This window comes from Lithobates pipiens, unplaced genomic scaffold (genome assembly GCF_037356315.1).
Source record: "Lithobates pipiens isolate NorthernLeopardFrog02 unplaced genomic scaffold, aLitPip1_a1.2 Scaffold_25, whole genome shotgun sequence".
Classification (NCBI taxonomy): Eukaryota; Metazoa; Chordata; class Amphibia; order Anura; family Ranidae; genus Lithobates; species Lithobates pipiens.
Genome location: NW_027507787.1, coordinates 126,723,561 through 126,867,739, shown reverse-complemented (window position 1 = coordinate 126,867,739; position 144,179 = coordinate 126,723,561). Strand labels below are relative to the sequence as shown.

The 144,179-nt window shown below is 44.5% G+C and overlaps 1 protein-coding gene across 5 annotated transcripts; it reads right to left on the bottom strand.

The window, feature by feature from the left end:
• Positions 1-60,471: 60,471 nt before the first annotated feature.
• Positions 60,472-115,367, bottom strand: MTG1 (mitochondrial ribosome associated GTPase 1). Of its 5 annotated transcripts, none has more exons than XM_077454845.1 (13): positions 115,140-115,367; positions 114,789-114,857; positions 114,575-114,683; positions 108,397-108,461; positions 105,835-105,939; positions 99,978-100,058; positions 94,715-94,771; positions 94,426-94,516; positions 94,192-94,253; positions 79,922-80,018; positions 72,386-72,467; positions 64,265-64,377; positions 60,472-61,075 (listed from the first exon to the last, which is right to left on the bottom strand). In XM_077454845.1, the coding sequence occupies exons 3-13, from the start codon at positions 114,657-114,659 to the stop codon at positions 60,978-60,980; spliced, it is 936 nt and encodes a 311-aa protein (XP_077310971.1). In that variant the 5' UTR covers positions 114,660-114,683; positions 114,789-114,857; positions 115,140-115,367; the 3' UTR covers positions 60,472-60,977. The 5 variants fall into 5 exon arrangements, with proteins under 5 accessions (XP_077310971.1, XP_077310970.1, XP_077310968.1 ...); XM_077454844.1 differs by lacking the exon at positions 115,140-115,367 and adding an exon at positions 114,958-115,105; XM_077454842.1 differs by having other exon boundaries at positions 114,575-114,857; positions 115,140-115,365.
• Positions 115,368-144,179: the final 28,812 nt, after the last annotated feature.

The window sequence follows — 144,179 nt, the reverse complement described above, 5'->3', positions numbered from 1 at the left end:
GGTTCTGGTGGTCTTCCTGGCCCAGCCCCATGGCCCTCTTGGCCTGGGGTGCAGAACCATGCATCCCGAGTCTCGGGGCTGGGTGGCCCGAGGCGATGCAACTGCAGGGACAGGCTCGAGGGGATTTCGGGGGCCTACTGATCCAAAGGGTGGTCCGGTGCCGTCTCATCTTAATGGAGAGGCCCAGCAAATGAAGAACCCCAGGGGAGGACTCTTTCAAGAGAAGACCGTGCGCAAGGCTGGTTTCTCTTAAGGAGCCTGGGGGCTTAGTTGAAGGACGCAACCTGGATCAACACTCATATTGTATAGCCGGATTGGCTGAGAGAACCTGGTACCGTATGTCAGTTCTTTAAATTTATCCACATCCCTCAGTAACGCTCAAGTGTATCTCAAGTGTAACGCTCAAGTGTATCTCACAACCTGGTACCGTATGTCAGTTCTTTAAATTTATCCACATCCCTCAGTAACGCTCAAGTATATCTCACAAGTCTGTGGCAGAGACTTTGTCGAGCACCCTGCCGGCTGCTATGCCTAGTGAGAGAGGTCTATGCCGGGGTTGTTAAATCCAGTTGTCTATTCTCTTGATTTTTCTCTAAAGACTTCCATTTTTGCAATACAAGTACCTGAACTCACTCCTAACCCTCTACCCTTTATTGATGGACATTGTTTCTGTTCTAAATAAATAACCCAAAAGAGGATTCATTGTCAGTTTCCACATTCTTTGGGCCATCTACCACGGGAACCCCAAGACAGAGAAGCAAACAAGGAGGTAACGGTAAGCCCAAATAAAACCAGCAGCTCCTCGGGGTTAAGTGCTACATGTGTAACAGCCTTATCATTGTAGCAAGGTCCCAGGCCTCCTTTAGTTTAATGAGAACCTCCAGGGCCAGGGATAGCCCACATTCTCATGTATATGGTGGGTTGCAAGGCAGAGTGGGTGCAGTACAAGGTATATTGATTGGGCGCCAGACACTTGAATGCAAAAGAGATTTGATTTCTCTTAACAGAACTTTGGGAGAGAAGGTTAGGGCCAGGACACCCTTAGGTAGTTGCAATGGTAATGGGCAGATTCCAAGACTTCAACAGGAGAACAGCCATGCAGGGAAAAGCATCCAGCAAGACGCCACATCTGCATGTGTAGGAATGCTGTCTGCAACAGTTCCTTCACTTCCACTACAATCACTTCTTGTAGTTCTTCAGCTGACTGAGCTCCCAGTCTCTCACTAGACTAAATTATTCACTGCCACTGAATCCTGTGAGCTCCTCCAATCTTCACTGTAGTGTCTTGCTCAAGCGTCACCCCTGCTGCTCTTCTGGGTCCCTAGCTTGGCACTCAAGATACTTCTCAAGCTCGGTCCCTGGCTTGACACGCAAGGCTGCTCTGCAAGCATTAACTCTGCTGGCTGGGTCCCTGGCTTGATACCCACTGAAGTTTCCTGATTATTTACCATCCCTGGTTGGTGAGAATACTGCTCCGGTACTTGATTCAGCTACTCACTGTGGTCCCTTGTAATAAGGTGGCTGGTCCCTTAGTGGCGACAGCTTGCCCTCCACCTCTGACCACAACATGTTCTCCGGCCGGCAGAACCGTCACTTCTGGTTGGACTGCAAGCCACAATCCCAACCCTGCACTCCTCTCTTGCTTCTGGATATGCCCTCAGACAGCCTAGCAGCCAGATGTGCCCGGGATAAGCCCAAATTCCAGCCCAGCAGCCCAGGCAATATAACACACATCGACCCAAACAGCCATTCAGGTGGCAAAGAACCGTGATCACCTGACTCCACCTAAATATATAGGTTCTCCCAGCAGGTCAAGGGATTTAAGATAACCCCTGCCCATTGCCTGGGATACCCCATATACCTATAATCTGACCTTACATTGCCCTTCTCATATCTAATGCCACCAGTAGGGATGAGCTTCAAGTTCAAGTCGAACGTAAGTTTGACTCGAACATCGGCTGTTCGATCGTTCGACAAAGATCGAACATTATGGGCCCTTCACTCCAAATTTGAGCGGTGCATAACGGCCCATAATGTACATCATCACAGTGCATTGCTGGCTGATGATTGGCCAAGCATGCACTATGACCCGCATGCTGTGGCCAATCACATCGCCGTCAGTGAAGAGAGCCATGATTGGCCAAAGGCAGGGTGCCTGTGGCCAATTATGGCTCAGGGGGTTAAGTTCACGCCCCACACTATATAAGGCCGCCTGCACATCGGCCGTGTGTAGTGTGTTGGTGCCGTTTGTTAAAGAGAGAGACAGAGAAACTGTAATTTCATTTAGTTTCAGCAGGCAGGCAATTCCTTCCTGGTGTTCTGTTGCTAATATACTTCAGGCAGGCAGACAAGACAGTTAAATATCTGCAGTGTATTGTGTGTGTGTGTGTGTGTATGTATATTATATATATATATATATGCATCCCGGTTTTTATATATATATGCATCCCGTTTTTTTTATATACTGTAAATTATATATATATATATATATATATATATATATATATACACACACACACACTGTATATAATTTATCTAGATCTCACTGCAGACTGTTCCTGGTATACTGTTGCTAATATACTTCAGGCAGGCAGGCAAGACAGTTAGATAGCTGCAGTGTATTGTGTGTGTGTATATATATATATATATATATATATATATATATATATATATATATATATATATATATATATATATACACAGCCTGGTATTGTATATATACGCTGTATACAGTTTATCTTCATCTCACTGTAGACTCTTCCTGGTGTACTGTCGCTAATATACTCCAGGCAGGTGGGCGAGACAGGTAGATAGCTGCAGTGTATTGTGTGTATATATACATCCCAGCTTCATCTCACTGCAGACTGTTCCTGGTTTACTGTTGCTAATATACTTCAGGCAGGCGGGTGAGACAGCTGCAGTGTATTTAGTATATATATACATCTCGTGTGTGTGTGTGTGTGTGTGGTTTATCTTCATTTCAAGAGGGCAAACAGGCTCTGTGTCTACAGCAAACAGTGCTGATCGTGGACACGGTGCATCCTCAGCACATGGCCGTGGGGCACGCTTGTCTTTTTTTTTTTGGGAGCTGGCCGTGTTGAGCCACAACATGCAGAAGAGTTGGTAGAGTGGATGACCAAGCCGTCCTCATCCTCCCCATCCTCTCTCACCCAGGCTCAGGGTACTTTGTCTGCAAAAGCGGCCTCTTCCCTCGGCTCAATGGCATCAGTCACTCCTTCCCTAGCCCCACCATGTCCTGAGCCCCCGAAATGTTTGACCACAGTGTTGGGTACATGCTGCAGGAGGATTTATAGCGGTTTGAGGGCTCTGATGATGGTACCCTCTTGAGGAAGGCAGTTATGTGAGTTATGTGAGTTCAGAGAGAGGGGGTACCCAAGAAGGACAGCAAACTGGCAGTCATGTTCCCCCAGCTGCAGCATACTGCCAGGTTTTCTCCAGTGATGAGGAGGGAGGGGATGATGAGGTCACTGACTCTACATGAGTGCCTGATAGGAGAGAGGAGGAGCAGGAGGCACATCTCCAACGAGGCAGGATGCCCTCCAGGGGCCATCTTAAGGGCAGCCAACCGACTGCATCACACCGTATAGCTGTCCATGTGCAGGGCGCTGCTGTCTCTGCACGTTATTCCAAAAGTTCTTTGGTGTGGGCCTTTTTTCACCATTGCCATTTGCAACATATATCTGAAGCATATCTCGCGTGGCCAAAACAGCAGCCGCTTGGGCACCACATGCTTGACCAGACATAGGTCAACCTGCCAAAAAACAAAGTGGACCCCTCCTTGCTACTCTACAGCTGGGATCTCCAACCCCACTATACCTTCAGTCCTCTCCGATACCTGCACTGAAAGGAATTAAGGTGTAGAATTAGGCGTGTCACTGCCAAGTACTTGCGGGCAATCTGCTATCGATACACCAACGTCCGATTGTACCAGGCAATTTCCCTGCCCCAGCTGCTGCACCGCCGAAAGAAGTTCACTCCCAGCCATTCACATGCCCAGCGGTTGAATGCTAGCTTGGCTAAATTGCTAGCACTTCAACTGCTGCCTTTTCAGTTGGTAGACTCTGCCCCCTTCCGTGAGTTTGTGGAATGTGCGGTTCCTCAGTGGCAGGTTCCCAAACGCCACTTTTTTAATGGGAGGAAATTCCGGTGTGGTAAAATTTCCTGCGACTTATGAAAAACCCTCACCCCGTCACTTCCGGTGCGGCTCCGTCACTGAAACAGCTGACAGCGGGCCTGTACCACGCATGCGCCAATCCCCTGACATCAACAGCGCATGCGCAGTATATTTATTTTCACGGTGGAGAAAAATTCTAGCCTCAAGTGGGCGGAGACTTGCGGGTGGGCGGGCGGAGACTTGCGGGTGGGTGGGCGGGGCTGAACAGATGGTTAGAACGTCAGCAGCAGCCCCGCCCACCCCATGATTTTCTTCAATGGTCAAGAAAAATTATGGCTTCAAGCTGTATTAGCGCATGCGTGGGATATTTGTTCAGCGGTCGACCAAAATTATGGACTCAAGCGGGCGGAGACTTGCTGGGAGGGAGAGATAGAGCGGAGCTTAGAGAGGGGGCGGAGCTTGGAGAGGGGGCGGGGCCCTATGCATAGCACTGACTACATATACAGTACATTGTTCTGCCAATAAATACGCCTCACTGTGCCCAGGAATCGCCACCTCACTGCGCCCAAAAAATGCCACCTCACTGCGAGCAGAAATCGCCGCCTCACTGCGACCAGCAAACGCCACCTCACTGCGACCAGAAATCGCCACCTCACTGGGACCAGAAATCGCCACCTCACTGCGCCAAGCAAACGCCACCTCACTGCACCCAGAAATCGCCACCTCACTGCGCCAAAAAAATGCCACCTCACTGCGACCAGAAATCGCCACCTCACTGCGACCAGCAAACGCCACCTCACTGCGACCAGAAATCGCCACCTCACTGCGCCAACCAAACGCCACCTCACTGCATCCAGAAATCGCCACCTCACTGCGCCCAAAAAATGCCGCCTCACTGCGACCAGAAATCGTCGCCTCACTGCGACCAGAAATCACTGCCTCACTGTGCCCAGCAAATGCCACCTCACTGCGCCCAGAAATCGCCGCCTCACTGTGCCCAGCAAACGCCTCACTGTGCCCAGCGAACACCGCCTCACCGTGCCCAGCAAACGCTGGCTCACTGTGCCTATCAAACGCAACCACTGTGCCCATAAATTGCCGCCACTGTGCTATCAAACACAGCCACTGTACCCATCAATTACTGCCAGATTGTCAAGCCGTAGCTGTGCTCCCTGGGGTTATGCTGATCACCCATCTGTGCTGCTGGAGGGAGCCCAGACGAGCATAAATGAGGGCCCTGCATGTCATGGTAAGTGAGACCATCCCATATCCCACTCCATCTTTCTCGAGAACAGGGACCCCCTTCCAACCCCCCCAGGAGAGGGAACCCCTCCCCCCCTGAGGACAGGGACCCCCCCTCCCCCCAAGACAGAGACCCCCTTCTCCCCCCTGACAGGGAAACCTTCTCCCCCCTGAGGACAGGGAAACCTTCTCCCCCCTGAGGACAGGGAAACCTTCTCCCCCCTGAGGACAGGGAAACCTTCTCCCCCCTGAGGACAGGGGCCCCCTTCTCTCCTGAGGACAGGGGCCCCCTTCTCTCCTGAGGACAGGGGCCCCCTTCTCTCCTGAGGACAGGGGCCCCCTTCTCTCTTGGGGACAAGAACCCCCTTCTCTCTTGGGGACAGGGATCCCCTTCTCTCCTGGGGACAGGAACTCCATCTCCCCTGGGAACGGGGACTTCATCTCACCTAGGGACCCCATCTGCCCTGGGGATCAGGACTCCACCTCCCCTAAGAACAGGAACCTGATCACCCTGTGTGCGCCAACTTCATTGCCCTGCCGCCCATGTGTCCTGTGTGAGGGCCCTCCTGTGACAGCTGTTATAAGGACTTCACCCCACTGTGTGATCCCCCTACATGACTTATCCCTCTTTGTCCAAAACTTACACGGGGAACCCCTCTGTTTGCTCCCCCTACATGTCTGCATACTCTGACCACCACCTGTACCATTTCCACATCCACTGACTGCCTCCTGTATCCTGTGCACATGTTCCGACCACCTCTTGTACCATGTCTGTAGCCTCTAGCCACCTCCTGTGTCCTTTCTGCAATCTCTGACTATCTCTTGTCTTTTAACGTGTCTGCAGTCTCTTAGGGGGAGTCTGGAGAGGAATCAAGAGTGAGAGCACCGCCAGGATTGGGATTACGCGAGGAGTCAGATGTGTATGGACTGTGGAGAAGAGACTATAGAATAAAAACCAGAACCACCAACCTGGAGCCATCTAACTGAGCTGCACTGGAGAGGAGGTCAGTGACAAGAGGGCACTCGTATAAAGGTTTCCCATCATCTCAGTAACACCCCCCCCCCTAGTGTATTCACTCTGCGGAAGGTGGTCTCTGGTCACCAGAGTCCCCCCCCCACATAACATTTCCCGGCATTCCCCTTTACATCAGAGTCCGCAGGATTCTTCCCCAAGGCAAAGGAAAATGCTACAGAGCATGAACAAATATCCCGCGCATGCGCTAATACAGCTTGAAGCCATAATTTTTCTTGACCAGTGAAGAAAATCATGGGGTGGGCGGGGCTGCTGCTGACGTTCTAACCATCTGTTCAGCTCCGCCTGCCCACCCGCAAGTCTCCGCCCACTTGAGGCTAGAATTTTTCTCCACCGTGAAAATAAATATACTGCGCATGCGCTGTTAATGTCAGGGGATTGGCGCATGCGCGGTACAGGCCCGCCGTCAGCTGTTTCAGTGACGGAGTGAGGGTTTTTTATAAGTCGCAGGAAATTTTACCACACCGGCTCTCTACCAGCAAGTGTTGGAGGTTGTTCTGCCATCATGCCTCCAAAATACTACTAGTGGTGATTCTGACACACCTCTCTCCTCCACCCCTCCTCCTCTTCTTCCTCCATGTCCTCTTCCTTTGCTGATTTGTCCTCAGAAACCAGCGGTGCTCAATTCAAGGGGCTACGCAAGTATGCAGGCAAAAAGATGCTATGCGGTGCTTGAGCTGGTGTGCTTGGGGGACAGGAGCCACACTGGGGCAGAGATTCTGTCAGCTCAGCAGGGGCAGGCTCAGAGGTGGTTGACGCCATGCCAGCTTAAGCCAGGAATGGTGGTTTGCGACAATGGCACCAACCTCCTCTCCGTCCTCCGACAGGGGCACTTTGGCTCACGTCCTTCACTTGGTGGTACAGCAGTTCTTGGTCAGGTACCCGGGTTTACAGGATGTCCCAAGGCAGGCCAGGAAAGTGTGCATTTCCGCCGGTCATATAATGCCAGTGCTTGGCTGGCTGACCTATAAAAGGAATTTAACCTGCCCAAGAAGCACCTAATTTGTGACATGCCCACCAGGTGGAACTCAACGTTGGCCATGGTGCAGTGGCTGCACACGCAGCAGAGGGGCATCAATGAGTACCTGTGCGACTATGGCACCAGGACAGGGTCAGGGGAGCTTTTTTTTCCCCCCATGCCATAATCAGGGATGCATGCACTATCCTGTCACCATTTGAGGAGGCCACGAGGATGGTGAGCAGTGACAGTGCAGGCATCAGTGACACTGTCCCTTTTGTCCACCTGTTGGAGCACAGGCTGCGTGGAATAATGGACAGGGCACTTGAGGCAGAACAGAGGAATGAAGAGGAGGATTTCCTTACCTGTCAAGGCCCCCTTTATCCAGACAATGTTCCTGCTGGCCCGCCGATCACACAGGAAGAGGACGAGGAGAAGGATTGTGTCAGCATGGAGGTGGAGCCTAGCACTCAGCAGCAGTCTTCAAGGGATCATTTACAGTCACAAGAAACCCATGGACTTGTACGTGGCTGGGAGGAGGTGGCTGCGGATCATGTCATCCTTAGTGACCCAGAGGACTTCGGACCGAATGCCTCAGCAAACCTATGCTGCATGGCCTCCCTGATCCTGCAAAGCCTGCGGAAGGATCCTTGTATTCATGGTATCAAGGAGAGGGATCATTACTGGCTGGCAACCCTACTTGAGCTACGCTACAAGGGTAAGGTTGCAGACCTTATCTTGCCATCGCAGAGGGAGCAGAGGATGAAACATCTTCGGGAGGCCTTGCAGAAAGGTTTGTACAACGTGTTTCCAGAGCCTGGGCGAGTTACAGATTCCTGGTCCTCCTGGATAACTTGTTGCTGAGGCTTTGTTCAGTCACAGAAGGAGCAGTGGAGAAGGTGGCCATCTGACCAATGCATTCAGACAATTTTTTTAGTCCATAGCCCCAAGGTATGATCAGTTCCAGCAACCATCGCCAGCATCTGATTTACATGGTGCTGGAATACCTAGGGGCAAGATCAGACTTGGACACCTTTCCCACCAAAAAATCCTCGGGGTTACTGGGTCTTGAGGATGGATCACTGGCCAGAGCTTGCACAGTATGCAATTGAGCTACTGGCCTGTCCTGCGTCCAGTGTTCTTTCAGAAAGCTGCACCAGCTGCCAAGCACCTGATGCTGATGCAACCGATCACAGGGTGCACCTGTCCACCGAACCGGTCGATCAGCTGACCTTTATAAAAATTAATCAGTCTTGGATCACCAGCTACCAAGCACCTGATGCTGATGTAACCAAATAATGTAGCCTATGCGGATGCTGAGTGACTATCCTCTTCCTCCTCAATTTTCATGCTGATAGCTTGTAAGAACATTTTTGGTTCTGAGCACCGCCACTAGTGCCTAAGGCCCAATTTTTCTGCCCCTGTTCAACAGGGGCTTGTAATTACAATTCTTGATCTAATATTTCACAGCAGGGCCCGTTCCTGCGCCCACCAAAAGTAACTGTGAGGCCTTACAATGTTGTGGCAACACCACCACACCGTCCACCACCAAAGGCCCAATTTTTCTGACCCTGTTCAACAGGGGCATGCAGTTACAATTCTTGATCTAATATTTCACAGCAGGGCCCGTTCCTGCACCCACCAAGAGTAACTGTGAGGGCTTATAGTGTTGTGGCAACACCAACACCTAAGGCCTAAATTTCTGCAGAGTTTATAGGCAGGCTTCTACTTTCAAACATCCAACTTACAAACGACTCCTACTTTCAAACAGAAGGAGACAACAGGAAGCGGGAGGAAATCTATCTCTAGAAAGGGAAATTCTCTCCTGTAAGAGTTCCTCGTTTCACAAAAAAACCCAAATTTTCAAAATCCATTTGTCATTGGGACAGAAAGTGAGGTGAAATCTTCTGAACAGGTGCACAGACAGCAAAACAAAGGTTACAGGGGTGATAACCCCTCCCTATGGTTTCCAAAACCCTTAGAAATAGATTTTTTGGCTGGAGCTACACTTTAAAAATGTACCAGTTCAAAATTACAAAGAGATTCTTCTTAAGAACAAACCTACAGTCCCTGTCTTGTTTGGACTGCCTGTATACTGCTGTTCAGAGTATATAGGCCCTGGGGGCCCCACGCCTTTTTTTTGGGTGCGGGGTTCCCCTTAATATCCATACAAGACCCAAAGGGGCTGGTAATGGGCTGGGGGGGGGTATCCATACCTTTTTTTCTCAATGATTTCAATTCATATTGTCAGGACCAGACATTACATTAAAGCTGCAAGCAGTTTTAAATTACTTTTATTCCTTTAGAAATTTTATTTTGTGCAGGGACAGTTCTAAACACGGGAAACACGCACCACTTTACAGGCATACTATAGACACCCCCAGGCACGATATTTAAAGGAATATTTCCCTTTTATTTTTTCACTTTAAGCATCACTGCTCCTGAAAAAAACGTCAGTTTTTAAAACTTTTTTTTTTCCTTTAATACATGTACCCTGGGGCAGGACCCGGGTCCCCCAACCCTTTTTAGGACAGTAACTTGCATATTAGCCTTTAAAATTGGCACTTTTGATTTCTCACATTCGAGAGAAAACCATCAAGGAGATTGGAATACTTGTGTCTGATCATAGATACAGTTTAGAAGAGGGTGTTCTTGCCCCAGGCAAAGATCAGTCCCTTAAGGGAACTGATGCAGGTGGTCAAAGCAAAGAAGAATCCTTCTATTCGACTTTGCATGAGATTGTTGGGAAAGATGGTGGCTTCATTCGAGGCCGTTCTACTGCAAAGCAGTGTCCTATCAACTTGGAGCAAGAAAGTCTAAGTTCTAGACTTCCCAATGCGTTTATCCCCAAAGGTACGCCAAAGCCTCAGTTGGTGGTTGATAGCCAAGAATCTGCAGAAAGGAAAATCCTTCCTACCTGTTACCTGGCAGGTGATAACAGATGCCAGCCTTCTGGGCTGGGGAGCAGTCCTGAAAGATGCGTCTGTCCAAGGGAAATGGTCCAAGAAATTACCTTGCCCATCAATATTCTATAAATTCAGGCAGCATGCCTGGCCCTGAAGGCCTGGAAGCTCAGATTACGGAATTGTTCTGTCGGGATCAAATCCGTCAATGCCACAGCAGTGGCCTATATCAATCCCCAAGGGGGCATGAGAAGTCTTGCGGCCCAGAGAGAGGTGAATCATATCCTAACTTGGGCAGAAAACAACATTCCTTGCCTATCGGCAGTCTTCATTCCAGGAATAAAGAATTGGCAGGCGGACTACTTGAGTCGCCAGCAGTTGCTCTGGGGAAAATGGTCTCTTCAACCTGACATCTTTTTAACAATATGTCAAAAATGGGGAATTCTGCATGTGGAACGGTTTGCGTCCAGGTTCAAGAAAAAGATAAACAATTTTGTGTCAAGGACAAAGGATCCGCTGGCTTGCGGAACAAATGCCTTGGTGTTCCTGTGGAATCAGTTTTCACTGATTTATGCATTCCCTCCTGTTTTGCTGCTTCTGTGACCTCTTTGCAGGATCAAGCAGGAAAGGAAGACAGTGATTCTTGTGGCCCAGGAGATCTTGGTATGCAGAGATCATAAAGATGGTGGTAGGGGACCCATGGACCCTACTGCCACAGCCAGACCTTCTCTGTCAAGGTCCGGTATTCCATCCTACCTTACAAATACTAAATTTAATGGTTTGGCTATTGAGACCCACATTCTGAAGAAGTGTGGGCTGTCAGGTTCAGTGGTGTCTACTCTGGTTAATGTAAGGAAGCTGGCCTCCAGAGTCATATATTATAGAGTCTGGAAGGCGTATGTCTCCTGGTGTGAATCCAGGGGTTGGCACCCCAGGAAATATGCCATAGGTAGAATCCTTGACTTCTACAGATGAGATTAGAAAAGAAGCTGGCCTTGAGTACTATCAAGGGCCAGGTTTCAGCTTTATCTGTATTATTTCCGCGACCACTTGCTTCGCACTCTTTGATTCATAGCTTTATTTAGGGGGTAACGCGGCTTAATCCTCTGGTTTAGTCATCCCTGAACCCTTGGGACTTGCATTTAGTCCTGTCCGTATTACAGAAACAGCCTTTTGAGCCAATACAACATATTCCCCTGGTCCTTTTGACAAGGAAACAATTTTTTTCTGGTAGCCATATCTTCTGCAAGAAGGGTATCAGAGTTGGCTGCTCTTTCTTGTAAAGAGCCATATTTAATTATTCATAAGGATAGAGTAGTATTGCGTCCTCATCCTAATTTTCTACCAAAGGTAGTATCGGGTTTTCATTTAAGCCTTGATTTTTCCCAAAACCCTGTTCTACGGAAGAAAAGTCACTACATTCTCTTACATAGTTAAATAGTTACTCAGGTTGAAAAAAGACAAAGTCCATCCAGTTCAACCACTAAAAAAAAAATAATAATAATAATATCATACAATTCCATATACCCAATTCTATATCCACAGTTGATCCAGAGGAAGGCGAAAAACCCCAGCAGAGCATGATCCAATTTGCTAAAGCAGGGGAAAAAATTCCTTCCTGATCCCCCTAGAGGCAATCGGATTTTACCCGGGTCAACTTTACCTATAAATGTTAGTACCCAGTTATATAATGTACATTTAGGAAAGAATCCAGGCCTTTCTTAAAGCAATTTACTGAGCTGGTCAGAACCACATCTGCAGGGAGTTTATTCCACATTTTCACAGCTCTTACTGTGAAGAATTATTCCCAAATAAGCTGCGCTATACTGATCCGATAAATGCTATGTGAAGCAAATAAGTAAATAAATAAAACATGAAATCAAAAATTTAACAAAGTGCAGACAGGGAAATGCATATACTAATGTTCAAATATTAGTCCATCATCCCATCAACAAAAAATTTTTGCTTGTAATCTCCAACGTGTTTTAAGCACACCACACCGATATAGGAAAAGTGTCATCAGAGTTTGCAGGAAAAAAAGAGGACTTCCACCACCAACACTACTGCCGCTTACCAGCTACACTGATCCCATCTCAGAGACCAGATATCGCCAAATCAAAAACGCTTCCTCTGAGTCAGGACTGCATGGAGGGTGTATCCCCTTTAAGCGCTTGGTTCAAGTGGTTAGAAGAATCCTACAGCCACACCGCTCATTCAAATGGTTAGAAGAATCCTACGGCCACACCACTCATTGCCCAGCACATATAATAAAGAAAGGAATCGCCATAGTGTGATATAGTCACGAAATTTAATAAAATAAAAAAGATTGCACTTACATCAAGTAGAAAAAACTTTGCTTTTTTTGCCCCTGGAAGACGTTACCTATAACGAAACGGCGTAGGGAGGAGCGACGTACTGACGTCACCGCGATCTACGCTGGACCCGGAAGCGACGGGCAGCGTTACTAAGCCGGCCGGCGAATCTGTTTGTTTTTAAAAAGCAAAGTTTTTTCTACTTGATGTAAGTGCAATCTTTTTTATTTTATTAAATTTCGTGACTATATCACACTGCGCCAATCCAGTGGTACTATTCCTGTCATTAATGAGTCCCTAAAAATGAGATATAATGGCTTTAAAATTACAGAGCTCGATTCTTTTAGGATCCATGGGTGGATGCCATCAGGTCCAGGTGCTTTATCCACCTTTATTCTAAATATTTCTGGACCATATCACTTTTGAGCCATTGTGGATTTGGAGCTGTGTCACTACTACTCCTATTATGGACATGAGCTCCCCCATGCTCCTTTGTTTACACAGAGCTGAACAAAGTATTTAATGAATTAACCTTCTCTTTGTGCCCAGTTACCCACTCTAGATTATTTTGTAAAGGGCCTACATGCTCAGACTTGACCTTTTTACTATTAATATATTTGAAGAATTTTTGGGGTTTGTCCTACTATCTTTTGCAATCTGTCTTTCGTTTTGAATTTTTGCATACTTGATTTACTTTTTACATATTCTGTTATATTCTTTGTAACACTTAAATGACACTAGTGTTCCTTCATTTTTATGTTTTTTAAAGGCTCTTTTCTTATAGTTTATAGCTTTTTTAACTTTGGCCGTGAGCCACATAGGTTTTATTTTTAGCCCTTTAAACGTATTGCCCATGGGAATATACTTTGCAGTGAGATCACAAACAGTCTTTTTGAAGAATTCCCATTTCTGTTCTGTGCCCATTGATGCCAATATTCTCTCCCAGTCTAAGTCCTGGAGAGCAGCCCTCATCCTTGGAAAATTTGCTCTCTTGAAATTAAGTGTTTTTATCTTTTACGTATGTGATTTTTGCTTACAGCTAACATCAAATTAAATCATGTTATGGTCACTGCTACCCAGGTGTTCCTTTATCTGAACATTAGTAATACGCTCTGCATGGTTTGAGGTTACCAGGTCCAACAGAGCATCATTCCTAGTTGGGGCCTTAATAAACTGGACCATAAAATTGTCCTGTAATAGGTTTATACATTTTTGCCCTTTAACTGTCCCAGCAGTGACATTATGCCAGTCAATTTCTGGGTAGTTAAAATCCCCCCATTATTATCACTGTCCCAGCCCTTGTAGCCCTTTCTATCTGTGCAAGGAGCTGAGTCTCCACCTCCTCATTAACATTGGGTGGTCTATAACAAACTTCAATGATTAACTTTGAATTATGCACATCTGTATGCAGTTCCACTTATAATGCTTTAGACTCATCACACTCTCCATCCACCAGGTCTTCTTCCACACTCGCTTTGAGATCACTTCTCACATATAGACAGACCCCTCCACCTTTCCTTTTTACTCTGTCTTTCCGAAAGAGTGCATAGCCAGGAATATTAATAGCCCACTCATGTGAGGAATGACTGGTGGGCACTTGTAGGCAGCACTGATGGATACTTATGGGTGGCACTGATGACACTGATGGGTGGCATTGCTGTGCATTAGTTAATTTATCAGTTACTTAAGGTGGCAGTCAGTGCCCATTTGTGGGCATTGATTGGCACAGATTGGGCACATGTAGATGACCATGGGGGATATACCTGGCCATCCACATGTTGCCCCCTTCCCTGGTGGTCCTGGCGGCTTCCAAGGTGGTCCAGTGTGGGCATCTGGGGGAGGCTGCACTGATAAACAATCAGCGCATACCCCCGTCAGAAGAGCCGCCGATCGGCTCTCCTTTACTCGCATCTGTCAGTGAAGAAAAGCTGATCAATGGCTTTTCCTGTTTACATCATGATCAGCCGTGATTGGACATAGCTGATCATGTGGTAAAGAGCATCCTTTGGAGGCTTTTTACGGGGATCGGTATAGCGGTGTGTCAGGCACCGTACCACCAATCGCAGCGATGCGTGTCCCTACGGGCGTGCTGGGCTGTTATCCTGAAGGACGTCATATGACGCCCAGTCAGGATAACTGAACCACCGCCCGGCCATCATTTTGCTATAGGCCGGGTGGGAAGTAGCTAAAGAGGAAAGTTCTACCTTTTCATATTAACACTCACTCCACCAGGGCTGTTAGTACTTCCTGGGCAGTACATCACCAAGCCTCCATGGCTCAAATCTGCAAGGCTGCAACTTGGTCTTCAGTCCATACATTTACCAGATTCTATCAAGTAGATGTAAAAGGTCATGGGGATATCGCCTTTGGGTGCAGTGTGCTGCAGCCAGCAGTATAAGTCCTCTGGTCTCTTGGTGTCCTACTTTTGTTGTGTCTGCCTCCCTTCAGTTGGTATTGCTATGGGACATTCACATAGTAACTACTATGGCCCTGTGTCCCGTGATGTACGATAAGAAAATAGGATTTTTATAACAGCTTACCTGTAAAAATCCTTTTCTATGAAGTACATCATGGGACACAGGGGTCCATCCCTTCTTTCTGGTATACACGTGTATTGCTTTGCTACAAAAATTGAGGTACTCCCAGTAGTGGGAGGGGTTATATAGGGAGTGGACTTCCTGTCTTAGGGTGTGCCAGTATCCGTTACCTGAAGGTGGCCTATAACCCACATAGTAATTATTATGGCTCTGTGTCCCGTGACTTACTTCAAAGAAAAGGATTTTACACGTAAGCTGTTATAAAAATCCTATTATCCACAGCCACTCCTTTGGCTAAGGTTTTGCTTACCTCCTCATAAAAATGAATCCAATTTGTTTGACAACTTCTGTCAGTGGCGGCCCATTCACTTGTGGAGAAGGCATGCCCCCCATCCATGCGTCTGGCCCGCTGATCTACATGCAGGGTGCCTAGCCATGGATTCCAATGGGGGGGGGGGCGTTTACTTGAAGTACATGATTATAGCCAGAGGCTCTACTAGGCTTTAAAAAAAGGGTGGCCTCGGGGAGCAGAGCACTGCACTCCAAGCCCACCCAGTTGTGTAACAATAGCGAATGAATATTCGCTATTATCAGACTGATTCTCCTCATGGCCAATCAGCTGCCTCCTCCTCCATTTATCAGAGCCATCAAATCAGCGCCACTCCTGTGCCCGGACACCCACTCCTGCAGTCACCTATCAGGGATCGGATATGAGTCACCAATTGGGGTGTGTGCTCATCTTGAGTGCCGGATCCCCACCAGAAAACAACTGCAGTGGAGAGGTGAGTTAACCATGTACACTAAGTGAGCCAGCAACGGGGTAGGGGGTGAGATGTGGGCTGGAATAGCAGGGGGTGTGGTTGGGTCTGTCTGCCACCCCCCCCCCCCCCCGACCGATGGAGCACCAGCCACCACTGACTTCTGTCTTTCATTAATCTACGCTGTTTATTGTTTAAAAATAATTTTTCTCTAGCAAAATCTCGTCTGTATTTTCTTTGGGGATGTTGGGGGGGCAGAACCACCATCATAAAGCCTCATACAGCCTACTTGGACGGGGCTCACCCTCCTCAAGCTGACATCAGCTATGCCCATGCCACGGTTTGATCTGCTTTTCTGTGCTTCTGAGTTCTGAAAAGTGCTCATAAGCACAACTGGTGATAGAGCCTCTACCACTTTTGTGAGTGTACTGACACCTGCACAGCAGAGGCTTAGGTTATTTTTGTACTGGTGGGGTTAAGAAAAAAAAATTATGACCAATAAAAAACATAAAAAGTGGGCCTAATCAATAAAGTGTCTGTTGTTTTACTGTGTATGTTTGTAGTGTGCCACCTTTCCCCCTTTGTTATGCTTTAGACAGAATATTGCCTGTTGGTACGCTGAAGAGATTGTGAGAGTATTTGGTGTCAGGGCCAACAATTTCCCCAGCGAATGTTGGAAATTAGTGCAATTATGATAGAATAGCTTGTCTCACTATTCACAGAGAAGAAACAGGTTGTATTTGGTGTACTGCAGTTCTGTTTTCAGCAGTGATAGCTGCTGGGGCTTTTTTTTTCAGGGGGGCCGCCGGTGGAGCAGCACTACCCCCCCAGCACTAACACACTCCCGCACCACCACCCACTGTCCTTACCTTGGATGCGAGCGGTGAGAGCGTGGAAGGCTCGGGAAAAGCTGCTCCAGTGTCCTCTCCTCTCGGCTATAGGCTTCCAATTATCACCATTATCACCATACATTTTGGCCAATCGGGAAATAGGTTTCGTACCAGCTTCCCGATTGGCTGGGAGGATGATCAGTGTTGCAACAGCGAATTTTCATTCGCTGTTGCAACACACCTGGGTGGGCTCCAGACGCAATGCTCTGTGTCCTGAGTTCACCCTATTTTGAAGACTATTAGAGCCTATGTTTCAGAAAAAAAAAAAAAAAAAAAAAAAAAAACCCTGCCCACTGTAATTCATATGCCCGGTGACCTGAAAGGAGCCAGACACATGAATAGGGGCTGGCCACGGCGGCAGTGGATAGATTCATGCTATGTACTATATACTATCTATTATGCATATAGGGGCTAGCGAGGAATGGATCTTTATTTTATTTAAAGTTAGATAAAGTGTGAAATGAAACAAAAGAATGCTGGAGCATTACTGTAACAGATACTCCTCGTTTAACAACTTACCCGTTTAACGAACACTTATGCAAATTAAAACGTTATTGAGCTGGAATTTTGTGTTTAGACCTTTTTTTCACAATACAGTAGGGTATAGTAGTTAAAAATGCTTAAAATATTGATTACTTGTGGCTCCTCATTTAATGACCTGGTCGTTGGAATGGAACCTGGTCGTTAAGTGAGGAGTACCTGTAATGTCCTTTAGAGCAGTGGTTCTTAACCCTGTCCTCAAGTACCCCCAACAGGCCATGTTTTGGGAATTTCTCTTAGATAAAAAAGCTGTCCAAAATACCAAGCCACTGACTCTGATTTAAAGCACCTGTGCAAAATAAAGGAAAACCTGCAAACATTGCCTGTTGGGCGTACTTAAGGACAGGGTTGAGAACCATTGCTTTATAGTAGCCTTTGCCTGGTACAATGCTTCACAATATAAGATAACTGCAGCAAGTGTCAAAGAGTTTGGAAAATTGTTTAAACTTAAAATGGACTAACATGCAGAACAGTGTTGAGATTTCCTCTTCCTTTACATCTCTAGTTTCCTTTCTTTGAATGTGTGTTTGTAGCTTGAACCCAGTGACCATACCGTTCTCTTCTCTTGCGAAGCCAGGCAACAGAGTAAAATGTGGCAGTGACAAAAGTGGGGTAGGTTACAGCAGGGACTTTGGGAGTCCACCGGCAGCTAGGGCTTCTTTTAAAGTGGTTGTATACCCACATTTTTAACTTTTACCTACAGGAAAGCCTATAATAAGGCTTACCTGTAGGTAAAAAAAATATCTCCTAAACCTGTACGGTTTAGGAGATATTCCCCTCGGTATGCGCCGCTGACTGCAGCGGCGCATGCGCACAAGGGGTTTCTCGCTGTCAAAATCCGGCAGCAGCCGAGCGACCGGACTGAAATCTCCCGCACGCATGCGCGGGAGTGACGATATCGCGGCTCCGGCCACTCACAGCGCCGGAGCCGCGATACCCGGAAGAAACGCCGAGGGAGCATGTCAGCTCCCTCGGCGTGGATCGGGCCAGATGTCGGGGCCTTGTTCTAAGGTAAGTATTTCATAATGAGCTAGTATGCGGTGCATACTAGCTCATTATGCCTTTTGCTTTGCAGGTTTAAAAAAAAAAAAATGTGCGGGTTTACTACCGCTTTAACAGATACCGGCTGCACCCATCCACTGACATTCACAGATGGGAGCAAAAACAACTGACAACGTATACTCTGGGTGGTGGGGTGATTTTGGACTCCCCATATCTACGTCCTAGATACAAAAAAGTTGGTAGCATTCACAGCTAGCCCCTGCCAGGCTCTCCTGCTTACCCAGTGGGGCCCAGGTAGGTTCATTTGCCTATACCCCTATTGGCAGCAGCATTCTTCTATATACAGTAAATAGATCTCCACTGATATAAGCAACTAGGTTTAGACTCTAATACAAGAATATAAAAGCTGCTATATAAAGTGCAGTAGTTCTCAAGTCATGCATCTGCATATGTTGTTGTTCTGTTTTTGTGCGTGTTTTGCTAGGGGATAGGGTTGTTGTCATGTGATATAGAAATGTCCAAACGCATTTGAGGTGCATCTATCGATTGCATTTGGCTCATACAGTGCATCTGCAAAACGTAGCTACTTATTATGCTGTCAAGACAGGACAGGGCTGTCACTTACTGAGTGATTGAGGGGGACGGATGCCCTCCTTCCTCAGGATTAGATGTTTATTCCTGAAGAAGGGGAACGTCCTTCTCTAGAAACACAGAGTGACAGCTTGATAGTTCTAAGAAAATGGGTATCCTCATCATCACACCTTGGTACAGAGATAATCTTACCTTTTTGTCACATAAAGCAACAGACATTGCAGGCTGGTGCTTGCCGGATCCCTTTTCTCTAGGCAGAGTGATGCACAGAAATGAGAAATAGAGATTAAAGTGATTGTAAAGGTTTCGTTTTTTTCCTAAAATAACAGGCATGTCAAGATCCCCATCTTCATAGCTCCCTTAGTAACATACCTAAAATCATATACAGGAAAGCCAAATATATAAAATGACAAGAAGCTCCCAGTAAACTTAAACTAAACAAAACTAAACTCAGACCTACCCCTACCTTCCTCGTCATTAAAGGAAACAATATCGAAAGTTCAACTGCCTGACCTGTAAATTTGTAAAACACAGGCAAAAACACTTCACTACTAAAGGAAAGACATACCAGCTTAGCGAATTCTATAATTGCTCATCCGAATTCGTCATTTATTGCCTAACCTGTCCTTGTGGCCTGCTCTATTTAGGCAGAACCATCCAAACTCTACGAAAGAAGTTTGGAGAACATAGACGCTTTATTGAAAAGGGTAGTGAGCTCACCATCCCGAGACACTTCCCCCGAGTTACACCAAGGCTCCACTGATGGACTACTAGTCTGGGTTGTAGAGTCAGTCTCTGGGAGCCTCCCTCGAGCAGAGCGCATGGAGCATCTCTGTGAGAGGGAGACTTTCTGGATATATACCTTGGATAGTTTAAGACCGGGGGGGCCTTAAAGTGGGGTACCCCCTAAAAAAATAAAAAATAAAATTAAATTCAGCAGCTACAATTACTGCAGCTGCTGACTTTTAATAATCGGACACTTACCTGTCCCGGGGTCCAGCAATGCGGGGGAACGAAGCCCCCCTCGTGCCCCTCTCCGCTCATGGCGCCGTCATTCGTACTGTGGGCACCCGGCTGTGGCTTCACAGCCGGGCACCCACTGCGCATGCGCGAGTGGCACAGGGCGCCGTGATACGCCGCGCAGTCACCTGGGACACGTGACAGGTCCCAGGTGACTTTGCGGCGTGAGGGGAAGTGATGTCACCAGCCCGGGCAAGGAAGAAGGCAGACTATGAGGGACCCCCTAGAAACCGGTATTTAGAGGTGAGTAAAAAAAATTTTTTTTCCAATTTTTTTTTTTTTTTTAAAGAATTTTAAACATTTTTTTTTTTTGTGGCAGCACCACTTTAAAGAGGACATTGAAATACACTCTCTCAAATTATTATCTCCATACATAAAACTTTTTCTATTCTAGTATGGTTCTGTGTGATCTGTTATAACAATAATATATAACAATAATTTGGGAGAGACTACCGACATCATGGCATTCACTCAATCTCCATTCCCATAGTCCTTCCTTAAAAAAAAAAAAAAAAGAACCCACCTTGTGGAATGTCTGTATGTACACATATGCATATTACCGTAAACCCCTTTAGTCCGACTAGTCAACTTTTTCCATTTCCCCAATTCTTTATTTTTTTGGGCACTTATATGTATATAGATGTAATTAAGCTTTATTGATTCAAATGTTATCATACATTTTTAAACATATATTTCTTATATATTTTTTAGCAGGACCCTTATGGTTGAATGAGATTGTCATAAGTTATAAACGTTCACCTGTAAGGCCGCGTACACACGCGGGGACTGTTTGCTCAACTTTGTCCGTCAAACAGTTTCAGCGGACAGTCCGCTCAAAATTAGCATGGACGGACTTGCCCACACACGACGAACGAACAGTCCGCTGAAACCGTGCGCGATGACGTGAACGGCACGTACGACGGGACTAGAAAACGACGTCCTATACACTGCAATGCAAACTTCGGCGTGTAAATCCTTTCTGAGCATGCGCGGAACTTAGTTTGACGAACAAGCCTACACACGAGGGGACTGTTCGCTGAAACAAAGTTTCAGCGGACAGTTTTTCGGAATTTCCGAAAAACTTTGTTCAGCAGACTGTCCGCTGAAACTGTCCGCTGAAAGCCCACACACGAGCGGACTGTCCGCCGAAACACTGTTCAGCGGACAAAGTTGAGCGAACAGTCCCCGCGTGTGTACGCGGCCTAAGTATACTCGAAAACATATATTGATAGCAATCATGTTAACTACAATTAATTATGGGTAGCTTTATCTTTTTAACTTATTTATCTGTTTAAATGTACTACTATTGTAAGCATTTATGTGTAATTTACGGAATATTCTTAGAGAGAGACATATTAGGGAGCTTGTTGCAGGTGCCGCTGCACCCAGCAATCCCATGTACCCCCCCCCCCCTTCCTTTCCCATATAAACCTCACTGAAGATGGCCACTCCATATGCCTGACGAAGGAGCATGCATGCTCCGAACGCAAGTTCAACCATGTCCAGTCCATCAGCGCTGATGTGCCTGCCATCTGATCTACTACAGCCTCGGATACCACCAGAGCGGCCAGGGACTGGAGATCCTCGCTGCCCAGCTGGATGTCAGGGACACTCTAGGAGACTAACCTAAACACAGGGCTGGGGCAAGGATTTTTGACACCCTAGGCGAAATCTAATTTTGCCCCCCCCCCCCCTGGCTCCACCCCTCTGCCCTGCCCATGTCTATCCCTCACCAGCACCCATCAAATGCAGCCTACCAGCGCCCATCAATGAATGTTTGCTTGCTTCCTTTTTTTCGGAGTCGAGACACAGAAGCAGTCCTCCGCCGCCGCCCCTCTGAAACTATGTGCTAACAGAGCACCGGCTATCTGCTGATGCTGAGACTTCGTTGCTTGCTGCAGAGAAGAGAGTAGAAGAAACACCAGTGGCCTAGCACCCTAGGCGGCTGTCTAGTTTGCCTAGTGTTAGCACCAGCCCTGCCTAAACACATGCTTGTTTACTTTGTTTTAAATGTGAGTTTAACTTGTTATATTAAACTTGGATGTTTTAACCCACATACTGCACTCAGAGTGGTGCTGCCCTCTCTCACACCCTCCACTGCCAATGGCTACTGCTGCTGCTGCTGAGCCTCTTGTAAAAGAGGGGAGAGAAAGAACAGAACTGCTGCAGACGAGCACAGTGCTGTATCGAGACTGGGCTCAGGTAAGTATAAGGGGGAGCTGAAATTGAAAGGTTATTTACCTTAAGGAGAGAATGCATTAAGGTATAAAACCTTTTCCCTTTACAACCACTGTAAATAGTACCAACAATAAAAAGCGGCTATATACAGCAGCTGCTGGAAAACCATGTTTGTAGGTTGCCATTTGCAATCACATCTGTGGGTTGCCATTAGCAGACATTTTGGTGCAGGGGGGAATTACTGCTTTGGTTTCCCATCTCTTCTTGACATCTCCCATGTGCATCCTCATTCTTTCTCATTGGCCATAAGCTCCCTGTATATTACCACTGGATTTTAACTAAATTCTTTGCCCAGGAAAGCAGCAATCGAAGACCCTGAAAGCACTTAATCATTCCTATGTTTCTCTCAGCCTGTTTGCATTCCTATCCACTCAAATGGAAACAATTTGTTCTGTGTGAGATCTGCCATTACTATTCTTTACACTGTTGCTAAGCACTCTGGTGCACAGAGGAACTTACTGTGGCAGTTTTTCTTTACTGTAAAATTGATTGATATTTGTGGTTATCATCAGGGCAGGACTTACCATTGGGCTTGACTGGGCTCAAGCCCATGGGCCCCACCCAATAGGGGGCCCCGCCAAGATACATAGCCGAGTCTACCCAGCTCGGCTCTGCTCACAGTTACTGGGCATGACTGTGAGCCAGGCCGAGTACACTCGACTACTCTCAGCTCCATTCGGGACTGCGAGAGGACCCGAGAGCCGCCGAGATACACAGGACTCTGGTATCTCGGCAGCACCATTTTTAAACTTCAAAACTGCAATGACAAGCCTGCAAATGACAAGGCTGCAATGACACTGGACAAGGCTGCAGATGGATGGGCAAGGCTGCAGATGGACACTGATAAGGCTGCATTGATGGGCATTTAAATGTAAGTTTTTTCCTTAAACTTCCTTCCTAAAAGTTTTTTCCTTAAAATTCCCTCCTAAACTTGGGGTGCGTGTTATACGCCGATAAATATGGTAATGTATAGAAGGTAGGGCCCGAAAGTGACTCAAGCCCAGGGGCCCCCACCACCCTAAGTCCTGCCCTGGTTATCATGCTTTGGCAAATGCTATCATGTCACTATTTCAGAAGTTAAACCTGGGATTCACATTCTAATGCCGCGTATACATGAGCGGACTTCTCGTCGGACTGAACTCCGAAGGACTTTTCAGAGGAGATCCGCCGAAATGGACTTGCCTACACACGATCACACCAAAGTGCAATCGTTTAGAATGCGATGACGTACGACAGGACTAGAAAAAGGAAGTTCAATATCCAGTAGCCAATAGCTGCCCTTGCGTCGTTTTTGGTCCGTTGGAACAGCATACAGACGAGCGGTTTTACTCGATAGGAACTGGTTCCGGCAGAAAGATTTGAAACATGTTCTATTTGTAGGTCAGACAGAATTTTAGAAAGAAAAAGTCAGATGAAGCCCACACATGATCGGAATGTCGGACCTTTTCTGCCAGAAAGTCCAGTTGTGCGTACAGGGCATAAGGCTGCATTCACACTTGAGCTGAGCATCTTTGTTTGTTTTAACAGGCTTTTTTAAGACGTTTTTGCTAGAGCATTTTTAAAATAATATATATTAGCCAATGGAAAGCTAGTTATTTGGGTTAAAACATTATTTTTTTTTTAAATGCATGGTAAGCACATTTTTAAGGCATTTCTCCTCTGCAGTCTATTAAGTCCAAAAAAGCTTGCATCTTAGCTGTAACTCAAAAGAAGGTACTTCATGTGTTTTTTTCCAGCTGCAAGCTTCAAGAGACACTAAGCTCAGGTATAAACAAACACTTGGATGTTGAACATTTTTGAACTTCAGTCTACAAAATACTCAAGTGCAAATGGGGCCCGAGCTCTGCTACTGTTCATATTGTCTATATCACTATGTTTTTGTTTCTGAATTTCTTGCATGTAGGGCTGCCCTACATGTGACCTGCAGGAACAAATGAAAAAAAAAAAATAGGATTTTTGTAACAGCTTACTTGTAAAATCATTTTCTTGGAGTACATCACTGGACACAGAGCCATAGTAGTTACTATGTGGGTTACATAGGCCACCTTTAGGTGATGGACACTGGCACACCCTAAGACAGGAAGTTCACTCCCTATATAACCCCTCTCATTACTGGGAGTACCTTAGTTTTTGAAGCAAAGCAATATGCGTGTATCAAAAGAGGGGAGGGACCTCTGTGTCCCATGATGTACTCCAAGAAAAGGATTTTACAGGTAAGCTGTTATAAAAATCCTATTTTCTTTATCATACATCACAGAAGACAGAGCCATAGTAGTTATTATGGGGGATGTCCCAGAGCAATGCTATCTGAGGGGAGGGGAGACACAAACAAAAGTAGGGTGCAATCAGACCTGAGGACCTATACTGCTGCCTGCAGCACACTGCGTTCAAAGGCGATATCCTCATCCCTTCTCACGTCCCCCTGATAGAATCTGGTGAATGTATGGACTGAAGACCAAGTTGCGGCCTTGCAGATTTGAGCCATGGAGGCCCGGTGATACACTGCCCACGAAGCACTAACAGCCCTGGTGGAGTGCGCTTTGATTTGAAAAGGTGGAACTTTCCTCTTCAAACCATAAGCTGGAATAATTACTTGCCGAATCCACATAGCAATAGTAGATTTCAACGCTACTTGTCCTTTTCAGAACTTGAGCAGTCGCCTCCAAATAGATTTTGACCACTCTCACTACATCCAGAGAAAGTAGTGACTTTTCTTCCGTAAAAAAAAAACAAAAAAAAAACAGGGTTCTGGAAAAAATGAAGGCAGAACAATAGCTGGTTTAAATGAAAACCTGAAACTGCCTTGGTAAAAAGCTAGGATGAGGACGCAATACTACTAATATTCCTGTGAATGATTAAATATGGCTCTTTACAAGAAAGGTGCCAATTCTGATACCCTTCTTGCAGAGGAAATGGCTACCAGAAAAACTAGCTTCCTTGTCAAAAGGACCAAGGGAATATGTCGTATCGGCTCAAAAGTCTGTTTCTGTAATGCAGACCAAATTAAATTCAAGTCCCAAGAGTTCAGGGGTGCTCTAACCAGTGGATTGAGTGTTACCCCCTGTATAAAGCTTCGGACCAAAGGATGCGAAGCAAGCGGATGTTGAAACAATACCGATAAGGCTGAGACCTGGCCCTTGATAGTACGCAAGGCCAAATTCATCTCTAACACCATTTGCAGAAAAGCAAGGCTTCTACCTATGACATACTTTCTGGGATGCCAAACCCTGGATTCACACCAGGAAACATATGCGTTCCAGACTCTATAATAAATGACTCTGGAAACTGGCTTCCTTGCATTAATCAAGGTAGATATCACTGAGCCTAAAAGCCTGCAATTCTGCAGAATGTGGGTTTCAATAGCCAAACTGTTAAGTTTAGCGTTTGTAAGGTAGGATAGAACTCTGGTCCCTGCGATAACAGGTCTGTACATGGTGGTAGGGACCATGGAGGCCCCACCACCATCTTTACTATTCCTGCATACCACAACATTCTGGGCCACACTGGGGCTACCAGAAGCACTGACTTCTTTTCCTGCTTTATCCTGCGAAGAAGCTGTGGTAGCAGCAGAATAGGAGGGAATGCATAAATCAGTGAGAACTGATCCCACTGGGTCACCAATGCATATGTCCCCCATGCAAGTGGATCCCTTGTTCTTGATACAAAGTTGTCTATCTTGTTGTTGAACCTGGACACAAACAGATCTACATCCGGGATCACCCATCTTGGGCATATAGCCAGGAATATGTCGGGGTGAAGGGACCATTCCCATGGGAACAACTACTGGTGACTTAAGTAGTCCGCCAGCCAGTTCTCTATCCCTGGAATGAAAATTGCCAATATGCACGGCACATGCTTTTCTGCCCAGGTTAGGATCTGGTTTACCTCTCCCTGGGCTGCATGACTTTGGGTGCCCCCTTGGTAATTGAAGTAAGCCACTGCTGTGGCATTGTCGGATTGGATCCTCACAGAACAACCCTGCAACTTGAATGTCCAGGCCTTTAGGGCTAGGTACGCTGCCCACATCTCTAGAATGTTGATGGGTAAGGTCCTCATGGTTCTGGACCATTTCCCTAGGACAGTCATTTCTTCCAGAACTGCTCCCCAACCCAAAAGGCTGGCATCTGTTACCACTTTCAAGGTAACTAGTAAGGATTTCCCTTTCCGCAGATTCTCGGGTATCAACCACCAACTGAGGTTCTGATGCACTATTGGCGATAAACGCATCGGAAAATCTAGTGCCTGGAGTTTCTTGTTCCAGGCTGACAGGATACTGTTTTTCAGCAGTCTCATATGAAACGGAGCATAGGGAACCACTTTGAATGAAGCCACCATCTTTCCCAACAACCTTATACAAAGGGGAATAGAAGGATCCTTATTCAACCCGACTACCTGAACCAGCTCCTTTATGGCACAGATTTTTGCCTGGGGTAAAAAACACCCTCTTCTGGGTTGTATCTATAACCAGACCCGAGTACTCTAGTCTTCTTACTGGGTTTGACTGTGGTGACCAAGCTTTGGTCTAAACAGGCTACAGACCGGTCTATTAAGAGAAGGTCATCTAGGTAAGCTATAAACCGTTATACCCTGGGCCCTTAATCTGGCCAGAGGAGGGGCCAGGACCTTTGGAAAACACCCAAGGTGCAGTAGCTAGACCAAAATATTAGAGCTACAACTGAAAAAATTTTCACTTCGAAACGAAGATATTTCTGATGAGCGGGGAAAATAAGTACATGCAGGTATGCACTCTTTATATCAATTGATGCCTGAAGTTCTCCTCCTTGTAGGATGGAGACTGCTGATTGGATTGATTCCAAGAAAAAAGATCTAATTTTTAGGAACCGGTTTAGATCTTTGAGATCTAGAATGGGTCTGACATCTCCATTTGGTTTTGGCACAGTGAAAAGGTTTGAATAAAACCCCAATCCTTGCTCTTCCATGCGAACTAGTGACAAAAGTTGCTCCAACGCTTGAAGGAGAGACTTGTTTTTCTCTGGGTCTTTGAGGAAACTAGGAGATGGGAATTCCTGGAACTCTAGTTTGTAACCTAGAGTTATTGTGGAGACCACCCATCTGTCCTGAAAATCCTCCTGCCAGATCTTTGAGAACTGTAGCAGTCTTCCCCCCACTGGAACGAGCGGGGACGCCCCTTCATAAAGAGGCTTTAGCGTTCTGTCTTGTAGGTTTCCTCCCCCAGGACTTCTTTTGTCCCTGGGGTTGACTCTGAGTTTTACCTCTTGAACCTGATGGTGGAGGCCCGTTGCAACTACCTGGAGGCTGATGCCCCTGGCACTGGAGAAAGAGCCTGTTTAAATAACGGACGTTTACTCCTTTTCTTAACTGGCAAAAGGGTACTTTTTCCACTTGAAATATTTTGGATATAATCGTCCAAATCATCCCCAAACAGCCTTACACCACGAAAGGGAAAAACCAGCCTGGAGCTTTTTCCATGGCGCTTCGGCTGACTAGTTTTTCAACCATAAGATTCTACGCATAAGCACCAACCCAAGCGTAAGGCAAAAGGTCTGAAGGATAGAATCTCTGAATGTGTCAACTGCAAAACACAAAGCCGCTGGCAGCTCAGCTAACTCCTGGGTCTGCTGTTCTGGGAAAACCTTAAGCACCTGTTTTAAGTGGTCTCTCAAGGATTGACATACACCATTTGCCACCAATGCAGGTGGAGCTATGGAACCTGCCAAGGAAAAAATATTTTTTTAACAGGAGTTCCAACTTTTTATTGGTTGGATCCCTAAGCATATGAGCATTGTCAACAGGATAAGTCAAATTTTTATTCACGGAGGATATAGCAGCATTAATTGCTGGTACACTCCACATCTTTGTAAACTTTTCCTCCATAGGATAAAGTGTTAAACATTTTTCCCTCCTAAAAAGTTTTCATCTGGGTGATCCCACTCAGAATAAATAAGCTTTTCCAGCACACTCACATGCCATCCGTCATGCACCTTTATAGCTATGCATAGCCCGCATTGTGGGCGTTGAACCACGCCGACGCCATGCTTATGCTCCGCCCCCCCCTCCTCCGCCCCCCCCCCATCTTTTTACAAAAAAGACCATTTTCCCACATGAGCGGGGGCTCTGATCCGACCGGATCACAAGTGGAGGGGGGGCTGGGGCGGAGGAGAGAGGAGGGCAGGTGGATGGAGAGCCCCTGTAATGGCAGCAGCATCAGTAGTGGTGTGGCATACTACTGACTGACCCATGGCCTCTAGCTTGGAAAGAAGCTGTGGGGGGCATTCCTGAAAAGAGAGCACTCCCTTTCCCACATCCTACCTGGAGCTCGGAGGAAGCATGCAGCTTGTGACACAGAGCAAGACTGACAAGCATGGAACAGGTGCGTGCTCTAGACAGCCCCCGGTGGTGACTTTAGGCATAGCAACATTTACTTAAAGGAGAGAACCCACAAGAATTAGAAAAATTCCTTAGGAATCTCCCTTACCTTATCTGGCTGCAGGGTTCTGTGGTAAACCAAACAGACCCAATCTTCACCACTCATGGTGGGCTCCATTAAAAATCCTTCAGGAACCGGTGCCCCTTGTTATTGGGGGATCCACACTACTGGGCCTGTAAAGTACCCCACCAGGAAAATATGGCTGAAAAAACAAACAAACACTGGATCCCGGGGTCCAGCTCTCTAAAAAGAGGAGAGCTACAGGCAGAACCTAATTTCTTCTGATACAAGGCCCGGGTACAATTCAATTCAGCCTTGAAAAAACACTTTGAATGGATCCGGTTGCATGGCTTGCCCCAGCAAAGATTTCTCCAGTGGAGCTCAGCACAGCACATCTTTATTTGTGACCGACACCTTAGACACTGGCAAAAAAACAGAGGTACTCCCAGTAATAGGAGGGGTTATATAGGGAATGAACTTCCTGTCTTAGGGTGTGCCAGTGTCCATTACCTAAAGGTGGCCTATATAACCCACATAGTAATTACTATGGCTCTCTGTCCTGTTATGTACGATAAAGAAACATGCCTGTTCTGTCTCAAGGACATATAGTTAAACCTTCTTGTCCCAAAAACTTCAGATACCATATTTCTTTGATCTCAGTTTTATTAGAACAAGCCAGGTGAAACTTCAAAATAACAGAAAAAGACCTCAAAAAGTACAATATTGCATACAATACAGCATACATTACAGAAACGATATACAATACAAGATGTGATAGTAAAAACTTACTTTTTAAGTTCTCTAAGGGGTGATGGCGATAGATTGAACAAGACATGTCTTGCTTCCTGCAGTGTCTTCTCAAAGAATGGTGGCTGTTTCACTTCCTGTGAAGATTCTACCCAGAATTCCCTGCGTACTACCAACTTCCGTAACTACAGACGCAGTAAGTCAAATAAACAGAATAACTGCAGCAATACCAAAAAGGAACACTAGATGGATACAAACAAACCCTGTCTAACAGTGTATGTTAAAAACAGGGGTTTAGTCTGCACACATTTGCAAATGCATGCGTAAGCCACAGAGCCCCACTAAGGCACCCCAATATCTGTGGTACCTAACACTAACTTATAAGTGTCCCCACAGTGGAGGCACATGCATTCTGATGGATGGGTGAAAGCAGGTGGACTGAAGGGGAGCCACCTCTTCTTAAAAGGTACAGGAGCACACTGAACACCCAGCACAATGGCAGCACAGGTGTCAGTGAGATGCCTGACCAAAAAACACAAACTGTGACACAAAAAGACACCACCTGCTCACACCTATAGCTGGCTATCGCAGTAAGAAGCTTGGAAGGCTAACAACAGATACAAACAAACCCAAGGATAAACCGAGGGAAAAAAAACAAACTTTACTTACCACCAGCCCACAGACAACTAAATAACCTGTCTAAAGGCCCATACACACGATCAGACTTTGAGAACAAACATGCAAATTAGCCGTTTTGGAGCAACATCCGACCTTGTGTACACTCCATCGGACAAACTTTTTTGGTTTTCATCAGACTTTTGTTGGCTGTGCGAACGGACAAACTTTCTGGCAACAAAAGTCTGATCGTCTGTACAGAAAACCATAGAACTTTTGTACAAGGTACAAACAGGCATGCTCAGAACCAATGCAAAAGATTAGCCAACAATACAGAAGTTGACCAAAGGTGGCAGTAAAGAGCAGAAAAACCACATGATTTGGTGAAAGTTGGCTGAAAAAGTCCTGCCGTGTGTATGCAATACAAGTTCTCAGCTGACGCCCTTTGTACAAAAATCCACAGGAAAGTTTGTACAAAGTCCGATCATGTGTATGAGGCTTAACAGTGTGCGCTAAAAACAGGGGTTTAGTCTGCACACATTTGCAAATGCATGCATTAGCCACAGAGTTCCACCAAGGCACCCCAATATCTGTGGTACCTAACACTAACTTATAAGTGTCCCCACAGTGGAGGCACAGTGGAGGCACATGCATTCTGATGGATAGGTGAAAGCAGGTGGACTGAAGGGGAGCCACCCCTTCTTAAAGGTACAGGAGCACACTGAACATAAAGCACAATGGCAGGTGTCAGTGAGATGCCTGACCAAAAAACACAAACTGTGACACAAAAAGACGCCACCTGCTCACACCTATAGCTGGCTATTGCATAAGAAGCTTGGAAGGCTAACAACAGATACAAACAAACCCAAGGATAAACTGAGCAAAAAAACAAGCTTTACTTACCACCAGCCCACAGGCAACCAAATAACCTGTCTAACAGTGTGCGTTAAAAACAGGGGTTTAGTCTGCACACATTTGCACTCCACTAGATGGAGCCTGCACACCACTTATGATTGTCCTATTTAAATTACACACTTTACAAATAAATTTAACACCACAGGTTCAAATAATCAGCATAAACATATGATGGACAGAACACTCACCGCCTGACATCATGTGATGTCACTAACAGAGTCCTCCGTAGAAAGCAACAGAATAAGTTCGGTCACTGGTCTTAAGAACACTTTAGCTTCATTTTGTTGAAAGATCTTGACCTCGACCTTATGGACACAATTATCCTTTCTTGGAAGTACTTTGGTGATCAGACCTAAAGGCCACATATTCCTTAGTGTCTGGCAATCTTTCATGAGCACAACATCACCAGGTTTAAGATTAGGCTTTTTAGTGTGCCACTTTCTCCTTACTTGTAGAGTAGATATATATTGTTCCTTCCACCGGCTCCAGAAAGTATTGGCAAGGGTTTGTACTTGTCTCCATTGACATTTGTAAAGCTCCTTCTCACAAAACTCTCCAGCTGGAGCACCGGCAAGACAAATCTTTTGAGTAACATGGCATGTGTGAGGACCACTGGATCTTCAGAGTCACTTGAAATTGATGTCAAAGGTTTTGCATTAATGATAGCTGTAACCTCTGCCATAACTGTCACTAAACATTCATGAGTAAGCCTTGCAGTTCCTACTTGTAGGAAGATGGAGTCAAGAATTTTGTGGGCTATGCCTATCATCCTCTCCCAAACACCTCACATGTGAGAAGAGTGAGGTGGGTTGAAGATCCACGTCCAGAGGGGTTGTTGTCCCTGAACCAGAGAAACCTCAGAAAGTTTTGGTGTTCTTCTTTAACAAGAAAGCAATAGAACATTTGCTGTATGTCTGCCATGAGTGCGACTGAATCCTTGCGAAAGCGGAGAAATGCTCCTAATAGTCGGTTGTTAAGGTCAGGGCCAGAGACAAGAACGTCATTTAGAGAGACACCCTCATTCTTGGCGCTAAATCGAACACCACTCTAATTTGCCCTGGCTTCTTAGGGTGACAGACTCCAAATATGGGTAAGTACCAGCATTCCTCTGAGTCTTTAAGGTTTGGGGCTATCTCAGCATGACCATTCTGGAATATTTTCTCCATGAAGGAAAGGAAATGTTCTTTCATCTCCGGTTTCCTTTGAAGATTGTGTGTTAGGGAAGTGAGGAGTTTATATGCTAGTTCTCTGTTAGGCAAACTTAGTTTTTGTGGTCTAAAGGGAAGAGGTGCAACCCAGCTATTAGTCACGTCTTTCTCCATACTCTTTTCCATGACCTCTAGGAAGAGCCTATCCTCAATGGACATTGCTACCTGGTTGTCTTCCTTTGTTCTCTTAAACACTGTGCTTTCTAAGTCGATTGGGTGGTCGTCATAGGTATTGCTGTCACAGAAGGGACTTAGGAAAGGTAGAGGTACAGAGTTGTTGTGTGGTAATTCCTTTATGAGGATGTGATTTTCACAGGGTTGGAAAAGAGAAGGGCTGCCATTCTCAAGGGTACTAGTGAGCAGGTTATTAATAGATGCTGGTTTGCGAGCACCTCCCAGGCAAACATCATCTATAACGACTCACCAGAGATCCAGTTTTTGGCCATATAGGGCGTTTTGAGGACAGTTGATCAGTTTTCTTACTTTGTGAACTTGCAAGATATCTCTCCCTAGGAGTAAGATTATCTGAGCCTGATCATCTAGTTTTGGTATGAGATGTGCTATGTGATTCAAGCGAGTCTGGGGAGCTGCTGCGTCTGGCGTGGGAATCTCTGATCTGTTGTCTGGCATCTGGTTGCACTCTATTATGGTCGGTAAGGGTAGGCATGTCTTACCATCCATAGATTCAATTTGAAAGCACTTGTAACAGATGTTGTTCTTTTTGAGGAAAGTTTTGCGTTCCTGGATGGTCTTTGTCCTGAATGCTCTGCATTTCAGAAGAGGATGTGGCATCTTATGTAGAGTGCAGAACTTAGTAGGGTCACTGTCTTGATCCTCTGGCTGAGACTCTGTAAATCTGTAGGAAGAAATGTTAGTTTTGAGCACTGCTACTGGAGCTCTGAGTTGTTTAGGACCAGAAGAAGTGGTATAAGACACTGGAAAAATGAAGCTGGGGTCATCTTTCATTCGTGCTTGTCTGTCTACAAAGTCCACAAACTCACTAAAGGGTGGAAAAGGCACATTGTGTTTTTGTTTGTAGTTACAGCCATGAGTAATCCATCTTTCGTGTAAATCATAAGTAAGTTTTTGTGCTAAGGAGTTAATACCTCTAGCAGAGTCGAGATAAGAAAGGCCAGGTAAGTCTCCTTCTGCTTTAGCAACTTGTAACTCCATACACAGGTCACTGAATTTTCTGAGTCTTTGGTAACCTCTGATAGGTATTTTTGGGAAGTCTTCTATCCTTTTAAACAGTGCACTCTCTATAGCCTCTGGTGAGCCATAACATCTATCCAATCTGTTCCAGATGTCTGTAAGGCCTATCTCAGGGTGGTTTATATTAATGTCTCTGATCCTTTTGGCATGTTCAGCAGAATCATTGCCAAGCCACTTTACGAGGAGTTCTATCTGTTCCCTACAGGATAGGTCTAGACCTTGAATGACACTCTGGAAAGAAGATCGCCATGCCCTGTAGTGTTGAGGGCGATCACTGAATTTGACAAGTCCTTGGGTAACTAACTCTCTTTTGGCCAGGAACTTGGCAAAGTCTACAGAAACCGGATTGGCATTGGGGTAGGCTGCTAGTGTATTGTGGTGCAGTGTAAAGGCATTCCTGGCAGAAGTCTCTTCTTTAGGCACGCTGGGTTCAAACTTGCATAAGGTTGGCAGTTCGTACCAGCTCGTTGCATACACCTGTGAAGACTGGTGTTTGGTGTTTGTATGAAGGTTGGATACCTTGTGGAGTAGAAGGTTTGGTTATGACTGGAAAGTCTGGAACTCTGTTTTTTCTTGTAGCACTGGTTTCCAAGGTCGTCGTGTTGCCTCTTTATTTGATGTGACTCACTGACGTCATATTTCATTTCTTGTTGTGGAATGCTGCTTGGGTCACAGTGCTGGTAGACCTCTAGACCCGGTATACTGCTGGCTACTCTTGGCTCATCGTAGACGGCCACTTCTAAAGAGTCTGCTTTTGCAATGGCGGCGGCAACGTCTCGGTCCACTGCCAGATTCTCCATGTTAGCTTCTAAGATAGCTTGCTGCAATTTCCGAGATGCTTCCTTCTGGGCTAGTTCTTCTCCCAGGCGTATTCTTTCTGTTTCAAGGTGGGCCTTTTCTTTTTTCATCTGCATCTCTTGTTCTGCAAAAGCGGCCCTGGCTCTTGCTGCTTCAGCTTTCGAACGGGCGATAGCTGCAACATTTGCAACAGATGACTTAGATGAGCTTGCTCGTGTTTTGTAAGAAGATGTCCCACTGTGAGACATGGCTGCGGGCAAGAAGCTGTCTTGCTGTATAGAGACCATTCTAGTGTCGATGCTGCTTGACAGAACGCGTCTCTGTGTAGTGTGGCTGCTTGTTTCGCCTGCAGTGGGCCTGTTTCTTTAAGGCTTCTGACTGTATGGATACTGCGTAGCCCCGGTCTGTACAGACTTCCGAAGTCCGCTTATCTTCCTGTAGCGCCGGCTCCTGAAGAGCACGCGCTATGTTTTTGAATTATTATTTTTTTTAAGTTTTTTTTATTGAATTGCAAGGTAAACACAGAACAACATACAGCCTATTGGGCATACCCAGGCTGGTCTTTACTACTATCTAACCCAGTGATGGGCAACCTTTTTGGAGTGGTGTGTCAAAAATCGGCAAAAAATCGAGCATAACTCGCGTGGTGTGTCACTTCGACAAAAAAACATAATTTTGCGCAATTTATAGTTTAAACTACAAAAATTTATAATTGCAATATATAATTGTATTTAATAAACCAAAAACAAATTATTTAACATACCTGCTTAGTAACTTCTTTGTTCATCAGTCGATTTCGTATGTTGCCCTTGATATTATTGAACTTGTTTGGGGTGCCGTGAACCAGGGCTGTGGAGTCGGCTGCTTCCAGCTCCACGTCCTCATCAACATGCTGCTCCAGCCCGCCCCTGCTATGAATATTCCTAGTGATGCGAGGGCATGCTGGGCATTGTAGTTACTAACTGCACCTCCCAGCATGCCCTCATACAGCCTATGGCTCTGCAGCAGTGCAGCTGAGCCAAAACTACAATGCCCAGCATGCTCTTATACATATTCTTATACTGAGACAAAACAAAAAAATTAAAAAACAAAACCCCCCAACAAACATACATCTACTTGCATGTATGCCTAACAAAACCACTGTATGCTCTACCACCTAAGCAGATCATGCAGAGTAACCTCCAATTTTGCCCATACCCTACAACTTTTGATTGTTCCTAGGATGAATTGTACAATACACTTCCACATGCTACTCCCTCTCCTCCCCACAGAGTATTTACCTGAAAGCCCAGGGATGTTAATACATCAGGGATGCCCCCACTTCTTTCCCAATGCTTAATAGAATTTCATTGGTGTCCTGTAAATCCGTCCAAATATCCCATATTTTGTGAAATTTGGTGCCACAGCTACGTGACAGGTACATAGCCTTATACAGTCGTAGAGCCGTATTCACTAAGCTCTTCCAGAAATGAATTGAAGGTGCGGCCGAAGCCTTCCTTTTGAGTACTATAGATTTACGGGCATAGTATAATAACTGTCCTAGCAGTATTCTGATCGCCCGGCGTGGAGCCAGTGGCCTGACTAATCCCAGCAGACATATCTCTACAGACAGTGGTACAGGAATGGTGGTTACTGTCAGAAAAAATTTGGTCACTTCCACCCAAAAAATTTCGATCTGAGGGCAGCTCCAGAACATGTGAGTGAAATCCGCCGAGTGTGAGTTGCATCTCCAGCAAGAAGCGGAAAAAGATGGATAAATTCTGTGGAGACGTGCAGGTGTGTAGTACACCTTATGTACTATTTTAAATTGCACTAATTTATCTCTAGCTAGCACTAGCTGTGAAAATGGACACTTCCACATGTCTTCCCAGTCCTCTGTGTCTATCGTAGGGAAATCTACCTCCCACTTTGCCTTAGGGTTTTCTAGACCCGTATGAACGTTAGGGAGTAATGCTTTATATATGTTGGCTAGGGGCTTAGATAGATTTTCATCTCAGAGCAGAGTCTCCAACCTCGAGGTATAAAAAGCTACGGGGGCATTTTTAAACTGCGTCTTAAAAGCGTGACTAAGTTGCAAGAATCTAAATAGGCGTGACTTAGGTAAAGTATATTGTTGTTTCAGCCTGTCAAAAGTCTGTATTTTGCCCTCAAAACAGATCTGATTAATATATTTGATTCTCCTGCTTGCCCACACACTAGGGTCAGGAATGGAACTGAATTCTGATAAGTTTGGGTTAAACCAAAGAGGATTATGCGGGGAAATGTGTCCCAAGGGTACGGGGCGTATTGAATTAGCCGTTGACCATGCCCTTATAACCGCTCTCATTGCAGAGGTGAGAGGGAAAGGAGCTCTAGGGCCTCGGTAAAGTATGTTCCGTAGCGCCTTATATGATCCTAAACACGCTGCTTCCAGGACCACTGCCGCATTGGACTCATCCGAGACCAGCCAGTTGTGGGCGTGGGACAAGAGAGCAGCCAAGAAATAGGAGTGGAGGTCCGGGCAAGCCAAGCCACCCTCTCCCCAAGGCCTCTGCAGCACCGTCAGCTTAAATCTCGGCTGACCGGTGCCCCAGACAAAGGACACCAAGATGGAATTTATCGTGCGGAATACTCTTTTTGGTATCCAGACTGGTGCATGTCTGAGAACATAGAGGAAGGCAAGCAGAAGCTTCATCTTAAATAAGTTGATGCGCCCAATTAAGGAGAGAGGGTGATGTGCCCATGCCTTCAGTCTGGCCCTCATCCTATGCACCAGTGGCTCCAAGTTGAGGGCATGATAGTCAGAGGTAGAAGTGGAAATGTGGATACCCAGATATTTGATTTTGTCTGTCCACAGTAATGGCAGGTTGGAATCTGCTACATCCTTTGCCTCTCTATCGGCATAATTTGAGATTTATCCCAATTTACCTTAAGTCCCGAACAGCTAGTTAAATTGGAGAGAATGGTTAGCGTCTCTCTAAGAGACTGGGCAGGATCACTCAAGAAGAAGATAAGATCGTCTGCATACAAAGCTACTTTCTCTTGTATGGATCCCACCTGTATACCTCTAACCTCGTCCGCCTGTCTGAGGGCCGAGGCAAGTGGCTCCATCATCAAGGCAAAAAGAGCCGGTGACAGTAGACAACCTTGCCTCGTTCCTCTTCTAACGGCAAAGGGTGCTGACAAAGCACCTCCAATCTTAATCTGCACCGTTGGTTCCTTATATAAAATAGTGATACATTTGCGAAATTCTTCTCCAAAACCCATAACCTCCAGGACTGAGGACATAAACGGCCATGCTACCGAATCGAACGCCTTTTCAATGTCTAATGTAACCATTACCCTCGTGGAGGACTCGGTGGGAGGTAATTGAAGATGGGTAAATACTCTACGTAAGTTTATATCTGTGGATTTCCCTGGCATGAAGCCCGTCTGGTCTATATTAATCAGGGATGGTAGAACCGTTCGCAGTCTGGTGGCTAGAATTTTTGTCAAGATCTTGAGGTCGTAATTTAGTAGAGAGATCGGTCTGTAGGAAGTGCAGAGGGAGACATCCTTGCCGGGTTTAGGGATAAGAACTATGTGTGCCTGATACATGGAAGGGGTAATGCCATCTGTTTTTTACTGTCAGAGGCGTACATTCTGTACCACTCACCAGGTAGACCATCAGGTCCTGGTGTCTTTCCGCTAGGAAATGAGCAAATTGCCTCTTCTATTTCCTCCATGGTAAAATCCTTATCTAGAAACTCAATATCCTCCTGCAATAGAGTGGGTAGATGTAGGGAATGGAGAAACTCCCTACGCCTGTCCTCAGGCCAGCCAGGGACTACATTATATACATTTTCATAGAAGGATCTGAATTCATCGAGAATCAGTTCGGGTGCAGATACCAGTTGACCATCCGACCCACAAATTTCTGACACCACTGTCTGCATTTTTGAATCCGCCACTAAATTTGCTAGGAGTTTGCTATTTTTGTCACCGGACTCAAAAATCCTCCCCGCCAGAGTCTTTAAGTCTAAATGTGTAGCCGTTGCAAGATGGAGACAAAGCCCTTCTTGCCTCAGCTAGCCGGCTATAGTGATCCAGAGTCGGTGAGTCAGGAAAAGCCTCAGCCGCCCTAGCCTCTCCCTCCTCGAGTGTCTGAACCTGGCAGGACATCTCAGAGCGGACCGCCTTAATAGCCAAAATGTATTCGCCTCTGGTGTTGGCCTTAAAGGCGTCCCAGACCATCTGCGCTGAGGTTGAGTCCTCATTAATCTCCCAGTATTGTTGCAATTTAGGAGAGACTTCCTCCCCCACCCTCGAGTCCTGCAACCACTTGGGTGCCAAACGCCAACAGTCTCGTCCCCTGGTGTCCGACAACTCCAAGATGACCTCCAAGGGTGCGTGATCAGAGAGGCCCACAGGCAAGTATGAGGCCCCCCTCACCACCGCTAGGGCACCGGAGTTGCCAAAGACCAGGTCAATCCTGGAGCCCGATTTATGAGTGGAGGAGTGAAAGGAATAATCCCTAGCAGTTTGATGCTTCCATCTCCAGATCTCAGTATAATTAAATGTTTGTGCCTAGTGAAGCAGGTCCGATGAGTACACCCTATTTGGATTGGACAAATCCAGGGACGGATCCAAAATAGAATTAAAATCACCAGCTATATATAATTTGGAGAATTGTAGTGGAGCCAGAAGTTCACACAGCCTGTAAATAACCTGTTGGTTAAAGGGGGGAGGCACATATACATTTATGAAAGCATAGACCACCTTTCTGATCTCTAACAGTAGGATTATGAATCAGCCCCCCTGGTCAGTATGGAGGTGAACGACATTATATGCCAGGGATTTATTCAATAAGATGGCCACTCCCCTCACATAGCTAGAATACGTTGCGTGAAATGATTGCCTTACCCAGGGCCTGCGCAATGCCAGGATCTTGTTCCCCAGGAGATGGGTCTCCTGCAGAAACAAGATATGGGGCCTATGATTGTTCAAATATTTAAACATTAATGCCCTTTTTACCTTGTCATTAAGACCTCGGACATTCCATGATACCAGTCTTAACTCCATGAAAGCAACAACAAATATAATACAGCACAATAATACTTATATGCGAAGGGGCAGCCCCTACAGGCCTAAGGGAGAGCGCTAAAGAACTAAACACCCTTTCAGCGGGTATGGTGTGCATTGATATAACATTCAAAACATGTGCAACAGTCAGTGGATACAGAGCGTACAATGAAAAAAAAAAAAGAAAAGAGAAATAACCTGTGAACTCCCTACTGACCATGAATACCCTGAGAAGGGAAAAAAAAACAGTAGCAAAAAACAAAACCAATAACTATGGTCAGTTTGATACCCAAAACCTAAACCCAAACAGTTAAGTCTTCAGACTCCTTAAAAACAAAAAGTTCCAAAGTTGCAGCGACACTATGTCGCTGACGCCTCTTCAAAAGGCGAGCTGAAAATGGGGAACTTTTATGGGGGGGGGGAAGGTCTGATGTGTCCCTGAGTTATATCTAACCAGGGAGCTCCGAGGTAGAAGGATGTGCAAAAAGGTAAATCCAGTTTAGAACCAGCAGGATCTGGAGTGAGCAACGTTTTTACAGCCAGACGATCTCAGGCAGGGGAAGAAGTCATTTCACCATCATTCGGATTTGAAGCACTCCCGCCCGCCAGAACGGGTAAATACTGTTCGGTGGGCTCCGGAGACAACCAGCAACAGCAAGCTGACTAGGAGAGCCAAGGAGCTAAACATCAGAACACTGTGGGCAAGCACAAACCCCCAAGCCCCGGATCCGGAAGGAAAATGGAAGTGCAATGATAACTTACAGGTAGCAACTTGGAGTGGGGATGCTACACGTATTTAACGTAGGTTGTTCAGCCAGTCGTTTGTGTCCTCAGGCGAATCAAAAAACCTCACTGAGCCATTATGAGGAACCCGAAGACGGCTGGGGTATAGCATACTGTATTTTATATCTTTTTCACGTAGGCGCTTGCGGACATCATTAAATGACTTTCTCTTGCGCTGTAGGTCTGCTGAAAAATCCGGAAACAGAAGGATTGAGGAGTTGCCATATGGAAGGGAAGGGTGTTTGTGAGCTGCAGAAATGATCCTGTCACGGTCCCTAAAATTCAGGAAGCAGACCAAGAAGGGTCGGGGATTCACCCCTGGGATATAACGTCCTGTGGGCACGCGGTGAGCACGCTCAACAACATACGTCGGGGAGATATGCGCGAGGCTCAACAGCTTTTTGAAGAATTCTTCCACAAACTCCGCTGGCCGGTCACCCTCTTCCCCCTCCGGAAGACCGAAGACACGTATATTGTTGCGTCTTGCTCTGTTTTCCGCGTCGTCAGATTTAGCGACTAGCAGTTGTACCGTGTGTTGCAGGTCCGCTATAGTGTTGGTGTGGGTAGCTGTAAGGTCCTCAGCTGCAGAGATTCGAGATTCCGATTCAGTCAGCCTGCCCCTGATCTTATCCAGGTCATTTCTAATGAGATTACATTCTTCTGTGAGGAGGTCTATTCTTACCAGCATAGAGGTTTTACTTTGCTCAAAAGCTGCCAGTATCACCGCAATACTGTCTTGGGAGGCAGAGCCACACTCGGGGAAGACCCAGACTCCTAATTCGGCAAGCAGTGTCTGTAACTTTTATTGTTTCACTTTAATCATTATTAAAATCACTGCTCCCGAAAAAAAAAACAACGTTTTTAAAACTTTTTTTTAGCATTGATACATGTCCCCTGGGGCAGGACCCGGGTCCCCAAACACTTTTTAGGACAGTAACTTGCATATTAGCCTTTAAAATTAGCACTTTAGATTTTGAACGTTGGAGTCCCATAGACTTTATTTTTTTTTTTAAACTTTCTTTATTTATATCACATGAGTCCAGAGGGGTGGAACAACAATTACGGGGAGCAAAGACATTCATTTCTCACATAGATATATCTTATATCCTATAGAGCATATTCCATTTTCCTCTTCTTTTATATAAATAAAACCAAATTATTTCATTTACACATTGCATATTCCAATTTATATATATTATCTATCTATTCCATTCTTATCCATTATAATTCTTATTTCCCCCAGTTATAACTCCCCCAGACATCCCTCATCTTTTATCTATTTTCCCATTGCCCCAACTAACGGAAAAAAAAATTATTATTATTGTTTACCCCCATCCCCCACCCCTCCCTCCTCCTCTCCTCTATCCCCTCACCCCCCCCCCCCCCCCACAAGAGACAAGTACTTCCCAGCCCCCATAGGGGGGTTCAAACGCATTCAAGTACGTGCGGACTCACTCCTCTGCTATGTTCCCCATCAGATTCTTCCCTTCCTCAGAATTCATAAATGAGTTCCAAGATCTCCAAGTTTCATCATATTGATCCTTTCTATCTTGGGCAGAGAGAACTAAGTCCTCTATGGCACCTACGTTTCTTACTCTATTTAGCCACATTGCAATTGAAGGTGGTCTGGGGTCTTTCCATCTGAGTGCAATTCCTACCTTAGCTGCATTAACTAGATGGCATATCACCGATTTCCTATATGTTTGTAAAGGTATTTCTGTGCAGTGAAGCAAAAAAAAGGCCGGGTCTTCTGGGATCTGGTATGATGTAAATTTTTGAGAGATCTTTTGTACTTCTAGCCAATATTGTCTTATCTTAGGGCATTGCCAAAATATATGCATCAAAGTCCCCCGTTCCTTTTTACACCGCCAACAACGGTCAGAAGCCTCTGGAAAGAACTTACAGAGTTTTGACGGGGTATAATACCACTGCGTCAATATCTTATAATTAGATTCCTGAGTCCGCGAACAGATCGATGAGTTCAATGCCAGATATATAATCTTCTGCCGTTGTGTGGGTGAAAAAGTCTTTCCCAGGTCTTTCTCCCATTTCTCAATTCCAGGCATTTTAAAACCTTCTGGAGGGGCATTCAGCAATTCATATATCTTAGAGATTACCCGTGAAAGGGGCTCTTTCTCCTCAAAATATATCTCAAACTTTGTCAGTTGTCTTTGATAGTTCGTTGCCGGTCCTAATGTTTGAAAAAAATGTCGCAACTGTAATGCCTCCCAAAAATTTATTTAATATCGACCTCCTTGTTGCGTCAATGTGGCGATCAAAGGCCATGTTTCCAATTGTAGAAAGTGCGATGCTTGGGTATAGCCCCTTTCTATAAGTCCCTGAAATGCTCCTGGTTCCATTCCCGGTAAAAAACTAGGGTTACCCAGAATGGGAAATAGTGGTGAATTTGTTGTAGAGAATTGAGGATTTCGACAGATCTTAGCCCCTATCCGCAACGTTGGACCTATAAGTGGGTGTTTTTTAAGCAATTCTGGTAATGTTGTATAACACCAGATTGCTCTGCGTAGGGGTATTGAACTGCATTTTTGTTCTATTTCTGTCCATAATTTAGATTCTGTATGTCTACACCAGTCTATCACTCTGCCAATGTGTACTGCCTGGTAATATTTAAACATATCTGGTACTGCCAGGCCGCCGTAACGTTTAGGAGCTCTCATGATGCTTCTATTGATCCTTGGTCATTTGTTTGCCCATATAAATTTAGTGAAAAGAGTATCTATCTGGCGGAAAAAAGGTGTTGGAATATCTATAGGTAAGGTCTGAAATAGATATAACAGTTTTGGCAGTATGTTCATTTTTATAATATTACATCTGGCAAACCACGAGTGTAATCCCTGTTTCCATTTGTCGAATTGTACCCGAATTTCCTGTAGTAACGGGGGGAAATTTACTGTAAAAGTCTTTTCCATCTTATCTGGTATATATGCACCTAAATACTTAAGTGCTACATTCACCCATTTAAAGCTATAATTAGGCCGTATAGTCTGTTGTACCCCTATAGGCAGAGCTACCCCTATTGCCTCCGATTTTGTATAATTTATTTTTAGATTTGATATCTCCCCATATCTTACAATTTCCTCCATAAGGTTTGGTAAGGAGATTGTGGTCTGGATAGGGAAAACAAAAGGTCATCTGCATATGCTGATATTTTGTAGTTATGCCCCCCTATTTGGAGTCCCTGGATATCCGGGTTTTGTCGGATTTTATTCAATAGTGGTTCTAATGAAAGGACAAACAATAGGGGTGAGAGAGGGCAGCCCTGGCGGGTTCCATTTGAGATCTTAAATGGTTCTGAAAAAACTCCATTTACCTTCACTAAAGCCTGTGGGGAGGCATATATCCCAGCAATCCACCGTAGCATACCCTCTCCCACCCCCATGTGTCTTAATACTGCAAACATAAATCTCCAATTGACTCGGTCAAATGCCTTTTCTGCATCCGTACTTAAAAAGACACTCAGGGTTTTTGTTTGGTTGGAAAAGTGTACCAAGTTTAATACTTTGATTACATTATCTCTCGCTTCACGCGAGGGGATAAACCCTACTTGGTCCAAATGTACCAGTTGATGTAAGTGCGATTGTAGACGGGAGGCCAATATTTTAGTGAAAAGTTTTAAATCCACTTTTAGCAATGAGATCGGCCGGTAACTGCCGCACTCCACCGGGTCCTTCCCTTCCTTTGGAAAAACCAAAATATGTGCCCTAAGCATATCCGGAGGGGGTGCGGCTGTCCGGCCGAGCGCATTGAAAACCTTTACCATATGTGGGCCTAATATTGAAAAGAAGCTCCTATAATATTGTATTGTATATCCGTCCGGACCTGGTGTCTTCCCTTTTTTGACTGATTTTATTGCTACACTTAATTCTTCAACAGTTATTGGGATTTCTAAGCTGTTACGGACCGGAGAGGGCAATCTATGAAGACCTGCCGAGGCTAAATAGTCCTCCACTTTGGCCATGGGGAAGGAAGGGGATGTCAGATTATAGAGGGCCGCATAGTATTCTTTGAACCTCTGCGCTGTATCTTTGGGCATTGTAATTAGCTGTCCATTTCTTCCCTTTATATTGGGTACATAGATTGTCCTCCCCTTCTCCTTAAGCTTCCCCGCCAACACTCTACCACACTTATCTCCTAGTTCATACCCTGTTCTCTTCCCTGCCTGTATCACCGCTTTCGCCTTATAGCGGAGAAGGTCTGTCATCTGCCTCCTCAAAATGTGCCAAATCTTTCCCTAGGAGTGGTGTTTGTACTTTCTTATGTTGCGTTTCAAGTTTTTGAATTTCTTCCGATATTTTTATTATCTGCGCTTCTCGTGCTTTTTTCATTTGGGAGCCATGTTTAATCAAAATCCCCCGCATGACCACCTTATGTGCCTCCCATATCATGCCCGGGTCGCTCCCCGGGGTGTCGGTCTGAAAGTATGCCATCATTTCCTTTATAATATCCTCCTGTATATCTGCTTTCTGTATCAGACTTTCATTCAAACGCCAACTACGTCCCGAGGAGCGAGTCGGGCGACTCCCATAGACTTTAATAGGGTTCTAAAGTTCACACGAAGTATGCTATATAGTATGCTATATACTAGCTCCGTCGAATCTTCTTTATACATTCGACAGACACCATAAGCCTTCAAAGACAGATTCGACCGTAATTCATGTGAATTTTCGGACGAATGCAATTTTTGAACGAGAAACAAAATAAATAAAAACGAATTTCGGGAGTAACTAAATAAATAAATTGTTCGGACAAAAACTAAATTCCGAAATGAAATATTTTACTCTGCACATGTCTAATATACAATACAAGATGTGATAGTAAAAACGTACCTTTTAAGTTCTCTAAAGGGTGATGGCGATAGATTGAGCAAGACATGTCTTGCTTCCTGCAGTGTCTTCTCAAAGAATGGTGGCTGCTTCACTTCCTGTGAAGATTCTACCCAGAATTCCCTGCCTGCTAACAACTTCCTTAACCTCCTCGCGCCCGCCCTATAGCCGAATGATGGCCGTAGAGCAGGCGCTTTCGTCTGGGAGGCCGTCCCTGGACATCCTGATGTTTACTTCCGCAATGTGCGCCGCTGCGGGCGCGCATCGGGGAAGTTCTGTGTTTGCTGTGTCCCCCAGAGACAGGCAAACACAGATCGCTGTAAACGGCAAATCACAGCGGCCGTTTACAGCGCGATCGGCGTGTCCAATGCGAGATGATCTCATATGTAAACATATGAGATCATCTCGCAGCGCCGCTCTCCCTCCTTACACAGACAGCGTGTGAGGAGGGAGAGATGAACGGCTGCAGCGGCCGTAAGTGTGAAAAAAATAAAAAAAGTGCCATCCGCCCCAGTGCCATGCTCCCCCAGTGCCATGCTCCCCAGTGCCACCTGTTAGTGCTATCTGTCCCCAGTGCCACCTGTTGTCAGTGCCATTTGTCCCCAGTGCCACGTGTCATCAGTGCCACATCGTGCCATCTGTCATCAGTGCCACATATTAGTGCCATCTGTCATCAGTGCCACGTATCAGTGCCACCTGTCAGTGTCACGTGCCATCTGTTGTCAGTGTCACGTGTCATCAATGCCACTTATCAGTGCCATCTGTCATCAGTGTCAGGCGTCATCGGTGCCACGTATTAGTGCCACCTGTCATCGGTGCCACGTATTAGTGCCACGTATTAGTGCCATCTGTCATCAGTGCCACATATTAGTGCCATCTGTCATCAGTACCATGTATTAGTGCCATCTGTCATCAGTGCCACGTGTCATCAGTGCCACGTATTAGTGCCATCTGTCATCAGTGCCACGTGTCATCATTGCCACTTATCAGTGCCATCTGTCATCAGTGCCACATGTCATTGTCCTGGTGCTCCAGGGCCTTCAAAAGTGTAATAGGTAGTCAACAAGTTAGATGTGTAATTTATGCTCCTAGAACATGTGATGGCGCTCCCTGCATGTTGGGCCTCTCTATGTGGCCAGACTGTGAAAAAGTCCCACACATGTGGTATTTTAATACTCAGGAGGAGTAGCAGAATTTTTTAGGGGTCATTTGTGGTATACACATGCCACGTGAGAGAAATAACCTATTACAATGACAATTTTGGGGAAAAAAAATAAAAAATGTAAAATCTTAATTTTGCAAAGAATTGTGGGAAAAAAATGACAACATTAAAAAGCTCACTATGCCTCTTACTAAATACCTAGGAAAGTCCACTTTCCAAAAAGGGGTCATTTGGGGGGTATTTGTACTTTCCTGGCTCGTTCAGGTCACAAGAAGTGAGATAGGCCACCAGTACATCAGATGTGATCAATTTTGTGTGATTCGCACCACAGCTTGTAGACTCTCTAACTTTCACAAAGACCAAATAATATCCACTAATTTGGGTTATTTTTACCAAAGATATGTAGCAGTATAAATTGTGGCCAAAATTTATGAAGAAAAATTAATAATTTGCATAATTTTGTCACAGAAACAAAGAAATATGCGTTTTTTTTCAAAAATGTTGGTCTTTTTTCATTTATAGCACAAAAAATAAAAACCCTAGAGGTGATCAAATACCACCAAAAGAAAACTCTATTTGTGGGGAAAAAAAAAGGACAAAAAATTCATTTGGGTACAGTGTCGCATGACTGAGTAATTGTCATTCAAAGTGTGAGAGCACTGAAAGCTGAAAATTGGTCTGGGCAGGAAGGGTGTTTAAGTGCCCAGTAAGCAAGTGGTTAACTACAATACAGTAAGTCAAATAAACATAATAACTGCAGCAATACCAAAAAGGAACACTAGATGGAACCTGCACATTACTTATGATTGTCTTTTGTAAATTACACACTTTACATGTAAATTTAACAACACAGATTCAAATAATCAGCATAAACATCTGATGGACAGAACAATGCCCGCCCTCTCTAGTACCTGTAGGTGTGAGCCGAGTTTAAGACAGGGATTACACAGAGAATCTCAGTTGCTTCCCCAATGAGGTTAAGATTTTCAGGAGTGAAAACACATGATTGTGTTGGAAAAATCTGTTTAATTTGTTTACCGGATTTGAAAGTCGGCAGCAGGGACACAGTCAAAAGTTAGAACCCCAGCCAGCATTTTCTGGTTGTGTCTCTGCTGCCGACTTTCTCTCACTTTGTCTGGTGAAACGGTTACCACTGTTACAGTAAGTGAAGCCGTCAAAACCCTAGGGCTGTCTCATCCTATGCTGCATCTGAAAAGAAAAGAAAAAACGTTTGGTCTGGATCAGGGGTAGGCAACCTTTTGAACACAGTGTGCTGAAAAATGTTTTTAAAGAAATTGAGTGTGCCTAAGTTAAAACATAAAAATTTCAACTTCACACTCCCAATCAGGAAAAGGATTTTTTTGTAATGTGAATGCTTTGAACTACTAAATAGTGACAAATTAACATCCTGCACTCACGCCTCAGATTAGCCCGCCGAACCTCCTCATCTCTCCCACCACTGTACTTCCTGCTCATCTGCCCCACCTCTGTACCCCCTTCTCATCTGTCCCACCACTCTACCACCCTGCACATATGACCCACCACTGTACCCCCCTGCTTTTCTGTCCCATCACTGTAACCCCCCCTGCACATCTACCCCACCAATGTACCTCCCTGCACATCTGCTCCACTGCCGTATCCCCATGCTTTTCTATCTTACCGCTGAACCACCTTCTCATCTGTCCTACCACTGAACCCATCTGCTCACCTGCCCCACCACTGTAACCCGCTTTCTCATCTGCACCACCAATGTACCTCTGGCACATCTGTCTCACCTCTGTACCCCCCTGCTCTTCTGCCTAACCTCTGTCCTCCCACTGCTCTTCTGTTCCACCGCTGTACCCCCCTGCTCTTCTGTCTTAGCGCTGAACCCTTTTCTCATCGGCCCCAAGATTGATCCCCCCTGCTCATCTATCCGACCACTGTATCCTCTTCTCATCTGGCCCAACACTGAACCTTCCCATGTTCATTTGACCTACCACTGTAGCCCCTTGCTCTTCTGTCCCAAAGCGGAACGTCTTTCTCATCTCTTCCACCACTGTACCCCATGCACAACTGCCCAACCGCTATACCCTTCTTCTTTTCTGTCCCACCACTGAACCCCCCCCCCCCCCGCTCATCTGTCACACCCCTGTACCCTCCTGCTCATTTTCTCCACTGCTGTACCCTCTTCTCATCTATATGCACGAGTGCTGCAAGGAAACAAAGATGGGACACATCTCCGTGTCCCAGCACACTCATCCTCCACCTCTTGCATTCAGCCCACATGCTTGTATGTGATGGGCCTGTGTGCAAAATCATAAGTTGGTCCCCAGCAGGAAAAGATTTTCATTGTGCCGATTGCTAACTGTGGCCTAAAGGGACACAGAGTGCAGGAGTTCAGAAGTAAGAGACGCAAAGGTTCAGGAATAAGTGACGCAGAGTTCAGAGGGTGGGAGTAGGTGATGCAGAGCTGAGGGGTCAGTAGTCACACACACACACACACATACAGTATATATACACACACACACACACAGTACATATTTCAACAAAGTTCCCAGAAGCTCAACAGTAATTATACAAACTTTTACCTAATTGTGGTTTTCTCAATCAAAGTGAAATCTCTTCTTTCTGAGATTGGTAGTGGCAACCAAGCGAGTCATCTTCCTCCAGATGCTGGGCAATTCTAGCAGCACTGTGATTGGCTTTAGCAGTGGCCAATCACAATCCTTCTCCTCCTGGAAACATTCCCCCTCCAGCAGAACGGCACCCAATCTCTTCCCCATAACAAGAACTGGTGATCGCAGTTACAGCAAAGTTATGCCCCATACACACGGTCGGATTTTCCAACGGAAAACGTGCAATCGGACCATGTTGTTGGAAAATCCGACCGTGTGTAGGCTCCATCGGACTTTTTCCGTCGGATTTTTCGACGCACACAGTTTGAGAGCAGGATCTAAAATTTTCCAACAACAAGATCCGATCGCATAAATTCCGAACGTGTGTAGACAATTCTGATGGAAAAAGTGCCACGCATGCTCAGAATAAACTAAGAGACGAAAGATATTGGCTACTGGCCTGTTTTATAGTCCCGACATACATGTTTGACGTCACCTCGTTCAGAACGATCGGATTTTCCAGCAACTTTGTGCGACTGTGTGTATGCAACACAAGTTTCAGCCAAAATCCTTCGGAAAAAATCAGACGGATTTTGGGGTCAGAATGTCCGACCGTGTGTATGGGGCATTAGAGAACCAAACAATGTTTCCCATCTCTTACAATCTGTGGGGGCACTGTGCCTCCCCCCTCAGTGCAGGTGTGGCATTGGGAATTGTGAGATTGGAATGCATTAGTGCAGCAGAAGCTGTGTTTCACAGACATTTCTCTGCTTTTCTCTGCTCTACTGATAAGGAGGGAGTCGAGTGCCGGCACAAGAGGCATTGTGTGCTGCTTGTGGCACCCATGCCAGAGATTGCCTACCCCTGGTCTGGGCATACGCTTGAATCAAGTCTAATGAATACCAAACTTTATTGGTGTATTTATATCCACCTCTTTAGCATTAAATTATACTACCCATCTTGGTAAGCTGGGAAAGAATCACATAGGACATAGGCAACAGAAAAGGCACACTTAATTTAATAAATATGCATTGTTAAATATTTTGTTACATTATAGCAATGTGAAGCTGCAATCTGAGAGCTTCCTGGGAATTACATAAACTTGCAATAAACCTTTCACACGAAGCGTAAGATCATGTTCGCCTGTCAGTATTTCAGGTGGACATGATAGGATCCTCCATTCACCCCTATAAACTGGTGGGTGTAAACTGACTTATGTATCTGGTCCACATAAAAAAAATAAATTAAACGGAAGAGGATTCGTTCCCCTTTTTTTAAGTTGATTGGATCGCTGGGATGTTTGGGTGTAAACTGAGAGCGGAGCCTGTTTACACCCGACTGCACATACAGCAGAGAAGACTCATCTGCCTGCTCTACTCAGCAGTGGATCAGCAGACAGATCCCCGCTGATCTAAACAAAATCAGCCCTGCTTGAAAGGGATCTAAGGCCTCATTCACATCTGTGTATGGGGCCAACTATGATTTCCTAAAGGAGACTCAGTGGGGTTCCCACAAACAGCTGTGTGTAATGCCTTGTACACACGGTCGGACATTCCGACCACAAAATCCGTCTGATTTTTTCCATCGGATTTTGTCCGAAACTTGTGTTGCATACATACACATGGTCGGACAAAGTTGTCAGAAAATCCGATCGTCAAGAACGCGGTGACGTAAACCGCGTATGATGGGACTATAAAAGGGAAGTTCAGCACCACGTGCGGCACCCTTTGGGCTCCTTCTACTGATCTTATGTTTATCGCGTGTTAGTAGAAGTTTGGTTAGAGACGATTTGCGCTTTTCAGACTTGTGCTTCAGATCCTTATTGCTCTACAGTTTGTTTGCTTGTCGGTGCATATCTGCTTATCAGTGCGTGTAGTCAGTTCGCATTTGTTTGTCAGTCCTGCCTATATTTATAAAGTAAGCTTTGATTTTCATTGCTTATTGTCCGCTCGTTTCTGGTTTTCAGTTCGTTCTTTCAGGCCTTCCTGTTTATCAGTGCTTTCTGTTAGTCCGTTCTGACCAGCCGACCGTTTTGAAGCCATGTTGTGTGTACGTACTCGTCATAGAGTTTGTGCTCTGCAGGGGCTTGGTGTTGGGCTTTTAGCTTTGACACAAGCCCAGTCCATGAACAGGGCAAGGAGGAGTCCATGGAACAAGAATTGGTTGCTCCAGCATGACCAATTCTCGCACATGCCTTTGCTTCGTGAGATCCGGGAGAATAATCCTGATGATTTTAGGAATTATCTCAGGATGCAGGACCCCGTTTTTCACCATCTGTTTGCTTTGCTGACCCCTTCTATCAGCAGGCAGGATACCTGCATGCGGCAAGCCATCACTCCAGAGCAGAGGCTAGTTGCCACGTTGTGGTACTTGGCGACAGGGAGAAGCCTTCAGGACCTCAAGTTCTCTACAGGCATCTCCCCCATCATTATCATTATTCCAGAGAGCTGTTCTGCCATCATTCAGGTCCTGCAGAAGGACTATAGTAAGGTAAGATTTCTCCTATAACATCACATTCTATGTATTTAATGTTTGCTAATGTATTGTATTTCTTTCATCATTCCATAATTACCATGATTGTAATATGCTGTGTCCCTTTGTCCTCATGCATGCTGGAAGCTTTTAAACTTCCTTGTTTGTCCTTCATGCATATTTGCCTTCACTAACCTCCCCAGCATGCTCTTCTGGGCCCATAAACAGCTATAGCCTAGTCACTTAGCAATGTATTTTTTCAGCTCCATAGTAGTGCTTTCCCCTAATCACCCCCTAAAATGTGTACAAATGTTGTGTGTGTGCTTAAATTCATGCAGAGAGCCAGAGGCTTTTTTTTTTTTGGTGTGCCAAACTCATTAGGAACCCCCCCCAACTGCTAAGTCAGCAGATACCAATCCTCTATCTGCTGGCTTTGCCAAACCCAATACACACTATACCTACCTATTTTGTGGTCAGATTTATGGATGAATTCACCAAAGCATGTAGTGCAAGGGCCTGCCAGAATACTTTCAAATGCTACTGTTTTACGTTTTTTTTATCCTATTATTATCTTGTTAGGTAATAGCAGAATGTAAAAATGTGGTTCCATTTGTTCATTTTTTTTTTGTATTATGACACTTCTTACCTGTCTAGTGGGCTAAGTGTAAGTAAGGAGGGGCTGGTCAAAGTATCACACATTATTTATGCATTCAGCTCTCAATGAAGTGGAGAGGGTTACCTGTCCAAAACATCCCCCCCATAATTTTTTTGCAATGGGCCATCAGATGGGGTGAGGAATCTGATAAGGGGCCCTTATACTTTTGGCTTTAAATACTCATTTCCAAAAATGTTATACTGATCTTGGCCAAAAATGTTTGTGTCTAATCTGCTTGCAATGTTGATGTGCAAAATGACAATTTTTTTTTCTTGTTTGACTCCACAGTTTCCTTCAACGCCACAGGAATGGCAGACTGTGGCCTCCTACTTTGCCATCCGTTGGGATTTTCTCAATTGTGGAGGTGCAACTGATGGGAAACACGTCTGCATCGTCCCAACTCGGGTCCTACTATTATAATTACAAGGGGTATAATAGTATCATGATGTTGGTGGTGGTGTCAGCTACCTACGAGTTCCTGCATGTGGACATGGGGAAAAATGGCCAGATGTTGGATGGTGGAGTGATCGCGCAGGCGGAGTTCTACTGGCGTCCCCAGAGTGGCAGTTTGGGCTTGCCACCTCCAAAAGGAGAATGTGGAAAGACTCCCCTTCATCTTCATCGTGGATGAAGCGTTTGCACTTGGGGACCATCTTGTGGCCATTCCCGATAAGGACCCTCCCCCCAGACCAGAGGGTTTTTAATTACCGACTGGCCAGAGCCAGAAGAGTGGTGGAGAACGCTTTCGGGATAATGGCCAGCCGGTTCCACCTATTTTTAACACCCATCCACATGGCGGAATATAAACAGAACCATATAGCGCTTTCCTTCTGCATTCTGCACAATTTAAAAAAAAAAAGTACTCTCCAAACTATGTGGCCTCAGTTGGGCCTGAGGCAGACTTTCCCAAACTTGCCAACCTGACGACACTTGAAGCTGGCTGCCCTGGCTTGCCCCCCCAAAGCACCCGCAAGGTCAGAAACAGATACTCTGAGAATTTTTTACGGGTGGGGGGGGGGGGGGCATTGATATGCCAATGTCTGAGAGGCATTTTTTTTCATAAATTTGCCTTTCAAACTGCAATAATGTTTGTTTTCATTTACTGCTTGGGTTTGTGTTTAGGTGTCTCCTAGCTATTTTTTGTTTATTTTTGGGGCCTTTTTCTTCAACAGTGTAAAACAAATTTCTGTGCAAGATGAGGCGACAGTCTCTTCTTCAGATAATATTATTATGTTGTGGGTCGGCTACACACACCATGTTTTTGTTGTTAATGTATGTAGTGCATTACTGACAAAAATATTGCTCATTTTCAGCACCATGACAGAAATGTGTGGAGTCATGAAAATGGCGTGATTGTGGAAAATTCTAAAGCACTGTGGGTGTTATTTACTAAAGGCAAATCCATCATGCACTACAAGTGCACTGCAAAAGTGCACCTGAAACTGCACTTGGAGTGCAAAGTGGATTTGCCTTTAGTAAATAACACCCATTGGCACAGAACACAACAACTTTACTACAAATACTGCTTTTGCACATTGAAAAAAGGAAGCCACACATTGTTGATAATGAAACTTTTTACTCAAAGCACATTCACATGTGCGTTTATAAAAGAGTTTTATAACAAACCAACATATTTGGTGAATATAACATTATTTTTGGTAACATTAATATTGTTTTTGAGGAAACAGGCATGTATCAAAGCATAACATACAGAACTGAGGAACTTACAAAGTTCAACTTTGAAAAGTGAAGACAATATCAGACATGAGTATGTCCAAACTGTGTTGATATTGCCTTCATCACATGGGGTGTCACCCCTATAAAAGCCAAATTTGGAAGATGCATACAAATTGTGATTCAAACGGTGCAATTTCCTTCTGATCCCATGCCTAATGTCAATATGTGCTATCTCCCATCATGGGGGATCAATGCATGTGTTTTGGGGGTGCAACCCCTCCATCTCAGCCACTTTAGTAGCAAGGAAGGGGTTGCACCCACAAAAACGCATACATTGATCCCCCATGATGGGAAATAGCACATGTTAACACACTGTGTGCATCTTCCAAATTTGGCTTTTTTCAAAATATAAAACAGTTTTTTCAAATATAAAATCGATGCTAGCTAGTTTTGGGCGTTTCAGATTCTCCCTAAAACATTAATGATGTTCTTAATTTTTTGTTGATCAATGTTTTTCTTGAGTTTTTCTAAATCGTGATTGCACCCCATTATCTCCCCAATGAGGATCTGGGCACTTTCACTGGTAAAATGCGATTCTTCCTCCACAACATCCACATCACCTAAAAATAAACCAAAAAACACACCATGTATTATAAAAATGCAGACATACATCTATCTATTACCTGAAGCTGTGGTCTCAGACACTCACCTGTTATGGTACCAATTTCAACAACCTCTCCTTCCTCCTCCTCTGCTTCTGGTGTTGGTATTCCCCCTTCTTTGGGAGGTGTGGGGTCCCTGGTGTCCTCAGACATCCTTAGTCTTCTCTCCCCTATGAGAATGTAAAAAAGGAATACTTAGCACACTGATATTTGAGGGCAGGAATAGGAATATGAAACATTGCTTGGAAGTGTCGACAAATTGTCTTTTTTGACAGAGTTCAAAGCTGAAAACATCGCTTTAGAGACTTTCTAAAGCTGGAATACTTACCTGTTTTGTGCAAGTTTGACAGATGGAGACACCCCTATAGTATCCATGTGTGTGGGACACCCTAATAAAAAGGATGTTCTGGTGTCCCACACTAGTGCTCCTGAGTCCAGATGTGTAAACAGCTACTGAGTGTCCTCTCCTTTACACTGAATCAAGTTTGCATTTCATTCTATTACAAACTTCCTTTGACTAGAAATAAGCATGAACAAATGTAGTTAAGCCCAACTTTCAAAAACATTGTATTTGAAGTGGCCGAATGAACAATGTTTACTATGAACGATTGAACCCATGAACATGAAAGTGGCCATTTTAAACTGTACAACACTAAATAAAAGCACATGGAGCAGTATGCAAGCAATAATAATATGAACACATGACAACTACTTACTTTTTTTAAGAACTCGCTTGATCCTTCTGTACCAATCGTGCTCCCTCAGTTTCAAGTCTGACCAGCATTTTCTTAGCTGATCCTTGGATTGTCATACCCAAAAATTCTTCTGAAGACTCTTCACAACTTTATTCATGATCTTGGCCTTTCTGATATTTGGGTTTGGGTAAGGTCCATACTTACCATCATAGTCGTTCCTTTTCAATATGTCCAACATCTCCACAAAAGACATATTTGAGGCCTTAAATATTCTTTACGGGATCGGGAGAATCTGACTCTGGCTTTCCTCACCCTCCTCCTCGTTAGTGGAATTATCATGCACCTGCTGTCTCTCCACCATGTGCTCTCCCCACTGCGCTGAAAGAGAAGGGGCGGGGAATAGACTAGAAAGGACGGTCAGGGGCGGGCGGAGTTTCGCGCATGCGCACTGTATATAAAATGTAACACGTGTGCGTCGTACCTACGAACTGTGAGTGGAGGAAGGAGTAGCGGAAGCACCGATCGTTCGAACGAAGGTACAATTTTAACTTGGTACATCACTGGCCTATACAGCTTCTAGATTGAGGCTTATATTGGGACAAGATTAGAAGAGTTTAGCCTGACATTAGGGTTTGTCTTGTGTTGTGTCTTGCAGCGAATACGGATCCTTTCATGGAACCACATTTTCTTCACATATTCATTGATACGCTCAGGGAGCTGCCCTGCCTGTGGCAGGTGAACCACCCCTTTTTTAAGGGCCTAAGAGGAAGGCAGCGTTGGAGAAACTGCTTGCTTTGGTGAAGACGATGGTCCCCACTGCAGACATCACCTATGTGAAGGCCAAAATTGGTGGCCTGAGGAGTACATATCTGAGGGTGCACAAGAACGTCCAGAATTCCCTCAGATCAGGAGATGCAGATGATGTTTATGTCCCCAGGATATTGTACTATGACAGGCTACATTTTCTGGCAGACCAGCGGTAACCCAGGCCAGCACTCTACAGTCTTCCTTCCTCCCCCAGCTGAGGCTTCCGATGTCCAACCTGGGGCTTCCAGACAGCAACATGTGGAGGAGCCCAGCTTGAGTCAGGTAGAGCATTGTTCAACATATTTCTTCTTGTACTTTTAATGATGTTAACTAGATGTTATTATTGATCAACAAGTTCCGATTTAACAAAGCGTTTTACATATCAATAAACAGCAGTGACCAAAAATGATTGAGGCAAGAATGAAATATGCTGGGGTCAGAATGATAGTCTGTTCTATTTATTAACATTCAATTTGCAACAGTCATGAGCTGAAAATTGTGTGATTGATGAACAAAAAACTAAAACTATGTCCCATTTACATACACAGGAAGACCTCAGCCGGGAGGTCGACCATCGCCCTCCTCCTCCTCCACCTCCTGCCACAACAACAGCAGAGCCACAGCCTGGAAGGAAGCCTGGAGGGAATTGTCTAAGGAAGACCAGAGTGATGGCCTGGGTTCAGTCTGGTCTGACAGAAGATGCAGGCTTTTGTATGACCACAGCCTGGGGACATAGATGTAATTTGCTCTTCCTGATCTCTTGGACTTCTGAACCAGACTGTTCTCCCTTAGATATGGACTCCTCAGGCCACCAATTTTGCATTTAAATAATTGATGTCTGCCCTGGGGGCCAAAGGCTTTGCCAAGTTTACCAGTTTCTCCAGCATTGCCTTCTTGTTTATTTGCTTATGACACCTAATAAAGGTTTTTTTTTGGTTAAAGAAATACTTGCCTATGTATTTTACTTCAAAAAGGACAGTTTATTTGGCAGGTATATTTCAAAAATACAAAGTCAAATTAACAAGGAGCACCAACACCAACCAACCTCCTCGAGATTAAAAAATAAAACAATAAAATAAAAAGATAAAAATGGTGTTGTAGTAAGGTGACACAAAAAAAATTACGAAGATGACCAAAAAAATAAATAAAAAAAAATAAAAAAGGAGGAGCTCTTGATTAAAAAAAAGCAACCACAACATTTCTAAAAAAAGTAAAATATAAAAATCCAAAATTATTTGGGAGCTCTGACGAATAAAAATATTCTATTCATGAAATCAGGAAAAAGAATAAAGAAATAAGTTTTGGAGAAGTCTGCGTGAATATGAGCATCAAAACAACTTCATTCTTCTAACATTATAAAGAAAAAGAAAATGTGCTGCATTAAACAATTTTTAACATTGCAGCATGACAAATGTGCTATATCCATTAGGAATTCTAGTTTTACCTGACCGAGCGCTTCTGTCTCATAATTTATTCTGAGCATGCTTGGCACTTTGTACGTCGGACTAGGCTACACACAATCAGAATTGAAACGATCAGATCACGTTATAGGAAAATTTGGGATCCAGCTCTCAAACTTTGTGCGTTGGAAATTCCGACGGAAAAAGTCCCATGTAGCCCACACACACGGTCGGATTTTCCGACAACATGATCCGACCACACATTTTCCGTCAGAAATTCCGACCGTGTGTACAAGGCATAAGAAGTCTCATTCAAAGCCATAAGAGGCCGACAGCGCCTGCAGCCAACTCTGGCTGTTCCCATGTAATCAAACTATTAAATTAATGAACTAATTAAATTAAGCGATTGCCTGTGGAGGATTGGCGCTGGATGCAGTGTCTATCCAGGACTGATCATCCACAGGTATTTGCTGCATAATCAACTGAATGCAAACAGTGAACCAAATAGAAGTACTCTGCAACCAATCAGCAATTACTTTAATCAAACTTAATACAAATGCAGAGCCGATCTGCCCTATACGCTCACTACACAAGCTGCGTAGGGCCGTCCCCCCCCCCCCCCCCCCCCAAGACCCAGCGTGCCCCCCTGCACCTATGGCTGGCCATTTAGGGTGCAGTGGGGAGAGGTAGGAGGAGGTGGAAGGCAGCAATCGGCAGCTCTATGGTGCCTGTGTGGGGGCGGTGGGATCTCCCTGGGGCTTGTAGTACTCTCTCGAGTGTCAGTGTATACAGTGGAGAGGAGATGGGAGGGGCCTCTAAACCGGGCAGGTATCAGTTTCACTTTCACTCTGCTTGAACACTGCTGCTGATGCCCGGGTCAGAGGCCCCTCCCTGCTCTATTGTATACATTTCAGAGATAGAACTACTAACCCCAGGGAGATACCCCTGCCTGTGGACATCAGAGCTGCTGATTGCTGCCTCCCACTTCCACCAGCCAGGGGAACCTCTGCAGAGGGGGGGGGGAGCTGTTTGGGGACCCTGATGCAAGAGAGAAGGCTCTCTGGGGACCCCGGCGTAAGGGGGCGGCTCTCTGGGGACCCGGCGTAAGGGGGCGGCTCTCTGGGGACCCCGGCGTAAGGGGGCGGCTCTCTGGGGACCCCGGCGTAAGGGGGCGGCTCTCTGGGGACCCCGGCGTAAGGGGGCGGCTCTCTGGGGACCCCGGCGTAAGGGGGCGGCTCTCTGGGGACCCCGGCGTAAGGGGGCGGCTCTCTGGGGACCCCGGCGTAAGGGGGCGGCTCTCTGGGGACCCCGGCGTAAGGGGGCGGCTCTCTGGGGACCCCGGCGTAAGGGGGCGGCTCTCTGGGGACCCCGGCGTAAGGGGGCGGCTCTCTGGGGACCCCGGCATAAGGGGGCGGCTCTCTGGGGACCCCGGCGTAAGGGGGCGGCTCTCTGGGGACCCTGAGGTGTCAGGTGTGACTGTGTGGCAATGGCAAATGGTTTACATAGCTCATGGCATCACGGGTCAGGTAGAGGGCCCCTTAGCAGAATTTTGCTTAGGGCCCCAGGGAGGTCAGGCTCGGCACTGTACAAATGAACAGTGTACTCATTGTATGCATTCATTTCACAGTCATACAAAAGAGGTTTAAAGTCAGTTTAAAGGGATTGTAAAATCTTTTTTTTTTTTCCAATAAAAATAAAAAAATAAAAGAGAAGATGTCATACCTGCTCTGTTATGGATTTGCACAGAGCAGCCCAGACCCTCCTCTCCTCTGGTCCCTCTTTTGTGCTCCTGGATCCTCCCTCCAGTTGAATGCCCCCACAGTAACCACTTCCTATGGGGGCATCCGAGCAGAGTCATTGCTCCCTGCACTTATTCAGACACTGAGCTACAGCCCGGCCCCACCCTCAATCTCCCAATTGGCTACTGACTTTGATTCACGGGAGCGGGAGCCAATGGCACTGTTGCTGTTTCTCAGCCAATCAGGAGGGAGAGTCTCCGACGGCCGAGACAATCATGGACATCGCTGGACAGAGATGGGGTTCAAGTAAGTATTAAAGGGTGCTGGGGCGACTGCTGCACACAAAAGGCTTTTTATCTTAACGCATAAAATGCATTAAGATAAAAAATCTCCTGACCTTACAACTCCTTAAGGGTCAATCTTTTCTAAATATCGAGCTGGTGTTCATATACAAATGTCAAAAAACCCACACGTGTGTCAGATCCTGGGAATGGAATGTGACTGGTGCCTATACCCAATATCAGGGGCTGTGCTTCCAGAAAGTAAAAAAGTAACAGTACAGTGCATAGATAAATAATATAAGTGAATAATAAAGTGACACTCTATTAATGCATCTAAAAACAAAAGTCCATAGACACAAAAAAACAAGTAGAGTTGTCAAGGAAAAGATCCGCTTGTGCAGTGTGCCTTCAATCGACAAAACAAGTGATGATGTGATTCCTTCACCAATAAGCAAGTTGGACTCTCACCTCAAAATATGGACCCCTGATTTAACAGACAGGTCAGAAAACGCATGTTCCCATCATGGGTTAATCACAGCATTCAGTAGATGTAGCGGTAGTGCTCAAAGATTGAATCCTTTTCAGTATCCTCAAGTTAATATGATTCCATATAAAAACATAAAGAACAAAATCTAGTGCTCTCCGTTTAAAAGAATTTATTTTAAAACAGAAATGAAAGAGATACACTCACATTCTAGTGCACTGATCTCCAGTGCTGAGTGCTGGGCATGAAAACAAATATAGCACAGCATCCATGCATGGATCAGTATAGCAGCTTGCGGATGACGTCACGGCTTAGGTCACGTGGTCCGTACGCGTTGCGTCCCCGAAAGTAGGCGGGACTTCATCAGCGGCTTCCAGAAAACCATACTAGCAAAAATACCACAAAGGCTATAGCATCTACAGTGCATCCAGAAAGTATTCACAGAGCTTCATCTTTTCCACATTTTGTTATGTTATAGCTAGGGTTGTCCCGATACTAGTATCGGTACCGATACCGAGCATTTGCGCAAGTACTTGTATTCGCACAAATGCTCCCGATGCCAGACCCGATACCCGGGAGAGATGAATAAAGTGACCCGGCACAACTGGAAGTCAGTGGGCGGAACAGTGGAAGCGACACTGCGTCGACGTCAGTGGTTGGACAGCCCGACGCCCATCTTGGTACACCCTGCACTCGGCCGCAGCAGACATTTTATTACACCCAGCCCATATAGTTTGGGCTGGGTGTAACAAGATGGCCGCTGCTGCTTTTAATGCTGTCAAGTGCTTGTGTACGAAGATGGACGTCGCAGGCAACCTTTCCTGATAGCATGACAGTGCCTGCCCATCAGTGCTGCCTATCAGTGCTAGCCACCTGTCAGTGCTGCCTATCAGGGCCAGCCACCTGTCAGTGCTGCCTATCAGGGCCATCTAATCTGTATTGTGATTTGAAAACTGTCACATAACATAAAAAAAAAAAGAAAAAAAAAAGTATCGGTATTTGTACTTCGTCTTCTAAAAATGGTATCGTGACAACCCTAGTTACAGCCGTATTCCAAAATGGATTCAATTCATTATTTTCCTCAAAATTCTACAAAACAATACCTCATAATAACAAGGTGAAAGATGTTTATTTTTTAATAAATTTGCAAAGATTTCAAACAAAAAAACAAAAACAAATCCCATGTACATAAGTATTCACAGCCTTTGCCATGACACTCAAAATTGAGCTCAGGTGCATCCTCTTTCCACTGATCATCCTTGAGATGTTTCTACAACTTGACTGGAGTCCATCTGTGGTAAATTCAGTTGATTGAACATGATTTGGAAAGGCCCACACCTGTGGGCACAAATCAAGCCATAAAGTCAAAGAGAGGTGTCTGTAGACCTCAGAGACAGGATTGTATGGAAGTACTGATCCGGGGAAGAGTACAGAAAAAATTATGCAGCATTGAAGGTCCCAATGAGCACATTAGCCTCCATCATTCATAAATGGAAGAAGTTTGGAACCACAGGACTCTTCCTAGAGCAGGCCGCCCGGCCAAACTGAGCGATTGTGGGAGAAGTGCTGTGTGCCACAATGCATATTCTGCAGAGGCCAAGTCCACTTGTGCTTTATCAATCCAATGTCACTTTGCCAAAATCTCCTTTGCGGAAAGCACGTATGAAGTCATAAGCAGCAGCACTGTAGTTTGGTATAGTTATGTTGACGTTCCCTTTAAAGGAAATTAAAAGGATACATGTTATTAAGTTATATGGCAAACATTTTGTACATGATTTTATAATAAACATATTCAGTCACAACGTTCACTGAAAGTGGTTCTAAAAGGTACAACTTAAAGCTCTGCTCCTCCTCCCACTATTATTGAATGATTTTTTTTTCCTAGGAGTGGGTACCTCTTTCCCAAAGGTACCAGTTCCCACTTCTGCATTTCTCGCTCAGGCAAGACGTTCAGTATGTCCCCCCCTCCCTGCTGTCAACCTTCTGGGACACATCACATGGATATCCTAGGAAGCTGCAGAGCCACAGCCAACTGCCCATAGCCAAGATGGTGGTGTCGGCACTCTAAAGACCGATGAACTGGCCCAGACGAAGACAGCATTGGATTCCTGGGCTGGCAAGTGTCTGTTTATTACAGCTACAGTAGCTGCGGACCATAGTTCCTCTAGGTGCATGAGGCAGTTACAGTAAGGCACCAATAACATAGCAGGTCAGAGAATGCAAATCCTTCCCAGCCATAGATCCCCATCATTAACTAATCCAAAGCAAAAGACTTCTGTGATATTAATGGACAGTAAATAAGCTGGAAATGGCCTAGAACAAGTAATATGATAAACTCCTTGTTTATTATCTACACTACCCAGAAGAGGAAAAAAAGTGTATGAAAGAACCTAAAGAGCAGTACAAGCAAAAAAGGGATGGAAAAAAGGGGGAGAGACAAAGAGGGACAAGGGAAAGGGGGTGTGGATTAGGGCCGAAACAACTAATCGATTACTATTTTCATAATCGATTAATCGGCCACTAACATGAGGTTAAAAAAAAAAAAATTAGCCCACAAAGAGAGCAAATTGCTACTGTAAATATTACTTTCACTGTCCCATAGTAAAAAATTAACCCCTTACAGTAGCGATTATTTGCTCTTTTTGTACTCATTTTCATTTTTTTAACCCCATTATGTTAGTAAACATCTCAGGCCTGGGTCACACCTCTGTTTTTTTGGTGCTTTTTGCAGAAACACACTACAGTTCATTTACATGGTTTCCTATGGGACACGTTCACATCCATGATTTTTTCAGCTGCTGCATATTTGGAAAAGACAAGGACTTTTTTTTTTTTTTTTTTTTTAACACAAAAACGGTGCTATTTTGTTTTTTTGGTTCAATATACTTCAATGGAGAAGCTGCAGAAAAGCATGTAATAATGTGTTTTAACTGCCTTTTGCAGTGTTTTTTAATCTGCCCAACATATTGGCCAAAAAATATTTAAAAATGCAAATCACAGCAAAATTACGGTTTTTATTATCTTTTTTTTAAGGTTATTAACCGATTAATCGAAAAACAATAAAATCGGCCAACTAATCGATTATGAAAACAATCGTTAGTTGCAGCCCTAGTGTGGAATACCTCCAATCCCCAGGGGTTGACCAACCTTATATTATACACACACATACACACACACAGTAAAACCTTGGATTGCGAGCATAATTTGTTCCAGAAACATGCTTGTAATCCAAAGTACTCGTATATCAAAGCGAATTTCCCCATAATAAATAATGGAAATTCAAATGAATCGTTCCACAACCATTTATTCATAAGCCCTTTCAGAGATTCACAATGAACAACAGCTCCCAGCAGACCCGGATGAATGAGTAAGCATGGACGTTCATCTGCGGCTGATAAAATGGATTCCTCTATAGTATACCTTACTCAAAGGGCTCAAGTGGAACCCCAGTTAACAGCTCTGTGTTCTGGACAGCTAATTATCTGTGTCATTTAAAAAAAAATGCATTCAGAGATTTGATTCCAGCTTCCTTTTGGCATTGCCATTCACTTTGCTGAATTTGATTTGCTTTCACATAGACTATTTGGAACCTGAGAGAGACTGTCGATATACATTTACTCTTGTCGTTTTTTCCCCCCTTTTTAGATTATATTCACCTTGTGTTTGCTTGCATTGTTTATATTTTTATATAACTGTGGGGTCTCCCACCCTTTACACTAATTATATACATACATACATATATACACACACACAGTAATACCTCAGATTGCGAGTAATAACGTGGTTTACGAGCAATACGAGCTATTTTTTTTTTAATCCTGACTTGGTTTGCGAGTGCAGTACCACATTTGGCCAGAGGTGCGGGGGCGCCGTTGACACTTGGAAACACTCCGTTCCTGAGCGTCTCTGAGCCTCTGAGTGAGTACATTTGAGCAGCCTCCACGTGTCCCTGGTGCCCCCCCACCTCTGGCTACACGTGGTACAGCATACACTAACAGCGTCACTAAAACAAATTATCGGCGCTTCCTTTGACTCCTATGGGGAAACTCGCTTTGATATACGAGTTTTGGATTACAAGTATTCCTTTGGAACAAATTATGCCCATACTCCAATATACCACTGTATGCGCAAGGCTCCAGTGTTGGTATGGGAGTAGACTATCCATGGGGACCACACTTTAGGGAATCTCTTATGTGTATCTAGAGAGATAGCCATCCTTTTTTCATTAATAGTTGTGCCATTCTTGAAAGTTCAAAGCAGGAGATTTTCATTAATGAGTTATGGTTTGCTTGAAAGCACTTAACATGGAGTCAACCACAGGGGGTGTAGATGTTAAGTTAACGACACCCCAAAAAGATTTGTAAAATGCAGTGCAATTGTCCAAATTGGATTGCATAGGTGTGAACACCCATGCAGTCTGTTTCTAGTGTGGGAAAACAAACAAAAAAAAAAAAACAAAAAAAAAAGGAGGAGGGGGGGGGGGGGGTCCTGTAACTTTCTTGTGTGGATTTGGTGTAATTTGAGACATAAAAATGAATGTCTGTGTGGTGCAATTTGAGACATGGCATGTGAATGTGGTTCAATTCCTATCCGAATCACATGTAGTAATGTTTTAACTTTAAATTTCTGTGGCTACAAAATCAATGCTTGGAACTCACTGACTGGTTCCTATATGGCACAGTACTGTAGTTTACCTACTCTTGACTAATATTTCATCATTATTTAACATGTATAATGAAGAACATAAGTCCCTTTTTAATAGGCTGTTCGTTATGCTTTTATGCTAATACCTACGAAGCGTCAAAGCGAAAATGGTGTTACATGTGGGTGAAATCAACATTCTTGTAGAATGCCAGTCTGTGCTAGTGGAATAAAAAGCCATCTGGATATTCTGAAAACTTACCAGTACCAGTGATGGCTTTCACCTTCTGAGTCTTTCCCAGCTTTTTAGCAATTTTCTTTAAGACTGTCTCAATGTCTTCACATGGCCCTTCCAGTTCATAATGCTGCACATAGCTGAAAAAAAAAATGAACAGTGCACAGTGTAATTGCTAGTCCATGCCACTTTCTTACCACAACACATGGTAGCACACAACGCTGTGCCATGCAATCATCTTCTGAAAGTAGGTGCATCACAAAGCACCATGTAAACCACCATGCACTGCACAGAAAAAAGATGCAGGACCTATTTTGTTATGTCTAATTATGCATTGACAGGGTGTTCATTTTGAATGGGCTGGCTAATGCAACACTCAATGTACAAAACTGTATGCACGGTGTTCTGGTTTGAATGAGCCCTAAATACAAAAGCTGCAATAATTATTGTGAAGGAAATCATGAGTTCTGAGCCTCCTGTCACACAAATATGTCCACATGTAGAATTTGATGACGGTTTCTGAAAAAATGCTGATGTTTTAAAATATTTAAAATATAATGTAATGTAAAGCTCAGACTTATTTTTAGCTTTGGATAGAATAGAATGGGTAAAATAATTACATAGTAGATGAGGTTGAAAAAAGTCCAACCTATGTGTGTGTGTGTGTGTGTGATTATATGTCAGTATTACCTTGTATATTGTGATCGTTTAGGTGCTTATCTAATGGTTTCTAGAAACTATCAATGCCCCCCACTTAGACCACCGCCTGTGGAAGGGAATTCCACATCCTTGCCGCTCTTACAGTAAAGAACCCTCTACGTAGTTTAAGGTTAAACCTCTTTTCTTCTAATTTTAATCAGTGGCTACGAGTCTCGTTAAACTCCCTTCCACAAAAAAGTTTTATCCCTATTGTGGTGTCACCAGTACAGTATTTGTAAATTGAAATCATATTCCCTCTCAAGCGTCTCTTCTCCAGAGAGAATAAGTTCAGTGCTTGCAAACTTTCCTCATAACTAATATCCTCCAGTCCCTTTATTAGCTTTGTTGCCCTTCTTTGTACTCTCTCCATTTCCAGTGCATCCTTCCTGAGGCCTGGTGCCCAGAATTGGACAGCATACTCTAGGTGCGGCCAGACCAGAGTCTTGTAGAGTGGGAGAATTATTGTTTTAGCTCTGGAATTAATCCCCTTTTTAATGCATGCCAATATTCTGTTTTGCTTTGTTAGCAGCAGCTTGGCTTTACTTGCCATTGCTGAGCCTATCATCTACTAGGACCCCCAGGGTCCTTTTCCATCCTAGATTGCATACAGTGTATAGATTGCATATATATCTTTGCCACCCAAATGCATCATTTTACATTTTTCTACATTGAACCTCATTTGTCATGTAGTTGCCCACCCCATTAAAGGGGTTGTAAAGGTAAATGTTTTTTCACCTTAACCACTTCAGCTCCAGACCAATAAACACCTTAAGGACCAGAGGTCTTTTTGCAATTTCGCACTGCGCTGCTTTAACTGGTAATTGCGCGGTCATGCAATATTGCACCCAAACGAAATTTGCGTCCTTTTCTTCCCACAAATAGAGCTTTCTTTTGATGGTATTTGATTGCCTCTGCGATTTTTTTTTGCGATATAAATGGAAAAAGAGCGAAAATTTTGAAAAAAAAAGATATTTTCTTCTTTTTGTTATAAGAAAAATCGAATAAACTAAATTTTAGTCATACATTGAGGGCAAAATTTATTCAGCCATATGTCTTTAGTAAAAAAAATGTCAATAAGCGTATATTTTTTGGTTTGCGCAAAAGTTATAGCGTCTACAAACTAGAGTACATTTTCTGGAATTTACACAGCTTTTAATTTATGACTGCCGATCTCATTTCTTGAGGTGCTAAAATGGCAGGGCAGTACAAATCCCCCCCAAATGACCCCATTTTGGAAAGTAGACACCCCAAGGAAATTGCTGATGGGTATGTTGAGCCCATTGAATATTTATTTTTTTTGTCCTAAGGGATTGAATAATGACAAAAAAAAAAAAAAAAAATATTTTTTACAAAAAGTTGTCACTAAATGATATATTGCTCACACATGCCATGGTTATATGTGGAATTGCACCCCAAAATATATTCCGCTACTTCTCCCGAGTATGGCGATACCACGTGTGTGGGACTTTTTGGGAGTCTAGTCGCGCACGGCACCCCGAAAACCAATCACCCCCTTCAGGATTTCTAAGGGTGCAAATTTTTGATTTAACTCCTCACTACCTATCACAGTTTCGAAGGCCATAAAATGCCAAAATAGCACAAAACCCCCCAAAATGACCCCATTTTGGAAAGTAGACACCCCAAGCTATTTACTGAGAGGCATGTTGAGTCCATGGAATATTTTATATTTTGCCACAAGTTGCGGGAATATTACAAACTTTTTTTTTTTTGCACCAAGTTGTCACTAAATGATATATTGCTCACACATGCTATGGGCATATGTGAAATGACACCCCAAAATACATTCTGCTGCTTCTCCTGAGTACGGGGATACCACATGTGTGGGACTTTTTGGGAGTCTAGTCGCGCACGGCCCCCCCGAAAACCAATCACCACCTTCAGGATTTCTAAGGGTGCAAATTTTTGATTTAACTCCTCACTACCTATCACAGTTTCGAAGGCCATAAAATGCCAAAATAGCACAAAACCCCCCCAAATGACCCCATTTTGGAAAGTAGACACCCCAAGCTATTTACTGAGAGGCATGTTGAGTCCATGGAATATTTTATATTTTGCCAAAAGTTGCGGGAATATTACAAACTTTTTTTTTTTTGCACAAAGTTGTCACTAAATGATATATTGCTCACACATGCTATGGGCAGAAGTCAAATTACACCCCAAAATAAATTCTGCTGCTTCTCCCGAGTACGGGGATACCACATGTGGGGGACTTTTTGGGAGCCTAGCCACGTACGGGACCCCGAAAACCAAGCACTGCCTTCCGGATTTGAATATAAAATGCTATAAAAAACAAACTAACCAGAGTCACCCGTAACACTTATACGGTGATCAGTGGTGAAAGGGTTAACTAGGGGCAATCAGGGGGTTCAAATTTTTATTAGGTAGTATATGGGGGTCCCTGGTGCTATATAAAAACCTGACGGGGAACCTAAATAACTAACTGGCTAACCAGCGTCACCAGTGACACTTATACTGTGATCGCTGGTGAAAGGGGGTGAAAGGGTTAACTAGCAGCAATCAGGGGGTTAAAACCATTATTGGGTAGTATATCGGGGTACCTAGCGCTATAAAAACCTGGCGGTGAACCTAAAAAAATAACTAGCTACCTAGCGACACTAGCGACACTGATGCAGCGTTCAGAAAAATTATCGCTTAGTGACACTGGCAAAAGGGGGTGAAAGGGTTAACTAGCGGCAATCAGGGGGTTAAAACCATTATTGGGTAGTATATCGGGGTACCTAGCGCTATAAAAACCTGGCGGTGAACCTAAAAAAATAACTAGCTACCTAGCGCCTGTAGCGACACTAATGCAGCGATCAGAAAAACGATCGCTTAGTGACACTGGCAAAAGGGGGTGAAAGGGTTAACTAGCGGCAATCAGGGGGTTAAAACCATTATTGGGTAGTATATCGGGGTACCTAGCGATATAAAAACCTGGCGGTGAACCTAAAAAAATAACTAGCTACCTAGCGACACATGCAGCGATCAGAAAAATGATCGCTTAGTGACACTGGCAAAAGGGGGTGAAAGGGTTAACTAGCGGCAATCAGGGGGTTAAAAACATTATTGGGTAGTATATCGGGGTACCTAGCGCTATAAAAACCTGGCGGTGAACCTAAAAAAATAACTAGCTACCTAGCGACTGTAGCGACACTAATGCAGCGATCAGAAAAACGATCGCTTAGTGACACTGGCAAAAGGGGGTGAAAGGGTTAACTAGCGGCAATCAGGGGGTTAAAAACATTATTGGGTAGTATATCGGGGTACCTAGCGATATAAAAACCTGGCGGTGAACCTAAAAAAATAACTAGCTACCTAGCGACACTAGCGACACATGCAGCGATCAGAAAAATGATCGCTTAGTGACACTGGCAAAAGGGGGTGAAAGGGTTAACTCTAGGGGCAATCAGGGGGTTAAATCTTTATTGGGGGGTGATAGGGGGCTACCCTGGACCTAACACTAACTGTCCTGACAGTTTTTACTGTCACAACTGACACTGAATGCATTGATCAGTAAAGAAATGATCAATGCAATCAGTGACACTGTGACTGGGGGGGAGGGGGATCGGGGGGGGTTTGTGTGCCTGTGTGTACCTACATGTCAGTGTAGTGTTGGTGCACACTTACTTTTACTCTTCTCCTCGTAGTCCGGTCAAAAAGACCGCCCCGAGGAGAATGACATCACTTCCTCCTTCCTGTGTAAACAATACACAGGGGAGGAAGCTTCTCATTGGCCAGGAGCGATCCAGAGGGGGTGGCCGAAAACCAACGGCCATCCCCTCATCACGGAGCGCTCCTGGACCAAATCGGACCGCCGTAACCAGCGGGAGGGGGTCCGATCGGACCCCCCACCCGCTGGAAGGCAATCACGTAGATGTACGTGATTGTGCCTGCCTGTGCCATTGTGCTGACGTACAATGGCAATACGGCGGTCCTCAAGTGGTTAATGCATTCTATGCATTAAGGTAAAAAAAACATCTGACAGTTTTTTTTGCAAGGTTTCTACATCCTGCGGATAAGCCATTGCCCTGCTTAGCTTGATATCGTCCGCAAATATAGAGATTGAACTATTTACCCCATCCGCCAGGTCTTTATGAACAAATTAAAACAGGATTGGTCCCAGCACAGAACCCTGGGGGATCCCACTACCCACCCCTGACCATTCAGAGTACCCCCCATTTATCACCACCCTCTGAACTTGCCCTTGTAGCCAGTTTTCAATCCATATGCTCACCCTATGGTCCATGCCAACGGACCTCATTTTGTACAGTAAACATTTATAGGGAACTGTGTCAAATGCTTTTGCAAAATCCAGATTGAGGCCTTCCTTTATCTAGATGGCAACTCATCTCCTCGTAGAAGGTTAATAGATTGCTTTGGCAAGAATGATTCTTCATGAATCCATGCCGATTACTGCTAATGATACAGCTCTCATTACTAAAATCTTGTATATAGTCCCTTATTATCCCCTCCAAGAGTTTACATACTATTGATGTTAGGCTAACTGGTCTGTAATTTCCAGGGATGTATTTTGGGGCCTTTTTAAATATTCGGCTTTTCTCCAATCAGCTGGTACCATTCCAGTCAGTAAAAATTAGGAACAACAGTCTAGCAATTACATGACTGAGCTCCCCAAGTACTCTCGGGTTCAAGCCACCTGGTCCCAGTGATTTATTAATGTTTCCCAAGTCTAATTTTAATTCTGTCCTCTGTTAACCATGGAGGTGCTTCCTGTCATGTGTCATGAGGCTAAACACTGCAGTTTTGGTTACTGAAGCCCTCCCCCCACCCCCCAATTCCCTTGTGAAGACTGAGTAAAGTAAATTCAATACCTTCACCATCTCCCCATCCCTTGTAACCAGATGTCCTGCCTCATTCTTTATGGGGCCATTATGGTCTGTCCTCCGTTTTTTACTGTTTATATATTGAAAACATTTCTTGGGATTTTTTGCTCTCCTCTGCTATGCGTCTTTCATGTTCTTAGCCATCCTTATTTCACCGGTACATTTCTTGTTGCATTCTTTATAAAGTCTGAATGCTGACGATGATCCCTCAACCTTGTATTTTTTGAAGGCCTTCTCCTTTGCTTTTATATGCATTTTTACATTGGAGTTAAGCCATCCAGGACTTTTGTTTGCTCTTTTAAATGTATTACCCAATGGGATGCATTGGCTAATGCCCTTATTTAATATGCTCTTAAAGCAAATCCATCTCTCCTCCGTGTTCTCTGTTCCTAAGATTTTATCCCAGTTTATGCCTTCTAGCAAGGTTCGTAGTTTAGGGAAGTTCGCTCTTTTGAAATTCAGTTTCTTTGTATTCCCCTTAAGTTTCCCATTTGTGTTATTTATACTGAAGCCAATTGACCTGTGATTGCTGTTACCTAAATTGCCCCGTATTGGATTTTGTTTCACTGTCACATTGGGGAAATCTCACTTCACTTTCTGTCCCATAGACACAAGAGGAAGTGAGCAGAAAATAGGATTTTTTTTAACAGCTTACCTGTAAAATCCTTTTCTTTTGAAGTACATCACGGGACACAAAGCCATAGTAATTACTATGTGGTTATAGTCCACCTTCAGGTGCTGGACACTGGCACACTCTAAACAGGAAGTTGCCTCCCTATATAACCCCCTCCCACTACTGGGAGTATCTCAGTTTTGTAGCAAAGCAATACACGAGTATACCAGAAAGAGGGGCGGGACCTCTGTGTCCCGTGAAGCTGTTATAAAAATCCCATTTTCTTTAAATCGTACATCATGGGACACAGATGGACTTGTGTCTTTTTTCCAACCTCACCTACTATGCAACTATGTAGATTGGTTCGGCAAGAATGACCCTTTGTAAACCCATGCTGATTACTACTAATGATCTAGTTTTCTTCAGAAAATTCTTGGATCTAGTCCCGTATCATCACCTCCAATAATTTACCTACTATTGAGTTTAGGCTGACTGGCCTGTAGTTTCCTAAGAATATGTCTCTCTTTTGAATATTGGTACCACATTGGCTTTTCTCCAATCAGCTGGCACAATGCCTGTCAGTAAGCTGCCACAAAAATTAGGAATAGTGGTCTAGCTATAAGCTTTGAGTTCTTTAAGGACTCTCGGGTGTAAGCCATCAGGTCCTGGTGAATGATTTGTGTTAAGCTTATCTAGTCTTTCCTTGACTCCGGTCTCTGTTAGGGGTATGTCCTGTGATGCGTTATTAACAATCCTGTGATGGTCAGTATACTCCTCCTTTTCCTGTGTAAAAACTGAGGAGAAGAAAGCATTTAGTAGTTGTCTTCTCTGTCATCTGTAACCATCCTACCATTATCATCTTATGTGCTCTGATCTTGCTTTTTTACTAACATATGTCACCTTTGAAAGATGGCAGAGAATCTGATAGCCTAATCTCCTCAGGCTGCTCCAAGAATGTCAAGATAGTAAATAGGTCTACATCAGAGACCCCAGAGGAGGTGAGATAGGACCCTTAACACCCTTTCTTCAGAGGTTTAGCAATATTGTGGGTGAACGGAGTGAAATATGACAGACTCTTCCATAACTGGAGAAAAGAGGTCTACTGTGATAATATCAGGGCCAAGACACCAGAAGGGAGGAAAGAGGGTTCAGATACAAAAGCCAAGGCTGAGCTCTCAGGCACAGGGGCAAGTCTCCAATGTCCTAAGACACAAAAAGCCCCCTTTAAACTCAGGGGACTAAGTAGAAGCAGTATAAGCCCACTAAGTTTCCTTTGGAATCATGGAACCTGGTAACCAGGCTTCAAGTCCCAGAGCTGAGGTAGTCAGGCTGCTGCAAGTACCTCGGAAACATTAAAATGGAGATACCCCCTTTCTGATAGCTTTACCACACGTAAGTGAGTCTAAGACGGAACGAGTACTTGGGGCAACTGCCCCGGTTCTAGCCCTGGAAAACACATCTGAAGTGACCTTCCAGTAATATGCATGTAGCAAAGACCAGTACCAGGTACTTACAAGGGTGCACTGCAGTGAACAACCGGTAGAACTGTCACAATTTGTCATGCAAATTGGGAAAACTCTGTGCTTAACGAGTAAATGCAGAGACAATCCAGGAGTAGAAAGATCCAGAGTGAATCTACAGCAACTGTGAACTGAAGAAAAATCTCACGAAGTTTCAAACGGCTGGAAAAAAATACCCATCCTGCTAGGGACACGAAGTGAAACTGTAGCATGGCTGCTGTATTAGGGGATAACCTACAGTTTTTCTGTGCTAATGTCCATTTCTATTGTACTGTAGGTGGTGCTAAATCATCCGTGTTACTGATTGGATCCTGGGTCCTTCAATGGATGATAAAGTAAAGTTATACTTCCTTCAATGGTATGAAGTTGATTGACTTTTTACCTCATTTTCAGGTTACCAAGAATTAACAATATGCGAATATACTATAATTATTGCATTTTCCATTCTTACCTGTGTTGAGCGAAACTATTTAAGGTGTAAAGGAGATAATCGGCTATCATTTCCTCTCCCACTAAATGATCAAGGATTGTTCCTAAAAATAAATTAAAAAAAGTGATATTCAACCCCGCCTCCTACAAAGTCTATAAAATAGTTTACACACTGCTATACAGTGTTCTGCAGTGAAAATCCCAGTGTATGATCAGACTTTACACAAGGATTCATTCTGGAATTAATATTCACAACAAATCATGGAATACCTTCCTCCATAAGCCTATGCTTAAAGCCTATCTACGTATAGTTAAAGTGTAAAAATAGGATTGTTTTTTTTTGTCATACTTACCTGTAAAATCTTTTTTTTGGAGTACATCATGGGACACAGAGCAACCATAATGACGACTATATGGGTTATACGCCACCTACTGGTGGATAGACACTGGTAGATAGTGAAACAGGAAGTCCACCCCTATACAACCCCTCCTACACAGGAAAAACCTCAGTTTGATAGCAAAGCAATGAATACCCCAAAAAAGATGGGAGGGACAGGCAAATATGACGGAAAAAATCCCATTTTCTTTATCGTACATCACGGGACACAGAGCAACCATAATAATGACTATATGGGATGTCCTAAAGCAATGCACTTGAGGGGAGGGAGCCACAATCACACAAACTGCCAGCCGAGAAGAACTCTTTCTGCTGCCTAAAATATACTGTGGCCAAGCAGTATCCTCTGTGGCTTGAATAGCCATCTGGTAAAATTCTGTGAATGTATGAACAAAAGACCATGTATGGGCCTTAAATCCTGAGCCACTGACATCTGATAGCAGATGGCCCAAGATGCCCCCACACACCTGGTAGTGAGCGCTTTTACCCTATAAAGGGGTGGGGGATCTTGCCCTTTCAAGCCATAGGCTGGAATAATTAACTGGCAAATCCAATGAAAAAATAGTTAACTTGGATGCCTCCTGCCCATTCTGGGCTCTACCGGTAGCACAAACCAGGATACCTGACCTGTAACGACAAATCAAGTAATTCTGACCACCAGAACTACCTCCAGAGTATGCAGTGATCCAACTCCTGCCAACTGGGGATCAGAAAAAGAGAAGACAGTCTTGATTCAAGTGAAAACCAGACACCATTCTAGGCAAAAAGTGGATGAGGACAAAATATCACCTTAATATGATACGGTGCCAAAAATGGCTCCTTGCATGAAAGAGCCACCAACTCTGACTCTCCACTTAGTGAAGTGATAGCAACCAAAGAAGCCACCTTCTGAAATAAAGAACAGAATCTGCCACTATTCTATACCTGGAATATTTACCGACAATAGAGACAGCACTTATGCTGTCTCAGACAGAATGTGGTTCACTTTCTTGAGCCGCATGACTCCTGGTGCCACCCTGGTGGTTGATAAATATATGCCTCTGCAGAGGCTTTTCCAGATAGAACCTACAACTGGTTTGTACCATTATCCAGAGCAAGGTGTACTGGCCAAAAGCTCTGAGATATTTATGGGCAGTATGCGCTTCTGTGAAGAACGGAGAAACTGGCATCAGTGGTTATCTTCCAATACCTGAAATGAAGAATTCAACCTTTCTAGATTCCGAACCATCAAATTACCAATCTTTAGCTGTGCAACACCCCAGGAAGAGAGCCCTTCAGCAATCCAATGCCTGGATCTTCACGTTCCAGACAGAGAAAATGATCCTGGAGTAGGACTGTACATAAGGAATGTGCTTTGAAATAGATACAGCTTCCTACTGCTAAGTGTATCAAAGTAAAAATCTGTAAAAACTGCTTCCTGAGCAAAGGTTATTGAGGTATACTGAGATCGACACCCCCTGCATCTTTAACAAGTCCAGCACCGGAGCTAGGAGCTTTGTGAACCCCAGAAGCTGTGGCCAGCCCAAAGGATGGTCACAAAAAAGAAAACAGACAACTTTCCTCTGCAATTACTGAAATCTTTGATGAGGCTGGAAACAACCCGGCTCACGAAGCAGTGCATTTTCTGATGATTGTGGGCTCTGCAACCTACCTCTTGCAGAGAGGTCATCGCTGAACAGACTGAGCCTATCTGAAACAGGATGCCCAGTGGATTGAGATCTTAAGATAGACCTCATGTCCCTATTCATTTTTGAAGCTGCTAACAGTTAAATTGTTTTACAATAATGAGCCCAAAGCTCCAACACAAGGCCAAGACTGACCCAACTAAGGAAGGAGCGAACCACCTCAGAGACCGCTCTAAAATATTATGGTCTGAGATACTCTCAACAGAGCAGGCTCAGATCCAAGACAACGGGCGTAGAGAGACGAAACACGTGTAAAGAGGTTGATGTGCTGACGTCATCACGCTTACTCAGTGGACAGGTGTTCGCTTGCTGATCGGCTGTGTTTTATGATCATTTTTATCTTTGTATCTACTTTGTAAGTGCAATCCTTTTATTCAACTAAATCCTTTTGTTACGGTTTACACTATGGAGACTAAACTAAAAAGGAGAAAAATTGTTATATATTTAATTTTTTTGGAGGATATTTATTATAGCAAAAAGTTAAAAATATTGCATTTTTTCAAAATTGTCGCTCTTTGTTTATAGCACAAAAAATAAAAAACCACAGGAGGTGATCAAATACCCCCAAAAGAAAGATTTGTGGGGGGAAAAAAAAACAAAAAAAAACAAAACACGTCAATTTTGTTTGGGAGCCATGTCGCAAAAAAACGCTCTGGTCTTTGGCCAGCCAAATGGTCCGGGGCTTAAGTGGTTAACATGGCCACCCTTCCACTTCCTGCCTATATAAAAATAGGACATACTGAGCAAGCCTGCGCCCTCTAGTGGCTGGAGGAGAAACAGCAGCCCACATGACTAAGAAGTACACAGCATGAGTAAACACCACACTGCCCCCAGTCAGATCTCTCTTTAAAAAAAAAAAAAAAAAAAAAAAAAGAGAAACTGCAAAAATGCAGACTTACCATTCCCGCTGCAGGACTCTGAAAATAAAACAGGAGTCCAATCTTCACCCATCATGGTGAGCTTTGTCATAAAAGACCTTCAGAGACTGGGTCCCCCTTAATGTGGGGTCCACTCCCCTGGACCTGTATAGCACCCTGCAGGAAAGCGCCTTGGTCAGAACAAACACTGCACAGGTTTCCATTATGCAGGGTCCAGCGCCGTAAGGCTGCATTACAGGCAAACCTTGAGGAATCTTCTCTCCTTACAATGAGGCTCGAGTACCATCGATTTGGGCTGACAGCTTTTTCGAATGGATCCTAATGAATTCCACGATTCTAAATAGAACCGTCCATACTTCCAAGTATGTTCCAAGAGTACATGTATCACATCAGTGACCATTCCACCTTACAGACATTGGCAAAAAAACGGGGGTCCTTCCTGTATAGGAGGGGTTTTATAGGGGCGGACTTCCTGTTTGACTATCTGCCAGTGTCCATCCACCAGTAGGTGGCGTAAAACCCATATAGTCATTAAGGTTGCTCTGTGTCCCGTGATGTATGATAAAGAAATCATGTATTTATTTCCACACTGAACTTCAATTATTTCTAGCCTACTCCAATTAATCTGAACAATCTGGGAGTTCAGAAATATCTCCACACATTTACTCCTTGAATTCTGTGACACCTATTCATTAGGCCCTGTGAGTAGGCACTGCTGTGTCACACATTTTACAGAGCGTTCCTCCTGAACTACAGAGGTGCTAAAAGGAGGAGTTTCAGGAGGCGCAGTCAGGACAGGAATCACTGCTTGCAGGCAGCAAGGTACCATGGGATAGGTAGTCTTTAATCAAAAGTGACAAGCAGAGGAGTAGCTGTTAGACTTGGGCAGAGTGATTCATTTTAGTGAGTCAAATCATTTGGATCACTTCAGTGAAATGATTTGAATCACTGAATCGACTCACTTCTTCAAAGCTAAGAGTAAGGATCATAACTGCAGTCCTTTGATACACTCAGTCAGTACAGTAAGCATATTAAATGTTAAAGTGGTTGTAAACCCTTACAAACCACTTTGACCTACAGGCAAGCCTAGATTAAGGCTTACCTGTAGGTCCAAGAAATATCTCCTAAATCTATACGCTTTAGCCTAAACCTAAACCTACAGTGGCGTGCAGGCGCACTGAGCATGCCGCAGATCACGGCGATATGCCGCTCGTGTCGGCTCCGTGTGCATGCGCGGGAGTGACATCATCGTGGCTCCGGTGAATCACAGCGCCGGAGCAGCGAGACCCAGAAGTCACTCCGGGATACATGGCAGCAGTGAAGATAAAGGAGGAGGACCGCTTCGGGGGCTTTGTTCTCAGGTAAGTTATTCATAATGAGCTAGTATGCTAGGCATAGTAGCTCATTATGCCTTTGCCTTGCAGGGTGCATTTTTTTTTAAGTGCCTTTACTTCCTCTTTAAGTAACTTTATTTTGCTGCAATAACTATTCTATAAACTCTGCAATACAGCAAAAAAAAAAAAAACACAGATACCTTGAATTATGCAAAAATACTAAATATAACCAAAAATACAAATTATAGCTTGTGAGCAATTAGCTCTGTAGACTGAGTCATTCATAGATTCAAGTGTCATGCTGCTGAGTCATATGCACAGTGCATTTTAAAATACAGAATGATTGTGTGCTCTTTGTAATTTAGGCTGGGTTCACACAGTGCTGCGTTCAGTGAGCTGTGCGACATCTGTGTGATGCAAATTCAGCCATAGAGATTTGTATGGCTGAATTTGTCTCACATTTGGATCAAAGTTGTGCAGGACCCTTTTTTTGGTCAGCACCTGGATCGAATCACATGGGGGTGTTTACAACCCCATGCGATTTGAATCCTGTTCGAATTGACAGTTTGCACTGTGATATGCAAACTGATCTGGGTGTGTCATTAACTTTGTATTGGTACTTCCAGCAGCTTGCAATCGCATAGGGCAGTGTGGTGCGATGCGTGAACTGCAGGGTTTCCGGCATGATCGCACCAATGTGAACCAAGCCTCATTCAAAGACTTCTCACAGCAGGTCATGAATGTGACCTGACGAGTCACTCATAGATTCAGGAGTTATACTGCTCTGGTGGTTCACACACAACTCATGAACCTAATGAATTACTCAGATTCAGGAGCCATGCTGCTGGCTCACACAGCTCAAGTTACAAACCATAATGTTGATACTTATGTGCTCTCCGAGTGTGTCATCACAGACTGGACTTGACTAACTGCTGCCTGCTTCACACACAGACATCATACAAAAGAGAACCTTGTGTGCTCTGTGATTTACTCAGAAACTTGGAAGTCCTGATGGCTCACACAATCATCTTATAGCTAATTTTACAAATCATGAGCTGAGGCTGCTGTTTTTTCAGCTCCCTACACATCCTGAAAGGGGGGGGGGTTTGACAATGAATTGAATCAGATTCACTTTCATGATTCGATTCATTCAAACTCTGTAGTGAGTTGATTCACTGATTCGATTCAGTGATTTAGTAGCCATGCCTAGTAGCTGCAGAATTCCAGGAAATTTTGGAAAGAGATGGCCAGCAGACAGACAGCACTCACAACATAAAAGGAGGTTTTTCAAGTAAGCTTATATTGGATTGCCAATAACTATTGTTTGTATTGCTGTGACCAGTGTTGGTCATCTTACTTTAAAAAAGTAATTAGTTAAGTTACAAATTACTTCTCCCAAAAAGTAATTGCGTTAGTAGCTCAGTTACTACATCGGAAAAGTAATTAGTTACTCAGCAAAATAACTGACTTTTTTTTTTATATTCTAAGGGGCGAGTCTAATATTACTGTAAGCAAGGGGCGCGTTCCCCCCTGCACATCTATGTCCCCTCTGTACCCCCTGCACGTCTGTTCCCTCCCCCCCACACATTTGTTTCCCCCTCTGTACCCCACTACATGCCTGTCACCCCCCCCACACACATTTGTTTCCCCTCTGTACATCTGTCCCCCCCCCAAACTCACAAATCGGAATGTTCCCTCGGATCAGAGTCACGGATCGGATCATTTATCGGATCAGCAAATAATTGAATTTGCAAAAACCTGTGAAAATTCCACCACCGTATTGTCCCCACTGTGATATCCACGTCATCTCCCCCACTGTAATATTGGCTGAGCATGGCTGGGTATCGTCAGGGTATGGCAGAGTATTGGCAGGGAATTGCAGAGTATTGGCAGGTTATGGAGGGGTGGCTGTGACTGCAATTGTCGCAGAGCAGCGCTGTGGACACTACAGATGCTGCCATCCGATCTCTCCCCTCCACTGTACAGATCTTGTACAGGTACAGGTCATCATGACGCCGGTTTGTTTACAAGTGATCGCTCCGTAATTTGACGGGCCATGGAGCGCTCCGCGGATCGTGGCGGGTGTGCCCCTAGTGGCAGTAGATGTAATTGCGGTAATGCCACCCAAGTAATGAGAACGGCGTTACCATGAGGGGAAGAGTAATCAGTTATACAGCTGATGTTATAAAATGAAAGTGTATGCTGCGACTATAGATTTCCTTTATTGTTTCACACAATGAAACTTCACAGATATCTAAAAATTTTCTTTACTACCAAACAAGTCATAGCCCATACTTGGAAAACCCTGTCTGACTGTAAAATAACAATACTACAATCATTTTATGGAGTACGGCCTTATTTAGTTTAGACCGCATTAACACCATGATGAAGGAAGAGTGCCTAAGATTTAATTAAAATGCTTTCTGTATTCTATGGTCACTGACAAGGCACTTTCACCACTTTGCTTACCTTTTTGGACTTTAGTATTAATTAGTATTAGTTAGTAAGGTTGAATAAAGACACCAGTCCATCCAGTTCAACCTGAGGTGTCTACAATTTTCACTATCACTATACATTGTACACTCACATCAGTCCCTACCCTCAAGGAGCCCACAGTCCAAGGTCCTCATTCATATATTAGGGCCAATTTTGGACAGAAGCCAATTAACCTACCAGCATGTCTTTGGAGTGCGGGAGGAAATCGGAGTACCCGGAGGAAACCCACACAAGCACAGGGAGAACATGCAAACTCCAGGCAGGTAGTGTCATGGTTGGGATTTGAACCAGCGACCCTTTTTACTGCTAGACGAGAGTGCTACCCACTACACCACTGTGCCGACTTATTATGGAGGCTGCTATAAAAAATGTTTCATAAGTTGCAATATCCAAGACATCCCTATTCTTCTTTTAATACTTGGCTACTGGAGTGTCAGGAAGCTTTACATTAAACTATAACCTAATAGCTAGTCTTCTTGCGGTGCTTTTTTGGGACGATATAGAAACAGCTTTTTTCCCAACACGCACATTATACGGCAACATAAAATATTGCAGTGTTCATCTCTGCACAGAATTAAAGTAAGAGCATCTGTTTTACAGCCCGGCACAGACTTCTAGTCCACAAAATGGTATCAATGGCATCAAACAGTGGCAAATAACTTGGTGAATTGATAATGGGTACAAAAGCCATCACCCACCAGCTTACCATACTGACAGACAGAATTCAGAAAGAGTTATGTCATAGTTTCATATTAAACACTGTTTTACCACATAGCGCCAATTTCATTCCCGTCTCAACATTCTCAATACGTGGGGAGAGAACACCAGGAGTGTCCAAGAGGTAGATTAGAGGATTTTCAGATACCTGCACAGATATATAAAAGAAAAAAAGTAATGGAGAGAGAGACATCCTTGATTTTACCCAAACTACAAATAATATCCGTTCGCATTTATTAAACTAGACTTAAAGTGGTTGTAAAGCAACTTGTTTATGAACACACAATCTTCTCTGCCTTAATCCATAGTACCTATGTGTGGATCCTGCCTGCTCTCCCCTACCTCTGCTATCAGCATGAGTGATTTCAGTTTTCTCCAACACCAGCTATCCATGGTGACATCTGTTCCCCTCAGCCCTCACAAGGTGACTGACAGCCTCAGATATGTATGTTTCCCAACATACACTCAGCTCTGTGCTGCACAATGCGTTATCAGATTCCCATCCCCTGCCTCCTGAAAGTTGAGAAATCTCATTCATCTCTGTACTTTGGAAGGCTCTGGAGAAGGGAGAGCTGCAGATAAACAAGTAAACAGCTTATGTGGGAGGATTTGCTTCATTACTGTGTAACACTTTAGGCTAGTCTATTTGGTGGGTCCCATTATCCATTTGAGTAAGAGCCTGTGATACCCCTTCATTACCAGGCCATTTTCAGTTTTTATCACCGTGATAGTTTGACTGACTTTTGCTCCATCATGTAACATGGTTTTATGGTGTATAATATTTTGTATCCAAATGGAGCTTTCTTTTGTGGCATTTAAATAACCGCTAGGTCTTTAATACCCCATACACACAATGAGATTATCGGACGAATGATCATCCATTTTTTATTGCATGCTAATCTCAGATCGAATCTGATGGGTTTACTAAAGTTATGAAAATTCCTGCACGACAGAAAAAAAATTCGGAAGCGATGAATGAAAATCTTAAGATCTGGCTTTGTACGGAAAAAAAAAAAAAAAAAAAAAAAACTTTTCGTGCACGTCCAATAGAACAACAAATCGGATGAACTGTCCTGATCGGCTCTTGAAAGCTCTGTACTAACGATCAGATTATCGTACGATTGCTTCAAAATCTGTATTTTCCGTACGATTTTCTTATCGTGTGTACAGGGGCTTAAAGTTTTCTTTTTTTTTTTTTTTTGTTTTACTAAAAAAAGGAAAGGATGTCCAACAACTTTGAAAAGAAGAAAAAGTTTCCCTTAATTTCTGTTAAAATAAAAATGCCAGAGTATGAAAACCCATAAAAAATGATGATTCTTTTTTTGGAAAGTAGACACCCCGAGGTGATGTAATTTTTTGCCACAATATTTGTAAATGCCGGTACTGATGAAGTTAAACACAGGGCTTGGAGATGGTGCACTAGGAACATTAAATGTACAGGTCATACACAGGAGGAAGGAGGAAATTAAGGGGTCAATGTACTGGCCACATATAGTGGCAGAATGGAAAGAAAGTGTTCATTTTCAGATGTACAGCATAAGAGAGGTAAATAGGTTAATATACAGGTCACAGAAGGCAGCATAGATAGTATGTGTAGGAGAGGAGGGGGGCATGAAGGGTTGCTAAAAAGGATCCATGTGTCACTAAACAGAATTAAGTTGTAGTTGCCGATTCATAAATTTTGCTCATCTTAATAATCACTATGACCTCTCTCCTTCCTCTGTTGTAAGGGGAAGAGACGGGATCAGCACTGTAAACAGTACCATGTGCTTGCTGTGATAACCAATAAAAGCAATCACATAGCAACCAGCCCCTTGGATTGGTTCAGTACAGTGTTCCCGGTATTCATAAATGCCACTGGGTAAATAAAGGACCACCAGTACAGCCTCTCTATGTTCAGAAATGACATTGGGTATATATCCTCTACAGCAGCAGATTGGTAAATGTGAGGGGCCACAAGTATTGCCACTGACACGTCCAGAGGGCCACACATTACTGTAGCCTATAACTGAAAATTTCTAGGCACCACTTTCTAACTGGCTTTGCGTGTACCACTTTCTAACTGGCTTTGCGAGAACTGTTTTGTAATAGGCCTTGTAAGTACCGCTATGCAACTGGCTTTGTAAGTACTACCATTTTGTAACTGGCTTTCTAACTACTACATTAAAACTTTCAAAGCAAATCAGTAGCGCCAGAACCCTGTTTTAGAGCTACATTCACATAGGTAGACTAATATGGGATGAGAAGGTGCAGGAACTGGGTCCGATCTGAGGTGTGAAGGTGCAGGAATTGGGGAAGATCTGAGTTGTGAAGGTGCAGGAATTGGGGAAGATCTGAGGCGTGAAGGTGCAGGAATTGGGGAAGATCTGAGGCGTGAAGGTGCAGGAATTGGGGAAGATCTGAGGCGTGAAGGTGCAGGAATTGGGGAAGATCTGCGATGTGATTTCACAGAAGTTTTTAGCTGGCACATTAATTTCAACATTACTGTACTTACCTCACAGTACACCTCTTTTGGAACAAGAGTTAAGTTACCATCGATCTTTGAAAGCTCAATTTTTATTTCGTACTGTTATTCAAGTAGTTCCTTTACATTCCCAATCACGATAAGAAAGTTTACTTTTTTTTATATAACTGACACTCGCAAAAAATTTTCAGCACACTCTGCTCAAAAGGTTGCCTGCCCCTGAATTACAGGAAGCTCGACTTGTTTCGCGGGGAACCGCTTCTTCGGGAGCTTATATACAATTTCTCTGACACTTATATAGGATTAAACCAAGTCAGCTTAGCTCTTCCACAGTATTTAAAATATTCAATCTTCGGCTATTTGAAGAGGAATACTGTTATGGCAGCAGATAGCTGCAATAACTCCGGTATCTTCAACGGGCAGTCTACTTTCAGATAAAAGTGGTTTCAATGGCAGATTGACCGCAAGAGCAATTTTATAGTTTTTTTTCAGGGCCCCATCTGCCCCCCCCTCACTCTGGTCATCTCAGTTGCCCATCTGAGCCGTCGGTAGTGACGGAGACTATCTGGGCCGGTTCCCTCACAGGCTGGATGCCGAGTGAGGGAAAGATGCCCCCCCCCCCGCTCTGCTCCACACCATTGGATGGCAGAAGCGAAGTCAAACATCACTTCTGCCCAATGGACTTAAAAAGGAAAATTTTATTTTATTTTTTTATTGCATTTTAGTGTATATATGAGATCCAAGGTCTTTTTGTCCCCAGATCTCACATTTAAGAGGTACTGCCATGCTTTTTTTTATTACAAGGAATGTTTACATTCCTTGTAATAGGAATAAAAGTGACCGAAATTTTTTTAACAAGGACAGTTATAAACAATAAAAAGTAAAATAAGAAAAAAAAAAAAAAAAAAAAAATTCTCCACGTCCTGCAGAGCTTGCACACAGAAGTGAATGCGCAAGTCCCGCCTGCATATGAAAACGGTGTTCAAATCACACGTGTGAGGTACTGTCACAAATGTTAGAGCGATAATTCTAGCACTAGCCCTCCTCTATCTCAAAATTGGTAACCTGTAGAAATTTTTTAAACATTGACTATGAAGATTAAAAGTTTGTGGCCATTCCACAAGCAGGCGCAATTTTGAAGCATGACATGCTGGGTATCAATTTACTCGGCGTAACATTCTTTCACAAAATTAAAAAAAAAGTGGACTAACTTTACTGTGGTCTTATTTTTTGATTAAAAAAAAGTTTGTTTTTTTTCCAAAACAAAAATTGCACTTGGGAGATCACTGCGCAAATACGGTGTGACAAAGTATTGCAACGACTGCCATTTTATTCCTTTAGGGTGTCTGAAAAAATAAAAATGTATTTAATACACTTTTTTTTTTTTTTTTATTAATATTAGTTTGGGGGTTCCAAGTAATTTTCTAGCAATAAAAAAAAAAAAAGAAGGAGGAATATGTATGAAAGAAAACGGTTTTTAAAATGGCTTGCCTGTAAAATCCTTTTCTTTGATGTACATCAGGGGACACAGAGCCGTAGTAGTTACTATGTGGGTGAATAGGCCACCAATAGGTGATGTACGCTGGCACGCCCTAAAACCAGAAGTGCACTCCCTATATAATCCCTCCCACTACCGGAAGCACCTCAGTTTTGTAGCCAAGCAATACAAGTATATTCCTAAGAAGGGAGGGACCTCTGTGTCTCCTGATGTACATCAAAGAAAGGGATTTTACAGGTAAGCCGTTTTAAAAATCCTGTTTTCTTTTCATACATCAGGGGACACAGAGCCATAGTAGTTACTATGTTGGATGTCCCATAGCAATGGCAACTGAAGGGAGGGAGACAATAAAAAAGCAGGGCAAAAAAAAAAAGCAGGCTAGAGGACTCGTACTGCAGCCTGCAGCCTGCAGTACACTGCACCCAAAGGCAATATCCTCATGACCTTTAACATCAATTTGATAAAATCTATTAAGTGTATGAACTGAAGACCAAGTTGCGGCCTTACAGATCTGAGCCATAGAGGCCTGATGATGCACCGCCCAAGACGCGTTAATTGCCCTGGTTGAGTGTGCTTTAACCTGAAAAGGAGGAATTTTCTTCTTTAAGCCGTAAGCCTGAACAATCACTTGACGAATCCATTTGGAAATAGTAGATTTTGATGTTGCCTGTCCCCTTTTTGGACCTTCTGGCAGTACAAACAAAACATCTGTTTTGCGAACCTGAGCGGTCACCTTTAAATAGACTCTGATTGCTCTTACTACATCAAGGGAATGTAGTGCCTTCTCTTCCCTAGATCGAGGCTCTGGGAACAAAGGAGGAAGAAAAATATCCTGGTTTAAATGAAAACCTGTCCCCACTTTTGGTAGGAATTCAAGATGAGGACGCAAAACCACCTTATCCTTATGCATGATTATGCATGGCTCTTTACAAGACAGAGCAGCTAGTTCCGATACTCTGCTAGCAGAAGAGATGGCAACCAAAAAGATTATCTTACTTGTCAAAAGAACATAGGGAATTTCCCGTAAAGGCTCAAAAGGCTGACTCTGCAAAGCCGATAAGACTAAAATTTAGATCCCAAGGATTTAGAGGTGCCTTGATAGGGGGATTAATCCACGTTACCCCCTGTATAAACCTACGCATCAGAGAGTGGGAAGCAAGAGGCCGCTGAGGAGAAAAAAAAAAAAAAAAAAAAAACACTGACAAGGCCAAGATCTGGCCCTTCATAGTACTCAAGGCCAGCTTCATTTCCAATCCCATTTTCAGGAAATCAAGGATCCTACCTATGACATACTTCCTGGGGTGCCAAACCCTGGATCCACACCAAGAAACATATGCCTTCCAGACCCTATAGTAAATTATTCTGGAAGCCAGCTTCCTGGCATTAACCAAAGTAGACACTACTGAAACAGATAATACACGATTCCTTTAGACTGTGGGTTTCAATAGCCATTAAGTTTAGTGTCCGTAAGGTAGGATGGAATGCCGGACCTTGTGCGAGAAGGTCTGGCCATAATGGCAGAGTCTAAGAGACTCCTACTGCCATCTTTATAATCTCGGCAAACCAAGATCTTCTGGGCCATGATGGGGCCCCCAGAATCCCCTCCTTTCGTTTCCGCTTGAGCCTGTGGAGAAGGCGCGGAAGTAGCAGAACTGGAGGAAACACAGATCCGTGAAAACTGATCCCATGGGAAGACCAATGCGTCTGTTCCGCATACTAGCAGATCCCTTGTTCGACACAAAGTGGTCGACTTGGTTTTGGAATCTGGATGCAAACAGGTCCACGTCCGGAATACCCCATCTTTGACATATCGCTAGGAAGATGTCTGGGTGAAGAGACCATTCCCCCGGAAATAATTGGCGACTCAAGTAGTCTGCCAATTTTCTATTCCCGGAATGAAAATTTTTTTTTAAATTATTCGCAGATAGGCAAGGAATGTTTTCTGCCCAAGCTAGAACATAAATCACCTCTTTTTGGGCTGCACGACTTCTCGTGTCCCCCTGGTGACTGATGCAAGTCACAACCATGGCATTGTCGGATTGAATCCTGACAGGACAATCCCATAGCCTTAGCGTCCAGGACTCTAGGGCCAGACGCCCGAATCTCCAGAAAGTTGATGGGCAAGGTCCTGACTTGGACCATCTCCCCTGGACAGAATCTTCTTCCAGGACTGCTCCCCAGCCTAAAAGGCTGGCATCCATTGTCACCACTTTCCAGGATACTGGTAGAAAGGATTTCCCCTTTTGGAGGTTGCTGGATATCAACCAATTTAGGCTCTGACATATGTCGGGAGCCAAGCATATTGGAAAATCCAAAGCCTGAACAGGATGGCGTTTTGTAGCAGTCTTGAGTGAAACTGCGCGTAAGGGACAACCTCGAAAGCAGCCACCATTTTCCCCAACAGTCTCATGCACAGTCGAATAGAAGGATTTTTTGTTTTGACAAGTTGAATTAGTGCTATAATGCAACCGATTCTTTTCTGGGGTAAGAATACCTTTCCTTTACAGTATCTATGACCAGCCCCAAGTACTGTAATCTCCTTGATGGGTTTTAAGGAGGATTATTTTAGGTTGAGTATCCAACCCAGAGATTCCAGGTAGTTTACAGCTGTGATCATACTTTGGTTTAGATCAGAGACTGAATGATTAAAAGTAGATTGTCTAAATAGGCTAGGACCGTTATGCCCTGAGCCCTTAATCTGGCTAAAGGAGGTGCTAGAATTTTTGAGAATACCCGCGGTGCTGTGGCTAGACCGAATGGTAGGGCCACAAACTGAAAATGATGATTTTCTATTTTGAAGCATAAATTTCAGGTGAGCGGGAGATATGCATCCTTGATCGATTGACGTCAAAAACTCACCCCCTTGCAGGATGGAAACATCGGATTGTCTCCATACAAAAGGATCGGATATTTAAGTGCCGATTCAGATCTTTGAGATCTAGAATGGGCCCTACCTCTCCGTTTGGTTTTGGAACCATGAAAAGGTTTGGATAAAAACCTGTACCCTGTTCCTCTAAAGCCCCATACACACCATCAGATTGTCTGCTGATTTTTTCCTTCAGGTTTACCAAAACCATGTAGTACAAGGGCCTGCCTGATTGCATACACATTGAAACCCCTAAGGTTTGACCTCATATTATATGGTTTTGGTAAATCTGATGGAAAAAAAAATCAGCAGAAAATCTGATAGCGTGTATGGGGCTTAAGGGAACCTCTGATATCACCAGCTGGGATAATAGATGATCCAGAGCTAGAAAGAGAGACCTTTTCTCTGGATCCCTGGGAACATTTGATCTTAGAAAACGAGGAGACGGAAATTCTCAGAACTCTAGTTTGTAACCTAAAGAAACTGAAGAAGCCACCTGTCTGTCTTGACATTGTTCCTGCCAGATCTTTGAAAATTGCAGGAGCCTTCCCCCCCACCCAAGCGAGTGGGGGCACACCTTCATACGGAGGCTTTAGCATTCTGCTTTGTGGGCTTTCTGCCCCAAGATCTCTTTTGACCCTGGTGCTGCCCTTGGGGTCTTCCCCTTGAACCTGACAGTTGAGGCCGTCGAGACTGCCTAGAGGTTGATGCCCCTGGCATAGGTGAGGAAGCACGCTTAAAAAAAGAGAAATGTTTAAACTTCTTCTTTGCTGGTAAAATAGAGCTTTTTCCATTAGAGATCCTTTGGATGCATTTGTCCAGATAGTCTCCGAATAGCCGTTCACCATCACAGGGGAAACTGGCCAAGAGTTTTTTTTTTTTTACACGGTGCTTCAGCTGACCAATTTTTCAGCCATAGAACTCTGCGAGACTGCACTAGTCCAAGCATAAGGCATTAGGCTTGAATCTTTCATAGCATTTACTGTGAAACATAGTAGTGCGTCTGATACGCCAGTCCATTGCTGGGCCTTCTGATCAGGCAGACTTAAGTATCTCCACAAACTGTTCCTTACTGGACTCAGTTACACCAATTGCTGCAAGAACCGGCTGCGCTACTGAACTTGCTAAAGACATATCGCTTTTGGAAAGAAGTTCCAACTTTTTATCTGTTGGATCCTTTAACATTAGCGCATTATCCACCAGACACGCGAGACTCTTGTTCACTGAGGCGATTGCAGCATCAATTGCTGGAACCCCCCATTTCTTATAAAAATCCTCCTCCATAGGATAAAGTGTGGAGAATATTGTTTATCCGGATGTTCCCATTCAGAATACAAAAGCTTTTTTAGCCATGAATGAATAGGAAAGGCATCTGGGGGGGGGGGGGGGGTGTTCAAACCACACAAGTGAGGTATCGCCGTGATTGGTAGAGCGAGAGCAATAAATTCTAGCCCTAGACCTCCTCTAACTCAAAATGTGTAACCTGTAGAATTTTTTTTAAACGTTGCCTATGGAGATTTTAAAGGCTAAAAGTTTGTCTCCATTCCATGAGCGGGCGCAATTTTGAAGCATGACATGTTGGGTATCAATTTACTCAGCGTAACATTATCTTTCACAATATAAAAAAAAATTGGGCTAACTTTACTGTTGTCTTATTTTTTTATTAAATTAATTATTTTTCCCCAAAAAAGTGCGCTTGTAAGTCCACTGCACAAATACGGTGTGACAAACAGTATTGCAATGACCACCATTTTATTCTCTAGGGTGTTAGAATAAAAAATATATATAATGTTTAGGGGGTTTTAAATAAAGGGAAGGAGATAGGCAGGAAATTAAAACATGCAGGGGAAGCTCCGTTAGCATTGCTGGTTGTCATACCAATGGCCACCACAAGAGGGCGCCAGATTCCAGAAGGAATCATAGGACCGCAGAAGGCCTCAAAGCCGCGGCCTCAATTACCGGCCGCAGGCGGAACGGCCTGACGCGACGCGATCACGCCGGGGGGGGGGGGGGGGGGGTCCACAGAGACAGTATACTATCAGCTGTGCTGCCCCAGGTCGCCAATTCTAGTCGCAAATGCGACCTAGTGCACAGGTTTTGTCGAGCCCTGTTTTAGTGATACCAAACCAGAGGTGGGTTCATCAAGAGCCAGGCAGCAAAAAGGTTGAACGGACCACTTTAGTAAGAGAGTACACAAGTAGACAGAGTAGACAGTACCTGTCTTGTGATGCTACTCCCTCTATATTAGGATCCTCAGAAGAGGATATATATTAGTATCTTCCAAATCTCTTGGAAGATCTTCCTGATCCCCTGCCCCTTGCACCTCAATAAGAGGGTCCTGAGCACTGAATGGGGATCTGCTACTTTTAGATCCACTATGGAGAGTGATCATCAATCTTCTTTTCCAAATTACAAATGGTAGAAGAGAAAACCTGTGTGATAATAATAAATATATATACATATACATATATATATATATACATATATACATATATATATATATACACTGAAGTGTCCAGCGCAACTGCAACAACATATTCACCTGAAGGCTTAATCTGACCGGCCGCATCACTCAGCGGAGGATGACATTCTTTTGGAAATGAATTTAGTTTGTTGTGAAACCAAAAGCTTTAGAAACCTTAGAGGAGGAGTTTCTGGTCCATCTTCCACTCATAGCCTGAAGCACAAAAGCAGAGGCACTACCAAAAAGAATGTACACTACTAGGTTATAGTTCAGCGCTATAAGCCGCTATTAATATCTAGCCTGGTTAAGTAATAATGTGTCAAAGGGAAATGCCTGCGTCACCAAACCTATGCCACCTCCTGCTCATATGTCCCTCCACAGCCAGCAGCAGCTACACACACACACACTGCTTTAAAAACTTCCTCCACGTGCGGCAGGAGTCTGGCGCCATTAGCCCCGCCCCCACCCTGATTGCACCCCGCCCCCCCAGCTTTCAAAATAAAGGGTTTTCCCACGCGAGCAGTGGATTTCAGGCGCCCTGCAAATAACTGATATGGCGGAAGGGGGGGCGGCTAAAAACCGCTAAGCGGCCGCACGGTTTCCATAAAAAAGAATGCTTTCGACATAAAGTTCCCCCAAAGGGGTTAATTACAACATGGGGAGCGTGGGAGGAGAGACCAGTCCCCCCCCCCTTTCTTACCGGAGGATCTGGCTGCTTTGGCCAGAGAAGGAGGAAATGATAGCTCCTGACACAGCACTGTTTTCAGCATAAGGCAGTGAGTGCTCAATACAGTGGTGACACATAAACTTAAAAGGAGAAATCTCCACTTACCTTCCCGCCGCAGGGTTATCTGCGATAAACCCAATCTTCACCCTTCACGGTGGGCTCCGAAACCTTCAGGAACAGAGGAAACTAGAGGTTACCCACAATCCTGGACCTGCAACAGCACCCTGCCAGTAAAAACTTTATGGCCTTACCACCAAAAAGTACTGGATCCCAGGGTCCAGCTCTCTAAGAGAAGCAGTCACAAGCAAATCCTTGTTTCTTTGGACACGAGGCACGGGTACCATTCTTTAGGCCCACGGAAGGATACTCTGAACGGATTCCGTCAGCGTGGCTAGCCCCAGCAAGGATTGCTTCCAGTGGAGCACTGCACATCTTTACTCATGACCAACACCTTAGACACTGGCAAAAAAAAAAAAAAAAAAACGGAGGTACTCCCGGTAGTGGGAGGGGTTATATAGGGCGTGCCAATGTCCATCACCTATTGGTGGCCTATTAACCCACATAGTAACTACTATGGCTCTGTGTCCCCTGATGTATGAAAATGAATGATTTTAAACTTGTAAACACAGTCTGAAAAATAGGCCTGGTCCTTAAGTAAATGGATAGTCAGTAAAGGCATGAATGGAACCTCTAGGTAGGATCTGAATAGTACGTCAGCGCTGCAAAGATAACGTCACAGATAAGTCGACCATATATAGTGGATTACTCTTCAGTGCTATATAGGAGTGTCCATAGACTAAATGTCCATTAATAGCATACACTTCAGCGGTTGTGTATAAACAGTCTAAGGCGTGTGGTAACACATCATAAGCCAGATCGCAGGAGCACAGAGAGAGAGAGAGAGCGCTGTGCATGAGGTCATAAGCTTAGACAACAGAAAGTGGGCTGTATAAGGTATTTACTGTCAGGAAAAACATTTTTTTACTATCAAAAGTTAAAACAAGGGCAGGAGATTTAATAGATAGAAATTTTAAAAAATAACCGAAGGTCCGCTTTAAGAATATATTTTGAATACTGTGGGAGAGCTAAGCTGAATTGGTTTGGTAATACATTATAGTGTCAGAGAAATTGTATGTAAGCTTCCGAAGAAACGGTTCCCCGCGAAACATGTCAAGCTTCCTGTAAGTCAGGGGCAGGCAACCTTTTGAGCAGAGAGTATGCTGAAAATTTTTGAAAAGAAATTGACAGTGGCGGTTATATATATATAAAAAAAAAAAAAAAAAAATCAACTTTCCTTTCTTATCGCGATTTAGAATGTAAATACTTGAATAACAGTACGAAATGAACATTGAGCTTTCAAAGATCAATGGTAACTGGTAAGTGTCAGAAATTGTATACAAGCTCCAGAAGTAGTAGCTCTCCACAAAACAGGTTGAGCTTCCTGTAATTCATACTTTGTATGTAGCCATAATGACAATAGTTGGGGTTGTCACCAGTACACCCCTAACATAGACAGCTTTCTTGGAGACATATTTCACTACTGTGTGTTTTTTCAATTACTGGTCTTTTAAATTCTGTTTTTATATTTGTGTGGTGTGTTTAATAAAATGTATTACTTTTTATCAGTAGTCCCTATAAAGTAAATTTTTCCAGTTATATTTTTCCTCAATAAGTTAGGACGTGGTGCTGTTATTTTTGTACACCCGCAGTGCCATCCTGCGTTGGTGTGCTTAGCTTATTTCTTATCATACATTTTAGCATACAGCTTAGTTTTTATTGTATTAACAAGAACAAAAAAAAAAAAAAAAAAAGTACTGCCAAATATCAGGAGTTCTCTCCCCTTTGCTCCTACATAAATAAATATAGTTACATAGTTAGTCAGGTTGAAAAAAAGACACAAGTCCATCCAGTTCAACCACAAAATAAATAAAAGTGTTTATAATAGCTGGAGGGCTGCTTAGAGGAAGAAATGTTTATGCTGGGAAGGTCGACTTGTGCTGGGAGAAGGTATATGGAGGGGAATAAGAGGATTTGTGCTAGAACAACAGGTTGGGGGTGGCGTTGACTTTTGCTGAAGGGGTAAAGTGGTGGAGAGTAATGTTGTACTCCTGACCCCTAGTATGCATTACACAATCCTGTCCTCTGCATTCTGTGCATCATATATTACTGACTCCTGCTCTCTCTGTTATGTACTCCTAAACATGGCACCAACTGCAGCGCTTTGTGCATTATATACAGTATTCTTGACCCTGCGCTTTATACACTATATAGTAAAATGACATACTTCTCGCCATCTTCATTGTCTCAACAGTTGCAGGTTGCTAAGAAGTCCCTGACTGTTTAAGTTATTCTATAATGTTGGTTTAAATAAACTGTTAGCTCTCAGTCTATTTCCTCTGTACACAAAAATATATATAATGGAACCTTTTTTCTTTTGTGCCGAGGTTTACATGTGTTTGCAAGACTCTTTCTTGTGGCACAGCAATCAAAGCATATCTCATAGATACAAAGAGGCTTGGGTTGTGTTTAACCATGGCCCTTAAAGCCCTTCCGTCTATTAAAAGTTTGTCCACACACATTGTTAATCGCGCAGTGCTGCACGCTGTGCACGATTGCCCTCATTAACCACTTGCCTACTGGGCACTTAAACACCCCCCTGCCCAGACCAATTTTCAGCTTTTCGGTGCTCTCACACTTTGAATGACAATTACTCAGTCATGTAATATTGTACCCAAATGAATTTTTTGTCATTTTTGTCCCCACAAATAGAGCTTTCTTTTGGTGGTATTTGATCACCTCTGGGATTTTTTTTTTTTGTGCTATAAATGAAAAAAAGACCGAAAATTTTGACAAAAAAAAAAAAAAAAAAACACATTTTTCTTTGTTTCTGTGATAACATTTTGCAAATTATTCATTTTTCTTCATAAACTTTGGCCAGAATTTATACTGCTACATATCTTTGGTAAAAATAACCCAAATTAGTGGATATTATTTGGTCTATGTGAAAGTTAGAGAGTCTACAAGCTGTGGTGCGAATCGCACAAAATTGATCACATCTGATGTACTGGTGGCCCATCTCATTTCTTGTGACCCGAACAAGTCAGGAAAGTACAAATACCCCCCAAATGACCCCTTTTTTGAAAGTAGACATTCCAAGGTATCTAGTAAGAGGAATGGTGAGCTTTTTGATGTTGTCATGTTTTCCCACAATTCTTTGCAAAATGAAGATTTTTTATTTTATTTAAATTTTTTCCACAAAATTATCATTGTAATAGGTTATTTTTCTCACGTGGCATGTGTATACCACAAATAATGCCCCAAAATAAATTCTGCTACTCCTGAGTATTATGATACCCACATGTGTGGGACTTTCCACAGCCTGGCCACATAGAGAGGCCCAACATGCAGGGAGTGCAATTACGTGTTCTAGGAGCATAAATTACACATCTAACTTGTTGACTACCTATTACACTTTTGAAGGCCCTGGAGCACCAGGACAATGACACGTGACACCGACGTGGCACTGATGACAGGTGGCACCAATGATAGATGCCACTAATACGTGGCACTGATGACACGTGGTACTGATGACAGATGAACTAATAGGTGGCACTGATGACACGTGACACTGATGACAGATGGCTCTGATACCTGGCATTGATGACACATGACACTGGTAACAGATGGCACGTGACACTGGGGACAGGTGGGCACTGTATTTTTTTTTTTTTACACTGACCGCTGCAGAGATGCAGCGGTTCATCTCTCCCTCCTGACACGCTGTCGGTGTGAGGAGGGAGAGCGGGGGATGAGAGATGATCTCATATGTTTACATATGAGACCATCTCTCATTGGGCACGCCGATCACGCTGTAAACAGCCGCTGTGATTGGCCGTTTACAGTGATCTATGACTGGCTGTGTCCGGGGGACATGGCCAGCAAAGAACTTCTCCGATGCGCGCCCGCGGCGGCGTGCATTGGGGAAGTAAACAGGAGGACGTCCAGGGACGGCCTCCCGGCAGTTAGCGTCCGCACTGTAGCCGTCTTTTGGCTATAGCGCGGGCGTGAAGTGGTTAAGGTGCTCCAGGTCTGTTGCAATACTAATATTTCCCTAGGAGTTTCTCCTGCACCTGAAAAACTCCTGTCAGAAGAAGCAGTTGAGAGATTGCATTAGAGATTAGTTTGGAGGGTTCCCAAACTCATCTCTAGGCCTGAGAGACTATCATCTAATGCCTGTGTGTACCTTTGGATTTGTTAATGCCATTTAGACCAGTGCAAGCAACAGCTCACACTAATTCTCACCTGTATTCTACACAGCACCGAGCGGGTAATTCCAGGTTCTCCACCAACTCTAGAGGCCTTTCCTGAGCCATAAAAAAAAAAAAAGTGTACATTAAAATGATGTGCAGGAGAGTACCATTCAAAATTTTAGTTAGTTACTGTATGTACATATGAATTACAGAAGACCTAGTATGAGGCCAATAAAAATACAAATTAATACAGTAAATTAATCTAAAGATAACATAGGGAAAGTACCCTTCCTAAGATGTATTCTTCGCAGTGCGTTTATTAGAGAAGATTTACCAACGTTGGGAATTCCAGTTACCATGATGCAGATTTCTGGATTCTGCAATAACCAATAAATAAGTTATCCTACAGTAAAATTCTGCTAAAACTTAACAACTGATAAAATCATAAAGACAATGCAGAAATAAGATGTCCAAGTGAAACACTACACATCTCTATGTGAAATGCTATTCATGCATTTTAATTTTACTGCAATATTCCAACACATGCCATCAACTTTTACTTCTTGGCCACTGACCTCAGCTCTGTGGAATCGGGGATGACATTCAATGCGCTCTGTAATTGCTGGAACAATCTAAATAAAGATACAAAAAAAAAAAAAAAATTGAAGAAACTTTCTTTACCTCATAAGAAAAGTTTTCACAAAAATCAAACCATTACATTTTTCAGTTTTAGGCTGGGTTCACACTGCTGCGATGCGGGAACGCTGCGGATCCGCTTCGGGTTCCCGCATCGCATGCCTCCCGGCAGCAGTTCACACTGCCCTATTGCGAACTGCTGGGAGTGTCAGTGAAAAGTTAATGACACCCCCCAGATCAGTTCGCATATCGCAGTGCGATCTGCAAACCTCGGACAGGAATCGGATCGCATGGTGTGAACACCCATGCGATCCGATTCTGCTGCGGACCAAAAAAAGGGTCCCGTGCGAGTTTGGACCGGATGCGATGCGAATTCAGCCATACTATCTGTATGGCTGAACTCGCATCGCACAGAGATCGGATGTGGTTTGCACTGCAGTGTGGTGCGAATCACATCCGATTTCGTCACTGCAGCAGTGTGAACCCAGCCTAAGTCAGGAAAATCAATACAATATCTGCAAACCATTATACCCATGCACATATCACAGGAATGACAAAAGCAGACATACATAGAAGCCATCCAATCAGTATATGTTATACCTAATGAAAAGTAAAAAATGCTGATGCAAGGCTTAAAAACTTTATTGAAATTAAATATTAAATTTTTAAAACCCTAACCCCCTTGGTTGCCAACCCGGTCAATTTGGATTGAATTTGATTGCTGCCCGTTTCCATGCTGGGAGATTAACCCTCTCCATTTGTCCTAGTAACCATTGTCACTAGGACAGAAAGTGAAATCCTACATTCCAAGTCATCCCAAAAAAACCGAAGGGGAATGCTTTCAAATGGCAGAAACTTTGGAGAGATTTCCTTTTTTCGCTTTCAGTTGAGTCTATGGAACACCCTTCTCTACCATTTCCGAAAACAAAAAAGTTTAGGCTTTAGTGATACTTACACGAGAAACGATCGCCGTTTTACCTTTTTTGAATATACATGTGTATGTTATGAGTTTAAATTCATTAGCTTTATCAATGTGGTTTTTGAAACCAATTTAGAGTGTGTAATTATATAGCAAACCTATACATGGAAGTAGCCATATTTGCTGATTAAATGTGTAGGCTCTCCACATAATAGACAATTATTTTTTCCAAACTAACATTTATCCATTGTACACAAATCCGCACTGCTCAATCATGACTTGTAGAGTCACTGAAAAGACTGGTGACCAGGCTTCAGTGTCTCCACACTTGCATGAGCATACAAGATAAACTAGCAACCCTGTCATCCGAATAGGGTAAACTTTATTGGCTACATTGTTAATATAAGAACAACCACTAACACATTTTGGCCATCAGAGCTTGACAAAGTGGGTTGGGCAGCCTTGAAACACGTTGCCACACCACCTAGTGACTTTTCCAGAAGGGACAGCACTGCTGGTCTGTCCTATGGTCCACAGAACCCTTCAGTTACTTCCTGCTTCCCGGCCGCCCATGGGATTTCAACCAAAACCACTATTTGAGGATTTTGCAACGGAGGAGTATCCTTCATAGATGCCATGGAGCTTGTGTGCCATATCTGCTACCTATACACCTGTAGCACTTCCACCAACTAACCTTACAAAGTTAGACCAAACACCTCTGCGTGCCAATAAGTTTGATAAACCTCTGTTCCTGGAAGGTACCTTGACAACTCCTAAAAATAGGATTTTTATAACAGCTTACCTGTAAAATCCTTCTTGGAGTACATCATGGGACACAAATCATAAGTATTAACTTAATGGGTATATAGGCACCTTCAGGGGATGGACACTAGTATATCCAATACAGGAAGTTTACTCCCTATATAACCCCTCCTCCTTCCAGGAGTACCTCAGTTTTGTAGCAACGCAATATAGCTAAACCCCAAAAGAGGGACATCTGTGTCCCATGATGTACTCCAAGAAAAGGATTTTACAGGTAATCCTATTTTGTTTGTACATCATGGGACACAGAGCTTAAATAATAACAATGCGAAATCGGATAGCAATGTTATTTGAGGGGAGGGAGAGACAACCCGCAGGGTACCCCCAGACTTGAGGGCTTATACTGCAGCACACTGTGCCCGAAGGTGATATCCTCACGATTCCTTACATCCACCTGCTAAAATTTGAATGCATGTACTGAAGACCAAGTTGCGGCCTTACAGATCTGAGCCATGGAGGCCTGGTGACGCACTGCCCAAGAAGCACTAACCCGACCTGGTAGAGTGACTTGAAAAGGGGGAATCTTTCCCTTAAATCATAAGTCTGAATTATAACTTGCCGAATCCACTTAGCGACAGTGGATTTCGACGCTGCCTATCCTTTCTTAGGACCCTCTGGCAGAATAAATAAGACATCAGTCTTCCGAATCTGAGCAGTTGTCTTTAAATAGACTGACCGCTCTCACCACATCAAGACAATGTAGTGACTTTTCTTCCCTAGAACATGGTTTTGGAAAAAACGATCGCAGAACAATATCTTGATTGAGGTGGAAACCTGTACCACTTTTTGGCAAAAAGTCTGTACGAGGGCGCTACACCTCTCTGTCCTCATGAATAATTAAGTATGGCTATTTACAAGAAAGAGCAACCAATTCCGAAACCCTCCTTGCTGAGCATATAGCAACTAAGAACACCAGCTTCCTTGTCAGAAGGACTAAGGGAATATGCTGTATCGGTTCAAATGGCTTTTTGTAACACTGACAAAACTAAGTTCAAGTCCCAAGGGTTCAAAAGGTGATCTAACTGGCGGATTAATCCGCCTCACCCCTTGCATAAAACCCCGGACTAAAGAATGTGTAGCAAGCAGTCTTTGAAATAAAACCGATAAAGCTGAGACTTGGCCTTTAATAGTACTCAAGGCCAACTTCATCTCTACCCCCAATTGTAGAAAGGCAAGAATTCTGCCTATGACATATCTCCAAGGGTGCCAACCCTTGGAGTCACACCAGGAAACATAAGCCCTCTAGACTCTATAATATATAGTTCTGGAAGCTGGCTTCCTTGCATTAAAGTAGAGATAACAGACTCGGAAAGCCCATGTTTCTTCAGAATGTGGGTTTCAAAAGCAAAGCAACTAAATTTATCATTCGTAATGTAGGATGGAATATCGGCACTTGTGAGAGTAAGTCTGGCCGTAGTGGAAGGGAGCATGGATCCCCCACCGTCATCTTTACGATTTCAGTATACCATGACCTTCTGGGCCATGTTGGTGCTACCAGAATTACCGGCTTTCTTTCCAGCTTGATCCTGCAAAGAAGTCGAGGTAGCAACTGAATAGGGTGAAATGCATAGATCAGCAAGAACACCGTGGAGATGACCCATCGGTCCTGAATTTCCTCCTGCCAGACGTCTGAGTATTGCAGAAGTCTTCTGCCCACTCTGGCGAGGGGGGGCACCTCTTCATAATGAGGCTTTGGTATTTTGCTTTGCAGATTCCGGCCCCAGGTCTTTTTTCTGTGCCTGGGCCTGACCCTGAGGCTTTCTTCTAGAGTCTGACCGTGGAGGCTGTCACCACTGTCTAGAGGCGGATGCCCCTGGTGCAGGGGAAAGAGGCTGTTTAAATGAAGGATGTTTATAGTTTCTTTTGACTGGCAAAAGAGTACTCTTCCCACTAGAAATCATGTGGATGTATTTGTCTAAATCCTCCCCAAATAGTCGATCCCCATGAAAAGGGAAACTAATCAGAAACCTTTTGTTGCAAAGGTGCTTCAGCTGACTAATTTTTTAACCACAGGGTCCTAAAGCATGTGTACTAGCACAAGCGCAAGGCGGGACACCTGGGGAATAGAATCTTTCATGGCGTCTATGGCAAAACATAGAGCCTTAGGTAGTTTGCCCAAATCACAAGCCTGTTGTGCAGGGACCTCTTTAAGGGACTGTCTAAATTGATCCCTTAGGAACCGACAGATGCCTATTGCCGCAACTGCAGGCTGAGTAACCGCACCTGCCAAAGAAAATGGAAGATTTTAACAGAAATTACAGTCTTTTATCAGTTGGATCTTTAAGCATTTGTGTATTGTCCACTGGACATGTTGGGCTATTATTCACACTGGAAATCCAGAAAGCCCCCTCAATCAACACCCCCCCCCCCTCTTTCATTAGCCTTAATCCGCTCACAGACAGCTGACACGCTCCAAGAATGAGAGGTAAGGCAAGGGAGGGCTGGGCGGCGGGAATTTAGAAAAAGTCTTGTGAGGGAATAGAATCATTTCTAAAAAAAAAAAAAAAAAAAAAAAAAAGCCACTGCCACCGCCGCACCCCCTGGAGGGGGGGGGGGGGGGGGGTTAAAGCTTCAGTTGTACCTCCCTCCCCCAGGGGGGAAATGTCCAGGATGAGGATCCCCCCTGGCTTTTGAGACACACACACACACATATGACATTTAGCTGTATTTCTGAGCTGGCTGAGAAGCGACGTACTAAGGTATGCATTTACTCCCTCTAGTGGAGATTTTATGGCATGACAACATTTCTTACTTTATGTAAGAAAAAAGCATAGGTGGACTTTTTACAGTTCCTAGGCTTCTTCCCTTACCTTTCCTCACTGCAAGATACTGTTGTGACAGACAGATCCAAACTTCAAACATCACGGTGGGCTGCGTTAGCAAACCTTCAAGGACCTGGTGCTTCATTGTTATTCCTGTGAGCCATGTCCCTGCCTGATCCTGTTCCTTGTTCCTGTGACCTGCTTCCCTTGTTTCCTGTCTCAGTCCGGACCGTGACTTGCTCATGTTTGCTCCCTCCATTTGTACATAGATAGTTGGGTTGTCGTTTGGGTTGCTGCTTTATGTTTATTTTTTCACTTTACATTGTTTAAATTTTACTGGTGTTGGTAGAGTGATATTTATGTTAATAAACTTAATTTAACCTTATTCAGCCTGGTACCTGATTTCTTAAAGGCACAGCCCACCGATTTGGTTATCCTTGCTGAATACCTGCATTTGGCATCCCTTACAGTTTCATACTAGTTCTAGGATAAAAAAAATAAATAAATAAAAAATCTAAACCCATAAGAGTGCTCCGAAACTAGTATTAGTCCAAGAATCACAGCTTCCAGTCAAACATTCTCACTGAGGTAGTAGGCTCAGTGTTCACAAATATGGGTACATCTATACTTTTTTTTGCAAAAGTGTTAGTACACCTTTTAAAGAAAATAAAAAGGACAACACTGCCAAGAAGTCCTCACCTGCTTGATGTTTTCCTCCCGTATGCAGTCTGTGTATATAACCTTTCCAACTTCCTGCTTGCTTAGCTGTGTGATGATCCTCTGAAAGGGACAAGAACATTTATAAGCGAAGCATGACAAAGTCTGAGCTTCTCAGATCTCCCGTGCACCAAAAAACAAATTATAGTCACAGTAATTTGGACTAGGTACTCATTATGCAAAGCCCTGGCAGCAATGAACACACAAGCTAACCAGGCATCTATCTAGGGCAGCACTGCATAGACAGCAGTCTTAGACTATTAAGTTAACTCACCAAGGCCCAAACTTTTTTTTTTTTGTGTTGGACACAGTTGGGAAAGGTTAGAATTGTGTCAAAGTTTTGGCTACACTTTAAAAATACCAAAGTGGCAATGATAATTGACTGAAATGAAGGCACTAAGGTATTTTTCGAAATAATGTTTTGATCAGTTTTTTTTAACAGATGAAAAATATCAAAACCGCAAAGGATTACATGCCCGCTGATCAACCAGCTCTTGGCCTACTCATTGCAAAGGGAAGTATACCCAAGCCCTAGCACAAGCACTGTCATAAGAATCACATGCTCCACCACAAATTACTTGGCATTTTCTTTGCTCCTGACCCACGAATAAAATGGCGAGGGACCAAAGAAAATAGAGTATGTATCGCTGGAAAGGAGAACATTAAAGTGAACCTGTTGCCACATGGGCAAAGCACTACTTTGCTAAGAGGACGCTAGCCTTGTTTGTAACAATTTAGTAGGGCTATAATAACTACTGTAATTTTAAACCCTCAAAAAATAATAATTAGGAGTACTATTTGGATATTTAACCAGTGGTGCCACAAAAGAAATAGAACTCAGAACAGTGTTTTCTAAATGCTAGTCCTCAATGATTCTCATCTAAGGCTTCAATCACATGGATTTTTTTTTTGCTGCATCTCTAAATTACCAGGTGCAGTATGCAGGCAGCCCATATAAGCCTATTAGGCTTCATGGATATAAACACTCATCCTTATGTGGCAAGAGTGCAGGTGCAGTTCATCTGTATGCCTGCCACATTAGAACGAGCAACTGTGTCCATAGAGCCACTAAAGCATCCTAAATTACTTTAATGGGCTGCCTGCACACAGCACTTGGAAGAGATGCTGCAAAAAAGGCCCATTCACGCCATACAAGTATTGTTAGAAAAGCTTTAAATGTTTATTGTGTGACTATTAGAAAAACAAATAACCCTGAGACTGATTTTTAAAATTACTTCTGAGCATGTTGTTGTATTAACTTGCTGTATCGTTTTGTTTTAACTAACTCCATAGTAAGTTGTAGAATGATTAGGTTGAACTATAGATAGTAGCATAAGATTGTAAAGGAAACCCTGATTAGCCAAAATAAAGTACCATCGTGTACCATGTTTCCTCAGCCAATAGAAGCATAGAGGCTGTATTATTGCAGGTATTAGAAGGGGGAATATACATTCCTTTGTGCGAGTTTTACTGGATTTTTGCCCTGTAAGCTTCATCCTCTTGTGTGACACATCAGAAATATATTGTCTGCTTATCAATACACCTGGAGTTTGACTGATCACAAGAGAAGAATATTCCTAACATTTTCATCGCCTGTGTGAACTAAGCCTGCCTAAATTTGTTCCTTAACCACTTCAGCCCCGGACCAATAAACACCTTAACCTTCCTAGCGGAAATCCCGAGTCTGGCTCGGGATGGGATTTTAATTACAAGAGCGGTAACCCCGAGCCAGACTCGGGATCGCATCGCTCGATGCAGGGGAGGACACAGGGAGCGTTACTCACCTTGTCCCCTGGATCCAGCGATGTCCGCCGCGCTGTGTGATCGAGCTGTCCTCCGCTCGATTCACAGTGCCGAATGCCGCCGAGCTCCGTTCCCTGCGACGTTACGACGCACGGGAGCGGAGAACGGCGGCAAATTCAAAAAAATAAAAACACACAAAACACACACAGCACTGTAATCTTACAGATTACAGTGCTGTAGTAAAAAATACACACCCCCTTTGTCCCTAGTGGTCTGTGCAGTGCCCTGCATGCACTTTTATATTATAAATACTGTTTTTTACTGCCTGGAATTTGGAGATTGTCCATAGCAACCAAAACATGTCCCTTTTTCAGTTTTTTTGGATTTGATTACATTATTGAATAATTTTTATTATTCTTTATTATATTATAAACTTTATCATACCCGGGATGTCTGCTAGACTCTGGTTTGAAGAGATTTCAGAGCGTTATTCCTAAGAATTACAGGACTACAAAATAAAAGCCAGATTTCCATGCAAAATAATTGTACCGCTTTCAGCACCTAATTCCAGACTGAATCATACCGCCAGGGAGGTTAAGGACCAGAGGTTTTTTTCCAATTTCGCACTGCGCTGCTTTAACTGGTAATTGCGCGGTCATGCAATATTGTACCCAAACGAAATTTGCGTCCTTTTCTTCCCACAAATAGAGCTTTCTTTTGATGGTATTTGATTGCCTCTGCGATTTTTATTTTTTGCGATATAAATGGAAAAAGAGCGAAAATTTTGAAAAAAAAAGATATTTTCTTCTTTTTGTTATAAGAAAAATCGAATAAACTAAATTTTAGTCATACATTGAGGGCAAAATTTATTCAGCCACATGTCTTTAGTAAAAAAAATGTCAATAAGCGTATATTTTTTGGTTTGCGCAAAAGTTATAGCGTCTACAAACTAGAGTACATTTTCTGGAATTTACACAGCTTTTAATTTATGACTGCCTATCTCATTTCTTGAGGTGCTAAAATGGCAGGGCAGTACAAACCCCCCCCCCCCCCCAAATGACCCCATTTTGGAAAGTAGACACCCCAAGGAAATTGCTGATGGGTATGTTGAGCCCATTGAATATTTTTTTTTTTTGTCCTAAGGGATTGAATAATGACAAAAAATAAATAAAAATTTTTACAAAAAGTTGTCACTAAATGATATATTGCTCACACATGCCATGGTTATATGTGGAATTGCACCCCAAAATATATTCCGCTACTTCTGCCGAGTATGGAGATACCACATATGTGGGACTTTTTGGGAGTCTAGTCGCGCACGGCACCCCGAAAACCAATCACCACCTTCAGGATTTCTAAGGGTGCAAATTTTTCATTTTACTCCTCACTACCTATCACAGTTTCGAAGGCCATAAAATGCCAAAATAGCACAAAACCCCCCAAAATGTCCCCATTTTGGAAAGTAGACACCCCAAGCTATTTACTGAGAGGCATGTTGAGTCCATGGAATATTTTATATTTTGCCACAAGTTGCGGGAAAATTACAAACTTTTTTTTTTTTGCACAAAGTTGTCACTAAATGATATATTGCTCACACATGCCATGGGCATAAGTCAAATTACACCCCAAAATAAATTCTGCTGCTTCTCCTGAGTACGGGGATACCACATGTGGGGGACTTTTGGGGAGCCTAGTCACGTACGGGACCCCGAAAACCAAGCACTGCCTTCCGGATTTAAATATAAAATGCTACCAAAAAAACTGTTAGCGATTGCAGGGATCAGGCCTGACTCTGCGATCGCTGCAGTTATGTGTTTAGTGTTTTGTAAGTGACAGTGATCGATCGATACTGCACTTGGGTGGGCTGGGCAGAGGGGAAAAACGCAGGTGCTAGCAGGTATCTGGGCTGATCCCGCTAACAATGCGTTTTTTTGGAACCCTAAACTGCTGGGGACGCTAGTATAGATCTGATCAGATCAGATATTGATCTGTTCAGATTCTATACCACTACGGGAGGTTTATGCTTTGCGTGTGGGTGTTAGCGGTACTGGCACTAACCTAGCGCTGCCTGGGGCGACGCAGACCCTGACCCTAAAACCTAATTGATATCACCTGCCGGGTGATCAGGGGGTTAAACCTTTATTGGGTAATAAATGGTGGGTGCCCTGATGCTATAAAAAAAAAAACTAACCAGAGTCACCCGTAACACTTATACGGTGATCAGTGGTGAAAGGGTTAACTAGGGCAATCAGGGGGTTCAAATTTTTATTAGGTAGTATATGGGGGTCCCTGGCGCTATATAAAAACCTGACGGGGAACCTAAATAACTAACTGGCTAACCAGCGTCACCAGTGACACTTATACTGTGATCGCTGGTGAAAGGGTTAACTAGGGGCGATCAGGAGGTTAAAACCATTATTGGGTAGTATATCGGGGTACCTAGCGCTATAAAAACCTGGCGGTGAACCTAAAAAAATAACTAGCTACCTAGCGACAATAGCGACACTAATGCAGCGATCAGAAAAATGATCGCTTAGTGACAGTGACAAAAGGGGGTGAAAGGGTTAACTAGCGGCAATCAGGGGGTTAAAACCATTATTGGGTAGTATATCGGGGTACCTAGCGCTATAAAAACCAAGCGGTGAACCTAAAAAAAATAACTAGCTACCTAGCGACACATGCAGCGATCAGAAAAATGATCGCTTAGTGACACTGGCAAAAGGGGGTGAAAGGGTTAACTCTAGGAGCAATCAGGGGGTTCAATCTTTATTGGGGGGTGATAGGGGGCTACCCTGGACCTAACACTAACTGTCCTGACAGTTTTTACTGTTACAACTGACACTGAATGCATTGATCAGTAAAGAAATGATCAATGCAATCAGTGACACTGTGACTGGGGGGGGGGGGGGGGGGGGGGAGTTTGTGTGCCTGTGTGTGCCTACATGTCAGTGTAGTGTTGGTGCACACTTACTTTGTGTCTTCTCCTCGTAGTCCGGTCAAAAAGACCGCCCCGAGGAGAATGATATCACTTCCTCCTTCCTGTGTAAACAATACACAGTGGGAGGAAGTTCGTCATTGGTCAGGAGCGATCCAGAGGGGGTGGCCAGAAACCAACGGCCATCCCCTCATCACGGATCGCTCCTGGAGGGAAACGGACCGCCGTATCCAGCGGGAGGGGGTCCGATGGGACCCCCCACCCGCTGGAAGGCAGGCACGTACATGTACGTGCTTGTGCCTGCCTGTGCCATTGTAATGACGTACATTGGCAATACGGCGGTCCTTAAGTGGTTAAAACAACATGCTGTCTGCATTATGTGTAAATCTACAATATCACGTTGGCAGCCAATTAATCATGCTTTTGCAAAGTAATCTTGTTGTGAATATCAAGTGTTTGATTTCTTTAAAATAATTTCCATTATGTTAATTAAGGGAGGGCGCATTAAATTCACTAAAGTATATTCCATTAAGGCATAGTTAAACCCTCCCCCCCCCCCAAAAATAATATATTGCAGCTTACTAGTCCTAAAATGTGGCAGCCGCATTTGTTTTCTATTTTTCAGACCCAATACATTTTTATGTATATCTGTCTATCTTAATAGAAAGCCTTGTAACTTCTTGTTTACTCAATTGAAATCTCAAAACAATGCCATCAGCTCTCTCAGCTATGTTCTGTGAACTACACAACATTCCACCTCTCGCATAGGAGATGAGAGAGATAGATAAGTTTGTAGTCCGAACCAGGATAGCAGCCTAAAGGTGACAATGCTGCTCCTCCATGGAAAAAGTATGACGACTGAGCGTTGTCACCCTAGAACAGGAAGTGTAGTACTAGCGTGATCTCCAGATAAAAAATAAAAGAAAGAAAAGCCTTAAAAGAAAACAAATGCAGTCACTCCACGCAAGGACTGGTAAGCTGCAATATATTACATAGTTGCTCTTGGGTTTAGATGTACTTTATATATGTATGAAGACAACATTCCAAGCTGCTGTTGAAAGTGCTCTGATATAACACTAGCAATGTTTACAATGGATAATGTCTTGCTTGAGAAAATACGTCTACATTCACAGTGTCCCATTATTATTACTTATTTTTTACATTTTGATGAGTCAGGTCAGCTAGGTCCATTTTGTTGAGTATGAGCAGGTGGGGCTTAATTCCAAGATGCTCTTTAAAGAAAGGATTTCGACCAGATAAAGGAATGTTTTCTAGTTAAGGAAGGGTAGATGAGCTTATAAAAAAGGTAAACAAAAAAAAAAAACACCTAAACACACACACACACACACACACACACAATGCCAATCTAGTTAAAATATCGAATATTTACAATGTGTATACATGTGCATACACTAGCTTTCAGAAGTTTGAAATCAATTACCAATGCATGCATTTTCAAATCTTTATTTTTTTATTAAAAAGTGCCAATAACTTGATATAGAAATATAGCCCAGACATGACTAATGCTCCAGAATACCATTACTGCTTTCAATGACTTCACTGCAAATGTCCAATAGGGCAGCCATGTATTCAGTGTGCTAATGGAAATTTTTTATTATTGAACAACCTTTTGTAACTGCGTTAGCACAGCTAAAGTTTAAATACATTTAGGAGATGTTATACGTTGCCAAAGGATTTGTTTTTCTGCACACCCAGCTTTGAAATATTTACATCCCTACAGACATTACAGCACAGCTAGGTTGGTGTTCTGGTGTTTCATTACTGCAATTAAGGGACAATTCCACTTTAGGCATAAAATAAATAATGAACAGATCACTCACAGCTCCTAAAAAAGCATATGAGCTCTACAGCTGTAAACAGCCTTTCTCAACATGGAGGAACCCTTGAAATAGTTATCCGGTCTCAGGGAACCCCTGCTAAAAATGAGAAATCTACAACTCATGACACATTAGTGTGATGGTCAGTGGGAAGAATGGTCCTTACACTTGTGGTCATTGATAAGAATTACCTCCTTACAGATAGCTAAAAAGATCAATGGTGTCACTGGGAACTTATCTGAGAGGCAGAAATTGCCAATGCTGAAGGAACCCCTAGCAACCTCTGGAGGAACCCTGGTTGAGAATCACTGGCTGTAAAGTTTGGCATTCCTTTTCCAGGTTGAATGATGGGCAGCATCATTCAGGCACTTCCTTTAAACCTAGGCCATCACAGCTCTGCCCTTCACCATGGGCTCACATGAGAACATTGCTGCGAGTGTTGCCACGTCATTATGTTGGGCTGATCTCTGGAACATTTATGATCTGCACACCATCAGAAGTAGATAAGTAGTAGTAGGGAAGAGGACCCGTAACACCCGGCCAATGTGTTTTTTTGAACAGTGTGAGTGATGTACCAAGGGAGGTGGGGCTAGCTGAACCAGAAGTTGTTTTTTACCAATACATATGCAAAAAGCTTGAAGGGGGAAAGGGAAGAAAGCTTATTTTGGGTCTTGCAAAATTCCCCCATCTTCAGGGCTTGAACATTTATAGGAATTGAGGTCTCTTTATGGTAAAGGTAAGAAGAATCACCTGAAAAAAGTGCATTTATTATTTTTCCTGCAGGTGCCTGGAAAGCTTTACTCACGATCCGTAGATCAGGGGTGCATAGTGCGCTCCTGCAGACCTATCCTCTGGCATGTATAAATGTGAGGTAGGGACCTCAGATTGTAAACTCCTGGAGGGCAGGGACTGATGTGAATGTAAAATATACAGTATATGTGAAGCACTGCATAAATTGACAGCGCTTGCCTGTAATAAATAATAAAAATAAAAAAATCTCCACAAGGAGATCAACAATAGTGTTCATCTTGGCCAAATATGGGTTTAAAATTGTTTAACCTCTTCGCCTATTACACCTGATCACCCCCTATGGGCCAGAGCAATTTTTACAATTCTGCTATAGACCTGTGTATTCGGCAATATCTCTCTATATTTTTTTTTTTTTTGCTTAAGGAGAAGAAAGTCTTTGTAACACTGTCTTTCTGTAGTGTCTGAGCAGTGTTATTTATAAAACACTGTCAGACTGCTTTTTTTTTTTATTTTTTTTTTATACAGCTAAAGCTGCCAGCCTTCTCTATGCACACAGCAATGCGGCTTTGATTAATCACAGCCAATTGGCTGTGTACTGGGAGGGAGGAGAAGGGCAGAAGGACTCAACGTATTACACACGTCCTTTGCACGACGACGACCCTTTTTTGTGGGCATGTATAGCACTCCCAATGTTTGCAACTAGTTAAGACTGTACAAGGAGTTCTAATTTTTTACAAGTTTAATTTGCATAAATTTTAAAAATCGCACTGCCTATTTTGTTTCATTTTGTAGACAAGATGTATGCAACGGCACTGGAGAAGCTGGAGTGTGTTATGATGTGGTGACCTGTAAGGCATTAAGTTATTTTCTTCCACATACATACAGTGCTATATTATATGTACAAATAAAATTCGATTTGACCTATGCTGATAGTACCTACCATATACAGACTATAATTCACCTTGAAAACAGGGTCCCAGTTATACATATGTAGAACAATTACACCAGCTCCTATTTGTTATGGAAAAATACAAAATGCAATACATGCACAATTTTTAAACTGGGAAGCTTCTGGATTTAATGTCTATATAGGAGGCAAAAGGCCAAACATTATCAGCACTAGGAAAAAGGATATTCTTGCATCATGTACTTCCACAATACAGTCCACATGTGTTAATTTAGCCTTCATCTGTTTCATTCCTGTAAGAAAAAAAAATAAAAAATGTTGAACGTCTTATTCAATGTTACTGGTTTAATCTATTGTATTTGGCAGAAATACATGTAAGTTCAAATATTCATTCTCCTTATGACCACAAACAAAACCTTTCTGACTTTCCTTTTAAAAGATTCAACTTATATATTAGAAAAAGGACTGGTATAAAGTTGCTCCTCCCATAATTCAACATTAAAATGAAAAAAGTGGGCTTGATGTTTTTTTTTTTTTTTTTTATAAAAATCAACCTGCAAAATATAAAATACACATAGTAAATATTATATATATTTTACACACACACACACACACACACACACACACACACACACACACACTATTTTGGCTTTTTCTGCACGGAATTGTACTGGGGAAAAAAAAAAAAATAATAATAAAAAAAAAAGCATAAAAACGCACCAAAAAAACCCCAAAACCCCCCCAAAAAAATAAACCACACCCGTACTGGAAAGCCCTTTTCCTTATTTAAGGTGAATAAAGGAAGGGGGGGGCGGGGACACATGAAAAAACACAAATGCAGAAAGGTACAGGTGTTTTTAAAAGTTTTTGCAGGTTTGTTTACTTGAACATTTCAGATTTTAATTATTTTAGACAAAAACTTAGTTACTAGGGGAGAAAAACAGTGTAAGCACATTTTTTCATGTTTTTTCAGGCAATCCCAATTAGGTCAATAATACTTGAAGCTTGTAGCTCAGGAGGAACCTCATGCACTTTTTTGGAGCGGAGCTACCAGCTTTAAGTTTCAGGTGACATTACACTCGGGTGTAAACAGGCACAGTAGAAAACTATTCGATTTTGAACTGTGTGTGTGGAATCTTTAGAAAAATAAACACATGATTTTTTATAACAGCTTACCTGTAAAATCCTTTTCTTTGAAGTACATCATGGGACACAGTGCCATAGTAGTTACTATGTGGGTTATAGGCCACCTTCAGGTGATGGACACTGGCACGCCCTAAGACAAAGTGCACTCCCTATATAACCCCTCCCACTACTGGGAGTACCTCAGTTTTGTAGCCAATCAATACATGTGTATACCAAAGAAGGGAGGGACCTCTGTGACCCATGATATACCTCAAAGAAAAGGGTTTTACAGGTAAGCTGTTATAAAAATCCTGTTTCGTACATCACAGGGCACAGAGCCATAGTAGTTACTGTGCGAGATGTCCCATAGCAATGGCAACTGAAGGGAGGGAGACAACAAAAAATAGAGCACTAAGAGACAAGAGGAGTCATACTGCAGCCTGCAGTACAGTGCGCCCAAAGGTGATATCCTCATGACCTTTTACATCAATATGGTAGAATCTGATAAATGTATGGGCTGAACGAAAATACATGGTTTCTTCTTTCCTGTTTATGCTTATACATTACTCACTTTTATTGTGCCACCTATACCTATCTCATGGTCTTTCATCCCCCCCCCCCCCCTTTTTTTCTTTCCCTTCCTTTTTTTATTCCTTTTTCTCTTTTCCATTCTTGTTCTTTTTTATACTTTCACTTGTCCACCTACACTTGGCATTAGGCTCTACTCACTTCTCACAATATAGAATATTTACAGTACACCCAATATATATTTTCAGATATGAAGCCCACTCATACCACTACTTGGATTTCTGCCTTTCGTTCTTTTTTCCATGGGGATGATGTTTTGTGCACTTGGTCCCTCTCCTGCGGGCCCCTTCCACAGCTCCCGGTACAGACAATTTGGACAGCCTCTGATTCCTTGTCCCCCATTTTCCATACGTATTATGATGCAAGTACTTAGAGGGATGATTAACTCTCTCCCTTTTCTCTTGCACACATTTCCCCGTTGAGGGGTATTTTAGCTGATCATATTGGTCTACTCATGTTTTATTGTTTTTTCTTATAGAGTTGCATGCATCTGCCCCTGAGGAGTGGTATTATCCACAAAACGTGTGTCGGGCTATTAGGATGCATTCTTACGCCTATTGATAGGAATCTACTTAGACTCATTATCTACAACCAAATGATCATATGTTTTTTTTACTATTGTTTATACTGCATAGTGCCATTTATATGACGTGTATACATATGAATCTGTAACAATTCATTTTACCCCATTAAATCTTTTTTCAATTTTATATGCCGTACCTTTGACATGTATATGTAATGTATTCATGAGGTCAATACCATGTACGCATGTTTATATATAGTAAACCTTTTCTACTATGTGCATTGTTATGTATTGTCGGATTTCATATGCCAACTAAATATACTTTAATTATCTCACCCCCACAAATCATTAGCCTCATTTAAAGTCCCACTTTTTTTTGTACCTGAACCAGGGATGGAGGCAGACACCATGTGCTTCATTTAAAGTCCCAAACTCCCCCCCCATTCTAAAATGTATGGACTGCTGAAAACCAAGTTGCGGCCTTGCAGATCTGAGCCATGGAGGTCTGGTGATGCACTGCCCAAGAAGCACTAACAGCCCTGGTGGTGAACTACGTGTGCATTGTGGTGCACTTCATTTAAAAGTATGGTACAGATCTCTTTGTGTATTAAGGTGCGCTGCCAGCTCATTTGAAGTAAATAAGTCACTTTAACACCGCAGACCTCAACACATGAGTGTACTGTAATTAGACTCTTTAGGCTTCACACCTTTACGTGCCAGTGTCACAGCATGCAAACGTTAGTGCTTTGATAATTCTGAATGGCAGCCTGATGCAGCAAGGAAACAGGCTTGGGTTGCAGCACACCACAATGCACTGCTACTGTCCATTGTGCTGAAAAGGGGTCATGATCCTTTTTCGAGGTGCAGGGCTATATTTGGCAGTCCATTCAAAATGAATTAGCTGCCTAAACGCAGTGCATTTGAAAAAGCAGCATAAATTGCGTAAACGTGTCCACTGCAGCACACATAAGCCTCGTACACACAGTACGATTGTTGACCAACCGAGCATCTGATTTTTATCAAAAGGACATGTAGGATCTTGTCTTGCATACTAATGGTACACAATTGTCATGTCACAAACAAGAATGTAGTGAAATACTACGAGGAATTTTAGCTCTTGAGCGCCACCCTTTGAGCCCCTTCTGCCAATTTCGTGTTTGGTGAGCATTGTGTGACGGATTTGAGTGACGGATTTGTGTGCTGACCATATGAAAATCAGACGTCAAACCATTGTCCGCTGAAAATTTACTAGCCTGTCATCCATCATTCGTTGGCTGAAAGTTGGACAATTGTCAAAAGGAGTGTACTAACGGTAAGAATCTAGGACAAAGAATATATAAGAAATGGCCTATTTCTCACAAAAAACAAGTGCTATATGGAAAAAACTGGAAAGATACGCTAATTAGATTTCATTAACCAATAAATGGTGCTAGCTGCTGCATATAATCACACTCCAACAGAGATGATATAAACAATATTCTAGGAGAACAGTGTGTCAACAGACAATCGCCTGCCAACAATCTTAAACGTGTGTACGAGGCTTTAGTTTCATCATTTTACTTCACTTTGTAGGAAGATTTCCTTTCCCTTAAAAAGCTGGATTACTAATAAAAACAATTGACTTTGCAGTGGGGTACAGAAGAAGCAATTACACTGGTCATATTCCTCACTTCCACGTGCTTCCTTCCAGTTGCATGACCAAAGCCACTTCTCTTTGCTACTCTGTAATCATGCACAAGGGTGTATAAAAAAAAATACTCCTTTCTATGCTGGATTCTTCTGGCAGGAGCTGGTAAAAAAAAAAAATCATTGTTTTGAAACATAATTACACATATTTATGTGCATTTAGAAATATGCGTGGTGTTCAGAAGTGTATGTGTGTAAGCCGATTCTATTGGCTAGAATATTAAAGAGGACCTTTACCCTACCTCATTTTTTTCCCCCTCTTTGTAAACCAATGCTTACCTGGTTGCAGGTCCTGCACAGTAAACATACTCACCCACCCAGTGGATCCAGCGGTGTCCTACTGAGAGCCTCTTCCCTTCTGTCCCACACTCAGTCCCGCGCTGCCATTTTCATGTGTGACATCACCAGGAAGCCACAGGCAGCTCTCCCAATGACTTACCATTAAAAATGACATGATAAAATAGGGAAAATATCAAGCTGGTATGTATTTTACCGACTCAACTTAGTAGGTTGGGGTTCCCAAAGCCAAATAGAATATGCAAAGAAAGGAAAAATCAAATCGCCTAGTTGAATTGGGGGTGAGGGTGGGGTGTCAGAAGTATTTTAATAAAAATGTGAACAGTTGAGGGGAGGAAGGGTGCAGAGAAGAGAAGATGCAAATTACAGCAAAGATCTGCTTTCATTTTTTTTCTAGCCACCAGATTGAATTTATGTATGTAAATTATGCCAAAGAGCTTCTCTCTGAACACAGGTTTGGGGCATTGTTTATGCCCCCAAATGCTGCTCTAAAAATTCTACAATGTGCATAGAAACAGTAGCTAAAACAGAGTTTCATTCACAGACATTAAAGTGGTTGTAAACCCTTACAAACCAATTTGACCTACAGGTAAACCTAGATTAAGGCTTACCTGTAGGTCCAAGAAATATCTCCTAAACCTATACGGTTTAGGAGATATTTACAGAAAGAGAGCCATCACTGTCTACGGTGCATGCACTGTAGACAGCGGCACGCAGGCGCACTGGGCAGGCCACAGATCGCGGCAATATGCCGCGAGTGTCAGCTCCCGTGCGCATGCGCGGGAGTGACGTCATCGCTGCTCCGGCGAATCACAGCGCCGGAGCAGCGAGACCCGGAAGTCACTCCGGGATCCTTGGCAGCGGCAGACATGAAGACGGAGGACCGCTTCGGGGGCTTCGTTCTCAGTCAAGTTATTCATAATGAGCTAGTATGCTATGCATACTAGCTCATTATGCCTTTGCCTTGCAGGTTTCTTTTTTTTTCAGATGGGTTTACAACCACTTTAAAAGAGAAGTATGAGAAATAAATATTTTAATCATACCCACCTAGGTGGATGCAGTATTGGTTCCCCGCAGGCTCTAAGGCTTAGAACCGAGTGACCCAACACTGCTGATCGCTTGGATCTTAGATATCCCTGAGCAGAGAGCCGGTGACTATCACAGTCACTGGCTCTCTGCTCTGCCTCCCTGAGTTCGCTGGAGTGCTGGGCTGTGGAGGGGGGGGGGGGGGGGGGGGCGGGAGAGGCTGGCTCAGCCTCTCAGCATATGGTCGCAATCATTCCTGAGCCTGGACTGGCTCTGTGATGTCAACTAACAGCGGACTTCAGCCTGCTGTCTGCTGAAAACGGGTTACAGGAGTGCACAACGATCTTTGTCTGTACTTCTCCAAAAAAATAAATAAGTTTCCCTAAGCCCAGGTTCACAACACTGCTGCAGGATTGAAATTGTGCTGAACTCGCACAATTTTGTTCCTGCATGTCAGTTCAACGATTTCAGAGACCTGTACGGTTTCCTACAGAAACTACTTTTGGTAATCAGTGCGGCATCGCACCGATTCAGGAAGGTTCGACTGCGGGTAATAGCCGCCGATTTGGCATGTGAAATCGCATCAATGTGAACCAGGGCTAAAAGTGACCTTTTTTCCTGCAGTGTGCATGAGGCCTAAATTGTAGCCACACTGACATCATAGATATATTTAAAGACCAGCAGTCCTGCATTATAAGTGAGAACAAGAAGGCCAGCACAAAAAAGCGCTGGCTGCCAGGGGAGTGAGGAATAAGCCAAGTATATTATTTTCCCCCTAGACAAAAACTAGCATTTTAATTTTACCTGGGGCTCAGGCTTACAGACCAAAAGGAGCCAAATAAGAGAAGTTCACTGTTTGGGTTTACGTACCCCATAAACAAAACCTGTGTGAGTTTAGTCCTACTGAGTTAGATTCAAGTCCACCATGCAAATAATCTGATTGTATAATTTTCATACAAAAACAATATCAGTGCCCACCTGAACTACGCAATCATTCTATATCCAGGCAAGCCATTGGTAGATCTAATGAGAGAGATATATATAGATATATATATATATATCTATATATACACACACACACACACACAGTATCTCACACCCTGTGTACATGTCAATACACTGAATCGCAAACAAAAGCAACGTGTGGTTCTCCCGCCTCACCTTTAGCCATATGTCCAGGGAACCAGTGTGCCACGTCCCTGGCACCAAAATCATAGGGAAAGCGGAGGACACTGCTAAGCCTCATCGTGGAAATACAGAGATTCCTCTTCTGACAGGAGAGACAAACAAATGTAACCCGGGAGTCCCAGAGCTCAGCAACGATGTTGCAAAAAACTTATTTTCACGTTTTAATTGTAATCATCATTATCAATACCAGATACTTAAACTCCAGCAATCTTTCAGTCCGAGCGAAGAGGATTGTGACTTCTTGTGTTCTTATTATCTGTCAAATGAAAATGGTGTAATTAATTTCAGTCTAGTGCAGTCACTTAGATTTCCCTTCTACAAACACTCAATTATTTGCAGCAATCATCCCATATCACCTCGATTCGCCTTTTTGTTCTTCCTTCAGACTAGTAACTTGCTCAAACATCAAGCCTCAATGTCAGAACGCTATCATGGGTTTCAAGCCTCACTCACAGATCACTGACATGTGCTCATGCTCAGATCAAGATCATGCATTCCAAGCCTCACTTTCAAACCAGTGTATTATTCCAAGCCTCACTCTTAGATCTGTGTGCTTGGTTCCAAGCCTCACTCTCAAATCTGTGCATTTTATTCCAAGCCTCACTCTTGGATCCGTGTTTTTTTGTTTCAAGCCTCACTCTCAGATCAATATCATGGAATCCAAGCCTCATTCTCAGATCGATATCATAGCTTCAGTCGCAGATCACCGGTGTTTTGCCAAAACTGTCCCCCCATCAGCTAGTGTCCGGTCCGTACTGCGCAGGCGCCTCGCTTGCGTAGTAAGGATGAGAAAGGAGACGGGGAAAGTCTCCGAAGAGGAACAGCTGATGAGGAAGTATAAGCTGCGGCTGCGCAATACATGTTAGATTCTGTCCCAGGTGTAGTGTCACAGTTTGATGCCTATCACAGGATGGTGCGGAAGTGACGTTGTTGCGTACTGCGCATGCGCGATGCGCTCCAAACGCTCGCGCCGTGCGTTCCAACATAGTTTCGGCAATACAGTTCAGCGAAACCATCACATAATGTTACGGAAGTGATGTTACACACAACACAAACACGGGCCACGTTGTTGCGTACTGCGCATGCGCGATGCGTTCCAAACACTTGCGCCGTGCGTTCCAACATAGTTTCGGCAATACAGTTCAGCGAAACCATCACATAATGTTACGGAAGTGAAGTTACACACAACACAAACACTGGGCCGTTCGTTACAACACTAATACTTCCCTTGTTACCTAGTAGGTTTTGCATTGCTGGGACTTGTAGTGCCTATCCTGAGCTACATGCTTCAATGTTCAGTGTCCTCATCCCTATCCCCATGCTTCAATGTTCAGTGTCCATCCTTATCCCCGTGCTTCAATGTTCAGTGTCCTCATCCTTATCCCCGAGCTTCAATGTTCAGTGTCCATCCTTATCCCCGTGCTTCAATGTTCAGTGTCCTCATCCCTATCCGCGAGCTTCAATGTTCAGTGTCCTCATCCTTATCCCTGTGCTTCAATGTTCAGTGTCCTCATCCCTATCCCCATGCTTCAATGTTCAGTGTCCTCATCCCTATCCGCGAGCTTCAATGTTCAGTGTCCTCATCCTTATCCCTGTGCTTCAATGTTCAGTGTCCTCATCCCTATTCCCATGCTTCAATGTTCAGTGTCCTCATCCCTATCCGCGAGCTTCAATGTTCAGTGTCCTCATCCCTATCCCCCTGCTTCAATGTTCAGTGTCCTCATCCCTATCCCCCTGCTTCAATGTTCAGTGTCCTCATCCCTATCCCCCTGCTTCAATGTTCAGTGTCCTCATCCCTATCCCCCTGCTTCAATGTTCAGTGTCCTCATCCTTATCCCCGAGCTTCAATGTTCAGTGTCCTCATCCTTATCCCCATGCTTCGATGTTCAGTGTCCTCATCGAAGCAGGGGGATAAGGATGAGGACACTGAACATTGAAGCTCGCGGATAGGGATGAGGACACTGAACATTGAAGCAGGGGGATAGGGATGAGGACACTGAACATTGAAGCTCGGGGATAAGGATGAGGACCCTGAACATTGAAGCAGGGGGATAAGGATGAGGACACTGAACATTGAAGCTCGCGGATAGGGATGAGGACACTGAACATTGAAGCAGGGGGATAGGGATGAGGACACTGAACATTGAAGCTCGGGGATAAGGATGAGGACCCTGAACATTGAAGCAGGGGGATAAGGATGAGGACACTGAACATTGAAGCTCGCGGATAGGGATGAGGACACTGAACATTGAAGCAGGGGGATAGGGATGAGGCCACTGAACATTGAAGCTCGGGGATAAGGATGAGGACACTGAACATTGAAGCTCGCGGATAGGGATGAGGACACTGAACATTGAAGCAGGGGGATAGGGATGAGGACACTGAACATTGAAGCTCAGGGATAAGGATGAGGACACTGAACATTGAAGCACAGGGATAAGGATGAGGACACTGAACATTTAAAGCTTGCGGATAGGGATGAGGACACTGAACATTGAAGCACAGGGATAAGGATGAGGACACTGAACATTGAAGCTTGCGGATCGGGATGAGGACACTGAACATTGAAGCATGGGGATAGGGATGAGGACACTGAACATTGAAGCACAGGGATAAGGATGAGGACACTGAACATTGAAGCTCGCGGATAGGGATGAGGACACTGAACATTGAAGCATGGGGATAGGGATGAGGACACTGAACATTGAAGCACAGGGATAAGGATGAGGACACTGAACATTGAAGCTCGCGGATAGGGATGAGGACACTGAACATTGAAGCATGGGGATAGGGATGAGGACACTGAACATTGAAGCACAGGGATAAGGATGAGGACACTGAACATTGAAGCTCGCGGATAGGGATGAGGACACTGAACATTGAAGCACGGGGATAAGGATGGACACTGAACATTGAAGCTCGGGGATAAGGATGAGGACACTGAACATTGAAGCACGGGGATAAGGATGGACACTGAACATTGAAGCATGGGGATAGGGATGAGGACACTGAACATTGAAGCATGTAGCTCAGGATAGGCACTACAAGTCCCAGCAATGCAAAACCTACTAGGTAACAAGGGAAGTATTAGTGTTGTAACGAACGGCCCAGTGTTTGTGTTGTGTGTAACTTCACTTCCGTAACATTATGTGATGGTTTCGCTGAACTGTATTGCCGAAACTATGTTGGAACGCACGGCGCAAGTGTTTGGAACGCATCGCGCATGCGCAGTACGCAACAACGTGGCCCGTGTTTGTGTTGTGTGTAACATCACTTCCGTAACATTATGTGATGGTTTCGCTGAACTGTATTGCCGAAACTATGTTGGAACGCACGGCGCGAGCGTTTGGAGCGCATCGCGCATGCGCAGTACGCAACAACGTCACTTCCGCACCATCCTGTGATAGGCATCAAACTGTGACACTACACCGGCTCCCGGATGCTCCCGATGCTGGAGGGGGCGGACTTTTAAAATGGGCGGGTGTTTGCGGGTGTCTTTACTGAAGTCAAGGGAGGGTTTAGGAATGTTATGGGCATGTTTGGTGTACGTATTTAATCACCTAAGAGAAAGAATAAGGCCCCTTTCACACATGCGGATGGTATGTCCGTATTTCATCCATCCGTTTGCGGATGAAATACGGGCCATACATTCATCATCATGGGATAGCGGGTGTCTGGGGATGAGCATCCGCAGACACCCGCTATTGTCCGCCTCCGCAATTGTCCGATTCTGCAGACGGAGGAAAATCCTATTTTTCTGTCCGTCTGCAGAGCGGATCGGATGAACACGGACACACGGTCCGTGCTCGTCCAATCCCCATAGAGGAGAGCTGACAGGGCGGTCCCCGCACAGTGTGCCGAGACCGCCCTGCCCGCAGCCGGCTCAGCGGGGACAACGGAGCAATCCCCGCTGAGCGAGCGGATCTTCACGGGGCGGATCATTACTGATCCGCCCCGTGTGAAAGAGGCCTTAGGCACAGTAACAGTATCAGCCTTACAAAGTTGAACGAGCCTCGGGAGCGTGCGGGGATTTGTGACTTAAAGTGGGAGTTCCGCCGTTTAAAAAAAAAAAGCCAGCAGCTACAAATGCTGCAGCTGCTGACTTTTAAAATAAGGACACTTACCCGCCCAGCGCGCCCGCGATGTTGGCACCCGAAGCCGATCTCTCAATCGTCTCTCGGGTGCTGCCGCCGCCATCTTGGGTATGGGAATCAGGAAGTGGAGCCTTGCGGCTTCATTTCCCGGTTCCCTACTGCGCATGCGTGAGTTGCACTGCGCAATAAGGATGGTCCCCGCTGTCTCTGGGATCTGTGTGTTTCCCAGCAGACAGCGGGGGACCTGCGGAAAGGGGCGTAGATTCTGCGGAAAGGGGCGTAGATTCTGCGGATATCTATGCCGGAAGTGAGTGCAGATACCTGTACTGTACAGGTACCTGCAACCCCCCTCCCCCCTGAAAGGTGCCAATTGTGGCGCCGGAGGGGGGGGGGAGGGTTCCAATGAGCGGAAGCTCCACTTTAGGGTGGAGCTCCACTTTAAGATCATATTAAGTGCGCATGCGCTGTGTAGAGCTATTGGTCAGCTGTTGATTTTCGAAGAATTCTATGTGAGCCGTTTAACTGCGTAATGTGCAGGCGCTGCGCTTCCGCAGTAAAGGGTGGACACTATCCGATGGGGAACTGTTTTCGATAGAACACCGGTGTTGTGTCCAATACTGTCCCCCGTCGGATAGCGTCCGCCCTGTACTGCGGAAGCGCAGCGCCTGCACATTACGCAGTTAAATGGCTCACCTGTATAATACAGGTATCTGCACCCACTTCCGGGAATACGCCCTTTCCTGCACTTCCCCCACTGTCTCCTGGGAAACACACAGGTCCCAGGAGACAGCGGGGACCACTTACGATGCGCATGCGCAGTAGGGAACTGGGAAGTGAAGCCGCAACGCTTCACTTCTCCACTCCCTCAATGAGAATGGCGGCAGCAGCAGCCGAGAACCCAGTGAGTAAGTGTCCATTTATTAAAAATCAGCAGCTGCAGTAATTGTAGCTGCTGGCTTTTAATATTTTTTTTTGTAGGTGGACTCCCTCTTGAAGTCATACACTGCAATCGCCATTCTTAGATTTCATGTAGCCAAGCTTTATTCTCAGATTAGTGTCACAACCGGGGTCTCACTCTCAATTTGGTATTTATTTATTTATTTATTACAGGTATTAGCACTGTCAATTTACGCAGTGATTTACATATATTTTGTACATTCACATCAGTCCGTGCCCTCAACATACTTGGGTCTATTTAGACAGGAGCCAATTAAGCACTTCCGGACCGCTGCACGGTTGCATATTGCATTTTAGTGTAAATATGAGATCTGAGGTCTTTTTGACCCCAGATCTCATATTTAAGAGGACCTGACATTCTTTTTTTTCTATTATAAGGGATGTTTACATTCCCTGTGATAGTAATAAAAGTGACACCATTTTTTTTTTTTAAAGAACAGTGTAAATATAAAAGGTAAAATAAATAAGAAAAAAAAAAAATGTATTTTTTTAAACGCGCCCTGTCCCGCCAAACTCGCGCGCAGAAGCGAACACATACATGTGTTAGCCTGCATTTGAACAGGTGTTCAAACCACACGTGTGAGGTATTGCTTCGATTGGTAAAGCGAGAGCAATAATTCTAGCCCTAGACCTCCTCTAACTCAAAACCTGTAGAATTTTTTAAACATCACCTCTGGAGATTTTTAAGGGTAAAAGTTTGTCGCCATTCCATTGCAGCGCAATTTTGAAGTGTGACAATTTGGGCATCTATTTACTCAGCGTAAAATTATCTTTCACAATATAAACAAAAATTGGGCAAACTTTACTGTGGTCTTATTTTTTAATGCAAAAAAGTACGCAAATATGGTGTGACAGAAAATATTGCAACGGCCGCCATTTTATTATTTTATTCTCTAAGATGTTAGGAAAAAAATGTATAATGTTTAGGGCTTCTACGTAATTTTCTAGCAAAAAAAACCTGTTAACTTTTAAATGACAAATCTCAAATAGAGTCTCTTTCCTTTAGTGGTTAACCTACCAGCATGTCTTTGGAGTGTGGCAGGAAACCAGAGTACCCGGAGGAAACCTATGCGGGCACAGGGAGAACATGCAAACTCCAGATATAAATATTACAACAGTTTTTATGTCAACAATTATAAGACACAATTTAAAGGGTTTGTAAACCATGACGATGAACTTATTTACTCCCTCTTTGCAGAATATACCCTAAAGCAAGGGTGCCCAACCAGTAGCCCTCTGATGTGCAAACCTCCCAATATTTTTAGATGGGAATGAGGGACACCTACTAGCAAATGTATATAGGCATAGGCCAGGCCCCTGCCACACACTCTTAAAGGAGAATTAATTAAAAAAAAAAAAAAAAAAAAAAAAAAAAAAAAAAAAAAAGGTTAACTAAACCCACAAGGGTTTTTTTTTTACCACTACTATTACTTTATATTGGCTTTTAAAATGTACAAATGGGGGGTGTGGCCAGAACCTGACCTGAATGGAGGCATAGACCGGAGCTCTCTCTCAGTCCTCAGCTCCACGGACGAATAGCGGCACATAACCAACGCTTTTATGGGTGGCTCCAAAACGACCTGCTCATCCAGGCATAGGGGCACCACACAGCACCCTCCGGGACAGTCCTCGTACCTGAGGGATTACTTCAACCACCCGGATAATCCGCCGGGCGGTGCGGCCAAGGTGGCGCCGGGCGGTGCGGCCAAGGTGGCACCGGCCGGCGACACAGGCGAGGCCCCAGCACACAATCCGTGCTCCATCCAGGCTCCGGATAGTCATCGGGCCCCCCAGAACCCACCGGATTGCCACCGCGCGGGAGAGGAGCCATCCCGGGACCGGTGAGTGTTGTCTGCGAGCCCATGAATCAGCCTGAGGCCCTGACATCTTCACTCCTAACGGCCATCTTGGGACTCCCACCGAGGCCACCACTATACACCCAGGGTCCTGTAGATTGGCTAGAGATCGAGGAGCAGTCCCCAGACCCCACACCTGCACCATCATATAGAGGGGGGACTATCCCAGGACCCAGGAGAGGTGAGCACAATATATAGGCCTGTACAAGAACCAGAGGCCTCTCCAGCAGGCTCCTCGGCGGCCATCTTGGGACTCCCACAGAGGCCCTCACAGTATACCCAGTGCTCTGCAGCGTATCCTCAGTTGCTGTGCACTGCACCACCCCCGAGCACAAAGATGTCAGCCAGCAGCTCCCCGAACTCCGCAGGGAGCACGGAGGACTACCCATCCCTACAGGGACCAGCCCACCCGCTCTCATTCATTGAGCATGGGGGGACTTACGCCCCCAGCGAACCCCCCTTATCAAGCCCTCTGACACCGGAGCCCCAGAGACCTAAAGGGACACAGGGCCCCTGTTTAGTAGACCCGCAGTCTGCACTGGCCCTTACGTGTGCCCAAGCAGCCAGGGCAACGGGCCCCACACACCCCGTGCACATTCCGGGAAGGGTTCTCCAACAGCCATTCCGTAACCCGGACTGGAGTGAGTCATGGGATGACTGGCCCACCCACCACCAGCCCCAGAACTCCCCTTGGGAGCCCGGTCCACAACCTCAGATGCCAACCGATAGCAATCCCCGCACACAGGGAAGGGACCACCTCCCTCCCATACCCCCGCAATGGCACACCTATCTTCAAGCCATGCCGAACAAAGAGGACTTCAGGCAACTCGTGGAGGACGTGAAGTTCACTTGCAGATCGGAGATCCAGAACCTCCAGTCGGGCCTCAAACACCTGGCGGATAGAGTGGAAACGGAGGAAATCCAAGAAACCAAGCTTGAAGTACACAGAACACAACTCCAGGGATCAGAACACCGCTCCCTCCTTGGAGGTATGCAGCGCAATGTTGAGGACCTGGACAACAGGGGACGCAGAAACAACATTTGAGTCTGGGGGGTTTCAGAAGCGGAAGGCCCCCGAAGATGTCCACTCTACATTACAATCCCTTTTTAATGATTTGCTGGGGGAACCCCCCACCAATACCATTGCGATGGACAGAGCTCATCGGGCTTTGAAACCCAAGGGGGCCAACGCCAAGCCCCGTGATATTATCCGCAGGCTCACGTTGTTTCCCCGAAGGAGGACATTATGAGACAAGCCGGTCTCGCTCGCACAGTAAAGCTTGGGGACCACCAAATTCAGCTGTACTCGGACTTGTCCTGGATAACTTTGCAAAAGCACAGGCTTCTTCAACCCCTACTGCACACTCTACAGGAAGAAAATATTCCCTACCGCTGGGGGTTCCCCTTCAGCCTCACTGCCAAACACCAAGGCAAGACAGCGATTCTGAGATACCCAGAGGACTTAACGCCTTTCTGCAACACCCCCCCCCCCCCCCAGTATGGCAGAAGATCCCCCAACCAAAGTGCTCCTGGGGACCGGATAAATCCCCAAGAGGACAGCGCTCGCAACATCGCTGAGGACACAGACGTGCGCTATGAAACACACAAACCTTCTTCTGGGACGTCCCTGCCTTCCACCTTTTTATTAGCCCCCTTTTCTTTTTCTTTTTTTTTCCCTACCTCCTTTTGTTTGCCATAGGCAGTTTCCCATTGCTACCTTTAAAGCAGTACCCCTAGCAGAGGGGCACTTAATACCCACCTTGTGTCGCCCTGATTACAGGACTAATCTACACTCAGGGCTAGTCTCTGGTTAGACTTTGGAGAGAGCTCTTTTAGACCACCTCCTTCATCCCCCCTCCCCTAGTCTAGCATAGAGAAAGAGTTCATGGTACAATTGGACTGTACATTTTTCAATTTTTTCCTTTTTTTTTGCAGTTATTGTTTTGGGGTTCCCCTGGGTTCCTCTGACTCATCCTGGGAAGGGTGGGTTCAGAGAGACTCGAGGGAAGCCTTTCGGACCTAGGCCGCAAGGCCTATAAGGATCTGATAGTGATGATGTTAAAGTTAATGCATAATTTTACAATGCTAACCAATCTTTTCTTTTTCCTAGCTTTCCTCAATCCCTACCTCTAGGTCTCGTCGGCGGGTCTACCCATGACAGCCCACCACACATCTGGGTCTCCTCCCGTGTGACGCCAATATTAGTGGCGGGGGCAGTCCAGAAGGCCTTCACCTCCACCAGATGAGTATCTACACCCCCCACCCTAGTTCTCATGGCTAAGGTTTTTTCGTTAAATGTCCATGGCCTGAATTCCAACCGTAAATGGCATCTGGCATTGAGGGAGTTTAGGCAGTCAGGAGCGGACATTGTAATGGTCCAAGAGACCCACCTGGATACAGAGGGGTCCTTCGCGTTTGCATCCAGGTGTTACCCCCAAGCTTATCTCTCATCAAGGCACCAAAAGCGGGCAGGGGTGGCCATCTTAATTAAACAGGGATCTCCTTTCACTTACTCCTCTCACTATAGTGACCCTCAGGGCCATTTCTTAATCCTCCGAGGTCCATGGCAGCATAGAGAGGTCACGATTTGCACTGTTTATGTCCCAAATGTTAGGCAGACAGGGTTCCTGAATAGAGTCCTAATCCGTTAGTACAGAAGGCCACATGGGATGTTGGTGCTGGGTGGGGACTTTAACCTGATGCACTCACTGACCTCGGATCGCCAGGGAGTGGTCTTTAGGATGCCCACGACTTGAGCACCGAGAGACTCAAAGATGTTGCGACAGTTAACCAAGAGATACGCCCTCTTTGATGTGTGGAGAGCACTAAACCCTAGCAAATGACAATACACCTTTTTCTCAGCCCTGCATCGAACGCACTCCCGTATAGACTATCTTTGTTGATAATACCGCCCTGAGTATGACCCGGACTGCGCAAATCTTGACGATTTCGTGGTCAGACCATGCTCCAGTGACGATAACTCTAGATTTCGGCACCCATAACCACAGGTCCTATAATTGGCGACTGAACACGTTCCTGCTCCAGCACCTCCCAGCAAGAACGGAACTATTCACTACACTACAAAACTACCTGGCAGAAAAAAATACAAGGGGGGTCTCTACCCCCACTTTGTGGCCCTCTCCTTGGCCTTGAAAAAAAGATGCACAAGAACTGAAAGCGCACACAGAAAGGGAGCTTAGAGCCCACGAAATGCAACTGCAACACAAACCTACTGTAACTCTCTTTAAAAAAAAAAAAATCACTTCCCTCAGGGCTACGCTAGGCGATTGGCCCTGGGCCACGTCGAGAAGGCGATAAGCTAAAACAGATCTTTTGTGATAAAGGTAACAAAGCCCACACTTTGCTAGCCAGGAAACTGAGGGATAACATCCAGATGTCAACCCCACACCAGATTAACCCCTTCCCGCCGAGCGTACGCACCTGCAGGCATCATCACAATACCGTTTTTTACAGCGGCGATTGGCTATCCAGCCATAACAACCGATGCGGCTAAAAGCCGCTCGGCTATTATGCCAGAGGAGCGGGAGGGGACGTCCCCCCTCCCGCCGCTGTTACCGGTGCTCCCGCTCAATCGGGAGCACCGATCTCACATCTGCCGCTTCTGGCTGCTGGGCAGGGACTGGAATGAAGCATTAAGTGGCTTTCAGACCCCCAATCCCTCCATAAAGAGTACCTGTCACCACCTATTATTGTCACAAGGGATGTTTCCATCCTAGATTCCCCCAGAGGTTCACCCACTAGTGAGTAGATTGAATTCATATTTTTTCACTCAAATGCATTATTTTACATTTTTCTACACTAAACCTAATTTGCCATGTAGTTGCCCACCCTATTAATTTGTTCAGATATGCTTGCAAGGTTTGCACATCCTGTAGAGAAGTTATTGCACTCTTAGCTTAAATGTTGTGCGCAAAGAGATTGAATGGTTTAACCCATCCTCCAGGTAATTTATGAACAAAGTAAACAGTATTGGTCCCAGCACAGAACCCTGGGGGACCCCACTTCCCACCCCTGTCCATTCTGAGTATTCCTCATTTGTACTCGGAGTCAATCTGTGGATAGTATGGAAAGGAACAAAAAGCAACAAAGAACATAGACCTGAAGTGTGCCGGGTTCACCTGGTCAGTATGCCTAAAAGGGGGCATACCCAAGTATGAAATGTAATAAAACAAATGGAAAGAAAAAGGGAATGGGTGGGTGGGACACGAGAGCCAGCGTCCTATGAGAGGAGGAGGCAGAGGAGGGCAGGCTTTATGCAGCCTGACTCCTCCCACAAATACAGGCTGACCTGCGGTCAGCCTTACACTTGTACTCGGAGTCAATCTGTGGATAGTATGGAAAGGAACAAAAAGCAACAAAGAACATAGACCTGAAGTGGTCAGTATGCCTAAAAAGGGGGCAAAAATAACACAGTAGGATGAAAGCTTAACAACCAGCTTACACAGTGAATTAACATCTAACCTGGGGCGGCAGCAATGAAGTATGTACTTCGCTGCAGAAAGGGAAGCACTAGGAAAAGGCAGAAGAGGACCATCCCATGGTTTGACAAAGTAAACACTGACAAGCCGGTATAACCAACCCCGAGTACCACACCTTGCCAGGCTCCAAGAACCTGATAACAGTGCCGCCCCCGAATGCTGCATCTTTGCGAACATGCAGCTGTAACAGAAAAGGCTGGGGTGCCAACCAGTTGATTGGCTAAAGTAAGCGAGACCCTGGGCCAGAAGCCCACTCCCCTGACCTTGGAACCACAAAAGTCAGCTATAGCACTGCCTTGAATCCCAAGCTGGTAAGCAACGTAAAAGGAGACCTGCGGGCATGTCAGATACGTCACAAAAATAAGACTCACAATGGGAAGTCAGCTGAGCACAGCAGGGGGTCCACTCTGCTGGAACCCTGAGGATGGCTTCAATCGAAAGAACAGAAAATAAAACAAACTGACAGGTCATCCAAACCGGCACGTCCTGAAAGTGCTGTGCGCTGATACGAGCTGGAAGAGGCAAAAAACAAAACAAATAGGAACTGGATATTAAAGCGGGATTCCACCCTAAAGTGGAACCTCCGCTGATCGGATCCCTCCCCCCCTCCGGTGTCACAATTGGCACCTTTCAGGGGGGAGGGGAGGGTGGAGATACCTGTCAAAGACAGGTATTTTTTTACCCACTTCCGGGCATAGACTCCCGTGGGAGTCTACGCCATTTCCTGCCCTGCCGCGCTGTCTGCTGGGACACACACGGGTCCCAGTGACAGCGCGGAGATTTCCTATTGCGCTCGCGCATGCGCAGTAGGGAACCGGGAAGTGAAGCCGATTCGCTTCACTTCCTGATTCCCTCACCTAGAATGGTGGCGACAGCAGCCGAGAGCCGAGCGATCGATCGGCCTCGGCATCGCTGGAACCCGGGACAGGTGAGTGTCCATTTATTAAAAGTCAGCAGCTGTAGTATTTATAGCTGCTGGCTTTAAATTTTTTTTTTTGGTGGAATCCCTCTTTAACCATCAGGACTGGAACCTAGACCGGAAGCCTGAAAAACATGCCAAGCAGTGTCATGATCCTTCTTGGTATACAAACAAAACCTAATCATCAAGGCTGCTGCGTCCGCCAAAAGGAAAACTAATCCATCAAACAAACTGGAACTAAAAAGAAAATGTGATGCCGTCACCTGCTTCCAAGACCCGAGCCTACTGATAACGGTCTAGGCCCCGAGAGAGTTCTAGAATCCACCAAAGCCCCCAAGCCAGTAGAAGCTGCAAAAGGCTGACTTACCAATCGTCCCATACCATAGCGCAACTCCTGGCCGGACGCAGCTAGGAAATAAAAGCTAGTGAGGAACACCACCCCACTGGTCAGGAACACAATTGCGAAAAAATGTGAGCAGATCAAAGAAACCTGTAACCAGAATGTACCCTGCGAAAAGGAAACGTGACTAGCGTGAGCTGATACAAACATGACCAGCATAAAACCGAGGCTGCAAGAACACACCACCTGCACAAGAAACGCAGGTTGCATGAGAACATGAACAGATGAAATCACGAGAGAAAACCTGGAAAGCACGAGGAACGTAACATTGCACGAGGAACGTAACATTGCATGAGAAACTTACCTGCATAAGAACTAACCTCATGAGAAACGTGACTTAGAATAAAATGTGAGTGGTGTAAGAACAGATGAGGAGACTTGCCACCGAACAAGCCAATTAAAAACGATCACCTCAATCTGTTAACCCAAAGGCGTGATGGGTAACCCACGGTGGAAGAACATGGCCAACCCAGCTGTGTGAAACAATCAGAAAACATAAGACAACCCCCCCGAGACATAACAAACCCCCTGGTACCGGACAAGTTTAAGAACGTGGGTGCCGAAATGACAGGACCAACAGCGCACGAATGCAAACCTAATGACAACACCACCCTAGTGTATGCAGAAGTGAGCACGAGCAACCTGCAGCACCCAGACAGGAAATTAAAAACAAACACTCAGGGCTAAGGAACCCACAGACCGTGGTGGGTAGAAGCAAAGGTGTAATGGTGAACGTATGATGTATGGACTACAGGCGAGAAGATTGTGGGACGACAATCAATTACCAACGAAAACCTCAGCCCGTATGGACCTGTAGACATGACAGATCCTGGATGTAAGCACCAACTAATGAAAATGCAGTGAATGAAGGGCAAAAACATGAAAGGCATATGACATGGGAATGCGCAAGACAGCATGGGAATGCACAAGACAGCATGGGAATGCGCAAGACAGCATGGGAATACGTAAGAAAACATGGGAATACGTAAGAAAACATGGGAATACGTAAGAAAACATGGGAATACGTAAAGCCGCGTACACACGGGCGGACTGTCTGGCCAACTAAGTCCGTCAGACAATCCGACGGACAGTCCATCCTACTTTTGAATGAACGGACTTGACCACATACGATGAACAGACAGTCCGTTGAAAGCTTGTGCGATGACGTGTACAGCACGTACGACGGGACTAGAAATAGGACGTCCAATACACAGCAATGCAACCTTTCGCCGTGTAAATCCTTTCTGAGCATGCGCCATACTTAGTCCGTCCAACTTGCCTACTCACGAGCGGACTGTCCGCTGAAACCAAAGTTGGACGGACAATATTACGGAAATTCCGAAAGACTTAGTCCGCCAGACTGTCGGCTGAAAAAGTCCGCTGAAGCCCACACACGAGCGGACTGTCCGCTGAAATGTGTTTCAGCGGACTAAGTTGGACAGACAGTCCGCCCGTGTGTACGCGGCTTAAGAGACATGGGAAAACGTAAGAGACATGGGAAAATGTAAGAAACCATGAGAATACGTAAGAAACCATGAAAAAACATAAGAAACAAACCATACCTTGCACGAGAAACCATAAATTGCATGTATGATGTATTGGACCACAAGCGAGAAGATAGTAGGCCAACTATCAATATAAAAAGGCTAGAGGTCGACCAATATATCGGCCGATATTTGCCGTTTTTTAAATGATCGGCATCGGCCGATTGTGCTGATAAAAAGCCGATTTAGAACTGCAGCGGGACTTTGAAATGACTTCTGTATAGAAGTCAGTGTAAGGCCGCGTACACACGCGCGGACTGTTCGCCCAACTTTGTCCGTCAAACAGTTTCGGCAAACAGTCCGCTCAAAATTAGCATGGACGGACATGGCCACACACGACGGACGAACAGTTTGCTGAAACCGTGCGCGATGACGTGAACGGCACGTACGACGGGACGAAAAATACGACGTCCTATACACTGCATTATAACTTTCGGCGTGTAAATCCTTTCTGAGCATGCGCGGAACTTAGTTTGACGAACAAGCCTACACACGAGCGGACTGTTCGCTGAAACAAGGTTTCAGCGGACAGTTTTTCGGAAATTCCGTAAAACCTTGTTCGTCAAACTGTCCGCTGAAACTGTCCGCTGAAAGCCCACACACGAGCGGACTGTCCGCCCAAACACTGTTCAGCGGACAAAGTTGGACGAACAGTCCGCCCGTGTGTACGCGGCCTAAGTTGCTGAGTCGTCATAGAAACCCTTTCCTCCTCTCTGGGCAGACTGCCAAGAAAAGAACAGAAAGATACAATGTTTACACTTGAATGAATGAAGTCATCTCTGTGTGTAGAAGTTCTCAGTTTAACCATTTAAAGACTAAATCTTTTCTGACACTTGTTGCTTACAAGTAAAAATCCTGTATTTTCTGCCAGAAAATCACTTAGAACCCCCAAAAATTATATATATTTTTTTAGCAGAGATCCTAGGGAATAGTGTTGCAATATTTTATGTCACACGGCATTTGCACAGAGGTCTTTCAAATGCATTTTTTTGGGAAAAAAATACACTATTTAAAAAATAAAAATAAAATAAAAACAGTAAAGTTAGCCCACTTTTTTTTTTTTTTTTTTTTTGTCCAAAAGTTTTGACTACCTGTTTTTATTTAATATATAGTTTTTTTTTTTTTTTTTTTTTTTTTTATCTAAATCATACATACAAGTAAACTGATTGGAGGTTTTGTTTTGTTTAATGTTTAAATGTAAGACATTTTCTGTATCACTTATGAAGGCTGCTTTCACACTGGAGCGGGCAGGCGTTGATGGTAAAACGCAAGTTTTAGCGGCTCTTTACCATCATTTTAGCGGTGCTATTTGGCTGCTAGTGGGGCACATATAACCCAGCTAGCGGCCAAGGAAGAGGTTAAATGCGCCCATGAAGCACTGCTGCCAAATCGCATTGCATGCGCTTCGGCAGTGGTGCCCATTCATATCAATGGGCAGGAGTGGTGGAGGAGCGGTATACACCACTCCAAACGTGCTGCTTGCAGGACTTTTTTTTTTTTAAGATCCTGCCAGCGCATCGCCTCAGTGTGAAAGCACTCTGTCTTTCCCACAGACTGCAGGGGAGCCATTTTGCAGGCACTTTACAGGCGCTATTTTTAGCCCAAAAGCACCTGAAAAACGCCCCAGTGGGAAAGGTGTGTTAGATCAAGGGGGATTAAAAAAAAAAAATAATATAATAAAACAGGAAAAAAATAAATAAATAAAATAAAAATCGGCCTAACATATCGGCCCAAAAAAAATCGGCATCATATATCGGCTATCGGCCGCCATGATTTCTAAATATCGGCATCGGCCAGAGAAAAACCCATATCGGTCGACCTCTAAAAAAGGCACCTCAGCCCTATGGAACTGTAAATGTGACAGATCCCGGACGTGAGCACTAGCTAATGGAAAAGCAGCGAACTAAAGGCATGTGACACAAAACATGAGCAACATGAGAACCGCAAGCGAACATGGTAATCGCGAGCAACGTGAGAAAAAAAACGTGAGACACACGGGACACGTGAGGGGACACACAAGAACATGTGAAAAGAAGAACATTAATTGGCGTGAGAAGCGAGAAAAATAAATAAATCACAAAACTGTATGAGAAACCACAACCTACAAGCTGCATAAGAACTGCAAAATCGAAAGTGAAACACAAATAGCCAAACCGCAAATTTCACGAGAACCGTGCACTGCACGAGAAAACGCACAATTGCATGAGAAAACGCACAATTGAACGAGAAAACGACGATGCAACAAAACCCCAGGCAAGCATGACCATTCCACCCACACAAACAGGCACACACATGCAGGACAGACACCGAGCCAAACCCTTACTGGCAGTGACTCAAACCCTCACCCCCGGCGGCACGAGTTATATGCAACCCACCACCAATGAGGCCCTGCCGTTCTGCCCCAAACATATAGATCTCCCTGCCAGACCAAGCCACCCAACAAAAATACACCCCTCACATCCCACGTGCACCGAACACATCCAAAGCATGCCTTTTTTCCTTTTAACCAACGGTTATGTTAAAACATGAAAATGTTCTGGCTTTATAGCTTCTAACAATAAAGGTAACATAACACATATACATACATTATATATATATATATATATATATATATATATATATATATACATATACACACATAACATGATAACTTTCTGGATAAACAAAAGAACAATTATCTTACTGCCATAGCTGTTGAAAAACCTTGCCCAACCTCACTGCAGCCACACCCCCCAGACAGCCGCAGGGCGAAGCAGGGGGGTGGGGGGGGGGGGCAGGAGAAGCGGCTCCCTCTGGGACAGGAGCCACCAGGCAGTCAAACCCCCACCTCCCAGGGGAGGGCTGGGCCAGGGGGCAGGGATGCAATTGCCCCCTGGGCTGCTCTGATATGTGGTGGAAAAGGCTGCTGTGTCGTCAGCTCAAAACCGCAACATGCACAGTTCTTGAGCTGGCCGAGTCCAGTACTGTGAGCCAGCGATGTCTTCATGTCAGGGCTGACAGCACAGCCCTGCCCAGCCCAGCCCCTCCCTACTCCACACCATTGGCTGGCAGAGGCTGGACCTGCTCTCTGCTCAATCTGAGCAGTTGGCTGGAATCCAGTGAGGCTGGGACCATCCAAGTAAGTGAGCTCCTCCTCTCTGCTCCTCTCTGCAGCCAAAGAGTTTTTTTCTAGCAGCCTGTGCCAGTACCTTGCCCTCCTAGGGCTAGGTGGTATGACGTGGGCTCTCACTGACATGCTGCAGTTTGGCTGCAGTGCTGGTGTACTGGCAGTCATCCTGCATGTTGCCCCTGGGACATAGAGGATGCACATTTTTACTGCATGTTCTGAAAGTGCACAAAACCTCCTGCATGCTGCATGTTTGGTGCACTTTCAGAACATGCAGCAACAATGAGTAACCTAAAAGAAGTCTGAGGGGGTGTGACACCCGCCAGTACACCCGCACTGCAGCCAAACCGCAGCACACCAGTGTGAGCCTAAATGCTTGTATTCACTTGCAGCAGCCACTGCCACTCCTCTGAAAAGTGATCCATGCTCAGGTCACTTTTCAGAGGCATTTGACAGGCAGAGAATAGTTGATATCACATTTCATCCCTGCCTGCTTTAACCCCCCTAAATGCCAATCCCTGCAGGTAATGACACAGTTCACTTTGAACTCCACCTTATTTCCATTACTCTCTGTAGGTATTAGATGTGGTCTCACCTTTTTGTTTGCACATCTAATACCAAAGGGTTCTTTCACACTGGGGCTATGTGGGCGGTAGTGGTACAGCGCTGCTCGTTTTAGTGGCGCTAGCGGGGCACTTTTAACCCCCACTAGTGGCCAAAGAAAGTGTTAAAAACTGGCGTGTTGCATTCATTTCAATGGGCTGGGCACCTCTCCCAAACCGCCCCAATAATGCTGCTTGCTGGACTTTTCAGAATGTCCTTCAAGCGCACCGCCCCAGTGGGAAACCTGGGGTGGCATAAGAAGCGCTTTACAGGTGCTATTTTTTAGCACTAAAACGCCTGTACAGCGCCTTCAGTGTTAAAGGACCCTAAAGAGAGTTCTGGAAATAAGGTGGAGTTCAAAGTGAATTTCTACACCTAAGTGCAGCCCCCCTTTCAGAAGATTTGAGGATATTATTAAACCCAGAGACTGGTGGACTTAGACCACAATAGACAGATCGAAATTATGCCGGTTCAGCACATATTTCAATCTATCTCTGTGCAGATTGGTTGTACAGAATTTTACTCCATCAACTGACAGTACAACCAGTGTGTCTTTATGTTTTTTAGCGATCAGTGCTGGCTGCTATAGCAGCCAGCAGTGATCACTGTATTCTGATGGCTTGGAAACTTTCACCTCAGAGCGCACACCGACACACGGCTCTTACGGAAGCTTGGTAATTCAAGTTCTGGGCTTCCCTAACATTACAGCCCTGTGGGGCTGTGACCAAGTCTGGGCAAGAGCTGGGATATGACATTACTTACCTCATATCCCTGCCACTCCTAAACCTGCTCCACTGCAGCACCTGGCCCACAATGGCCTTAATCTGGCCTGTGCTCCGGAATGCACCTGCATGTGCATTTCTTACTATCCGCAATTGAGACAGGAGGAACCTGCACCCTGGGGAATCTGGTGTTCATGCCGGGGAGACAGCAGGACTTGCGTGTTTAACCTGCTGCGCTCACTGTGACTCTCAGCTACTCTGCTTGCTTGGCTTGCCCAGTGGTGTGGTGCTCACTCACCAGAGAAGCTCCGGACTCCACAGGTAGTGCTTAGTGTGGTGGCAGTGACAGCACAGTCTTTAGTCTTCATCTTCCTGCAGTCTCATTGGTCTGTGTACTGGGTGTGGGGAAGGGGCAAGCTCCTTTTCTCAGTCTCTCTGGGGGCAATCATGCAGTCTCTTTCTGAGAGACTGCTCCACTTCACACTGCCTGTACAGAGACTGACTGCTTCACAGTGCCTGCACAGAAAGTGACTGCTCTCTCTGTGCAGGCAGTGTGAAGTGAGGTCTGTGCAGGCAGTGTGAAGCGGGGTCTCTCTCTGTGGAGGCAGTGTGAAGCGGGGTCTCTCTCTGTGGAGGCAGTGTGAAGCGGGGTCTCTCTCTGTGGAGGCAGTGTGAAGCGGGGTCTCTCTCTGTGGAGGCAGTGTGAAGCGGGGTCTCTCTCTGTGGAGGCAGTGTGAAGCGAGGTCTCTCTCTGTGGAGGCAGTGTGAAGCAGTCTCTCTCTCTTTGGGGCAATGTGGAGCAGTCTCCCTCTCTCTCTGTACAGGGAATGTGGTGTAGATGGGTGGTGAGCTGATTCAGTGGTTCAATGGGCCACTTGACTGGACTTGCCCCCCAGGCCTAAGGCTGCCAGCCCTCCCCTGTCCCAGGGAGAAAACACTGGGAGAAGCAGGCAGCTGTTCCCCCCCCCCGGCAGAAACCCCAGAGACCAGGAGGCGGGCGGGAGAAGTGGCTCCCTCATGGATGTAGGAGCTGCCAGGCAGACCAATCCCCCCTCTCCCAGCAGAACGCCGGGAGAAGCGGGCGGGTGGAAACAACGGGCAGGAGAAGCGCCCCCCTCGCGGGGATGGATGAGACGCCAGGCACCCGAAACCCCCCCTCTCTGGTGGAAGGAGCGGGCAGCCAAGATCCCCTCCCAACGAGCGGAGCTGGCGGGGGCCGAAACACCCCCCCCCCATGAGAGCCAGCGTCCAATGAGAGGAGGAGGCAGAGGAGGGCAGGCTTTATGCAGCCTGACTCCTCCCACAAATACAGCCTTACACTTATCACCACCCTCTGAACTTGCCCTGGTAGCAAGTTTTAAATCCATGTACGGTACTCACCCCATCATCCATGTCAACAGACCTTACTTTGTACAGTAAAAGTTTATGGGGAACTGTGTCAAATGCATTTGTAAAATCCAGATACACCACATCTACAGGCCTTCCTTTATCTAGAAGGCAGCTCACAAGATACAAGGTTAATAGATTGGTTTGGCAAGAACGATTCTTCATGAATCCATGCTGATTACTGCTCATGATGCCATTTTCATTACTAAAATCTTGTATATAGTACCTTATCATCCCCTCCTTTGTAATTTCCAGGGATGTATTTTGGCCTTTTTTAAAATATTGGAGCTACATTGGCTTTTCTCCAATCAGCTAGTACCATTCTAGTCAGTAAAAATTAGGAACAATGGTCTGGCAATTACTTGACTGAGTTCCCTAAGTAACCTCGGGTGCAAGCCATCTTGTCCCGTTGACTTAATGATGTTAGGTTTTCCAAGTCTATTTCTAATTCTGTCCTCTGTTAGCCATGAGCAGGGCCGCTGATAGAAATTATGGGGCCCCGTACAGCCTACCTGACAGGGCCCCCTTCAGCCCCGCCCCTATACAGAGAGGCTAGGGTATACATAAAGGCTAACTTGTGGGCGTGGCTAATTTAAAAATATGCGCTGCGCGGAGCTGGAAAATGGACATGGTTTAAATTACGCTTAATTATTAGGTGTGGTTAGTCTAAGATGACTGTGTGTGTAGGATGCAGATGATACTGTGCTGCGTTCATAACAGCACTGTCCAATTTGTCACAGTCAAACAGTTCTACATGAAAAAGAAGAAGATGCCATGTCAGCTAAGCCCATTTTAACCACTTCAGCCCCGGCCTATAGACATATGACGCCCACAGATGGGATCTCCCATCCTGGGTGGGCGTCATATGATGTCCTCTGATTCCCGGCCGTCTAGGGGGCGCACGAGCGCCGCCGGAGCGCGTGCGCACCCGCGGCATCGCTCAGGACCCGGTGCGTGTGCCCGAGAACACAGCAGGACCGTGGATCTGTGTATGTAAACACACAGATCCACATCCTATCAGAGGAGAGGCGACCGATGGTGTGTTCCCAGTACAGAGGAACACCGATCAGTCTCCTCCCCTTGTGAGTCCCCTCCCCCCCCAGTTAGAATCACTCCCATAGGGAACATATTAACCCCTGCAGCGCCCCCTGGTGTTAACCCCTTCACTGCCAGTCACATTTACACAGTAATCAGTGCAATTTTATAGGACCGATTGCTGTGTAAATGTGAATGGTTTCAAAAATGTGTCAAAAGTGTCCGCCATAATGTTGCAGTCACGAAAAAAATAAATAAATAAATCGCAGATCGCCGCCATTACTAGTAAACAAACAAAAAAAAATGCCATTAAACTTTTTTTTTCTTTTTTTAAATGGGATATTTATTATAGCAAAAAGTAAAAAATATTGTGTTTTTTTTTTTAATTGTCGCTCTTTTTTTGTTTATAGCACAAAAAATAAAAACCGCAGAGGTGATTAAATACCACCAAAATAAAGCTCTATTTGTGGTAAAAAAAAGGACGTCAATTTTGTTTGGGTGCAACGTCGCACGACCGTGCAATTGTCAGTTAAAGCGACGCAGTGCCAAATCGCAAAAAGTGCTCTGGTAAGGAAGGGGGTAAAATCCTCTGGGGCTGAAGTGGTTCAAAAAAGAAAAAGAAAAAAAAAATTCTAAACTTTTAATGAGAAGTAATATGTCTAAGGGAGCAGTTCACACCATGGCTGCATCTGAATTGCGAAGAAATGTGCTGTGGATTCCTGTAAAATTCAACCTGCACTGCTTTTGTGATCTGCACCAGATGTCAATAAAAAGTCAATGAAACCTCAAACGCAGGTTTGCAAACGTAGTGTGTTTTCCCTGCCCCTGCCAGCCCTGGATCATGTGATCTGGTTACATTGCATTTTAAAAAGTAGTGCATACACTACACTATTTTTGGTGCATTGCAATTTTAGCCCATTCAAAATGAATGAGCTTGAAATTGCACTGCACAGACCTGCATGTGATTCAGCTCCAGGCATAGTGTGATCCAGTGATTTAAATAGAATAAAAAGTGGGGTTTTCTGACATTGATGGCATCTCCTTTTTCATGCAGCACTTCTGTGAGAAATATGGCAGTGCAGTATAAAACCCAATTTCTCACAGTCAGGACAGCTGTACTACATGAAAAGCAGACATTAGACTTTACATTGCAGTTAATATGACTGGGCTAACCTGCAGTCCCCTGAGAATCCAGATCCACTGCCACCATAATGCAGCTCATGTGTGCACACCAGAAGAAGCCAGGAACGATCATCCTTGAAGCTGGCCACATACTCCTCCCACCCACTCAAACTACAAGATCTCACAGTCAGGCTCCGCCTTTCTGCCTCTGAGATGTTTAGCCCCAGTGAGTGCTCATTGAGAGCAGTTGAACAGCTGCTGAGGGAGGAGCGGAGGGGGGAGTTGGAGAAAGACTTTTTTTTTCTTTCTTCTGCAATCTGTTCAGATTGCTTGGGCCCCCCTAGTGGCCGGGCCCGGTATAACAGGGCCAGTTGTACTGGCTTATTAGCGGCCCTGGCCATGAGGGTGCTTCCTGTGATGTGTCATGAGGACAAACACTGCAGTTTTGGTTACTGAAGTCCCCCTGATTCCCTTGTTAAGACTGAGAAGAATAAATTCAATATCCTTGCCATCTCCTCATCCTTTGTAACCAGATGTTCTTTCTCATTCTTTATGGGGCCAATATGGTCTGTCCTCCCTTTTTTACTGTTTATATACTTAAAGAGGAAGTAAACCCTGATGGGTTTACTTCCTCTTTCATTCCCTGCAAAGGTAAAGCATAATGGACTATTATGCATCGCATAGTAGTCCATTATGTGTCACTTACCTGACACAGGAGCCAGCGAAGTCACCGCTGTCCCCTGTAGTATGGCACATCCATCTTCTCGTTGGGTCTCGCCGCTCCGCAGCTGTCATTCGGCGAAGCCATGATGATGTCACTCCCGCCCCCGCCGCTCGCGGCATAACGCCGTTGACCGCGGCGCGCTCAGTGCGCCTGCGCGCCGCTGTCTATGGCGCATGTGCCGTAGACAGCGGTGCCTGTCTTTCGGCAAATATCTCCTAAACCGTGTAGGTTTAGGAGATATTTCTTAGACCTACAGGTAAGCATTAATCTAGGCTTACCTGTAGGTCAAAGATGGTTGTAAGGGTTTACAACCACTTTAAAGAATTTCTTTGGATTTTTTTGCTCTCCTCTGCTATGTGTCTTTCATGTTCCATCTTAGCCACCCTAATTGCACCCTTACATATCTTGTTGCATTCTTTGTAAAGTCCGAATGCTGATCCCTCAGCCTTGTATTTTTTGAAGGCCTTCTCTTTTGCTTTGATATGAATTTTTACATTGGAGTTAAAGTGGAGCTCCACCCTCTTTTTCAAGTGCCCTGCATCCCCTTCTTCTCTGGCCCCTTAAACACATTTGGCATATCATTTTATTTTTTTGTTAAACTCACAGTTTTATCTTTAATAGTTGTCTTGCTTCCTGTTTCCCGGCCGCGGCCTAAACGCGTCACCCCCCGTCCGCGATGCCTCCTGGGAGATGTTTTTTATCAATCCCAGAAGGCACTAAGGGCTGCTGGGCTGTAGTATCACGTTATTTCCAAACCGGAAATGACGCAATACAAGGCGGCGCCGGCCGGCGCCATTTTAAATAAGGGCAACGTGGCCTTTGTTGCCAGTGGTCATCTAGTATTGATAGCAGCAACATCATCACAGAGAACAAGGGCCTGGAAGATAAAGAAAGAAGCTACTGCTCAGTGGTAAGTACATGGGCGCTGTACTGTGGTGGATCTGTGCTGTGCGGTGCGGTGAGGGGGACATGTGATGAGATGTGCTGTGCGGTGAGATGTGCTGTGCGGTGAGGTGAGATGTGCTGTGCGGTGAGGTGAGATGTGCTGTGCTGTGAGGTGAGATGTGCTGTGCGGTGAGGTGAGATGTGCTGTGAGGTGAGATGTGCTGTGCGGTGAGGTGAGATGTGCTGTGCTGTGAGGTGAGATGTGCTGTGAGGTGAGATGTGCTGTGCTGTGAGATGTGCTGTGCGGTGAGGTGAGGTGAGATGTGCTGTGCTGTGCGGTGAGGTGAGATGTGCTGTGCTGTACGGTGAGGTGAGATGTGCTGTGAGGTGAGATGTGCTGTGAGGTGAGGTGAGATGTGCTGTGCGGTGAGATGTGCTGTGCGGTGAGATGTGCTGTGAAATGTAAGGTGAGATGAGATGTGCTGTGCTGTGGGGGGGGGGGGGTATGTGCTGTGGGGGGGGGCATGTGCTGTGATGGGGTACATGGGACATGTGCTGTGATGGGAGACATGTGTTGTGATGGGGACATGTACTATGGGGGGGGCATGTGTTTTGATGGGGTACATGGGACATGTGTTGTGATGGGGGACATGTGTTGTGATGGGGACATGTGCTGTGGGGGGGGAGCATGTGTTGTGATGGGGTACATGGGACATGGGCTGTGCGGTGGGGGAAATGTGCTGTGCGGTGGGGGGACATGTGTTGTGATGGGAGACATGTGCGGTGGGGGGACACATGCTGTGGAGGACAGGGGACATGTGTTGTGATGGGGGACATGTGCGCTGTAATGGGGTACATGGGACATGTGCGCTGTAATGGGGTACATGGGACATGTGTGCTGTAATGGGGTACATGGGACATGTGCGCTGCAATGGGGGACATGCGGTGGGGGACACGGGACATGTGCTGTGGGGGGACATGTGCGGTGAGATGTGATGGGGACATGGGCTTGGGGGATGGGAGATGTGCGGTGTGGGGACATGTGCTGTTGGGGGATATGTGCGGAGGGGGGACATGGGCTTGGGACATGTGCGGTGCTGTGGGGGGGACATGGGCTTGGGGGATGGGAGATGTGCGGTGGGGGACATGTGCAGTGACATATGGGGGACATGTGCTGTGCGTTGGGGGTACAGGTGAGATGTGCTGGGATGGGGGATATGTGCGGTGGGGGGACGTGTGCTGTGCAGGTAGATTTTATGTCTATATACCCCTCTTCCCACGTCACCCTGATCTGCTCTCCCTTTTCAACTTGCCCACTACCCCTTATCATAGAATGATGAAATATAGTCATTACATTTTTTTATTTTTATTTTTTATTATTGCAGAAGCTGTAGGACTGTAGAAATTCATCTTTACTTGGTCTACGCCATTTACAGGTAAGCAATGAACAAAATAATGCAATTTATGCAATTTATGTTTATATATATTTTTTTAAAATGTATAATTACATTTTTGTTTTATTGTTTTAAATCTCTAGGTTGAAGATCGAAATGATTTTGCGAATTTTGAAAACTAAAAATTTTGAAATTTATATTTTGAAAAGGTTCATTACTCTACTCTAAGCTCAATAATATTTTTAGTCTGTGTCTCTCGGTCTCTCTGTGTCTCTCTGCCTCCCCCTCCCCCCCCCCCTCTCTCTCTCTCTCTGCCTCCCCCTCCGCTCTCTCTCTATTGTAATTATAAAAAGGCTTTTACCAATATTGTTAAATTTATTAAATATGCAAATAAATGTACAAAATAAAAATACAAATAAAATTATACAAATAAAATTCTATATTCTCATACATTTATGTGTGTTTTTTTTTTTTGTTTTTTTTAAAGATATGGCTATAGGTCAGATTATATCTAAGGTCTGTATCTCACACTCACATTACTATAAGAATATATATATTTATTATTTCAAATCACACAAGAAAGCAAACAAAAATCTCTCTCTCTCGAGTGGAACTACATTTTTAGGTGTAAATTCATTAGTCTTTGTTGTGCACCTGGTCAAACTTTTTATCACAGAAGTGTGTGGCGACAACTTATGAATAATTCAAATTTATTAAGAAACATTTAAATAAAAATTGTGTGTGAAAATTAATTATTCATATATAATGTGTGTGTTTTTCACAGATGCTCTCTCCACTTTTTTTTATCAAAATACTGAAAAAAGTTGTATCTAAAAACGTTAATCTTTTATTTCCCCCAATTACACTGACATATACTCTTGATAAAGATGCATAACCGGTTCCCGACCAGCGCACCCCGATGCACGTCGGCAGAATGGCATGGGCAGGCAAATGGGCGTACCTGTACGTCCCTTTTTAAATTTGCCGCCCTGCCATCGTGAGCGCGGCGGCGCGCTCGTGTGCTGGTCGGGACCCCCGTGAGTCCGGTCGCAGGTCCCGCGGACTCGATCGCCACGGGCATACCCGCGATCGTCTCACGGGGCAGCTGAACGAGGCAATGCCGTTGTAAACAGCATCTCCCCGTTCTGCCTAGCAACTAGTGACGCTGATCTCTGCTCCATGTGATTGGAGCAGAGATCAATGTTCACTAAATTAAAGCCCAGCCCCCAACAGTTAACCCCTACACTGCCACCCACTGGTTAACCCCTTCACTACCAGTGTCATTTACACAGGAATCATTGCATTTATATAGCAGTGATTGCTATATAAATGACAATGGTGTCAAAAATGTCCGATGTGTCCACCATAATGTCGCAGTCTCAATAAAAATTGCTGATCGCCGCCATTACTAGTAAAAAAAATATATAAATAAAAATGCCATAAAACTATCCCCTATTTTGTAAACGCTATAACTTTTGTGCAAACCAATCAACAATCGATTGTTCTTGAATTTTTTTTCTTTCAAAAATATATAGAAGAATACGTATCGGCCTAAACTGAGTGAAAAAAAAACATTTTTATATATTTTGAGTAGGGATGCACCGAAATTTCGGCCGCCGAAACATATCGGCCGAAAATGTCCTTTTCGGCAATTTGCCGAAAGAGAAAAACGGCCGATAATGTAGCCGAAAATGGGGCGTGGCCTGGGTGGGGGGGGCAGGGCTCCGCCCCCCACCCCTGGTGCCGCCCATCATGAAAAGCTAGATCATGCTATAGTGCAGGAGAGCCGCCTCCGCCGCCTGTTTGATCAAAGTGCCGGGAACATCACAGCTTTCATTTCAATAGCTGTGTGTTCCCGGCCACACGCCGTCGCATACAGCCCCTCCCCCTTGTCCGGGCACTTTGATAGACAGATCACCCGCAGGATTGGACGGATGATCTGTCTATCAAAGTGCCCGGACAAGGGGGAGGGGCTGCATGTGACGGCGTGTGGCCGGGAACACACAGCTATTGAAATGAAAGCTGTGATGTTCCCGGCGCTGTGATCAAACAGGCGGCAGAGGTGGCTCTCCTCTCTTCCCTTCACAGGCTAGCTGCAATGGGGGACACACTGGCTGCAATAATGAGGGGACACTCTGGCTGCAATAGGGGGACACTGGCTGGCTGCATCTGACAGGCACTGGTGAGGCTGCATAGATCTCCTGTACCACGCCCTCTGTCTCTGACCATCTCCTGTACCACGCCCTCTGTCTCTGACCATCTCCTGTACCATGCCCTCTGTCTCTGACCATCTCCTGTACCATGCCCTCTGTCTCTGACCATCTCCTGTACCATGTCCCCAGTCTCTGACCATCTCCTGTACAAAAATATTTTTTTTTTAAATATGTTTCGGTATCGGTGCTGTTTCGGTATCGGTTTTTGGCGTAGTGTATTTTTCATTTTCGGTATCGGTTTCGGCACCAAAAAAAACATTAGGTGCACCCCTAATTTTGAGGGATATTTATTATAACAAAAAGTAAAAAATGCATTTTTTTTCAAAATTGTCGCTCTATTTTTGTTTATAGCGCAAAAAATAAAAACCGCAGGGGTGATCAAATACCACCAAAAGAAAGCTCTATTTGTGGAAAAAAAAGGATGTCAATTTTGTTTGGGTGCCACGTCGCACGACCGCGACGCAGTGCCGAATCCTAAAAAGTCGTCTGGTCTTTGACCAGCAAAATGGTCTGGGGCTGAAGTGGTTAATATAAATATATATAATTTTTTTTTTTTTTACACATAAGCTCAATGACCTAATCGAGGGTTGCCCAACTGCTGGCCCTCTGATGTGGCCCGCCATGTCTTGCTCTGAAATGGCGGGTCAGCATGCCCAGATCGCGGGTTCCCGACCCGCCATCTCCGAGCATCAGCGCAAAGAACGGAGCTGTCGCTAGAGGAAGCAGAGCCGATGCTTCCTGTATAGCGCCAGCTCCTTCACAGGCGGAGTGATACCAAATGTACTCCCACCTGTGACAGGAAGCATCCTCTCTGCTCTCTACAGCAGCCGCATGCTTCTGTTTTCTGCCACACTAATGCATGGGAACCCGCAATTTGGACGCCAGTACCAGAGCCAACCAGCAGTAACTGCCACCAGTAACAGCCAGCAGTACAAGTACCTACAAGTAAATGAATTTTGTTGCTGAGATTATTATTATTATTTTTTTTTATGAAAAGCTGTACAGAAAAAAAGTAGCCGCCGGGTGTAGATACACACATATATATAGATATACAGACACACACAAGATACACATATTATATATATATATATATATATATATATATATATATATATACATACATACACACACGAGATGCATATATAACAAGAGATATAGGTATATCTATATAGATATATACATACACACACATAACAAGATACATATATAACAAGCAATATAGATATATCTATATAAATATATACATACACACACATAACAAGATACATATATAACAAGCTATATATCTCTTGTTATCTAGATATATCTGCACAGAAGCAAATGATTTCATTTACAATTTGTATATTTATAAGCTTCCTTCCTTTTGTTGCTTGTTTTTTGTTGTTGTTATAAATACAGTATATTTCCAGGTTCCTGGGGGGAGGAGGGGAGGAGGGGAGGAGAGGTTTGCATAGCTAAGGGGCGGTTAACTTCCTCTGACACTGCTGTTGCTATGGAAACCTGACCTGAAACCTATTTCACTGCTTGTGTAGCACTGAGCATGTGCGAGATTTGCAAGGCTGAGATCCAGGAAGAAATACAGTCTGGCTTCAGATGCCGGTCTGCTGAAAGTTTATAAAGTTACAAAATGCTGTAATAACCTAACAAAACTGACCTTTGTTTACAGACTAACTTTACTAGAATGCATTAAACTTGTGTATGATAGGTTATTTTTATTTAAAAAGTAAAATTTTGGCCGGACAACCACTTTAAGCAATTCAGGACTTTTGTTCGCTCTTTTAAATTTATTTCCCAATGGCGGCGTGGGGGGGGGGGGGGGGGGGGTAAAAAACACTCAAAGCCATCTCTCCTCCATGTTCTTTGTTTCTAAGATTTTATCATTTTATCCCAATTTATATCTTCTAGCAAGGTTCGTAGTTTAGGGAAATTGGCTATTTTGAAATTCAGTGTCTTTGTGTTCCCCTTGTGTTTCCTATTTGTGTGATTTATACTGAAGCCAATTGACCTTTGATCGTTGTTTCCTAAATTGCCCCGTATGTCCATATCCGTGATCAGGTCTGTATTGTTGATGATCAGTAGATCTAGTAACGCCTTGTTTCTAGTTGGTGCGTCTAATATC

Bases quoted from the DNA above. Each gene is read 5' to 3' on its own strand.
- MTG1 (XM_077454845.1), bottom strand. From the start codon at position 114,659: ATGAGGCTTAGCAGTGTCCTCCGCTTTCCCTATGATTTTGGTGCCAGG. The intron at 94,517-94,714 runs GTCAGTGGCCAA...TGGTTATTGCAG, and splicing joins CCCGATTCCACAGAGCTGAG to AATCCAGAAATCTGCATCAT. The intron at 94,254-94,425 runs GTACTTTCCCTA...TTTATGGCTCAG, and splicing joins AAGAATACATCTTAGGAAGG to GAAAGGCCTCTAGAGTTGGT.